Source organism: Thamnophis sirtalis, unplaced genomic scaffold (assembly GCF_051295495.1).
Source record: "Thamnophis sirtalis isolate CommonGarterSnake01/CBP01778 unplaced genomic scaffold, rThaSir2_p1.2 scaffold_6, whole genome shotgun sequence".
NCBI lineage: Eukaryota > Metazoa > Chordata > Lepidosauria > Squamata > Natricidae > Thamnophis > Thamnophis sirtalis.
The window spans coordinates 5,503,060-5,647,238 of NW_028261386.1; the positions used below are offsets into that span (position 1 = coordinate 5,503,060).

At 44.3% G+C, this 144,179-nt stretch overlaps 2 protein-coding genes across 4 annotated transcripts; both read left to right on the forward strand.

The window, feature by feature from the left end:
- Positions 1–5,075: 5,075 nt before the first annotated feature.
- Positions 5,076–95,194, forward strand: CUEDC1 (CUE domain containing 1). 3 transcript variants are annotated; one of them, XM_087717145.1, is made up of 12 exons: positions 5,080–5,301; positions 60,268–60,413; positions 64,057–64,694; positions 71,091–71,218; positions 72,254–72,380; positions 72,950–73,133; positions 76,362–76,445; positions 85,007–85,096; positions 87,100–87,193; positions 89,645–89,703; positions 92,807–92,911; positions 94,802–95,194. In XM_087717145.1, exons 3-11 carry the CDS (start codon positions 64,404–64,406, stop codon positions 92,908–92,910), a joined length of 1,161 nt encoding a protein of 386 aa, XP_087573271.1. In that variant the 5' UTR covers positions 5,080–5,301; positions 60,268–60,413; positions 64,057–64,403; the 3' UTR covers position 92,911; positions 94,802–95,194. The 3 variants fall into 3 exon arrangements, with proteins under 3 accessions (XP_087573273.1, XP_087573271.1, XP_087573272.1); XM_087717146.1 differs by having other exon boundaries at positions 5,082–5,301; positions 92,846–92,911; XM_087717147.1 differs by lacking the exon at positions 76,362–76,445 and having other exon boundaries at positions 5,076–5,301.
- Positions 95,195–108,998: 13,804 nt separating this feature from the next.
- MRPS23 (mitochondrial ribosomal protein S23) lies at positions 108,999–125,172 on the forward strand. Its single transcript, XM_087717148.1, has 5 exons — positions 108,999–109,149; positions 110,253–110,429; positions 119,494–119,571; positions 119,660–119,783; positions 124,824–125,172. Exons 1-5 carry the CDS (start codon positions 109,106–109,108, stop codon positions 124,953–124,955), a joined length of 555 nt encoding a protein of 184 aa, XP_087573274.1. The 5' UTR covers positions 108,999–109,105; the 3' UTR covers positions 124,956–125,172.
- Positions 125,173–144,179: the final 19,007 nt, after the last annotated feature.

Genomic DNA, 144,179 nt, shown 5'->3' on the forward strand with positions numbered 1-144,179 from the left:
CCAATTTCCTGGGTTCTTGTAACACAACGAAGCATAAATTAACCTCACAAGCTGAGTGAGGCTACACTCCTGCTTTGGCCTTGGCCTGTAAGGCAATAAATAAAAACCAAATAAAACCGGCTACGGCTATGCTACAATGGCTGGCTGATTTGCGGTCTGGTGTATGAACACAGCTAGGCACCATTAATGAAGCATATGATGAAAACGTTCCTGCCCTGAGTGGCAATTTAATACTCGTAGGATGTGTTTGCACAAGCAGTTATGGACTGACCTATTGTGTAATATCGGCTGATTTGTAAAAGCAATTACGCCTTGGTGTTTTATGCAAGCCATTGTGTGGTTAAAGAACTTGGGTGTCTTCTGAGTTTTGCTATCAATATAGGGATGCGGTGGCTCATGAATGCTGCAACAGCCAGCTGGTTGACTTTGGTCCAGTTACCCTCGGCTCAACACAACCTCACCGGGTCATTGTGGGGAAAGTAGCAGCAGGAAAGTGCTAGATACGCTTGTGCCTTGACTTATTGGTAAACAATAATACAGGTGGGATACAAATAAATAAAAATCATAATTACATGCCGGTTGACAAGCACCCAAATTTTGATGGTGGGGAGGCTGTGATGGTAAGTTTTTTCCAGTGCTGTTGTGATTTTGAATGGTTTTAAGTCAGTGTTTCTCAACCTTGGCCACTTGAAGATGTCTGGACTTCAACTCCCAGAAATCCCCAGCCAGCGAATGCTGGCTGGGGAATTCTGGGAGTTGAAGTCCGGACATCTTCAAGTGACCAAGGTTGAGAAACACTGTTTTATAGCAAGGTTTTCTAACCTACATAGGATTTGCTTCAGAATAGACATGCAAGACATATTCCAGGCATGGCTAACCTTTTTGTTGTTGGGTGCCAAAAATGCGAGGGGGTGTGTGTGTGTGCTGGCACCCATAATGCAAAGCACCCCCTGACATGCACATGCGCACACAATCCCCCCCACGCTCCCTCCCGTGTGCCACACTGCTTGCCTCCAAGCTGAACTTGGTATTTCTTCCAGGGGGAGGGCAGGAGAGGCTGTTTTCGCCCTTCCCGGACTCCAAGAAAGCCTCTGTTGCCCGGGGAGGGTGAAAACAGGCCCTTTCTGAACTTTTGGTAGACCCGTTGGGCCCGGTTTTTGGTTCCACCACAAAACCGCGTTCGACTAAAGCGCGCTCGACGAAACCGCGTAGCTGACGTCATCACAGCGCAACAACAGCGCGGAGAAAAAAGCACGCTGTAAACGCTAAACCTAAAATTAACCCCTAAACCCTAACCCCCCTAAACCTAATCCTAAACCTAAACCTAACCCTTAACCTAACCCTAAACCTAACCCTTAACCTAACGCTAAACCTAATCCTAACCCTTAACCTAACCCTAACCCTAAGCTTAACCCTAAACTTAACCCTAAACCTAACCCTAACCCTTACCTTAACTTGAATCGGCTTGCTTTCAAAGCGCTATTTAAAGCGCCCTTCTTTCTCCGCGCTCGCTGTTATCGCCCTGCTGATGACGTCAGCGACACGGTTTAATCGGGCGCGCTTTAGTCGAGCACGGTTTTGTCGTGCCATGCGTTTTTTGCCCTCCATAGGCTTTCCTGAAGCCTGGGAGGGCGAAAATGGCCTCCCACAGCCTTCCGGAAGGCCGAAAATCAGCTGGCCGGCACACACATGCCCGCTGGAGCTGACGACCTGCATGCCGGCAGATATGGCTCCGGATGCCACAAGTTTGCCATCATGGACATATTCTGTCTTCCCAATTATGCTACACAAATTGAGGTGGGTGGGTAAAATTGTTAGGGACAAGACAACCGGACAAATTTGTGGGTTTCTTGGCAAAAAGGGACACGGTGGCTCAGACGCTGAGCTTGTTGTTCAGAAAGGTTGGCAGCTCGGTGGTTCGAATCCCTAGTGACGCGTAACAGAGTGAGCTCCCGTTACCTGCCCCAGCTTCTGCCAACCTAGCAGTTTGAAAGCATGTAAAAAATGCAAGTAGAAAAATAGGGACCACCTTTGGTGGGAAGGGAACAGCGTTCCGTGTGCTTTCAGTCTTTAGTCATGCTGGCCACATGACCCCGGAGATGTCTTCGGACAGCGCTGGCTCTTTGGCTGTGAAAGGGAGACGAGCATCGTCCCCTAGAGTCGGGAATGACTAGCACATATGTGCGAGGGGAACCTTTACCTTTTATTTTTGTTATTTGTTATTTTGTTATTTGTTGTTAGATTTAATAATCTATGAACTGCCCAGAATTACAGCTTCAGACACTGAAGTAAGAAATAAATGCTTGACAGTAATTCCCAGCCAATTCTGCGGATGGGGAAAAGAGAGGAGAGGCAGAGTGGGGTAAGGAAACAGAAGCACCATATTGTGGGCTGTATCTCCAAAAGATTTCACACCTTTGAAAAGTGACACCTCTTCCCACTCATCCTTCCAAAATGACAAGAGAAACCATGAAAAGCTATTAAAAGGGGGATTTGATGGTTAAAGTGCTGGCCTAGAAATAAGAATAGTATGAGTTCTATTCCCACTTTAGGCATGAAAGCCATCAAGGTGACTTTGGGCCAATGCTCAGGAGACTGTGAGTTCTAGTCTCACCTTAGGAGTGAAAAGTGGTTGGGTGTTCTTGGGCCAGTCACTCTCAGCCCAACTCACCTCACAGGGTGGTTGTGGGGAAAATAGGAGAAGGAAGGAATATAAAGTATCTTTGCCACTGTGAGCTACTTAGCTATATGTATAAAACCAAAAACCACTCATATTGCGATCATGAAATCTTCAGAACCGTAAAACCTAGAAACTTGAAATTTGGCACGTATATTCCTCTTGGCTCCTAGGTGCTCGCTAAGAAAGGATTTTTCGAAATGACCATCAGATCATTAGTATTTCTTACACAGTAATTTACATGCTGTGATGCTAAGAAGTTCTACTCGCCCTCCCCACCTGAAAAGAACTCTGTTCCAACTGCCATTTGCCTCACATTCCGTTACCTCAGGTCAAACTGGCAGACATTCCATTCTTTCACTTCCCGACTCAAGGTGATGGGTGCGATATTCTCTTACGTGTTTCAATTACTGACCACCACTGAGCCGATGGATTGAACCGGATTTCGTCTGCATTGCCTGATCACAGTTGCCGTGCAACACAGGTATCCAGTTAGTAAGGTAATAAAGGTCGGATAAAAATCTAATAAACCCTATCACTCAGCCCAATTTTCCCGAGGGTAAACTCAGGGATATATCAGTTTATTCCACCACCACTTTGTGCTGTCGAGAGAAAATGTTAGTACTAAGCATCACTAATCTGTTTCCTTGGATTTTCATTTATGAAATTTATATGCTGCCCATCTAACTCTGTAAAAATGACTTTGCCCTTAGCGGGCCAAAGTGCCTTTTCGAATAAATGTGACTTATCCGAGAAGCTTCACCTGACTTGGAAGATGTGATGTTAGTTTCGGGTTTGGCTTTCAGGGTGGTGACCTGACCCCAGGATGCTAGAGGTCTTGGCAGAGATGCATAGCTGGCTGGGGAATTCTGGGAATTAAAGTCTGCAAGTTCAAGTTGGACAAACCTACTCTGATGGAGGGGACTCAGTGGCTAAGACGCTGAACTTGTCGATTAGAAAGGTTGGCAGTTCAAATCCCTAGCACCACATAACGAGTGAGCTCCCGTTACTTGTCCCAGCTTCTGACGACCTAGCAGTTCGAAAAGTGCAAGTAGAAAAAAATAGGAATCACCTTTGGTGGGAAGGTAACAGCGTTCTGTGCGTTTAGTCATGCCGGCCACATGACCATGGAGATGTCTTTGGTCAGCGCTGGCTCTTCGGCTTTGAAATGGAGATGAGCACTGCCCCCTAGAGTTGGGAACGACTAGCACATATGTGCGAGGGGAACCTTTACCTTTCACTCTGATGGATCCTGCACTGGGAAAGGAATAGAATAGAATATTGAATTCTTTATTGGCCAAGTGATTGGACATACAAGGAATTTGTCTTTGGTGCATCTTCTCTCGGTGTACATAAAACAAGACACATTCCTCAAGAACCATAAGGCACAACACTTAATGATAGTCATAGGGTACAAATAAGCAATCAGGAAACTATCAATATAAATCATAAGGATGCAAGCAACAAAGTCACAGCCCTGCAGTCACAAGTGGGAGGAGATGGGTGATAGGAACATGAGAAGACTAATAGTAATGCAGCCTTAGTGAATAGTTTGACAGTGGTGAGGGAATTATTAGTTTAGCAGAGTGATGGAAAGGGGTGAGACTAGATGACCTCTACAGCCCCACCCACCCCCAGAATGAGCTGACAGTGGTGAGGGAATTATTAGTTTAGCAGAGTGATGGAAAGGGGTGAGACTAGACCTCTACAGCCCCACTTACCCCCAGGATGAGCTGACAGTGGTGAGGTAATTATTAGTTTAGCAGAGTGATGGAAAGGGGTGAGACTAGATGACCTCTACAGCCCCACCTACCCCCAGGATGAGCTGACAGTGGTGAGGGAATTATTAGTTTAGCAGAGTGATGGAAAGGGGTGAGACTAGATGACCTCTACAGCCCCACCTACCCCACCCACCCCCAGGATGAGCTGACAGTGGTGAGGGAATTATTTGTTTAGCAGAGTGATGGAAAGGGATGAGACTAGATGACCTCTATAGCCCCTCCCACCCCCCCCAGAATGAGCTGACTGAGTCCAGCCCAAGAGCAGTGCCCTCTCCCTGATTCCCCCTCCCTCCATGCCCCCTCCCCTCCCAATCGCCTGGGGAACCCCTAATAATCAACCCGGTCCCATCCCTTCTTCCCAAATCCGTGTCACTCGCGGCCGGGCAAGCCTTCCCACGAGCGTGTGTGTGTGTGTGTGTCTGTGCTTTGTGTTTGTGTGATTTCTGTGTGTGTTGTGATTTCTGTATGTTTTTTGTGTGTGTTGTGATTTCTGTGCGTGTTTTGTGATTTCTGTGTATGTTGTGTGTTTTGTGATTTCTCTGTGTGTGTTGTGTGTGTGTCTGTGTGTGTTCGAGCTGCATTTTAAACCCTCGGCCGCTAGGCTGGGAAAAGGAAAGGGGGGGAGGAGAAGAAGAAGGGAGGGGAAAGGCGAGGGGAGACCCAGCCAGCCCGGCCTTATACCATCCGCTCCGACGTAATTGCAACGGGGCTCCGAGCGCGCAGCCAGCACCACCGCCGCCGCCGCCTTCATCCCGGCCTGAAAGGAAACGGATCGGCTCCGGCACTGGCGGGGGAGCCTTTCGGACGGAGCCAGAGAAAGGGGGCCAACTTGAGCAAACTAACGTAGGTGGCTACAGGGCGGAGGGGTGGTGGTGGTGGCGGCGGCGGAGGGTCCCTCCAGCCTGGCTGGCAGCCGCCGAGATCGGCCGTCCCAACCCCGCTGCTGCTGCTGCTGCTTTTTCCGGCCGAGCGGGGCCCTGCCCGGGCGGGCTGAATTCCTCCGCCGCTTGCTTTTGTGCGCTCCGGGATCCGCCGATCGCGCCGCGCCCGCCCCCTCGTTCGCCTGGCTGCGCACCGCCGACTCCACGCGGCCTTTCGCAGCCAGCCGTTCCCCCCCCCTCCCTTTTGCCCGGGCTCGGCACGAGCAACCGATGGCCTCTCGCCTGCCCGCCGATTTGGAAAGGGCCGGGCGGCGTGGGGGGTGGATTGGGATGGCTTCCCCCGCGGATCCAGGGAGCGCCAGCAGCGGCATCCGGCTGCAAGGCGCCCCGGCTGGCTCCTTTGCGCTAAGCTGAAAGGAGGGAAAGCCGGGTGGGCGAGCGCACCTGGCTCGCTTTGCTGAGAGCAGAGGAAGAAGAGAATGGGAAGGGACCTTGGAGGTCTTCTAGTCCAGTCTTTCTCAACCTTGGCGACTTTCAGTCCTGTGGACTTCAACTCCCAGAATTCCCCCAGCCAGCTATGCTGGCTGGGGGATTCTGGGAGTTGAAGTCCAAAGGACTGAAAGTCGCCATAGCTGGCTGGGGGAATTCTGGGAGTTGAAGTCCAAAGGACTGAAAGTCGCCAAGGTTGAGAAACACTGTTCTAGTCCACCCCGCGGGGAAAGCAAGCGAGGCCGAGCGAGTGGGCGGGTGGGGTGGCTGGAAGCTCCGAGCGGGGAACCGGGAGACAGGCTGGCGTCCCGGCTCCGGCTCCTGGCTCGGAAAGCCTCCGTGGGAGAAGGGGGACAGGGCTTCCCCTCGTTACAGGTAGGCCTTGATTTGCGGCCACCGTTCAGTCCCAATATATTTCTGTTGCTAAGCGAGACAGTTGTTCGGTGAATTTCTTTGCCCCGTTTTGCGACTTGGTGGTTCACTGCAGTTAGTAGCAGGGTTTTGCAAAGTGGTGCCTCTGGCTTTGGCTTGTCGGAAGGTCGTGAAAAGGGGAATCATATGACGTCCGTCATAAATCCGAGTCAGTTTTCCAAGCGTCTGGATTTTAAAATCACATGACCATGGATGTGCTGCGGTGGTCGTAAGTGTGAAAAACGGTCACAGGGCACTTTTTCCCCCAGTGCCGTTGTTACATTGAACGGTCATTAAATGAACTGTTGTAAGTTGGGGACTACCTGTAGTTCAGGAGGACGTGGAAGAAATCTCCAGCAGCCACTATATCCTTCTCTTGCTCCGTCCCACGTCATCCCCTTTTCAACAGCTAATCCACACGACACCCCTGCAAAGTAGGCCTGTGGGATTCTTCCTAGATCACTGAAGGCTCAGTTGGGGGCCCGTAAAGAACAGATCAAATACTTGTTTGTTTTTATTTACAGCATTTAAAATTGCTGCCCATTCTGATCTTGTGACTATTCACGGGACAAAACCTAAACATGAAATAATAGAACCATGTTACAGGTAGTCCTCAATTTACAACAAGTGGGATTGGAACTTGCTAGATGAGGTGGCTGTTAAGTGAGTCGCACTCAACTTTAGGATGGTTTTTTTGCCACCGTTGTTAAACGACTGGCCTGGTTGTTAAGGAAATCCACAAAACCTAAACATGAAATAATAGAACAGTGTTACAGGTAGTCCTCAACTTACGACAAGTGGAATTGGAACTTGCTAGATGAGGTGGCTGTTAAGTGAGTCACACTCATTTTTAGGACATTTTTTTTGCCACCGTTGTTAAACGACTGGCCTGGTTGTTAAGGAAATCCACAAAACCTAAACATGAAATAATAGAACAGTGTTACAGGTAGTCCTCAACTTATGACAAGTGGGATTGGAACTTGCTAGATGAGGTGGCTGTTAAGTGAGCTGCACTCAACTTTAGGATGGTTTTTTTGCCACCGTTGTTAAACGACTGGCCTGGTTGTTAAGGAAATCCACAAAACCTAAACATGAAATAATAGAACAGTGTTACAGGTAGTCCTCAACTTACGACAAGTGGGATTGGAACTTGCTAGATGAGGTGGCTGTTAAGTGAGTTGCACTCAATTTTAGGACATTTTTTTGACACCTTTGTTAAATGACTGGCGTGGTTGTTAAGCAAATCCACCTTCCCCATTGACTTTACTGGTCAGAAGCCAGCTGGGAAGGTCACACGGCCATCACGTGACCACCCCCCCCCCAATGCCATAACTATCCTAAATACATGTGGTTGCCAGGTGCTCTAATTTTGATCATGTGGAACTCTGCCGTGATTGTGTAGCGGGAGGACGGATTGCAAATCACATTTTTAAATGCTGTTGTAGATGGTTATAAGTTGAAAACTACCTGTACAACAAAGCAGAGGGGTGTGTGTGTGTGTGTGTGTGTGTCTGAAAACCAGAATCCCATCAGACCAAGCCGGTGAGATTTTGCCAAGATCTCAGCCCTTGTGCCAGAAAAAGGAGCCAAGTTTTCAAGGCTTTCTGGAAAGCTAATGGGGTTGAGAGCTCAGGGTTGTCAATGAAGCGCTTGCAAGTTGGCCTTGGTTTCTTTGGCAACGATCAGGTCACCCTCACCACGTCTGATGAAGTCAATGCAACCTTTTGTAGCCCTGTGCCGAGATCCAGATTCAAAGGTGATTCAGTGTTTGTGGGTGTCTGCGTAACATCTGCTGCTCACAAAGCTCACCTGTATGTGGGCTCCTGCAGGAAAAAAAATGTGTTTGACTTAACGTGGAAGGCCAACAGGTGAGATATGCATGTCCTTACCTGATCCAGATTGACTTTTCTCCTTCAAACTGGATCTCCACCCAGGGCTAGTAATATTTGTGTGTGTGTGTGTGAGAGAGAGAGAGACAGAGAGAGAGCGGGAGGGAGGGAGGGATGCATTTTTGAATACAGTGTTTGAATACAGGGTATGTCACTTACACGGGGTATGTCAGTTGCATTTCCTTACCTGATCCAGATTGATTTTTCTCCTTCAAACTGGATCTCCACCCAGGACTAGTAATATTTGTGTGTGTGTGTGTGTGTGTGTGTGTGTGTGTGAGAGAGAGAGAGAGAGAGAGAGAGAGAGAGAGAGAGAGAGAGAGAGAGAGAGAGAGAGAGAGAGAGAGAGAGAGAGAGGGAGGGAGGGAGGGATTTTCGAATACAGTGTTTGAATACAGGGTATGTCACTTACACGGGGTATGTCAGTTGCATTTCCTTACCTGATCCAGATTGACTTTTCTCCTTCAAACTGGATCTCCACCCAGGACTAGTAATATTTGTGTGTGTGTGTGAGAGAGAGAGAGAGACAGAGAGAGAGCGGGAGGGAGGGAGGGATGCATTTTTGAATACAGTGTTTGAATACAGGGTATGTCACTTACACGGGGTATGTCAGTTGCATTTCCTTACCTGATCCAGATTGATTTTTCTCCTTCAAACTGGATCTCCACCCAGGACTAGTAATATTTGTGTGTGTGTGTGTGTGTGTGTGTGTGTGTGTGTGAGAGAGAGAGAGAGAGAGAGAGAGAGAGAGAGGGAGGGAGGGAGGGAGGGAGGGATTTTCGAATACAGTGTTTGAATACAGGGTATGTCACTTACACGGGGTATGTCAGTTGCATTTCCTTACCTGATCCAGATTGACTTTTCTCCTTCAAACTGGATCTCCACCCAGGACTAGTAATATTTGTGTGTGTGTGTGAGAGAGAGAGAGAGACAGAGAGAGAGCGGGAGGGAGGGAGGGATGCATTTTTGAATACAGTGTTTGAATACAGGGTATGTCACTTACACGGGGTATGTCCCTTGCATTTCCTTACCTGATCCAGATTGACTTTTCTCCTTCAAACTGGATCTCCACCCAGGACTAGTAATATTTGTGTGTGTGTGTGTGTGTGTGTGTGTGTGTGTGAGAGAGAGAGAGAGAGAGAGAGAGGGAGGGAGGGAGGGAGGGGGGGAGGGATGCATTTTCGAATACAGTGTTTGAATACAGGGTATGTCACTTACACGGGGTATGTCCCTTGCATTTCCTTACCTGCTCCAGATTGACTTTTCTCCTTCAAACTGGATCTCTACCTCGGACTAGTAAGTGTGTGTGTGTGTGTATTTTTCAATACAGTGAATGAACACAGGACATGTCAGTTACACAGACAAAGACCAGAATAATTAAAAAAAACATGGTAAATATTAACACATGAATTTATAACAGTAACTATAATGTGATAACGCTTATATTAACTATAATCGTAAGAGTATAAGCGAATAGTTTAAACTGGGTTTTCTTATATTTTGGCCGATTTACATTTTGTCACACTTGTAGTTGAAAACCATCTCTACCTTTCATAGTCTTTTCCCCCTCTAATTCCTGCCTAATGGAAGCAGCTCTTTCAGAATCTTCCAGGGAACTTCTCTATCCCATCGACCTACCTCATCTGTTTGCCTTCCCTTGCAAATTGTTCAACGTCACCAATCCCAGTTTTTTCAAGTTCAGAATCCGCATGTAGCAGATGCGCGAAGTATATGAGCTTCTACTGCTGATGGTTGCCTCCGGGAGCCATTAGGGGTGGTAATCGCTTACTTTCCCTACCAGTTTGCAAATGTCACTTCACTTGCACGTACCACATCCACACATGCGCTCTGCCTTCCGCGCATGCACTTTGCCTAAAAAAGGGGCCTAAATGGGATGCTGTAGAGCTGGGGCAGGTGGGCGGGGCCACCCGCTATTTCCGGAGGACTTAAATCGGTCCTACGAGCAAACCGGAAGTGCGTTCCCGAACCTCCAGTTTGCCAATAGGGCCGGGTTTTTTGTCAGAGGTCGCGCAGGCGCCACATGCTGTGTGTGCGTGCACAATTGGCCGGTTGCTTTAAAAACAGGTATAGAACATAGGCAGGTGGTTAGGCCAAACCAGCCACTGTACCGGTACGCTGATATGATCTACCCGTATGACCGTACCAGGCCGTACCGGCTGGAACCCAAGTTAGGATAGAGTGAATTTCCTGCTGGATCTGGGTTTTTAGCTGAAAATTGTTCACACTTGGCAATTTTTATATAACAGTCTTCAACTTATGCATCAAAATTGAGCCCAAAATTGAGGCTGTTTTTAAGCGAGTTTTGCCCTATTTTATAACCTTCCTTGCCATGGTTGTTAAGCGAATCACTGCACCAGTAAATTACAAAAATTTTAGGTGAATCTGGCTTCCCCATTGACTTTGCTTGTCAGAAGTTCGCAGATGATGATCGCATGAGTCTGGGACACTGTAGCCGTCATAAATACATGCCAGTGGCCAGGGGTCTGAACTTTTTTTTAATTTTTATTTTTTTTAAAAATATGAACATTCCATCTTTCTTTAAACAGTGCGTCGTCTGGGTTCAAACATCTATGCAGTAACCATCACAATTTACAGCATCATTCACATTAGCATTAATTCTCCAATCTTAAAATTATGGTATATTAAACAGTTGAACATAGTAAAACCTTTTCGTTTTTCGCTCTTCACGTATCTTCTAATAAAAATGCAGTAATAATGTGCAACATAATATTCCTTATAATCATCATATTAACAATTAGCATATTATTTATATATCTATCTTAACGTATTTCCTGTTCTTCTTTCGTCTCCTTTGATTTCCAACTTCCATTTTTATTCCCTAACCATTGATAAAATGACTCCCATATCATATAGTATTCAGTTTGTTCTTCCTCCTTAATTGCCAGCGTTAATCTGTTCATTTCTGCATATTCTAATATTTTCCTAGCCACCTTCTCGTCAGTAGGGATCTCTTCACTTTTCCAATGTTGTGCAAATACAATTCTAGCTGCGGTTAATACATGAACAATTAAATATGCGTTCTCTTTACTATAAGTATCAGGTATAGGGTCTGAATTTTGATCCCCTGAGCATGGGGACGCTGTAACAGTCATAAGTGTGAAAAATGACTGTGAGTCAATTTTTTCAGTACTGTTGTAACTTTGAACCAATGGTTGTAAGTTGAGGACTGCATGTATATGGACTTCAACTCAGTGGTGAAATCTATTTACCTTCACTACTGGTTCACAAATGTGATCGCACGCGCCACCTCTGTGCATGTGCAGGACCTTTCATGCATGCGCAGAATGTCAAAAACGGACCTGATGACGTCCAGGTGGGTGGGCGGATCCTGCTACCAAGCACAACTGCAAAGATAAGTAGAACAGCGAGGAGGGGGGGAGAATCCGCTGTGCCACGCAATTTAGATTAGCTAGAATGCAGGAAATCCTGCTTTCTAGCTCATATAAATCACACATCACAGCTGATTGTCGGAAATAACAGTTTGCCTGAACCGACAGCAATTTTTGTGACTACTGGTTCGGGTAAAACGGTAGCTTTGTTTTACTTGGAGGGTAGGGAAATTGTTAGGTAAGCTTCTAATGTTTCCTAGAATGTAATTTGAGAAGCCATCAAATCTATTTGAGGAAAGCTGAGATTGTTGACTGCTAGTCAAGAAAGCTCTATCCTTTGACTCTGTTTCCAAGTTCTCAGGTTTTTTGGGCCCCAGCCCAGCCAACTTGAAGTCCACCCAAGATAGTGAAACAGCTGACACGTTGAGGTCTTGGAAGAGCCAGTCTTTGTGATCAAATCTTCTTCTTGGTAGTAGGGTTGGCATGTCAAGTAAAGAGCCGGTCTTCCTTTTAGAAGCAGGAAAAGAGAATCATCCACAGGTTGGAAAATTACTATAATTGCAGCATAATAATATACTACACAGCGGTTACACTGTGACATCAAACATTAAAGGAAAGGTAACACTTATTGTATTAGTAGAGGTAAAAGACTCCCTTGAGATCAGCTCTGTGAACCTGCTTTATGTTGCCACCTTGGCAATAACAAAAGAAGTGGTGTCCCACTGTCTTTATCTAGAGTGTCCTTCTAACTTGTTTATTAAATATATGCTCTGGGGTGGGGAACTAATGATCTAAACCGGTATTTCTGAACCTTTAAACTGTGGACTTCAACTCCCAGAATTCCCTAGCAAGCATGCACCTGGGAAAAGGGCCTTCTCTGTGGTGGCTCCCTCCCTTTGGCACATCATTCCTTAAGAGATAAGATTGACCCCGCCCTTTTTGTTTTTCATGCGCAGAAGCCATTGCAGGTGGGCGGAGCCTCTCACCATCACCATTACTGATTTGCCTGAACCGGGCCGAATCAGGAGCAACCCACCTCTGAGTGTCGTGATATATCGGAACTCCCCCCCCCCCTTTGCTAAACTGGGCTTGTGCCCAGTACGTGATGCATCTGGTCTAGTTCATTCCTGGCATTAATAACAACAGCACAGTGGTGGGTTTCAAATTTTTTTCGAACCTACTCTGTGGGTGTGGCCTCCTTTGTGGGAGTGGCTTGCCGGCCATGTGATCTGTTGGGAGTGGCTTGCCATCCATGTGTTTGTTTGTTTGTTGGTTGGTTGGTAGGTTGGTTGGTTGGTTTCTTTCTTTCTCTCTCTCTCTCTCTCTCTTTCCTTCCTTTTGTCTCTCTGTCCCTTTTTCCTTTTTTTCTTTCATCTCTCTCACTGTTTCTTTCTTTTTTATTTTTTATTTCTTTCTTTCTTCCTTTCCTTCTCTTTCTCTTTCTTTCTCTTTCTCTTTCTCTTTCTCTTTCTCTCTCTGTGTGAGTCTGTGTGTGTGTGTGTGTGTGTGTCTGTCTGTCTGTCTGTCTGTCTGTCAGTGGTGGGTTTCAAAAGTTTTTGGAACCTCTTCTGTAGGTGTGGCCTGCTTTCCGGGTCCACTGGCGGAACCTCTTCTAACCGGTTCGGTAGATTTGACGAACCGGTTCTACCGAACTGGTGCGAACTGGTAGCAACAAGAACATACATTAAATTACATTAAAACAAAACATTGTCCTGATAGAGAGCTAGTTTCTGATTTAATCAGTTTCCTGGGTTTAATAAAGGGCATTAACCCAAAACAAACTCCATCATGCAGTTAGAAAAAGACAAACCTAAACCTTACCGGAATTAAAAGGTGGCACTACTAATTTTTTACCCGACCTGGTAAAGCATGTTGTGTGAATACACCCATAGTATATTAACCAGAAATAGAGGAAAGGGGAAGTTTAGTCAGCAGAGGTACGTCTCTCCTTAATCTTGGTTTCAATTCCAGTTTTTCCAGGTGTAGCCGAGGTAGATACTTGCCCAAATCCTGGAGGGAGACCAATAATTAGATAATCTGGAGCCTTGCAGGTGTTTTAGATTTTATGTCTGTGGTAATAACCATTGCAGCCGGTGGCAAGAAACTCTTGATTTTAATCCAAAACATCAGGAGGTACCAGATTCTGTAACCACAAGTTCCCCAATATTAACTATTTTAAAATGTTTGGACTTCAACTCCCAAAATTCCTTACCCACTGAGGAATTCTGGGAGTTGAAGTCCACGTGGCTTAAAATGGCTAAGCTTGGGAAACGCTGTTCTCATACCTGAATTTGAACATCACCCAGCTGGCTTGTCTCCCTAAAGTGAGGATAAAACACACACTCTTGATTTCTAGTGCAGGACCACCATCATTAGATTAAACTGGTATACATGCACCAAGATTTATTTTAGTCTAGTTCACCCTGTCCTGTTGTATAATAGTTGACTACTAACTACGCAGTTGTGGGACCAGGATGAAAGATTGAAAGTCTCAAGTCTTCCGCCCCAGAGGTTCTGTGGGTTTGTACATCCCACCTCTCTTTCCTAGCTGGGTAGTTCTTGTGTCACCGCTTATCTTCCATGGGAATGCCACCACCCGGTGTCTTCCTGAGCGAGATGAAGGAGATAGGACAACTGTAGCCTGTGTAACCTGTGCGTCTGCTTTTGAGTCAATGTTGACTCCTAGTGACTGCTTGGACAAGTCCCTGCAGTTGCCTTGTTAAGATTTGAGAAGTGATTTTGGCTTTGCCTGAAAGAGGGAGATTTGGTCGGTTCCACCACAAAACCGCGGTGGAATAAAGCGCGCTCGACGAAACGCGTACGTGACGTCATCACAGCGCGACGAAAACATCGCGCTGTGAGCGGTAAATTTAAAATTAAAGCGAAAACCTTACCCTAACCCCCCAAACCTAACCCTAAACCTAAACCTAACCCTTAACCTAACCCTAAACCTAACCCTAAACCTAACCCTTAACCTAACGCTAACCCTGAACCTAACCCTAAACCTAACCCTAACGCTTAACGTAACCCTAAACCTAACCCTAACCCTTAACCTAACCCTAACCCTAACCCTAACCCTTACCTTTATGTGAATCGGCTTGCTTTAATTTTATTTTAATTTTATTTTAATTTATTTTTAATTTTTTTCGTCGCGCTGCTGATGACGTCACGTACGCGCTTTCGTCAGGCGCGCTTTATTCTACCGCGGTTTTGACGGGTCACGGATTTGGTCACCTGGTTAAGCCAGCAGGATACAAACCAGGAGACTGTGAGTTCTAGTCCTGCCTTAAGTGTGAAAGCTGCCCAGGTGGCTTTGGGCCAGTCATTCTCTCTTACCCCCAACTCAACCTTACAAGGTTGATGATGTGGGAACAATAGGAGGAGGAAGATGTTTGGAATATGTTTGCTGCCTTGAGTTATTTATAAAAACAATAAAGGTGGGATTAGGTTTAAAATAAGATTTTAGATTTAAAATAATCTAACTTTTCTAAATCAGGGGTGTCAAACTCAATTTCATTGAGGGGCGCATCAGGGATGTTGTTGACCTTGGGGCGGGGGGCGTGGCCGACTGGGTGGGCATGGCCAGCTTGATGCCGCTTCCCAAACTGCTGGCCTGATGTTTCCTCTTCGCATTAGGTAGACCGGATCGAAGCGACGCGGGCCAGCCTCTTACATTTTCCAGGCCGGCCCCCACGGACCGTATCCAAACACCTTTGTGGGTCACATCCAGCTTGCGGGCCTTGTGTTTGACACCCCTGATCTAAATAAATAGAAGTTATCCCTCCACCAGTGTGTCATCTCGAGCAGTGTCCTCCACTCCTTTGGGCACCAGAGACCGGTTCCATGGAGAGAGTGTTGTGGCCCGCCAGCAGAGCTGGCAGTAGATTCGGGCAGTGAGGAAGTTGGGGAGGAACCTGAGCCAGTCCTGGCGTCTGGGGAAGGCTCTGATGAGGGCTCTGCGTCGGAGGCAGAGAGGGGGCCAGAGCCTTATGGTTCTGTTATCGGCTGCCTTCGGAGTCAGACATCAGTGAGGCAGATGAACAGCTGGAGCCTGTTCCCAGTGTGCGCATGGGCAGAGTTGCCAGACGAAGGGAGCAGCTAAAGAACAGGGGTCGGCTTGGGAGTAAGGCCGCAGTTGGACGAGGAATGGCCCCTCCCAGAGGAAATAAAAGAGGAGCAAAGGGGGAGTGGAGTTTGCAGGAGACCATTAGTTCGCTTACTTGGTTGGTGACTCTCCGAGACTCCTTGCCAAGTTTTACAGATATCGGCCTGGCAGCTCTCCAAGCCAGATAAGGTCTGTGACTATAAATCCTCCCTCGAAAGACTTTGCTGGATGTGAATGAGCAGAATTCACAGTTAATTAATAAAAAGGGTTTTTGTCGGGACAAAGAGTCTGCTTCATGCTCTCGGGAAGCCTAGGTCAGAACAGAGAGGTTTTCCCGTGGATCGGAGGGAGTGTGGTTTTACATGCTACTCGCATCCCATGGATGGGGCTTCCTTTGTTTGCGCTGCCTGGTTTCCGGCATGCCAGTGCCAGTCCACCGACCAAGGGTTGGGCACCCCTGGCCTAGAGAAGGTGTCTTCTTGAAATCAGAGGCTAGAGGAGAATTTTACATCTCTGTTGGTTCTTGCCCTTTTACTCCTCTCCCTCCTGCAATTCCCCCCCCCCTTTTTTTTTACTTCTACTTGGGACTTCTACTTGGAGAAGAGGAGAGATCTCTGCTTTGGTTATATGATAAAGCCAGCATCTCTCCCTAGGAGGATCCTGCTTAAAATAAATATTCCCGGTCTGGACAGCAGCTGTTAATCTTGTGAACTGGGACCCAGAACGCTCAGCATGTTAAATTGCCTCTGCTTCTACAGCTTTCAACAGCTCAATGGGTGTTTCACCTAGTGATTTTTCTATTTGGCAAGCTGGTTTATTCCCTCTCATCCCTCACTGTGTAATGGGAGTTCAGTTTGCAGGAGGTGGGGGGGGGGGGGGGAAGAATCTATTCCGTTCGGTTCCTGAATAGACTCTTTTCCTGCAAATGTTTCTGCTGTTCTGCAACCTCATTGTAAAGGATTTCACAATAGCTTTTTCTTCCTCCTTTAATTTCTCCCTTCTTTTTTTTGCCTCTATTCGATTTCATCTGTGATCATTCATACTATGGATGTATTCCCCCCCCCCCCATCCCCTCCCCCGTGATTTTTCTGTTATTCTTGAAAACATTTCTCAAATGGCTTTTTTGATAATTTTATTTTATTTGGTGCCATTCTTGATTGATATACCCTTGTCCTTTCTTATTTGATACTAGCTGATAAGTTTGCGCTACCCTGGTATTTATTTAGCCCAACCCTCCTTCCATGAACGTGGCCGCAATTTCTAATGTTGGGTTTCCCCCCTTACCAGAGGGAGCCCCCTTATAAAGTACTGTGAAGTCGTTAACATGGCAACTGCACAGGCTTGTACAGTAGAAGCCATTTTATGGCAGTATGCTAGAAGCCATTTTAAGGCACAACAGGCTGTATCTTAACAGAACACCACCCCCGAGGAGGGGTGTTAGGAATGTCTTATCTCCACAATATTTGTTTCCAGATATAGAGATAGAGAGATAGGTAGGTAGGTAGGTAGATAGATAGATAGATAGATAGATAGATAGATAGATAGATAGATAGATAGATAGATAGATAGATAGATGATAGATAGATAGATAGATAGATAGATAGATAGATGATAGATAGATAGATAGATAGATAGATAGATAGATAGATAGATAGATAGATAGATAGATAGATAGATGTAGGTGGGTGGGTGGGTGGGTGGGTGGGTGGATGGATGGATGGATGGATGGATGGATGGATGGATGGATGGATGATAGGTAGGTACATAGGTAGGTAAAAAGTTTGTTTTCAGAGTGGTTGGGGAATTCTGGGAGTTGAAGTCCACACATCTTAAAAATGTTGGCTGGAGAATTCTGGGAACTAAAACCCACACTTCTTAAAATGTACAGACTGGGGAATTCTGGGAGTCCATACATTTCCAAGTTGCTGAGTTTGAGAAACACCGGCCTAAGGCTTCCATCATCTGTCTTTCACCGATTAACATAATCAGTGACTGCCTCTTGGAACTTTTCTTTGAAATTATAATCTTTTTTCCCGCTTTCACAATATCTCTTATCTCCTGCCGTAAGACTTCAAGTTCTCTTTTTTCCAAGTATATTGAATCTGTTCCTTTCACAGAACATAGGTTCTGACTGTATGTCCTTCAGGTCAAATCGTTGCTGCATTCATACTTTCTCTCACGTTCTAAGTTAAACTTAAATTGATTGATTATGTGCCATCAATTTGTGGCCACGTAGGCAGACCTTTTCCAGGGTAATTTGTCCCCAGTCTGGATCTTCCGATGGTGCCTTTATTGGTTGTGTAATTGAATTAATCCACCTTGATTCTGATTGTCTCCTATTTCTTTCCCTTTCCAGAATTACAATTTTCTATAGAGAGCCTTGCATAATGTCTCTAAATTATGATGATATGAGCTTGATCATTTGTATATTGAATGAAAACTTTACATTGATCTTCTTGATGAGCTACTTATTTGTTTCCTTGGCTGTCTGTGGTACAGGTAGTCCTCGAGTTATGAATATAATGGAGCCTGCCCATTCCATTCGTAACCTGAAGATTCATGGGATTGAATCTCCTACCTTGAATGGGATCACTCCCTCCTTTCACCCATGCATTTGCCAATCGCACATGAGGCTCGTTAAGTGCACATGAAGTATTCAGGGTGGAGAAGGCCATTGGGGGTGGGGGTGGCTAGTGATGGAACAGGCCACTTGCCTAAGACTACCTAAGGCATCCCTGGCCAACTGAAATACATCATTCCCCAAAATTGCTCCCCCCCCCCTTTCAGGGAGAGGCCCACAGAAGCCCAAATGGAACATCGGAGGGGTGGATCTGCCCCTCAGAAGCTCCATTTTGGCCTGCAACATGCTGGGCGAGGCCTCTGGAGGCCCAAACGGGATGTCGAAGCAGCAGATCCACCCCCCGGAAGCTCCATTTTGGCTGGCAACATTCAGGATGAAATTTGCAAAGCCTCTGCAATTGTTCGTAAGGGCGAATAACTGCCGTGGTGCTGCAAGATACGTAGTTTCGGGACTTGTTCACAAACACTAAGGGCTTATCACGTAACTTCAAACGTTCACTAAGGGAGATTATCTGTATTCCCATGTATCTTCTCCAGCATCAAGAATGAAAGTGTGAATACTATTGTCAGCGTTCCAAGGGTCATGCAGAATTAAATCAGAGTGCAAGGCAAAACGATCCTTAAAGTTCCAATTTAATAAGTCAGACATCTTGGCACATCTGTGGAATCCCAATTCTGGAAGTTACCTAGGATTCCCACCCAGTTGAAAGTTCAGGATCTTGTCCCCACACTCACAAATCCATCACATGGTCCAATCTTCTTCCACGCTGGCATCTCCACCCAGCTGGTTCTGGTCAGGTGCAGAGGTGAGGAGACAAAAGATGACATTGGGCTTCTAGAAAAGAATGACAACAACACATTCCACAATTCTACTCCTTTCTATTCCCCCCCAACTACCACACTAATGAAACAGCATAATGAAATAAGAGAGAATGTGGCAGGCCAAAGATCCTAAAAGGGATATAACTGCAGGCCTGACAACTATTTTCATCAAGCTTCTTCAATTTTTTTTGTAGAAGGTCAAAGGGAAAACAAACATCTGCACAATTCTGATTTTTGTAGGAAAAGATACAGGTAGTCCTCAACTAACAGCCATTCATATAGTGGCTGTTTGAAATTATAACGGCACTGGGAGTAATAACGTGTGACCAGTCCTTGCACTTATGACTATCTGCAGCATTCCCACAATCTTGTGATAAAAAAAATTGAACACTTGGCAATAGTTGCAGAATCCCAGGATCATGTGATTGCCATTTGCGACCTTCCCTGCTGGCTTAAGACAAACAAAGTCAATGGGACAAGTTGGATTTGTGTAATTCATTTCACGTAGGAGAAGGAGTGGCAGAACCTGGGGTGGAGTTAAAAGAGGAATCAGACTAGAATCCCTACATTGCCACAAGCAGACTAAGATCAGAGTGTAAGGCAAAACGATCCTTAAAGTTCCAATTTAATAAGTCAGACATCTTGGCACATCTGTGGAATCCCAATTCTGGAAGTTACCTAGGATTCCCACCCAGTTGAAAGTTCAGGATCTTGTCCCCACACTCACAAATCCATCACATGGTCCAATCTTCTTCTTCCACGCTGGCATCTCCACCCAGCACCCTTGAATTCCGTTGACCCTTATCTAACTCCAAACAGGTGCTAATCATTGAGAAGATTCCTGTACATAGGCATGATTAGCAGAAAACCAGTTTAATTGGTCTTTCACATGTGAGAGAGGGAGGGATGGAAGGAGAGAGGGAGATGGAAGGAGATAGAGATGGAGAGAGAGATATATGGAAGGAGATAGAATGAGAGAGAGAGAGATGGAGATAGATATGGAAGGAGATGGAGTGGAGGGAGATAGAGATGGAGATAGAGGGAGGGAGATGGAGGGGGGAGGGAGATAGAGAGGGAGAGAAGGAGATAGATAAATGGAGATAGATGGAGGCAGGCAGGCAGGCAGGCAGGCAGATAGATAGACGTTCTCCATTATGATCTGTCCTTAACCTGTTCTTTCAAGCCTCCCAATTATGTATCCATTGCCACTGTAACTGAATCCCTCTTCCTTGTGGCTGGACCTCCTTGTTTTCTCTTTTGTTCTACCTTTCCCAACATTAGAGCCTTTTCCCCGAAATTAGGCTCTTTGCATTATCTCTCCAAAAAAGGATAATTTGAGCTGAAAGCCAACGAACCACAAAGATGCTCAACCCACCCACCCCTCAATTCAACCCTTACCTCTCCCAATGTAGCTTCTGCCCCAGCTGAGTGCAAGCAACCCCCCCTTGCTTCCCCACAGCACTCCCCAAAGCTTCTCTTCCCTTTATGTTTTTTTTTAAAAAGAGATTTAAACGGCCTTGGGAGGAACGCGGCTCCTTTATGACACTGAACGATCCGTTTTTTCCTCGCTTGAGAGTTTCCATGGAGCAATCTACTCAGGAGAGAAAGAACAACCTGTTCCTTTTTCTTTTTTTTTGCTTTGATTATTGCAGCATTTAGAACAAAGGGGGAGGAGAGGGGAGGGAAAAGCCCGTGTAAATGTCAAAGGAGACCATGGGAGGGAAGGAAGGGAGGGAGGGTGAAGACACCCATGTATGCAAAAATCTGGGAAAGCAAAGGAAAGGCACGGAGGGCCCTAAAGGAAAGAGGGAAGACACTGGGAGGAGGCTTTTCTGCATGGTGGGAAAGGGAAGCAGAACCTTCCCACCAAAGTGGTACCTATTTATCTACTCCCAATTGCATGCTGTTGAACTGCAAGGTAGGAACGGCACTTGGGTATTGAACCCAGGCCATCAGCTTGACAAGCGCAGCATCTTTAACCTCTAAGCCGCTGCACCCCCTCCCCCTATAACAGTCATGGCTAACCTTTTGGTTGGCGTGTGCCGAAAGCGTGCATGTGCAACAGCACACACGTGTGTGCCCATACCCATAATGCAATGCGTGCATGACACAGTCCCACACATGACACCCCCTTTGCATGTATGCGTGACCCACATGCTCCCTCCATGCATGCGCGCATGAGACCCACCCCCCCCCCGCATTCCATTTTGGATCTAGTAGGCCTCCCTGCAGCCTCCTGGGACCAAAAATAGGGCATGGGGAGACGCCGCCCCTCCTGCGGATGCATGTGTGTCTCCCGCATCCCCCCCCCCCCGTGCATGCATGGCAGAGACCCAAAAATCAGCTGACTGGCAGGAGTTCCCCGCGTATGCACGGTGGAGCTGAGTGGGGCGACAGCTCGCCTACCCGCAGAGAGGGCTCCGCGTACCACTTCCTAGGTTCACCATCACCGAGGTGGAGCAGTGGTTAGAGTGCAGCACTGCAGGCTACTTCAGCTGACTGCAGTTCAGCAGTTCAGCTGTTCAAATCTCACCGGCTCAAGGTTGACTCAGCCTTCCATCCTTCCGAGGTGGGTAAAATGAGGACCCGGATTGTTGTTGGGGGCGATATGCTGACTCTGTAAACCGCTTAGAGAGGGCTGAAAGCCCTATGAAGCGGTATATAAGTCTAACTGCTATTGCTATTGCTATCACGGCCCTATCATATCAAGACATAATGATCAGAAATGTGCAAAAACTTTCTATTCCTCAGACTTTGGCAGACTGGTGGTGGTGGCCTTGTGGATTTCTGGGAATGAAATCCTTGAACCGTATTATGGATATGGCCTTCCAGCTGAAATAACCAGATCAGGGGAGGAATGGAAGATTCCCCACATTCCTGAAAGTTACGTTCTGCCCAAACCACAGAGTTATTATTTGCCTGTTCCTTTTATAGGAGGCCTTATTAATGTCAGATGGTCCAAACATACTCTTCTAAACGAATATTGCCATGAACCGAGGCCCCTCATGCTCAATCTGACTATCGCTTTGTCTCTTATTCCACCAGTGCGGTTCCATAGGCAGAAAAGTCTGGAAAGTTCTAGTCTTTTAGAGCAGTGGTCTCCAACCTTGGCAACTTTAAGGCCTGTGGACTTCAACTCCCAGAGTTCCTCAGCCAGCTTTGCTTTGCTTGGGGTTGTGGCCTGGGTTGCTGCCGGTTCTGCGGCCCATGCCAAATCACCACTACCGGTTCAGCCGAACCAGGAGCAACTCACCTTTGGCCCCGTCCCCATCTATTCTCTGCCTCCCGAGTCCCAGCTGATCAGGAGGAAATGGGGATTTTGCAGTAACCTTCCCCTGGAGTGGGGAGGGAATGGAGATTTTACAGGATCCTTCCCCTGCCACGCCCTCCAAGCCACACCCACCAAGCCATGCCATGCCAACCAAGCCACACCCACAGAACTGGTAGTAAAAAAAAAAAAATGAATTCCACCACTGGAGTATCTCACTCCAATCTAAATTTCAATAAGGTGGATTTAACATCCACTTTAAGTAGAAAGATCAGTAGAGAGAGAAGGAGAGGGAAAAGTAATGGTAGGAGAATTGAATGCATGACTAAATCTTTTAATGTTGGGGATGTATTGCACCGAGGGCGTATGGAATAAAATAAAAACGCCATTCATTTTGTATTACAGTATGGTTTTCCTCAGCTAGAGTTGTTGAAATAAGCTATAAATATCTGGGTTTACCTATTGTACTAACCCATAAATCAGAATCTTTGAACAATAACAGCTGGATTCTCCTAACATGCTAAACCAGTGTTTCTCAACCTTGGTGACTTTAAGTCCTGTGGACTTCAACTCCCAGAATCCCCCAGCCAGCTCTGCAGAGCTGGCTGGGGGATTCTGGGAGTTGAAGTCCACAGGACTTAAAGTCGCCAAGGTTGAGAAACACTGTGCTAAACTGTTCGTCTTGCTGAAATATATTGTGAGAGCTCATTCACTGCACTAGCCAGCAATGAAGGCATATGGGGCAGTAATGGGAATTACATAATTTTTTATGGTGTTTTGCCTATGGCAAACATTTTTGTGGTCAGGCATTTGTTTCACCCTGTTGATTCTTTAAAAAAAAAAACCTTGTTCTCTGTCTTACCTGTTGTATTTGCTTCTGCTTTTATTAAATTGCAATTTGGGACAAATGGTTTTTGTCTTTTGAAATGTACAAATGTAGAATTCTTTATTGGCCAAGGGTGATTGGACGCACGAGAAATTTGTCCTTGGTGCATATCAGGGGTGGGTCCCAGCTGCTGCTACTGCCGGTTCCCTCAGGGACGCGCTTCATGCACGTGCTTGAGGCGCGCTATCAGCACATGCACATTACTTTAAAAAAAACGGTTCTGCACATGCGCAGAAACAAAAAACAAGATGCGCTGCTGAGAGAACCAGTTCGGGGGTGTGGCAGGCTGAGTTACTACTGTATTTTTCGGAGTATAAGACACACCGGAATATAAGACACACCAAGGTTTTGAAGAGGCAAATTAAAAAATAAAGTTTTTGCACTCTGCAGACCTCCCCCAATGGGCCTGGTTTTTTTCAAAAAAAGGGCACGAATAGCCTTTAGGAGGCTTATAGAGTGCTCCTCGGAGCTGGTGGGGGGCAAAATTGAGCAAAAATGGCCCGTTTTATGCTCATTTCTGTCCTCCCCAGCCCCCAGGAGCGCACTACAAGGCTCCTAAAGGCAATGCATGGCCATTTTGGTGAAGGGGGCGGGGTTTCTGGAGGCAACAAATGCTATATTCAGTGTATAAGACGCACCCAGATTTTCATCCTCTTTTTTGAGGGAAAAAGGTGCGTCTTATACTCCGAAAAATACGGTACCTCTTTGGCCAAACTGGTAGGAACCCATATGCTCTCAGTGTACATAAGGAGATTAAAATGCATTCATCAAGAATCGTAAGGTACAACACTTAATGATAGTCATGGGGCACAAAGCAGGAATCGGGAAACAAGGCAAACTCCGCTTCAGGGCCTAGTATATATGATCCACACAACCCATTTCCTGCTTCTTTACCAGCAATTGCTACTAGCATCATGAGACAGAAGTGACTTATTTCCCTATGCAACTGAGACGGACTGACTGGGCTCCTGCCTTTATAACCAGGTGACCTGGTGACCTGGTTTCTGATTGGTCTTCATCTGAACTGGAGTTTGATTGGTGAAGGCTCTGATCTCTGATTGGTTCTCTTTGCTTGTGCCTGATCTTGATTGGTCATTTCAGGTATGGGTTCCTGATTGGTCTTTTGTTAGAAGCCAGATCACCTGGCTCTACAATAAAGACGAGAGCCTACTACTCCGTCCCTGTTCTATTAACTGTGTGTAGCAGTTGCTGGTAGTATTTTCCTTGTAAAAAAAAAAAACGAAGCTGAATTTCCAAACCGACAGTCCTGCTTGATGTGTAAAATCTCATTAGAGTTAATGGAGACGTTGGAGGAGGAGGAACCGTTCTCCTTCTCCTTAGTTAATTACTGATTATAAGGAATGTCTCCTATGTAGTTGTTGCTGATTTGGAGTTTTCCTGCTTGGATGACCTTTAGTGATGGAAGAGGAAATGTAGGATTATTAATGCTGAATCTGTAATCTTGCCAGGAAGTTTTGCAATTGGGAAGGGAAGAAGGGAAATAGGGGAAGGGCTATTTTAATGCTTCCTGTGCCTAGGATTTCCCTTTTCCATTTCAGTGTTATTCTCCCTTTCGCCCTGCTGTTTGTGGTAGGTGGACTATCTCAGGAAGCATTCTCCTCCCCTGAAGTGGTTGCTATTGGGCATCCCTTGATCATTTGAGAGACCGCTTGCTGCCAATTACCTCCCACAGACCCATTAGATCTCACAGGGTTGGCCTCCTCCGGGTTCCATCTACTAGCCAATGCCATCTGGCTACTACCCGGGGGAGGGCCTTCTCTGTGGCAGCTCCGGCCCTTTGGAATGAACTCCCCCCAGGGATTCGGACCCTCACCTCTCTCCAGGCCTTCCGAAAAGCCGTCAAAACCTGGCTTTGCCGGCAGGCCTGGGGGTGATGAGTTCCCTCCCCTCTCGACATGTATGGTTGTGCGACTGTTGCTTATTTTTATTATTTGTATTTCGATTTGATGTTCCCCTTTCCCTTTTTGGATTGCTCGCCGCCCTGAGTCCTCCCGGAGAAGGGCGGCATATAAATAATAAATTCCATTCCGTTCCATTTGTTGAAGTGGAACATGGGAAGACACGATGGAAAGGTCTATCTGGCCAGGCCAGTTCTGCTGGGAAAGATAGGAAAAGGTCAGGGGTGGGAACCTACTGGTTTAACAACCGATTCTCTGAGCGCGTGCTGTGCACAATTTATAAAAAAAACCTCTCCTTCCGCGTTACTGCTGGCGAGGAAAACAGCTAAAGCGCGGCAATCCACTCTGCTGCGCCGATCAGTCGGGCTTTGGAAAAGGAAATATAGGTGAATGTAGCGCAGGGGCAGGTGGGAGGGCCCACTTCAAAGTCGGAGCAAACCGGTTCGTTCAAACCAGTCTGAACCGGTAGAATCCCAGCCCTGGAAAAGGTGCTTTTCAAATGGCAACTGGACTTTCTTGGGGTTTTGTTCCTAGAAAACATTTCACTTTTTATTCAAGAAGCTTCTTCAGTTCTAACTGAATGGGGTGGGGGGAGAGAATGGAAGGATTTATATATAAGCCATGGTGGGCAGTGGTTAGAATGCAGTATTGCAGGCTGATTCTGCCAATTGTCAGCAGTTTGATCCTGACCTGGCTGAAAGTTGACTCAGCCTTCCATCCTTGTGAGGTTGATAAAATGAGGACTCAGATTGTTGGGCGCCATAGGCTGACTCTGTAAACTGCTTAGAGGGGGACTGTAAAGAACTGAGACTGTGATGGCAAACTTATTGCACGCCTGCCCAAAGTGGCAAGCGAAGCCATGTCGCCTGGCATGCGTGGCCTTAGCAGTTTGTGTTTTGGGTTTCTGGCGCGCATGCATGCGCGATGATCAGGTATCCTTCGCACGCGCGGCAGTGCCGAAAACCGTTGTGCTCATGCGTGCTGGCCAGCTGATTGTCGGGTGCACTCGGAAGGTCTGCCTTTCCAGAGCGTGATTCCTTCACTCGCACGGCCGAAAACCGCCCTGCACATACACGCCGGCCAGCTGATCCTCGGAGCGAATGCAGGCTAGAACCCAGAAGTCCGGCTTTTCTGGAGTGTGGGTCTGACGAGCGTGCGAGTGTGCACCCACGATGTTTCCGCGTGACCTTTTCGGCACTCGGTACCGAAAAGGTTCACCATCACTGACTGTGCTGTGAAGCGGTATATAAGTCTGAGTGCTATTGCTATTTAGGCTTTAATTTTTATTTATTCATTTGCTGCCTATCTCCCCAGTAAAGCAAGTCTCGTTACAAATCCTACTGGAATCCACCTCCCCCCCCCCCCAATAAAGCCTGATGAGAATACCGTGCCACATTAGTATGCCTGTAGTGGTATAGTAAAAGAAATAGAGCCTGTTGAAAGGGTGATAGCTTCTGAGCACCTCAACCCCCGCCCCCCCCGGCATGCGAAAAATAAGGCATTTTTGTGCCTGTAGTCACATCTCATGGTTTAGTAGGGTTTTTTTGTGATTGTGAGTCATCCAGGTTTGTGGATGAAACCACAGCAGCCAAGTAAATGCATTAACTAATGGATTGGATCATTTAAAAAAGCAAAACCTACATTCCACCTAACCAAGCCTTGTATATATGAAGCCAGTTGCTTGGTCTTTAGTTGCTCCAGTTCCCATCAAGTGATTTTGTGATTTCCTCTGGTCTTCCTTTTGGTCCACCTCAGAGGAGATTCTGCTGGTTGCATGTATGCAGGGGTTAGTGCGGTGATGGCTAACCTTTCTGTTGTCACGTGCCGAAAGCGTGTGCAACAACCCATGCCCGCGCCGATAATTCAATGTGCACACCCCCTACGCATGCCACACCCCTGGTGCATGCACACATGACACCCCCTCCCATGCATACGCCCCCCCCACCCAATTTTGGTTTTCAGGTTGGTACAGGAGGCTTTCCACGCCCAAAACAGTTTTGGGAAGGCCTGCTGCACCAACCTGGAAGCCAAAACAGGGCGCGGGGGGCGCTGTGTGAGGCACCAGAATGCAATGTGAGCCCCCCCCCCCGTTCTGTGCATGCATGGCAGAGATCCGAAGACTACCGTATTTTTTGGAGTATAAGATGCACCTTTTTCCCTCAAAAAAGAGGCTGAAATCTGGGTGCGTCTTATACATTGAATACAGCATTTTTTTTGCTTCCTGAAATCCCGCCCGTCCACCAAAATGGCCATGTGTAGCCTTTAGGAGGCTTTCAGAGTGCTCCTGGGGGCTGGGGAGGGCAGAAATGAAAAGGGCTCGTTTTTTGCTCGTTTTTGGGGCCCGCACTCCCCAGGAGCATTCTATAAGCCTCCTAAAGGCTATGCATGCCCTTTGTTTGAAAAAAAAAACAAAACGGGCCCGTATTTGCGAAAAACGGGCCGTTTTTGAGAGGTGTGCAGAGTGCAAAAAACTTTTTTTTAAAATTTGCCTCTTCAAAATCTTGGTGCGTCTTATACTCTGGTGCGTCTTATACTCCGAAAAACACGGTAGCTGGCCAGCGGGAGGCATATGCACATGCGCGGTGGAGCTGGGCTGGGGAGACGGCTGGCATGTGTGCAGAGAGGGCTCTGCATGCCACCTATGGCACATGTGCCATTGATTCACTGTCACAGAGTTAGTGCTTTGGATTTATATCCTTGCTTTCAGGAGCACATTCAGAATAGGCATTCAGATAGGAATCAAGGATACCTTGGTAGTCCTCAACGTATGACCACAATTGAGCCCAAACTTTTATGTTTTGAGAAATTTGTTAAGTGAGCGTTGCCCCATTTTACAATTTTTCTTGCCACATTTGTTAAGTGAATCACTGCAGTTGTTAAATTAGTAACACGGATGTTAAGTGAATCTGGCTTCCCCATTGACTTCGCTTGTCAGAAGATCACAGAAGGGGATCACGTGACCCTGGGGACACTGCAACCGTCATAAATGTGAATGAGTTGTCAAGCATCCAAATGTAAATCACGTGACCATGGGGATGCTGCAACGGTCGTAAGTGTGAAAAATGGTCACAAGTCACTTTTTCCAGTGCCGTCGTAACATCGAACGCTCACTAAGCGAACAGAGGTAAGTCAAGGACTACCTGTACTTGTAATTTATTATAATTCTTTTTCATGTTGTAAAAGAAAATGTGAAAGAAATCCTCCCTCAGCTATTGGAAGTTTTATTTAATAATGCCTCAAGGCAACAGCTGTGTGGATATTTCTCCATGGCCTGTTTTTTAAGGGACACTAATCCTACATTTACACACCAATCAGCCAATTTTTTTTCACCAAGCCCCACAACTGCATAAAATTTTTAATTAGACATGCTGCTTTATTGCCCCATTACTTTTTTCCCTTCCCTAACAACTAATTGTTGTATTAAAGCGTTCCTCCTTTTACTGATATTTTTTAATTTCATTGTAAAGAAACGTCAAAAGCCGTAATAAAGAGATTTGATTCGATTTGATCCATGGCTTATGAGTAAACCAGAAATGGTTTGTTTTGTAGTAGTAAGCTGTAAACTAGAGATTCCATGTCACAATGGCTGAGTTCTCAGAACATGTGAAATCACACACAGTTGGAGAAGAGTGGAAGGGACCTTGGAGGTCTTCTAGTCCAACCCCTTGCTTAGGCAGGAAATCCTATACCATTTCAGACAAATGGTTGTCTAATCTCTTTTTAAAAACTTCCAGTGTTGGAGCATTCACAACTTCTGGAGGCAAGTCGTTCCACTGATTAACTGTCAGGAAATTTCTCCTTAGTTCATGGTTGCTTCTCTCCTTGATTAGTTTTCATTTTGTCCTAGACCTACAACTTCTGCAGGCAAGTCGGTCTACACATTGTCAGGAAAATTTTCCTTAATTCTAAGTTGGAGCTCTTCCACCCATTACTTCTTCTTCTGCCCCCATGTGCCTTGGAAAATAGGTTTTCCCTTTTCTGTGACAGCACCTTAACATATCAGCACCAGTCCTTCTCTTCATTACACTATACAATACAATAGCAGAGTTGGAAGGGACCTTGGAGGTCTTCTAGTCCAACCTCCTGCCTAGGCAGGAAACCCTATACCATTTCAGACAAAATGGCTATCCAACATCTTCTTAAAGACTTCCAGTGTTGGGGCATTCACAACTTCTGGAGGCAATTTCTGTTCCACTGATTAATTGTTCTAACTGTCAGGAAATTTCTCTTTAGTTCTAAGTTGCTTCTCTCCTTGATTAGTTTCCACCCATTGCTTCTTGTCCTGCCCTCAGGTGCTTTGGAGAATAGTTTGACTCCCTCTTCTTTGGGGCAACCCCTGAGATATTGGAACACTGCTATCATGTCACTCTTAGTCCTTCTTTCTATTAAACTAGACATACCCAGCTCCTGCAACTGTTCTTCATATGTTTTAATCTCTAGTCCCTTAATCATCTTTGTTGCTCTTCTCTGCACTCTTTCTAGAGTCTCCACATCTTTTCTACATCGTGGTGACCAAAACTGAATGCAGTATTCCAAGCGTGGCCTTCCCAAGGCCTTATAAAGTGATATTAACACTTCATGTGATCTTGATTCCAGCCCTCTGTTTATGCAGCCTAGAACTGTGAGTGTTAATATAGTGTTGATGAAAAAGCAGAGGATGCTGTCAGATTACAATAAGTCCAGAAACAGGCTTTTTTTTTTTGCTGTTGCTTCTTTTAAAAAAAAACCAAAAATTGAACTATGCACTCTGAGCTTGGATGATTACGGCAAATTAATGGGTGAGGGGAAGATAGAGATTTGCTGCTGTTTAGAACATGGGACTGACTTCTAAAACCAGCTTAATCTTGCCCATTGGTTTTTCCAAGGAAACTGCCTTCTGTGGTCTAGTGATGCTAAGAGAGAAAAACATTCTTACCGTGTTTCCCCCAAAATAAGACAAGGTCTTATTTTCTTTTGACCTCTGAAATAAGCACTTGGTCTTATTTTCGGGGAGATCTTATTATTTTTGAGGTGCAGGAGGCGACGAGTGTGGTCACCTCATGGCTGTTGCTATGTTGCAATATTTTTGGGGAGGGCTTATTTTAGCGCATGTGTTCAAAAGCCCAATTGGCCTAATTATCTGGAGAGGTCTTATTTTTAGGGAAACGGGGTATTTTTTTATTTCTCTTCCTGTACATCTTTGCCTCCTCATCTTCTAAGTGAGTTCCATTCTACCCAGAGATGGATGATCCCTATTGTAAGGACCTTGTATTTGGGATGCCTGTCCAGAAGATAAATGGATGTACTGTATTTAATTTGAAAATATTACTTTCCATTAAGGGTGGTGCTTCCCTGAGCCATGTCTGTTTATGCTCAAATAGATGGATCATTAATTCCACATCCAGCGGTGCGGTTAGATAATTTTAGGCTCTCTGAGAAACCAGCCTTCATGGCTGTTTTCAGGTTGCCATTATGAAAGGAATGGAAACATTTTTTTCCCCAATCCAAAACAGATCTCTCCTCTCGGTCTAGCAAGTTTTGTGGAGATGCAGATCCATCCATCTTGGCTAAATGTGAGTCAACGTTTGATTGAGCAGCTGGAAAAAATTGCCAGTAGGTATTTGATGGTAATGATAACCACAGTTCTCTTTTTTCATTTCGCCTTGTAACCACAACTTGTTCTCATATCTCTGAGGTTTTTCATTCAGCTCTAGCCAAGATTCCAACGTCTTTCTTTCAAAATGAGATATTAATCTGTTGGAGGAAATATCCATCTGGGTTCTGTTCCAAGTGCCGGGGGGCGGTGGGGCACTGGAAACATGGTGGCTGCTTGGAAAGATGGTTTTAATGGTGGACAGGATCACATGCCTTGAAGATGTTGGGTGAAGAAAAAAAGGGAAGAGATGCTGAGAGTGCCTCAGTTTTATGGCCTCTCTGGGCTTTTGAATTTGAGCTTGTATTCTGATTGGTTGTCAGACTCCCATGGGGCCATGCAGGGGCAACTCTGTAGGCTGTCCTGAGTCCCAAGCTTGGTTGACTCTTGCTGGGTGATGATGTAATGAAAGGGCTTTGTGGGATTTCTATTATGGCTCTGCCTGAAGGAGGTAGCTCTTTGTTATGTAGAATGAACTGGCTCAGGCCTTAACGGCCCATTGACAAAGGTATGGGTGGGTGCGTGCAGTTTCTCCCTCCCTTTTAGGGGAAATATTCTGCTCTTTTAATATTTCCTAAAATATTTCCTTTTTCTAGGAGAGGGGTGGGTGCTAACTTCCTACAGATCTATTTGTTGAAAATTCATTGAGGCTAATTTCTTGTCAACTACTTAATACGCTCGTATATTGTCAGTTGATAAAGGCCAACTTGTATGAAGATTGAACTGTTTTGCTGAATTTTTCCCTGATTTGAATTGATGTTCGCGTCTTTTCTTTCTTTCTATTATGGTGCTGCCATACTGTTTTCCTTTTTGTAAGATTTTACATTGGCTGTGTTTTCTAAAAAAAAATAATACTCTGCGGGTTGCTGAGAATCATTTTATTTCAGCAATCTAGAAATGTGTCTGATAAATTAATACCCTGACACCACCTCATTCAACTTTCTTTCATATCTTCCCTGGCTATTGTAATGACCATAGTAAAGTCCTTTGTTATAAAAGGGAGTACAGAAGCAATGGGTGGTGTTCTGCCCCGGGGCAATGAGGTTCTGCTTGGGCAGCCAGTTAACTCCACGCTTAGGAATCTCTTTCAGACCACGTTTATTATCAGGCATCCTTAATAGCAAAACTTACAGTCCAGTGTTAAGATTCTTCTGACTTTCCATGATCTGTCCCATCACGTAGTGTAAAAAGATGATGATTTTATCGGTTCCACCACAAAACTGCGCCCAACTAAACCGCGTCGCTGACGTCATCAACAGGGCGACAACAGCGCGGAGACAGAAGCACACTGTAAACCCTAAACCTAAAATTAACCCCTAAACCTAAACCTAACCCCCCTAAACCTAATCCTAAACCTAACCCTAAACCTAACCCTTAACCTAACCCTAAACCTAATCCTAACCCTTAACCTAACCCTAACCCTAAACCTAACCCTTAACCTAACCCTAAACCTAACCCTAACCCTTAACCTAACCCTAAAGCTAACCCTAAAGCTAACCCTAAACCTAACCCTTACCTTAAGTTGAATCGGCTTGCTTTCAAAGCGCTATTTAAAGCGCCCTTCTTTCTCCTCGCTGGCTGTTGTCGCCCTGTTGATGACGTCAGCGACGCGGTTTAATCGGGCGAGGTTTAGTCGAGCGCGGTTTTGACGGGTCACAGATTTTATCCCCATGCTGAGTGGAGATGTAGAAAGCTACTATTCCGGTTCACAAAAGCAATTGAACTACCCGGCTATAAACTTTGCATGTGGGCAAGACGCCCCGGTGGCCAATCATAAACAGAGATGTGATCACATGTCATGGAACTACATTTCCCATAAGGCAGTCTCTGCCTGCATTTCCCATGAGGTAGTTTCTTAAAGGAGACAGTTCTTAATTCCTACACTAGCTATATACTGCTGGGGCAGCACAGGTGGAAACTAATCAAGGAGGGAACCAACTTAGAACTAAGGAGAAATTTCCTGACAGAATAAGTAATCAGTGGAAAGGCTTACTTCCAGATGTTATGATTGCTCCACGACACTGGAGGTTTTTAGGAAGAGATTGAACAACCATTTGTCTGGAATGGTATAGGGCTTCCTGCCTGAGGAGGGGATTGGACTAGAAGACCTCTAAGGTCCCTTCCAACTCTGTTACTGTTTCACAAAGCTGTCATTTGGATTTTATTTAATCATTTTCTTGCTCTTGAATGTGTTGTGGCCCGCCAGCAGCCAGTAAGGAGCTTGGGGAGGAGCACGGGCCAATCCTGGAGGCTGGGGAAAGCTTGAATGAGGGCTCTGCATTGGAGGCAGAGATGTGGCTGAGGCCGTCTGGCAGTGATCAGGTGCCTATGGCGCTAGACAGCCATGAGGCAGAGGAACAGCTGGGGCATGTGCAGAAGAAGAAAAGAACAACTCAGAAATCAGGGTAGACTTGGGAGTAAAGTCATAGATGGAAGGTGATTGGCCCCTCCCATAGGAAATAAAAGAGGAGCGAAAGAGGAGTGGGCTTTTGCAGGAAACTATTCATTCATTTGGTTGTTAGAGTCGTTTCAGGAGTGTGAAGATCTGTCCAGTGAATCTCAGAAACTCTGTGCCAAGTCTTCCCTTGCACAGCTCCTCATTTGGAAAATATTTACATGGCAGATTTCCAAGATCGATAAGGTCTGTAGTCATTAATATTCCTTTGAAAGACTCTTTGCCAGGCCTTGCTGAATTTGAATGAGAGGAATTCACATTCATTTAATAAAAGGGGTTTTGTCAGGACCAGGAATCTGCCTCATGCTTTTTGGGGAAGCCTAGGTCAGAACAGAATGTTCTTCCTAAAAGTTATAAACTTAAGCAATTTTTTATCCTTATTAACCTCTTTGGAATTTACCCAATTTTCTAGTTTGTCCTTTATTTTTCCAAAAAAATATGGCTTCTGCACCCCAGACATAAATCTGAGGATAGAAGCATGCGCTTCAGCGAAGTTCATTTTGCTTCTTTCAACAGTTTTTGAACAGACCACCGTATGATCTATTACCTTTCTAATATGCTAAGTGTGATTCAGGACATTGTAGATGCCTCCAAAATGTCAAGATGCAGACCACTCTATGTTGGCTTGCAAGAAAGGGTCTAGAGCAGGGGTCTCCAACCTTGGCAACTTTAAGACTTGTAGACTTCCAACTCCCAGAATTCCCTAGCCACCCATAATCTTAAATTGCTAAGGCTGAGAAGTTATGAGAACCAGGTTTGCATAAAACAATATTTTTGATGGGAGGGAGCCAGGGGTGGGTCCCTGCCAGTTCTAACCTCTTCTATAGAAGAGGTTCCACAAATCTACCGTGCCGTTTAGAACCGGTTCCAGCTCCCTCCCTCCCCCCGCCCATCCGCACATCACATGATGAAGAGCGAGAGGAGGAACTCTGGGATTTGAAGTCCACAAGTCTTAAAGCTGTCAAGTTTGAACACCCCTGGTTTTTTTTCTAAAGGGTTAGGGGTGCAAGGGTCTTGTAACTTGACGGCTTTAAGACTTGCGTGCTTCAAATGCCAGAGTTTCTGAGCCAACATGATTGGAGGAGGAATTCTGGGAATTGAAGTCCACAAGTCTTAAAACTGTCAAGTTTGAACACCCCTGGGGTTTTTTTCCCTAAAGGGTTAGGGGTGCAAGGGTCTTGTAACTTGACAGCTTTAAGACTTGTGTGCTTCAAATGCCAGAGTTTCTGAGCCAACATTTGGTTGCTAAGCAAGTGTGTTGTTAAGTTAGTTTCACCACATTTTACAAGTTGGCCTGCCCACCCAGTCACATGACTGCCAAGTCACTCCCACTCGGTCACATGGCCGGCAAGCCACTCCCACAAAGCAGGCCATACCTACAGAAGAGGTTCTAAAAAAATTTGAAACCCACCACTGGCGGGAGCTGACCTATGACCTCTGCTTCTGCTTCTGACCTTTTGGCTATAAGGAGTTAGCAAAGAATCTGCACATGGCATGGATACAACAAAAGCTTCTTCTCTGCTAGCCTTGAGCCCATTGTTAAAAATGCATAATTTCACATTATAAAGCCTTAATTAAACCATTTGAAGTTACAATAACACTGGGAAAAGTGACTTCCAGCCAGTACTGATAACTATATCAGTCTACCCATGATCAAAATTCAGGCTGTTAGCAATTGGCATGTATTTATGGACAATTGCAGTATCCTGGGGTCATTAATGGCCATGAATGTGCAGTGGTTAGAGTGCAGTACTGCAGTCTGGTGACTGCCGGCTGCCTGCAATTTGGGAGTTTGAATTTCACTGGCTCAAGGTTGACGCAGCTTTCCACCCTTCCAAGGTGGATAAAAGGAGGACCCAGATTGTTAGGGGCAATGTGCTGACTCTGTAAACCGCTTAGAGAGGGCTGTAAAGCACTGTGAAGCAGTATATAAGTCTAAGTGCTATTGCTATTTGCAACCTTCCCAGCCAGCTTCTGACAAACATAGTCAATGGGGAGGGAAGTCATATTTGCTTAACAACCATATTATTAACAATGGCAAGCCACGGGGAGGGGGGAATGGTCATAAAATTGGGTGCGATTCTGCCAATAAAAGCGCGTATAGTCAAGGCTATGGTTTTCCCAGTTGCAATGTATGGCTGAGAAAGTTGGACCATAAGGAAGGCTGAGCGCCAAAGAATGGAGGCCTTTGCTGGAGAAGACTCCTGCGAGTCCCTTGGACCGCAAGGCGATCAAACCGGTCGGTCCTAGAGGAGATCCACCCTGACTGCTGTTTAGAAGGTTAGATCCTGAAGAGGAGACTCAAATACTTTGGCCACCTAATGAGAAGGAAGGACTCACTGGAGAAGAGCCGAATGCTGGGAAGGATTGAGGGAAAAAGAAGAAGGGGACGACAGAGAATGAGGTGGCTGGATGGAGTCACCGAAGCAGTCGGCGTGAGCTTCAGTGGACTCCAGAGGATGGTAGAGGACAGGAAGGCCTGGAGGAACGTTGTCCATCGGGTCGTGATGGGTCGGAGACGACTTTGCAACTAAGAACAACACTTAACAACTCCCTCACTTAACAATGGAAATTCTGCTTTCAGTTGTGGTCGTAAGTCAAGGACTACCTGTATAAACCGTTCAAACCATCGACACACCTGTGCGGCTTTCTTGGCCACAGAATGCAAGCAGTGCTTCCAGGATTGTTATTAGTATTTTTTTTTTCACCTTACAAGATTGGCCGATAAGGGAAGAAAGGAAGAGATTTTATAATCTGGCTTTGTGTATCCCGAGATGACTTAAACAGCCTCATTTTTCTTTATTTGTTTCTAGCTGGGCAGCCCCTGCTCTCCCCCCTCCCCCCCTCCTCTGTCCCCATTAAGCGGCGGTGGCAGCTCTCTCTGCATAAAGATTAGCTTTAAATCTTCCTCCCCAACTTTAATGGACGGAGGCCTGTCCTGCTTAAATAATTTACAGCGCTGAGGCCTGCCTCCCCCCCCCCGTTGCCCACTTTGAAAAGCTCACGGCATTGGGTTGCCATAGAAACGCAGTCTGCTTTTTGCTTTGCTGGCGGCTAAGTTTATTTCTCTTCCTTTTCTGTAATCCCCCCTGTCTCTCCACCCGATCCTTGCGAGGCCTTCTTCGGGAGGAGGCCTTGAATGGGAAGGAAGGCCAGAGTGGGTCACACAGATCTCTTGTTTGTGTAGTAGGGTATGAGTCTTTGATCCAGTTACTGGGATTGGTGTTTCTGTACTCCCAGAAACGTGTGAATGCATGGAGCAATGCATTAGCAGCCCCGATTTCTGGATACAGAAATTTGCAGACAAAGAAACAGTTCCCCCCCCCCCCACACACACATGCCATCACGCCTCTACATGGGCAGCCCTTGAAGAGTATTCGGAGACTTCAACTCGTCCAGAACGCAGCTGCGCGAGCGATTGTGGGTGCATCTCGGTACACCCACGTTACACCTATCCTCCGCGAGCTGCATTGGTTACCCATCAGTCTCCGGATACGCTTCAAGGTGCTAGTCGTAACTTATAAAGCCCTTCATGGTATTGGATCTGGGTACTTGAGAGACCGCCTGCTGCCAATTACCTCCCACAGACCCATTAGATCTCACAGGGTTGGCCTCCTCCGGGTGCCATCTACCAGCCAATGCCACCTGGCTATTACCCGGGGGAGGGCCTTCTCTGTGGCAGCTCCGGCCCTCTGGAATGAACTCCCCGCAGGGATTCGGACCCTCACCTCTCTCCAGGCCTTCCGAAAAGCCGTCAAAACCTGGCTTTGCCGACAGGCCTGGGGGTGATGAGTTCCCTCCCCTCTCGACTTGTGTGGTTGTGCGACTGTTGTTTACTTTTATTATTTGTATTTTGTTTTTTATGTTCCCCTTTTTTTCCCCCTTGAATTGTTCGCCGCCTTGAGTCCTCCCGGTGAAGGGCGGCATAGAAATAATAAAATTCTAATTCTAATCACTCTGCTGAACACCTAATCCCCACAGCACTGTTTTATGTCTAAGTATACTGATCCATGTAGTATGGCTGCATTATTTTTAGCCTGCTCATCTGTTCCACTACCTTCTGTTATCCATATCATTATTACGATTAGTGCTTTGATATTATAATTATTATTACACTGTTGCTTTGCATGTAGGCTTGAGAGCTTACATGCAAAGGAGCCAAATTGCTTGGGGTGCCTAATTATACTTGGCTAATAAAGTACAGGTAGACTTCAAATTATGACCACAGCGAAACCCGAAAGTTCTTTCGCTAAGCGAGACAGTCGGCTTTTGCTCCATTTTATGACCTTTCTTGTCATAGTTGTTCAGTGAATCACTGCTTTTGATGAGTTGGTTAAGAGTGAATCTGGCTTCCCCGTTGACTTTGCTTGTCGGAAGATCATAAGTGAAAATCAAAATGCTGCAACCCTCATAAATGTGAATCAGTTCCCAGGCGTTTGAATTTTGATCACATGACCATGCTGCAATGGTCATAAAGTGTGAAAAAACATCCATAAATCACTTTTTTCAGTGTGGTTGCAACTTTGAACGTGTGCTAAATGAATGATAGTAAATGCAGGACTACCTGTAGTCTATTCCAGTGTTTCTCAACCTTGGCAACTTCAAGATGTCCGGACTTCAACTCCCAGAATTCCCCAGCCAGCGAATGCTGGCTGGGGAATTCTGGGAGTTGAAGTCCGGACATCTTCAAGTTGCCAAGGTTGAGAAACACTGGTCTATTCATAGGAAGCAAAGTGACTCCTGAACAAGGCAAGCATTTAATTTGCTATATCGTTCAGAGCAGGCTGTTTCAACTGAGATGTCTAGATTTGCCACTACATACTCTATCATCCCCAGCCAGGACAGCCCACGCAGCCACTCTACGGTTTTCAGCCAGCAAGTTCCTAAAAATAATGAAAATGTGGGATACAGTCAGAAAGCGAAAGATGTGGTTCTCTTGCTTGATAAAAATAACAGCTGGCCTTTCAGACTGAAAACTGTTTCCTCATCTATCAGAATCATCCTCTCTGCAAAAAAATGTCACATTCCAGGCTTCCAGGAGGAAGATTACAAGAATGTGAAAGGCCTCAGGCTAGTGGGGAATTGAGGAAAGGCAGCCTAGTGGTTACAAGCGAGCAAAAACGTGTCAGTACCTTGCAGGGAGGGTAAAAGTGTGTGTGGATAAAATAAGTGAAGTCTTTCCTTCCCCCAAAAAACCACAAACCACTTTCACATTGAAAAAATGTTAAATATTTATTTCTTAGATTTATATCCCACCTTTATCAGTTGATAAGTAATTCAAGGCATCAAACATACATAATACTTGTTCCTCCTCCTATTTCCCCACCACCCCAGCAGCCCATCATTTGTTTTAGGTTGCCTAAGGAGAAGTTAATGCTCCTAGCTCCCTACGCCAGCATTCTCACACTCTTGAGATATCTTAAATTAATTAGACATGAGCATTAATTTGCTCTGCTCATTCTGTCCTGCTAAGAATTGATATTATCTGTCTGCAGATAAACAGAGGGAGAGAATCAAGATCACGCGAAGTGTTAATACTACTTTATAATGCCTTGGTAAGGCCACCCTTGGAATACGGCATTCAGTTTTGGTCGCCACGATGTAGAAAAGATGTGGAGACCCTGGAAAGAGTGCAGAGAAGAACAACAAAGATGATCAGGGGACTGGAGACTAAAACATATGAAGAACGGTTGAAGAACTGGGTATGTCTAGTTTAGTGAAAAGAAGGACTAGTGGAGACATGATAGCAGTCTTCCAATATCTCAGGAGTTGCCACAAAAAAGAGGGAGTCAAGATATTCTCCAAGGCACCTGAGGGTAGGACAAGAAGCAATGAGTGAAAACTAATCAAGGAGAGAAACAACCTAGAACTAAGGAGAAATTTCCTGACAGTGAGAACAATTAACCAGTGGAACAACTTGCCACCAGAAGTTGTGAATGCCCCAACACTGGAAGTCTTTAAGAAGATGTTGGATAGCCATTTTGTCTGAAGTGGTGTAGGGGGTTGGACTAGAAGACCTCCAAGGTCTCTTCCAACTCTGTTATTCTATTCTTTTCTATTTATTAATGGTGTGCTGCATTGCGAACCATTCTCAATTGAATTCAAATCATGGAAACAAACACGTAAAAAAGTTATAACCGAACAGAATAACGGAAGTATTGGAACAGGTCAGAGAATTTAGAAAGAAGGCACTTCTAACACAACACAACAAGAACAAAGAACGACAAAAAGGCAAATAACCAGAAAGTCCAGTTGCCTCTTGAAAAAGCACCTTTGGGACAACTGTGATCTGGGTGACTGAGACTCTCCAGTCAGAGGCAACGACCCATATTAGCTATATCATCCTTTCTTTTATATTAGCAATATCATTCCTTCCACATTTTTGAGGAGTATTGCTTTTAAATAGTTGTTTTATTTTCAAAATTGTTCTACATTTTCCATTCCAACTGAAATAGAAACTATACGTTGCAGCCTTGAAAAATATCTATGATTACTTTCTTATTTTTTTTTGCCAGGCTTCCTTTTGCCAACTCTTATTTCAAGTTTGCATTCCCTTGGCTATTTCAAGAACGTCATCTTTCCCAAGTTTAAAATTGCTCTCTCTTGCAATTTACTATCTGCAAGCTATGGAACTTTTTCAATTAAAGTATAATACCTCATTAATGTAGGCTTAATTTGGAACTGCAAAAGACTTTCATTCCAGTGTGGTGCAGCAGCTCATTAGTCACAGGAAAATAAAGGAAAACACACATGCACACACTCGCACATTACACATACTTGCACATTCCAGACATTTTTAGAGGCCAGTACAAACAGAGGTGGCATCTTCAAAGCTGCTTTGTAGAAACTAGAGATTTATCTGATTCTGACCACTATGGCACTGAAGTATTTAAAGCAAGCAAGGAAAATGGTTGAAGAATTCCCCAAACATGGGGGGGGGGGAGCAGAACACATTTTCTAAACTCTATTACCAGGCCAGGTATTCTCCATTTCATAACCATGCATTAGATATGTTTTTCTTTCTGCAGAACCCCAATAAAATTTCATTTCTTTATGCAGTTCTCCACTAAATTTCATTCTGATATTTTAGATAGATAGATAGATAGATAGATAGATAGATAGATAGATAGATAGATGATAGATGATAGATGATAGATGATAGATGATAGATGATAGATGATAGATGATAGATGATAGATGATAGATGGATGGATGGATGGATGGATGGATGGATGGATGGATGGATGGATGGATGGATGGATGGATAGATAGATAGATAGATAGATAGATAGATAGATAGATAGATAGATAGATAGATAGAAAGATATAGACAGAGTTGGAAGGGACCTTGTAGGTATCTAGTCCAGGGGTCACCAACCTTTTGGACCTCAGAGACCACTAAATATTCATAATTTTAAATCCCGTGGACCAGTAATATGACTTTTTAAAAACGATAAATAGTATTTAGTGCAATATAAAAATGCAAATAATTTTTCTGTGGACCACCACAATTTTCTGGTGAACCACCAGTGCTCCATGGACCACCGGTTGGTAACCACTGATCTAGAGCCGAGGTGGCGCAGTGGTTAAATGCAGCACTGCAGGCTACTTCAGCTGACTTCAGCTGTTCAAATCTCACTGGCTCAAGGTTGACTCAGCCTTCCCTCCTTCCGAGGTGGGTAAAATGAGGACCCGGATTGTTGTTGTGGGCAATATGCTGACTCTGTAAACCGCTTAGAGAGGGCTGAAAGCCCTATGAAGCGATATATAAGTCTAACTGCTATTGCTATTGCTATTGCTACTCCAACCCCCTCGCTCTAGCAGGAGACCCTATACCATTTCTGTCAAATGGCAGTCCAAACTCTTCTTGAAAGAAGCTCCCACAACTTCTGAAGGCAACTTCTGTTCCATGGGTTGATTGTTCTCCCTGCCAGAAAATGTCTCTTTATTTCCAGGTTGAATCTCTCCTTGGTCAGTTTCCATCCATTATTCCTTGTCTGGCCTTCGGGTGTTTTGGAAAATAGCTTGACCCCCCTCCTCTTTGTGGCAGCCCCTCAAATATTGGAATACTGCTATCCTGTCTTCCCTGGTCGTTCTCTTCACTAGACTAGCCATGCCCAGTTCCTGTACATGTTCTTCATATATTTTAGTTTACAGTCCCCTAATTATCCTAGATGCTCTTCTTTGCACTTTTTCCTAGAGTGTCAACATCTTTTTTATAGTGTGGTGACGAAAACTGGATGCAGTACTCTAGGTGTGGCCTTACTAAGGCTTTATAGAGTGGTATTAGTACCTCCCTTGATCTTGATTGTATCCCTCTGTTAATGTAGCCTAGGATTCCTTTTCTTTTTTGGCTGCCACTGCACACTGCTGGCTCCTATTTAGCTGGTTGTCCACGAAGTCTCCACGGTCCCTCTCACATTTCCTGCTCTTAAGCCTGGTTTCACCCAGTCTATATGTGTCCTTTTGGTTTTCCTTGTCTAAGTGTAAGACTTTTCTCTACAGTGAATTTCATTTTGTTAGATAGGGCCCAGTGTTCAAGTCTGTCAAGATCCATCTGGATCTTGAGCCTATCATCTAGGGCAGGGGTGTCCAAACTTGGGAACTTTTAAGACTTGTGGACTTCAACTCCCAGAATTCCCCAGCCAGCATGGCTAGCTGTGGAATTCTGGGAGTTGAAGTCCACATCTTAAAGTTCCCAAGTTTGGACACGCCTGATCTAGGATGTTGGATATTCCTGCCAGCTTGATATCATATGCAAATTTGGTAAGTTCCCCTTCTTTTTTCTTTTTTAATTTTAAAACACTTAAACACAGCAACAAAAACAAACACGCAACTTACAAATAACACAGCAACTAAACGTTCCAGCATAGCCCAGTTATCTATCGGTGTATCTTTACAGTTATCGTTTCCCCTCCTATACATTCCAATTTTACATTTGTGGCCACCTTGTTTCTTACTCCTTTCCATGTACTATTCTCTAGTTGGTTATATTTAGCCGTTTATATCAGACTATCATATTGCCTATATCATATTGTATATACTTTTCTTACGTTAATATATCTTAACTTATCTTTCCTACCCCCTATATTATCGCTAAATCTGAATTCTACTACTATACCTTAATTTTACATTTCTCAATTTCTTATTTTTATCGTCTAACCATTGGTACCATTTTCCCCAAACTAAACAGCATTCTGATTCCTCCTTTCCTTCTATTTCCTTCGTCAATTTGTCCATTTCTGCGCATTCTAAGATCTTTCCCTTCTATTAGGGGAATAGTTCCCCTTCTATTCCCTCATCTAAGTCGTGCATGAAGATATTGAAGAGTATTGGGCCTAAAACGGGACAATGGAACAAGAGCTGAGGTGGCGCAGTGGTTAGGGTGCAGTACTGCAGGCCACTTTAGCTGACTGTGATCTGCAGTTCAGCGGTTCAAATCTCACTGGCTCAAGGTCGACTCAGCCTTCCATCCTTCCGAGGTGGGTGAAATGAGGACCGGGACTGTGAGGGCAAGTTGCTGACTCAATTTGCTAAAAGAAATTTGTAAACCACTTAGAGAGGGCTGAAAGCCCTATGAAGCGGTATATAAGTCTAATTAATAAATAAATAGCAATAGCAATAGCAGTAGACTTATATACCGCTTCATAGGCCTTTCAGGCCTCTCTAAGCGGTTTACAGAGAGTCAGCATATTGCCCCCAACAATCTGGGTCCTAATTTTACCCACCTCGGAAGGATGGAAGGCTGAGTCAACCCTGAGCCGGTGAGATTTGAACCGCTGACCTGCTGATCTAGCAGTAGCCTGCAGTGCTGCATTTAACCACTGCGCCACCTTGGCTCTTACTTCCCCACTGCTTACTTCCCTCCATGTAGACGTAGACCCACTAAGGCTACTCATCAGCCCATTTCCCTAACTTCTCAAGATCACTTTGGGGGAGTTTGGTTTCCCTCTCCCTTTCATCTCAGGATATCAGCCATTCATTCTAGTTTTGCACAATCTGTAAATCTGAAGGAGCTCTTCTACCACTTATCCTTAAGAAGCTGGCCTCAAGTTTCAAGTTTGTAATGTTCCACTGGTTGCATAATGAAGTACCTATAGTTTCCTTCATTTAGTAGATTTACATCAACTCTCATGCCATGAACTCCAATTTAACTGCCTGCTCATCAGAATATCACAGCTGAAGCATTTTGTTCAGTGCTTTGCCGAAATATCAATATATTTCTTACAAGATATTTTCTTGGTAAAATTGTGTTGGGTTCTGATAATTATCGCATTGTTTTCAAAGTGCCTGCAGAGTGATTTGTAGGATTTTCCCCTGCTATTCGTGACAGGCTGATTAGTTTACAGTTCCCTGGAGTTTCCTTTCTGAATTTTTTTTTTTTTAAGATAAAGACAATATTCATCCTTCTCTAACCATCTGGCATTTCCCCCTTTTCTCCTAGTACAGTGTTTCCCAAAGTGTGGTACGCATACCCCCAGGGGTACGGGAAGAGTTTGGTGGGGGTACGGATGGATTCTTGAGAAATAAACATAAGGAGTGTACTTTAACATCATTCTGGTTACAAATGTAACATGTGTATCTGGTTTTAACAGAAAAAGTCCTTTTATTTTATTTTTATTTTCCCTTTATTTGTATGCCGCCCTTTTCCCTGGGGGGACTCAGGGCGGCTCACAGTTCAAAAAAGGGGGGGGGGGAAGGACAAACAATTTCTAACATAAAGACAATACATCATTATTACAAACACAACAGTCACACAATTCGAGTGGGGTTAGAATCTTAACCCCAGGCCAGCCGGGACAGCCAGATCTTTAGGGCGGCGCGGAAGGACTGGAGGGTGGTGAGGGGAGTCCTGAAATACATCTTGCCTTTTCCAACTTCATATTTATGGCAAGTTGCTTTTTCTGCATTTGTAGACATTAAGTCGAAAAAAAGGAACAGACTATTGGACGTGGAACCGCATCTCAGATTAAAATTAACAACCAGGGAACCAAATTATGATGATCTGTCATCTCAACATAAACAATTTCATCCTTCTCATTGAATCAAATAAATGTTCTTTATAATATAACTTTCGTTTATTTTGCGTATGTACCAAAAAAATAAAAAATAAATATATTTTGATTTTTATTAAAGCATATGTTTTTTTATGAGGGGTACTCAGCGTTACGAAAATTATAGAAGGGGTACACATATGTCAAAATTTTGGGAAACACTGTCCTAGTATTATCTCAACGATAATACATAAAAGTTTCGACTACTAAGGCATCATCAATTTTGTCTCAGTATCTTACCCTCAGGCTGGAAGGCTCTGCTGGAGGGAACAGCTGATGCAATGAACGTCATACCATTGTATCACAAGTTGTGTCTCTTTGATGTATGTGTCTTCTTCATGTTTAATTCATTTTTATTCATTTTTACAAAAGTATGGGATCCTGTGAACACCTCTGCCTATGGGGGTTAAGCCCATTAAAAGCAAATAGGTCATTATTCTGTAGACCTGTGCTTTCTAAACTCGCCAATTTTTAGATGTGTGGATGTCCAGAATTTCATGTTGGCTGAAATTCTGGGAGTTGAAATCCACAGATCTTAAAAGTTTTGCCAAGTTTGAAAAACTCAAAGTAGACATCAACAACTTTTATTTTGCTTCTCCTGAAAAGAAGGACACGGGCTGACAGCAGTGTTCCAAATATTTGAAGGGCTGCCACAACGAAGAGCGGGGGGCAACTTATTTTCCGAGGGACCAGAAGGCAAGACAAGAAACAATGGATGGGAACTAAAGAAGGAGAGACGCAACCTAGAACTAAGGAGAAATTTCCTAACGGTGAGAACAATGAACCAGTGGAACGGCTTTGCCTTCAGAAGTTGTGAATGCTCCAACACTGGGCGTTTTTAAGATTTTGGATATCCACTTGTCTGAAGTGATGTAGGTTTTCTGCTTAAGCAGGGGGTTGGACTAGAAGACCTCCAAGGTCCCTTCCAGCTCTGTTATTCTAAGTGGTTCTAAATGCTTTGAAACATTGCTCCAACACTGGAGACTTTTAAGAAGATATTTGATAGCCACTTGTCTGAAATGGTATAGGGCAGAGGTGGTATTCAGCCGGTTTGCACCAGTTCGGGCAAACCGGTTGGGGAAATTTGACCTGGTTTGCTGAACCGGTAGCGACTTTTGGCTGTCCCACCATTGGTATAAGGTCTCCTGCTTGAGCAGGGGGTTGGACTAGAAGACCTCCAAGTCCCCTTCCAACTCTGTTATTCTATCTATATTCTATGTCTTAACTGTCTTTCTGGTATAAGCTGGCTCTCCGTGATTTTGCACTCTTTCATGGCTTCTGCAAGGAATTCCTTCCTGACATCAATCTCTCTTGTTTCAAACACTTTGCTTCCCCGCTGGCAGCTACATCCATCTGGCGATAATAGCCCCAGAAATCAGGAAGGCTGCCGATAGAACTGATGCACCACAAAAGCAGGACTTTTAGTTGCAAAGTCTTGGCCTGCCTCATCCTTAAATAAGGATTTTATTTTTATTTTTTACTTTGAAAGAGGGTTCAAAAGGAAATGCCTTTTGTCGAATGTGAACAGCCAAGAAAGGGGGGCGGGGAATGCAGAGAATGCTTCTGGCAGTCGCACTGTAGGTAAAGCCACAAATCCGGCTCTATCTCCCGGGTGCAGCTAATCCTTACTTTTCCTTGCCGAGCTTGGAATCTGTTCCTTGATCCTACCTGCCCCCGCTCCCTTTTCAAGAAAACATTCCCATTCATCCATCCTTTCCTCTATTTCTCACTGTTCTGATCGAGGCTTCCCAAGAGCATGAAGCAAACTCCTGGTCCCGACAAAAAACACTTTTATTAATTTACTGTGAATTCTGCTCATTCACATCCAGCAAAGTCTTTCAAGGGAGGATTTCCAGTCACAGACCTTATCTGGCTTGGAGAGCCGACAGGCCGATATCTGCAAAACTTGGCAACTAATTGTCTCCTGCAAACTTCACTTCTCTTTCGTTCCTCTTTTATGTCCACTAGGAGGGGCCATTCATCGTCCACCTGTGGCCTTACTCCCAAGCCGACCCCTGTTCTTTAGCTGTTCCCTTTGTCTGGCAACTCTGCGCATGCGCACACTGGGAACAGGCTCCAGCTGTTCTTCTGCCTCACTGATGTCTGCTTCTCAAGGCAGCTGATAACTGGCATACGGCTCTGGCCCCCTCTCTGCCTCTAACACAGAGCCCTCATCAGAGACTTCCCCAGACTCCAGGACTGGCCCATCTTCCTCCCCAACCTCCTCACTGTCCGAATCTGCTGCCAGCTCTGCTGGCCACTGGTGGGCCACAACACTCACCCATTTCCTTTCCTTTCCTTTCCCAGTCTTGGAGGACCAATTGCAAGGGGATGCGAGTTTGCCTGAACCAAGAAGAACGAGGATTGGGTTTCCTTCTGATTTGATATTTTTTTAATTTTCCCCAGGCAGCATAATCTCCACGATTCAATACAGGACTGTGGATTATCTCCGTGGCCTGATTTTTATCCAAAATTTAAAAGCCAAGCCCCCCCCCTCTTCTCCATCTTCAAACTCCCCTCTTCTGCCATTGATCCATAAATATGTTTCAAAGTGAACCTTAAAAAAAAAAGGAAAAAATTGGGAGGAACCATTAACCACCACTCTGTTCCTTTCCTTGTACAGGTAGTTATGGTAGTAGTGATCTTTTTGTGATCTTCTGACTAGCAAAGTCAAAGAGGAAGCCAGATTCACTTAACAGCCGTGTGACTAACTTAACAACTTGCAGTGTGATTCACTTAACAACTGTGGCAAGAAAGGTCGTAAAATGGGGCAAATTTGTCTTAAATGTCTCACTTAGCAACATAAATTTGGGGCTCAGTTGTGGTCATAAGTCGAGGACTACCGGTATTCTACTTTCTCTCTGGAAGATTCTTCTAGATCCATCATACTAAAATCTCACAACTTGTGAAAATTATACAGAGAATCCATTTAATACAATAATACAATAATACACTAGTGGAGTCGGAAGGGACCTTAGAGGTCTTCTAGTCCAACCCCCTGCCTAGGCAGGAAACCCTATACCATTTCAGACAAATGGCTATCCAACATCTTCTTAAAGACTTCCAGTGTTGGGGCATTCACAACTTCCCCTCGGTTCTAAGTTGCTTCTCTCCTTGATTAGTTTCCACCCATTGCTTGTTGTTCTACCCTCAGGTGCCTTGGAGAATAGTTTGACTCCCTCTTCTTTGTGGCAACCCCTGAGATATTGGAAGACTGCTATCATGTCTCCCCTAGTCCTTCTTTTCACTAAACTAGACGTACCCAGTTCCTGCAACCGTTCTTCATATGTTTTAGTCTCCAGTCCCCTAATCCTCTTTGTTGCTCTTCTCTGCAGGAGTGGTCTGCTGGAGGTTTGCAGGTGTTCGGGAGAACCTCTAGTTAAGATTCTGTGCAGTTCAGAGAACCCCAAATCCCATTCCTGGCTGGCCCCACCCATCCCTCCCCTCCCGGGAGTCCCCACGTGGCCCATTTTGGATGCAGATAAATGCAGGGCGCACACGGAGGCTCGATGAGGGCAAAAAATGGGCCTACCGGAAGTTTGGGAAGGCCGGAAATGGGCCCATTTCCGACCTCCAGAGCCTGGGGAGGCCGTTTTCGCCCTCCTGGAGGCTCAAGCAAAACCTCTGGAGACCGGGGAGGGCAAAAACACACCCCTCCCTGCCATGGGGCAGGAGTCTGACTAGGCCACACCCACCATGGCCACGCCCACCCAGCAACCGCGCCGAGAACCTGTTGCTAACATTTTTGAAGCCCATCCCTGCATTTAATGCATTCATCATATCACTTTGAAAGAGAGCAGTAGATGTATACATCTATTTGAATTACCCTTAAACTTTAGATTCTCTCTTCTTTCTGAAAAGGGAACCGCTAACAGATTTAAAAAGAAACAACACAAATTGTGCTCAATCTGTGCTCTCAAAATAAACTGGATTACGCCACCCTGTAGCTTACCAGCTAACTGGCTATGGATAAATACGTGTTGCATCCCTGCATCAGTTTCCCTGTATCGTCTTTCAGACAGTCAGATCCCTTCCTTATGTACAGGCAGGGGGAAAAGGTTAAGCTTTTAATGAAAGCAACTTGTAGAAACAGAAACCTAACGATGTTCTGTCTGCTACGACTTAATTGGTCTCTGTCTGATAACACACGGCAGCTGCATTTATGCAACATATTTAACTAGGTCACCTAAAGATGTAGGAGATGGATTTGCAGGATGACCTTGGTTAGTTCTTGTTTGGATTAAGGATGCGGTGGTGGTGACGATGATGCTCTTAGCTCAGTAGGTGGTGTGACGACAGCCCTCTCATTCAAGGACCAGGGTATCAGTGCAGATCCGCAGAACGCTTTACAGTACATGAAGGATGTTGTCTCAATGAAATTATAAGAGTATCTACCGCACAGATTACCTGGCTTTTTTGTCTTAATATAGCTCACAGGGTTGTTGTGGGGAGGACAAAAGAGGGAAAGCTAATCCGCTGTAAAAGCACAATATTCCCTCCCCCTCCCCAATGGTTGTAGTGGGTATCTGCATTGATTCTCCTACATAGGAGGCGCAGTGGTTAGGGTTGCAGTACTGCAGGCCACTTCAGCTGACAGTGATCTGCAGTTCAGCGGTTCAAATCTCACCGGCTCAAGGTCGACTCAGCCTTCCATCCTTCCGAGGTGGGTGAAATGAGGACCCAGACTGTGGGGGGCAAGTTGCTGACTCAGTTTGCTAAAAAAAATTGTAAACCGCTTAGAGGGCTGAAAGCCCTATGAAGCGGTATATAAGTCAAATAAATAAATAAATAAATAAATAAATAGATAAATAGATAAATAGATAGATAGATAGATAGATAGATAGATAGATAGATAGATAGATAGATAGATAGATAGTTTTGTTAGTTTGTTTTTCAAAGCTAACTTCTTCCTGACCTGTACACTTCTTTTTAAATATATAGTTTCATCCTGCCTTTCTTTTCATGTGGAACTCAAGGATTGAGGACATACTGTATCAAGAGGCAACATTTTTGGACAAACATTTTTGCGTGGCAAACTGGCAATAATGCTGGCAGCAACCCACCCCTGGGCTGCAGGGATTGCCGTTGCCTATTGCCGCCTCTGCGCACCACATTTTTGGCCTTCGCACCCTATTTTTGGCCTCTGCGCACCCCATTTTTGGCCTGTGCATGCCCTGTTTTTGGCCTCCGCAGGCCCCATTCCCCCCCCCCCATTCCAATCCCCACCGCCCAGAATGGGCGGAAAATGGGGCACAGAGGCCGAAAATGGGGCGTGCGTAGGCTGAAAACAGTATGCAAAGGCCCAAAGTGGGGCACGCAGAGGCAGCAATAAGCAGTGGCAATCCCTGCAGCCTGAAACAGCTGATCCAGCCGACAATCAGCTGCTTGTTCCATAGATCAGGCTGTGCTGAAACTGAAACAGGCTGTTTGCTGTTTGCTGCAAGGAAGCAAGTTTCTTGGAGGCAGAAGCAGATTTCCCCCCCTTGTTTTCCTCCCCAAAAGCTAGGTGCGTTTTATACTTCAGAATGTCTTGCGCAGGGGTGGGTTCCTACCAGTTCTGCCAAACCGGTAGTGGTTTGGCGGCCCGGGTTGCTGGAACCCGCAGCAACCCAGGCCTGCCACGCCCCTGAACTGGTTCTTTGGCCGGTGCCATAGGAGCCACCATCTTGTTTTTAGCTTCCGCGCATGCACATAATTTTTTTATTGTATCAAGCGTGCGCATGGCGCGCCCACAAGAAAACCCGCAGTAGTGACTGCCGGAGCCCACCCCTGATCTTACGGTAAAACAAGTTGATCTGAAATGCCTGGGACTCCCACATAGGAGAAAACTCCCACGTAGGAGCACCAGTTGCCAAGAATTTATACACTTTAACTCAAGAACATTGCCCAACTCTGCTATTCGAACAGAGAGTTCAGGTGTCCGGGAACCAGTGTGGACTTGTCGAAGACTCTAGCTGAAACATTGGAGAACTATTTATCCTGCTTACTTAGCTAATTTCGGCAGTTATGTAGGGCTGGTGTGGTTAGCACTTGATTGCTTGGGATTTACAGAGCTGTTGACTAGTTTAGAGTGTTTAAAAAAAAAAATCAAATCGAAAAAGAACAAAAAGGGCAAAGCGTTTGCCCAAGGCTGCTGAGGCAGGCTGTTGCTATGAGTCAAGCTCAACTTTATTTATTTTTTTATTTAAAAAAAAAAACCTGCCCTGCAAAGATGACATTTATTTATTCATTGCATGTATAGCTTTTTTTGGGGTCACAGTTCATTTGTAGGCAATTAAGCATAGGGATGGATTAAGAAACCGCAATATTACTTGGGTAGGAAATCGCATGGGGTTTAGGTTAGATGGGAAGTCAAGCGTCTCTGAAGAAGCTAATGATGGATTGTTTTTTTGTATGGCTGTCAAGCTACTTGAACATGCCCATGCAGACGCCAGAAGCTGGATGCGCGGAGTCTATACATCTACAGCTTACTTAACAGAATAGCAGAACACCAAAGTTGGAAGGGACCTTGGAAGTCTTCTAGTCCAACCCCCTACTCAAGCAGGAGATCCTGTACCGAGGGTGTCAAACTGGATTTCTTCGAGGGCTGGATCCGCATTGTAGTCCTCTTCCTGTTCAATCCCCCGTCTGCCAAATAGCCGATAAATTCCGCTCTGGGTCTCTTTTAAATCCAAATTTAAACTTTCTTTACCTTGGGTTGATCACTCTGTCACCCAGGTCCAACGCTTTGTTCCAGCACCTCCCCTCTGCTCAAATAGCTTGGTCCGGTTGCCCCTACTTTAAAGCGACCATTAAAGCTGCTCCCGCTTCCGCTGTCACTTTGAAGAACTTATCTCGGACCCTTCAAGGAGCTGCCGACTCCTCTCTGGTTTACAAGATGTCTCTTCTTTTTCACCTGTTCCTCCAGAACAGGCTCCGACCTGAAGGTCCCTGGCAGCGGGTATCCGGTTGGGTTTTCGCGGAGCCTGTCAGAGCCCTGCTATTTCACAACCGTTCCCATTGCTTCGCTTCCGGCGAATCCTCCGCATTGCAGTCCTCTTCCACGGGCCGGCTGGGAGGAGGGACATGCCTTCTGCAGTACCCTGCCAGCCAGCCCCCCCGCACTCTGTTTTCCGCCTGGATGGCCTCCTGCAGCACCCTACCGGCCAAAACGGGATGTGGGGGGACACACGCGCCTCCCCAGCACCCCATTTTGGATGCCAGAGGCCCTGTGGGCCAGTCTTTGCTATTTCCAGGCCAACACCATGGGCCAGATTTAAGCACCCTGTGGGCCGGATCTGGCCCACGGGCCTTGAGTTTGACACCCCTGCCTATACCATTCCGGACAAATGGGTGTTCAATATCTTCTTTTAAAACTCCAGTGTAGGAGCACCCACAGCTTCCGAAGGCAAATCGTTCCACTGATTAATTGTTCTTGCTCAGTAGCTGTTCTAGATTTGTTATTTCAAGCCTGTTGATCTTTCTTGATACCCATTTTGAAAGCAGCTCGGGTTTCCAATTGTTGACGGACCTGCCATTAGGCCAAGAATCTTAGCTTTCATTAAAATCATGAAACCACAGAGAAAACCCAACCCTGATTTGTTGCATCAAAGGACGATTTTAGGTAGGCTTAGTAGGAAACAGCATACAAGGAGTCCTTGATTTATAACCAGAATTGTGACTAGAATTTGTGAGTCACACCTGATTTTATGACCTTTTGCCGTGGTTGTTAAGCGAAGCACTGCAATTGTTGTTAGTTGTTAAATGAATGAAGGAGTCATTATGCAAATCTACCATATTTTCCGGACTGTCAGACACACCGGAGTATAAGACACACCATGATTTTGAAGAAGTAAAATTTTTAAAAAAGGTTTTGCACTCTGTAAGCCTCCCAAACCCTCTGCACGCTGCGTTTTTTGCACAAAATAAAAGGGGGGCATGCATAGCCTTTAGGGGGCTTCCAGTGTGCTCCTCGGAGTTGGAGGGGGGGCAAAAACAAGCAAAAACGGCCCATTTTTTGCTCAATTTTACCCTCCCCAGCCCCCAGGAGCACTCTGGAAGCCTCCTAAAGGTTCTGCACGTCCATTTTTGCAAAGTGGGTGGGGTTTCAGGAGGCCAAAAATGCTGTATTCAGTGTATAAGACGCATCCAGATTTCCACCTTCTCTTTTGGGGGGAAAAGGTGCGTCTTATACTCTGAAAAAAACGGTAGCTTTCCCTCACTGACTTTCCTCATCAGAAGCCAGCTTGGAAGGTTGCAAATGGCGATCACATGACCCTGGGACACCGCAACCAACATAAATATGAACCAGTTACCAAACGTCCGGATGGGGATGCTGTTCATGTGATCAAAGGGTCATAAGTGTGAAAAATGGTCATAAGTCACTTTTTCAGTGCCGTTGTAACTTTGGTCATTAAACAAATGATTGTAAGTTGAGGACTATCTGTAGTTTCACTTGAAGAGGCTCCCTGATTTTCCATCTCTCCCTTGTATGTATCTTGGGATTGGGCCTTTGATGGAATGGGAATATACACCTCTGTAACGTTTAACGCAACAACAACCAACAGCAGTTGGAATTCTGAGTATTGTAGTTCTAGTACATTTGCAGACAGTTTGAGAAAGTTTGCTGGCAGGGAGACTTAATTAATAACAGAATATCAGGATTGGAAGGGATTTTGGAGATCTTTTAGTTCAACTTCCTGTCCTGCTCAAGCAGGAGACCTTATACCAGTGGTGGCGAACCTTTTCAGAACTCCACTTCAGACAAATGGTTATCCAACATCTTCTTAAAGACTTCCAGTGTTGGAGCATTTACAACTTCTCGAGGCAAGTTGTTCCACTGGTTAATTGTTCTAACTGTCAGGAAATTTCTCCTTAGTTCTAGGTTGCTTCTCTCCTTGATTAGTTTCTACCCATTGCTTCTTGTTCTGCCCTCAGGTGTCTTGGAGAATAGCTTGACTCCCTCTTCTTTGTGGCAACCCCTGAGATATTGGATTACTGCTATCCTGTCTCCCCTAGTCGTTCTTTTCATAAGACTAGACATACCCAGTTCCTGCAACCGTTCCTCATATGTTTCACCCTCCAGTCCCTTAATCATCTTTGTTGCTCTTCTCTGCACTCTTTCTAGAGTCTCCACATCTTTTTTATATAGTGGCAACCAAAACTGAATGCAATATTCCAAGTGTGGCCTTACCAAGGCCTTATAAAGTGGCACTAATACTTCATGTATTAATGTGGACTTATAATGGAAAGTCTAGGGCCAACTGACATTTCTAGCTGCAACCCGCCTGCAGCTCTTGGATCAGAAAACAGGCAGGAGATTTTTCTGGCAAGTTTAACTCCTTTCAGAATGTGAAAAGAGGCTTCCTTTGTCGTCGTCCCCCCCACCTCCTTCCAGCTGCCCCCGTTCAGTTGTCCTGAGAGCAAAAGCACCCTGCCAAGCTTCCAAGCTGGAATCACGAGTGCGTTTGTGGTCTCTTACGGAAAATGATTGAGAATTTCCAACTGTTGCAAGGCGCAGACCGAATGAAGAAAAGCTTTGACTGAGGCACATAGGAGCTTTTTATGGGTAAAACCTGACTGAATGCCAAATGCTGTGAATGAAGAGCTTTCCAAGGCTTGGGTGCCATGTGTTTAAGAACTTGGGAAGAGGTGCTGGTGGACAAATGGAGGAAGAGGACGATATGGCTTGGATCTGGGGCTGGGGGCTGGCAGCGGGCGTGGCAGATGGGGGTGGCATGTGTGTACTGCTTAGGCAGGCTCTGTGTGTGTGTGTGTGTGTGTGTGTGTGTGTGTGTGTGTTTATGTGTGTGTGTGTGTGTTAGAGCTGAAATGAGTTAGAACAGGGGTCTCCAACCTTGGCAACTTTAAGACTTGGCTGAGGAATTCTGGGAGTTGAAGTCCACAAGTCTTAAAAGTTGCCAAGGTAGAAGACCCTTTGAAGTTAGTCTCATCGTAAATAATATTCATTTCCCCCTAGGTTTATTTTATTTCGGAGCAAGGAGGAGAATTATCCCCCATCTTGCTGAGAGTTGATAACTGGGTGACACATACAGCTGCTTTATTAGTGGAGTTCCATCTTTGGAGAATGTATCTGCCCGACTTACTTCTAGATGCTCAGCAAAGGATTTTTAAATGCCACTGGTGAGCTTCCTAGAAGTGTATACTGAAGGGTGGTGGGAACTGGGTATGTTTAGCCCAGTGATGGCGAACCTTTTCAGGACCAAGTGCCCGAACTGTAATGTGCGTGCAGGAGCCCTGGAAATGTGAAGACCAGCTGACTGGTGCACATGCGTGCTACCTGGGCTTCTGGTTTCCAGCACACACATGTGTGCTGGCCAGCTGGGTGGGCGTGGCCAACTTGTAAAATGTGGTGAAACTCACTTAACAACGCTCTTGCTTAGCAACCAAAATGTTGGCTCAGAAACTCTGGCATTGAAGTGTGCAAGTCTTAAAGCTGTCAAGTTACAAGACCCTCGCACCCCTAACCCTTTAGAAAAAAAACAAAACCCAGGGTGTTCAAACTTGACAGCTGGAGCTGGAACCGGTTCTAAATGGCACTGTAGATTTGTGGAACCTCTTCTATAGAAGAGTTTAGAACTGGCAGGAACTCACCCCTGGGTATATCTCACATGAGCTAGCAATATAAATAAACATTTCACTTAGATTAGTAAAACATAATAAAATATAAGTGTTAAAAAGATCTATGTTCAAATACCAATATCTAGGCAGGGATGGCGAACCTTTTAGACACCGAGTGCCCAAACTGCATGCACACATGCCCAATCTGAAAGGTGCACATGGGCAAATGCACACAAACGCATGCAAGCATAGTCATGCGCGCCAACTAGGGGTGGGTTCCTGCCAGTTCTAACCTCTTCTATAGAAGAGGTTCCACAAATCTACCGTGCCGTTTAGAACCGGTTCCAGCTCCCTCCCCCCGTCTGTCCACACATCATCAAGATGAAGAGCGAGAGGAGGAATTCTGGGAGTTGAAGTCCACAAGTCTTAAAGCTGTCAAGTTTGAACACCCCTGGGGTTATTTTTTTCTAAAGGGTTAGGGCTGCAAGGGTCTTGTAACTTGACAGCTTTAAGACTTGCACACTTCAGTACCAGAGTTCCTGAGCCAACATGACTGGAGGAGGAATTCTGGGAGTTGAAGTCCACAAGTCTTAAAGCTGTCAAGTTTGAACACCCCTAGGGTTTTTTCCCTAAAGGCTTAGGGGTGCAAGGGTCTTGTAACTTGACAGCTTTAAGACTTGCGTGCTTCAAATGCCAGAGTCCCTGAGCCAACATTTTGGTTGCTAAGCAAGAGCGTTGTTATGTGAGTTTCACCACATTTTACAAGTTGGCCACACCCACCCAGTCACATGGCTGGCAAGCCACTCCCACTCAATCACATGGCCAGCAAGCCACTCCCACAAAGCAGGCCACACCTACAGAAGAGGTTCTAAAAAAAATTGAAACCCACCACTGGCGCCAACATGTGCTCATGCACAACAGAGACCCAAAGACCAGCTGCCCGGCAGAAACCATGGCACCCCAATCACCAGCAGGGTGGCAAGAGGTAAGATCTTTTTTTCTTTTGTGAGCTTCTGTTTCCTCATTTGCAGGGAAACAGAAGCGCACAAAAGAAACACCACAGAGATTTGACCTCGGGCAACGGCGCACATGCTGAGTGCCACCTCTGGCACCCGTTCCATCGGTTCACCATCACGGGTCTAGGCCATCGAACCATTGAAGCGCTTGTTTATATTTTTAAAAAATCACATCTCAGATTAGCATGTGCCCTCAGTTTACAGCCGGTCACAATGTAATCTACATTTTGATGTAAATTTTATAAGGAAATAAATAAATGTTATAAATAGCAACTGTTGCAGCATCTCCACAGTCACTTGATCAAAATTTGGAAGCGTGGCAGGCGGCTCGTATTTATGACAGTGATTCCCTTAACAACTGTGGCAATAAATGTTGTACAAGAGGGTGAAACTCACTTAACCGCTATCTTGCGCAGCAATTTTGGACTCAATTGTGGCTGTAAGTCAAGGACTACCTGTACCTTGGAGATGTTCCTTGAATTGAATGCAATCTGCCGTCAGATTAACATCCCTTTTACTTCCCGGCTAATAATGCTGTTCCAAAACCTTCTTGGCGCATTTCCCAGTTTGCAACAACAAAAGCTCTGGAGATTTATGAGGAAACATTCAATTTTCTTGGTCTCTTCCCTGAGGTCAGATCCAAAATTGAGAATCATAAGCTGAATAAACATTTGTCCCTCAGAGAACGAGTCATTCTGAAGTGAGCTTGATCTTTCTTTTAATTGCAAAGACAGAAATCTCCCACATGTCAAGGCAAAGTTGCCTGGTTTACACTTCAGAAACCACAATGTGATTTGTTTGTTTTTAGCATAATAGATAAGCCCGCTCATTCAGCATTGCCCTTCGTGCAAACACGATGACTATGATATGTTTTGTTCAGCAAACTTTGCTGCAAAATCTAATTTACCGTGATCTGGCTGTTCTAAGTTATTGCTATTGGCTTAAGGTGTTAAACTAGGATTAAGGCCATGTTTTCCCGAAAATAAGACAGGGTCTTATTTTCTTTTGAACCCTAAAATAAGTGCTTGGCCTTATTTTCGGGGAGGTCCAATGGTGGGTTCCTGTACCAGTTGGAACGGACCTGGCATCGCCCACATGAATGTGCGCAGTGCATGCATGCGTCATACCTGCCTGCAACGCCTCTGTGATGCTCCAGCTGCTCAGCGGAGTGTTGTGCAAGCGCCGTACGAGCCATGCACATGTGCGAAAGCGCCAAAGGCTTAAAGGACAGGTAAGGAGCTCGGGCGGGCGGGTGGGTCCTCCAGAGCACCATACCGGAACTGTACCCGGAACTGACGATGACCGTAATGGAATCTGCCGATCATTCTGTGGTTGTAAGGTGAATGTTGCGGTTGTTAACCACACCAACGGTTCTGTATGAGCTGGTTTTGTCGAAAGCTGGAACTATATGCCAGTTTTTGGCAAAACCGTCGTAAAATGTGGTCATGTGACTGCAGTATGCTACAAACTACTTCCCTGATGAGCCATGTTGTGTAAACCTCCAAACCCAGTCACCTGTGACTAAGTCACAAGGGTGCTTTTTTAAAAGGCAACTGGACTTTCTGATTTTTCTTTGAAGATGTTTCACTTCTCATCCAAGAACTGAAGAAGCTTCTTGGATGATAAGCAAAAAGTCTTACCCCTCCCCCCCCCAGGAAGTCTCTTGAGTTGCCTCTTGAAAAAGTATTTTATTTGTTAAATTAAATTTAATTAATTTTATTATTATTATTATTATTAAAAAGTACCATGTTTTTCGGAGTATAAGACGCAACCTTTTTCCTCAAAAAAGAGGCTGAAAATCTGGGTGCGTCTTATATACCGAATACAGCATTTTTTGCCTTCCGAAGCCTTGCCCCCATCACCAAAATGGCCGTGCATACCCTTATGGAGGCTTTCAGAGAGCTCCTGGGGGCTAGGGAGGGCAGAAATAAGCAAAAAAAACAGGCCCCAACAGCAATCTATAAGCTTCCATAAGGCTATGCATGCAATTTGTTTGACAAAAAACAGGCCCAGTTTCGCAAAAAGCAGCCGTTTTTGGGAGGTTTGCAGAGTGCAAAAACTTTTTTTTCCTTTTGGAAAGCTCTTTAACTGATTGATGAGAATTACATTGATCAAGTGCCAGCAGAAATAAAGTCTTAGGTCCTCCTCCTCCTCCTCCTCCTCCTCCTTCTTCTTTTCCTCCTCCTCCTCCTCCTCCTCCTCCTCCTCCTCCTCCTCCTCCTCCTCCTCCTCCTTCTTCTTCTTTCCTCCTCCTCCTCCTCCTCCTCCTCCTCCTCCTCCTCCTCCTCCTCCTCCTCCTCCTCCTCCTCCTCCTCCTCCTCCTCCTCTATCAGAAAACAGAATAACAGAGTTGGAAGGGTCCTTGGAGGTCTTCTAGTCCAACCTTTGCTTAGGCAGGAAACTTCAGACAAATGGTTATCCAACATCTTCTTTAAAACGCCCAGTGTTGGAGCTATCCACAACATCATCATCCAAAAGTTTGCATTTTTTTTAGAAGGTCCCCTTAGGACGCTCTTGGTTATTAGGATGGTTTTACAATCTAATTTCCGACAGCATTCATATGACTAGAGCAATTAAAATTAGAGCGATGGCATTGGCATGGCATGCTAATTATATGGCTGTTACTTGGTTCATTTACGGTTCAGTGCCTTGTGTAAACCTCAAAAATGGGTCATTCCATGACCAGCTTAAATACATTCATGGGAACAGATCTCTCAAGGGCTATTAAGTTACGAAGCATCCATCTAAGGGCAAGACAGTGTGTGTGTGTGTGTGTGTGTGTGTGTGTGTGAGAGAGAGAGAGAGAGAGAGAGAGAGAGACTTATGAAAGCTGTGTTATGTTGCCAGCTTTTCTATTTGATTGGCAATGTCCCATGCATGTCTCAAACCTGAATCAAAATTTTATAGCAATAGCAATAGCAGTTAGACTTATATACCGCTTCATAGGGCTTTCAGCCCTCTCTAAGCGGTTTACAGAGTCAGCATATCGCCCCCACAGACATTTCACCCACCTCAGAAGGATGGAAGGCTGAGTCAACCTTGAGCCGGTGAGATTAGAACCGCTAAACTGCAGATAACAGTCAGCTGAAGTGGCCTGCAGTACTGCACCCTAACCACTGCGCCAGCTCGGCTCCTATTGCCTACATCCAGTTGTTTCTGGCCATCCAGTTGTATTTATTCATTTGATTTAGAATAAGGCATCTACAGAGGTCATGCAATCACTGATTTACAACCTTAATAAAACACATTATACGTACAGGTCAGGGGTGGGTTCCGGCTTCTTCTACTGCTGGTTCGCTCAGAGGCGCGCTTCAGGCGGACGTGCGCATGCACAGTAGGTAAAAAAAGTGGTTCTGCGCATGCGCAGAAGCAAAAAACAAGATGGTGGGGCCTATGGTGGTGCCGATAGAACCAGTTCAGGGGCGTGGCCAGCCAAGTTACTATCTACTCGGCCGAATTGGTCCGAACTGGCAGGAACCCACCTCTGATACAGACACAAATATAAGTTTAAATAAAGCCTCGCCAATTGTGCGGGTAGTCCTCAACTTACAGCTGTTCCTTTAGTGACTGTTCATAGTTACAGCTCCACTGAAAAAAGGGACTTGTAACTCCTTTTTTCAGAGTTATGACCTTTGCAGCATCCCCATGATCACGTGATCAAAAGTCCTTGATCCTTGGCAACTGGTTCATATTTATGACCGTTGCTGTGTCTCAAGGCCATGTGATCACCTTTTTGTGACCTTCTCACAAACAAAGTCAATGGGGAAACCAGATTCACCTAATAACCAGGTTACTAATTTAATAATTGCAGTGATTCACTTAACAACCGAGGCAAGAAAGTTGTAAAATGGGGCAACACTCACTTAAGAAATGTCTCTTAACAACAGAAATTTTGGGCTCAATTGTGGTCGTAGGTTGAGGGCTACCTGTGTACACATGCACGCACACACACACACGCACACACACACACGCTCCAGCCCAAGTCCGAAAGCTCGGAAAACAAACCTGTTAGAATATTCATGACTGGGAGAGACATGGGAACAAGGTCAGCCAATGAATAGGCATAGCAACTAAGTCAGCCAATGGGAGCTTAAACAGATCTGGTTCTGTGCTGAGAATTGAAACTGAAACTACTCTGTGTGCTCTGAATTCTGAACTGAAAACTCCTCTCTACTGTACTGCTGGCTGTGTTTGCTTGTAACTACTACTATGTTGGAGAAAACCTATATTGGTATTGTACATTTATCTTCATGTGTTAGTATGTATATAAAGAAGTTAATGAATCCAGCTGAATCAGTCTGGAATCTCATCCCAGTGATGGAGCCAGATTGGATCCTGCAACATTATCCCAAGACACATAGATTTCCATTCATTCATTTTGTTCTTTTGACTGGACTTTGCCCACATCCATAAATTGTATGCAATAATATCTGGAATTACATCAATTAAAATGTCTTTTTTTTTTTGGCAGGTTGCTATGCCTTTTTCTCCATCCATGTGGACGGACAATGGAAGGACTCACTTCTCTTTGCCTTGACCAGAAGCAGAATGATTGGAGGAATGAGATGGTGACGTGGCCCTGAGACTCTTTTCCACGTTCAAGATATACTCCTGAAGGTACAGATGTCCACTTTTTTCCTTCCCAAAATTCCAAGGTTCATCTGTTAGACCAAGACAAGCAATTCTGTATTGGGATGCTGCAAAATAAACCTTGGATTACTGAGGGCAATAATATATTGTGCAGAAAAAGTTTTGACTAGTTAAGGTTGTTGAAAAAAAATGATAATAAGGGCAGATTGAGTGAAGAAATATATTTTGCCATCAGTAAAATTATCCCTCTTTCTCCAGTGGCTTTTAAAACAATTATTATCTTTAGATCATGATAATGATTTTAAGGCAGTGTTTCTCAACCTTGGCAACTTGAAGATGTCTGGGACTTCAACTCCCAGAATTCTGGGAGTTGAAGTCCGGACATCTTCAAGTTGCCAAGGTTGAGAAACACTGTTTTAAGGTATTCAAAATGAATTTTCACATTAGCCCAAAGCAATAATACTGGTTTAGTGTTTCCTCACCTTGTGTAGAGGACCATATAATCAAGGAATGCCTATAAGTGCCATTAGTACACACACACACACACACACACACACCTCTTTTCCTTGTATAATGGGTTTTAGAAATAAACATAGGCTGGATTTGGACGTGCAGATATTTTTGCCCTTGAGGCTTGGAGTCACTGACTCACCTATAGCCAATAAAACAATTGTCTGGATCTTCACCAGAGTTTTGGGTAAGTTCTTTGTGTGTGTTTTCTATCAAGTCTCAGACAGCTTAAAATTGTCTTTTAACTGTTCTAGTATTAAAGTACAACGCAATGTACTTAAAGTACTACAACACAGTCCTTTCAGCAGTTCCAAGAAAGCTCTTACTCCCCTTTGCGCTATTCAGCTGACCCTGAGGCAGGGGTGGGTTCCTGCCAGTTCTAACCTCTTCTATAGAAGAGGTTCCACAAATCTATAGTGCCGTTTAGAACTGGTTCCAGCTCCCTCCCCCTGCCCGTCCGCACATCATCAAGATGGCGAGCGAGAGGAAGAATTCTGGGAGTTGAAGTCCACAGGTCTTAAAGCTGTCAAGTTTGAACACCCTTGGGGGGTTTTCCTTAAAGGGTTAGGGGTGCAAGGGTCTTGTAACTTGACAGCTTCAAGACTTGCACACTTCAATGCCAGAGTTCCTGAGCCAACATGACTGGAGAAGGAATTCTGGGAGTTGAAGTCCACAAGTCTTAAAGCTGTCAAGTTTGAACACCCCTGGGGTTATTTTTTTCTAAAGGGTTAGGGGTGCAAGGGTCTTGTAACTTGATAGCTTCAAGACTTGCACACTTCAATGCCAGAGTTCCTGAGCCAATATTTTGGTTGCTAAGCAAGAGCATTGTTAAGTGAGTTTCACCACATTTTATAAGTTGGCCACGCCCATCCAGTCACATGGCCAGCAAGCCACTCCCACAAAAGCAGGCCACACCTACAGTAGAGGTTCTAAAAAAATTTGAAACCCACCACTGCCCTGAGGACACAGATAAACCTCCAACGAATCTCTAAAAAAAATGCAACTGACCCGCTGTCTGCAAGGAGTATAAGGCCTTCCATTCCCCACCATCCAGTCAGAGCTGAAGAAGCTTCTTGGCTGAGAAGTGAAACGTCTTCAAAGAAAAAACAAGGAAGTCCAGTTTCCTCCTGAAAAAGCACATTTGGGTCAACCATGACCTGGAGGACGGAGAATCTCCATAGATGTATTAAAGTAGACTTTTCCATTTAGATAGGCAACCAGCTACAATAATTGTACCATGAGTACATCAAATTCACTTCACTGTCCACTCTCTTAGGTGACTCATAAGGAGTGGGATCAATTTAACATCCCTCGGCTGCGTTAGACTGCTGTGGGAATGACACATATTTTCCATCCATCCCCTGGGCAGTGGTTTCGTTCTGCTATGAGCTGTAGGAGTATCTGGCTTTTTCAAAACAGACATTTTCCTAGACTGGCCTCTGAAAGTTGGACTCTCCTAAGCCACCGCTGATAAGGGGTGGCCATGATTTTGTGTGTGCATGTTACACAGTGGAACAAGTCGACTTAAAAAACCATTTGTTTAACAGCCATTCGAAGTTATAATGGCACTGGAAAAATGTGACTTACCACCAGTCCTCACACTCGTGACCCTCAACATCCCCATGGTCACAGAATCAAAATCTGGGCACTTGGCATTCGTATTTACCACTTGTTTAGCATCCCGAGCTCATGGGATTGCCATTTGCAGCCTTCCCAGGTGGCTTCACACAAGCACAAAGTACATTTGCTAAACGGCCTCATGGTCCCCTTAACAACTGCAGTGATTTGCTTAACAACCGTGGCAAAAAAGGCCATTAGCTGAGGACTACCCGCTGTGATGACCCGGAGCGTGGCACGAAATCAACACAGCCAGAGCATGGGTTTAACTCCCCTTTATTGGTCCAAGCTCTCACATGCACCTTCAGCAGCCTCTGGCTGCGGGTAGTCCAGTCCAGTAAGCAAAGTTAGCCATACAGTAACCAGGGCCAGCAGTCCAATAAGCCAGGTTTAGCCACAGTAAGCAGGGCTGGCAGTCCAGTAAGCTAGGTTAGCCAAACAGTAACCTCCAGGTGTCAGCAAGTGCACACAAGGCTCCACAGATTCAACGCTTGTTCCCCACAAATGCCCCTCCCACTAGCTGGCTATGAGGGAGGAGGGTGCCGTGCCCCCCTTCACAAGGCACACTGGGGACTGAGATGCCTTGTGAAGGGGGCGGGGCACTCTCCTCCCTCGTAGCTGGCTCAGTTTGTGTTGTTCTTGCCTTCTCTCTTCTCTCCGTGCTCTAGGATCAGGAGGAGGTGGTCCTTGCTTTTCGTCTGAGCTCTGTCTCTCCTGCTCCTCCCTGTCTGCAAGCCTTTCTAATCGTGAAAAGCCTTACCTGGATTGACTCTGCCCCAGTTTCCCTCAAGGCCAATAGAACCGCCCCCTCAATGGCTGCGGATTAAGACTCCGATGGGGGCATGATGCCCGCAATAGGCAGTCCGTGAATATGAGTTCCAACTTACCACTCTCCAGTCCTTCCGCACAGCTGTAAAGATCTGGCTGTCCCGGCTGGCCTGGGGTTAAGATTGTAGCCCCACTCGAATTGTGCGATTGTTGTGTTTTCTTTTTTTAACATGCTGTATTGTCTATTGTCTGTCTTTTTCCCCCTCCCTTTGAATTGTGAGCCGCCCTGAGTCCCCTTAGGGAAAAGGGCGGCATACAAATAAAGGCAAAAGTAAAAGTAAAGTAAAAAGTTATGCACAAATTTGAATTAAAAGGCAGACTTAGGAACGAAACTCTTTCTTAAACCAAGGACTACCTATATCTTTAAATAAGCATTCTAAATTCTAACCAGAATTGAAATTTTATTAAGCCATCTGTCTTTAGGTAGAACAAAGATTTCCTGTCCTGAGGATTTCTGCTTTTGTCTAATAATGTTTGTATCCTTTAGTCCCCAAAATCTGCCTCACTGTATGCAGGTAATCCTCAATTTACAACAGTTTGTTTGGTGACCGAAGTTACAATGTAACTTTGTAGATTTCTTCTGCAAACTCATCTCAAGTTCTGCAAAACTACCAAAAGGTCTTATATAAGGGAGGACGGGAGAGGTATTGATATCAATTTTCTATATTATAACATGGCTTACACGTTTTTAAAAATGCATTTCTTCATTTTTCAGTAAAAGAGATGCATCTGGGGCTTTGGACGCTCTTAATTCTCTGAAGAAGTCCTTCTTCACCAATTTCCTCCTGTCGTGGATCGATCCAGGGCTGAAGCTTTGCAGGCTGCCTCGGCGCCATCTTGTTTCGCCATCTCCGGGGTGCCACCATTTTGTGGTGCATTGTCGGCCAGTCGTTCTGCGAGACGCGTTCGTTGCTTCTTCTTGCCCAGAACACTGGAAGTCAGATTGCGCCTCGCCCTCCCTTCCCCTTGGATCTATACACCTCTTCTCTCGGTTCTTTCCTTCTCCTACCTCAAAAGCCGATCTGAAAAAGTTTAAACATTTTCCAAAAACGGTTATCCAAAATGACAAGCCTGTTCCGACGGAGCAGCAGCAATGGCGGCTCGAGGAACAGCTCTTCGGCTCAAGAACTTAACAATAGCCGCCCCGCCAGGCAAGTACGGAGGCTGGAGTTTAACCAGGCGATGGAGGATTTCAAGACCATGTTCCCCAATATGGATTATGACATCATTGAATGCGTCTTGAGGGCCAACAATGGTGCAGTAGATGCCACCATCGATCAGCTGCTACAGATGAATTTGGACTGCAGCGAGTGTGACGAGAGTTCAGATTCGGATGACAGCATTCCTCCGGAGGTAAATTTCTCCATGTTTTGGAATACAGTTAGTCCTCGACTTACAACCATTCGTTGAATGACCATTCAACGTTACAACAGCGTTGTTAAAGGTCAATCATTTTTCACACAGCATTTCTATGGTCACGTGATCAAGATTTGGATGGTTGGAACTTGACATATTTATAACAGTTGCCGTATCCCGGGGAGGGGGGAGGAGTCATGTGATCCCCTTTTGCGACCTCCTTACAAAGTTAACAGAGAAGCCAGATTCGCTTAATAACCACGTTGCTAACTTAACAATGGCAGTGATGCACTTAACAACGATGGCAAGAAAATTGTAGAAAGGGGCAAAACTGACTTCACTCTCTTGCTTAGCAAGGGAAATTTGAGGCTCAATTGTGGTTGTAAGTCAAGATGAAGAGCGAGAGGAGGAATTCTGGGAGTTGAAGTCCACAAGTCTTAAAGCTGTCAAGTTTGAACACCCCTGCGGTTTTTCTTTTCTAAAGGGTTAGGGGTGCAAGGGTCTTGTAACTTGACAGCTTTAAGACTTGCGTGCTTCAAATGCCAGAGTTTCTGAGCCAACATTTTGGTTGCTAACAAGAGTGTTGTTAAGTGAGTTTCACCACATTTTACAAGTTGGCCACGCCCATCCAGTCACATGGCTGGCAAGCCACTCCCACATGGTCACATGGCTGGCAAGCCACTCCCACAAAGCAGGCCACACCTACAGAAGAGGTTCTTAAAAAAAATTAAACCCACCACTGTCACGGATTCCACCTGTATAGCATGTGTGAGGTAGTGCGAAATTCATTTTTTTTTTACTACCGGTTCTGTGGGCGTGGCTTGGTGGGCGTGGCAGGGGAAAGATACTGCAAAATCTCCATTCCACCCCACTCTGGGGACAGCCTGAGGGGGCATTTGCCGGTTCTCTGAACTACTCAAAATTTCCACTACCGGTTCTCCAGAACTTGTCAGAACCTGCTGGATTTCACCCCTGGTGTGAGGTTACTACAATGTGAGGAAATGATGAAATTGTCCTTGGGTTAAACTTGATTGAATTGTCTCACTATGCTGTCATTAAGTTATTATACTACTGTCTATTATAATCTTCTCTTTTGATTTAATTTTTATGTTCACTGCTAGAGTCACAATTATTGTTGGTCTAGTGCAGTGAGGGCTAACCTTTGTGTCATCGCGTGCTGAAAGCGCATGTGTGCGCACACCCATAATGCAGTGCACATGCAACCTCCCCCTGCACCCCCTGTGCATGCAGGCATGCATGCCCCCCATGTGTGCTCTGCTGCCTGTGCATGCATGTGTGACCCCCCCCGCACTGCCCCACCCCGTGCATATGCTTGTGACCCCCCCACACTCCCCCATTATTCATGCGTGACCCCCACATGCCCCCTGCACATTTGTGTACATCTCCCACAAGCGCCCCACCCCGCCATGCATGTGCAGCCGAGACTCAAAAAACAGGTGGCCCGTGGGAGGCACACATGCATGTGCGGTGGAGCTGAAGTGGAGCGACGGCTCATGTGCCCGCAGAGAGGGCTCTGCATGCCATGTGGCATGTGTGCCATCGGTTCGCCGTCATGGGTATAGTGGTTAAGGCAGGAGGCTTTGTTCCAGGCAGTAACTGTTTTAGTGACTGAAATTCACCATTTAAACAATGGCAAAAGGTAATATCTGGACTTGTGTGGTAGGGGAACAAAAACCCCAAGTTAAATGTCAGGGAAGAAGAGGATTGAGTTTACCTGATTTGCACCTGCATTTTGCAGCTTACTGTTTGTTCCAGGTGGAAGAAGGCTGCTGCTGAGAAAGAGAAGCCTTTTGGAGTTAAAGGACCTGACCTGAGATTTGAGTGGCTCCACAGGTGTTTGTGTGGATGGAATATGGGCCTCGGTACTCTCTGAGCTTGGTTTTTTTTCCTGCAGCCATTTCTGTCAGGCCGGCAGCCATCTTTTCTCTTGGATCTTTGGCCTGCCACACTTTCTATTATTCTACTGTGCATTTTCTATGGTGGGAAAATGGGAGGGGGGATTGTAAGGAGTGAGATGCTATGTAGCCATAACAACATTCTTTCTAGAAAGCCAAGGTCATCTTTTATCTCTACACCTCTGCACCTGACCGGAACTGGATGGGTGGAATTGCCAGCATGGCACTGGGAGATTGGACCATGTGAAGGACTAGGGAATGTGGCAGGAACCCTGGCAATTTCATTACTGAACCAGTAATTAACACCAACAGCCCTCAGAAAGCACCCAGGACCCCACAGTTCCACTCTGAGCTTACAAATATGATGTTCTATAGCAGTGAAGGCTAACCTTTTTGCTGTTGCATACTGAAACTGTGCGCATGTATGCACACACTCATGTGCCCACACCCATAATGCAATGTGTGCATGATACCTCCCATGCTCTCCCCCTCCTGTGCATGCGCCCCCTTGTGTTCCCTCTCCCCCTGTGCATGCGCACATGATGAAGCCTTCAGGGACCAAAACCAGGCCACGGGATAGTGCTCCCCCTTCCCCTGTGCAGGCACGCACAACCCCCTGCGCATGCGCACGCGTCTCCCGAATGTGTCCTGCCCCCTGCTCATGCACGGCAGAGACCTGAAAATCATCTACCCGGCAGGAGGTGCATACACATGTGCGGTGGAGCTGAGCTGGGGTGATGGAGCACGTGCCCGCAGAGAGGGCTCTGTGTACCACCTCTGTCACATGTGCCGCAGGTTCACCATCACGGTTCTATAGAACAGTGTTTTTCAACCTTTTTTGTGCAAAGGCACACTTTTTTCATGAAAAAAATCACGAGGCACACCACCATTAGAAAATGTTAAAAAAATTTAACTCTGTGCCTATATTGACTATATATAAAGTAATTTTTCCCACGGCACACCTTACACTATGTCACGGCACACTAGTGTGCCGCGGCACAGTGGTTGAAAAACACTGCTATAGAATATGGAATAGATACAATACAATACAATAGCAGAGTTCGAAGGGACCTTGGAGGTCTTCCAGTCCGACACCCTGCCTAGGCAGGAAACCCTATACCGTTTCAGACAAATGGCTTTCCAACATCTTCTTAAAGACTTCCAATGTTGGAGCATTCACAACTTCTGGAGGCAACTTCTGCTCCACTGGTTAATTGTTCTAACTGTCAGGAAATTTCTCCTCAGTTCTAAGTTGCTTCTCTCCTTGATTAGTTTCCACCCATTGCTTCTTGTTCTACCCTCAGGTGCCTTGGAGAATAGTTTGACTCCCTCTTCTTTGTGCCAACCCCTGAGATATTGGAAGACTGCTATCATGTCTCCCCTAGTCCTTCTTTTCATTCAACTAGACATACCCCGTTCCTGCAACCGTTCTTCATATGTTTTAGCCTCCAGTCCACTAATCCTCTTTGTTGCTCTTCTCTGCAATCTTTCTAGAATCTCCACATCTTTTTTACAATGTGGTGACCAAAACTGGATGCCGTATTCCAAATGTGGCCTTACCAAAGCATTAGGAAGTGGTATTAACACTTCACGTGATCTTGATTCTATCCCCCTGTTTATGCAGCCTAGAACTGTGTTGGCTTTTTTGGCAGCTGCTGCACACGGCTGGCTCCTATTTAAATGGTTGTCCACTAGGACTCCAAGATCCCTCTCACAGTTACTACCATTGAGCAAGGTAGCACCTATACTGTACCTGTGCATTTCGTTTTTCCTGCCTAAATGTAGAAGCTTACTTTTTTCACAATTGAATTTCATTTTATTAGATAGTGCCCAATGTTCAAGTTTGTCAAGATCCTTCTGTATCTTAAGCCTGTCTTCTGGAGTGTTGGCTATTCCTGCCAGCTTGGTGTCATGTGAAGATTTGATGAGTTCCCCATTTATCCCCTTATCCAGATCATTGATGAAGATGTTGAAGAGTAATGGGCCTAATACAGAGCCTTGGGGTTCTCCACTGCATACTTCCCTCTATGTAGATGCAGTTCCATTGAGAACTACACGTTGAGTGCGGTTGGTCAGCCAATTACGAATCCATCTGGTGGTGATGCTGTCTAACCCACATTCTTCTACTTTATCTAGTAGTAGGCTATGGTCTACTTTATCACATGCCTTACTGAAGTCCAAGTAAATTATATCGACATTCCTTGGGTCCACTACTTTTGTCACACAAATCCAGGTTGTGTCCCAAAAAAACCTTTGCAGCTCTCCGCAGACCAATAAGTACAGTCCAGTTTGTCTGCTGCATTTCATTTCTCTGTTGTCGTTGGCTACTATGCATTGTGGCAGGAATGCCTGCTCTCCTCTTGTCACTGGTCATTCATTTTACAAGTGAAAGAGTAAAATACTTGGGCTGGCTGGGGAATTCTGGGAGTTATAGTCCACACATCTTAAAAGTTGCCAAGGCTGAGAAAACACTGGCCTAATAAGAAAACAGCTCTGACTAAATCAGACTGTGCCCAATAGTTGGGAAAAAAGAGACAGCTGCAAACAGGTTTGGGGTTGTGCAGCACACTGTCAACTATTTACGGGTGTGAAAATCTCCCAGCAAGTGGATAGCAGATGTCCTGCCTGCCAAAACACAGGCTGGATCCCAGCATTCCCTAATAGCTCCTGGCTGTGGTGTATGTGTGTGTGTGTGGGGGGGGCAGATTGGGAGCTAGCAGGGTAGCTTAAGGACAAAATGCGGACCCTTTGCCTAAATTTTTCAGGGCTGTGTGTGTGTGACCCTCAAGGTGAACAGTGCTTCATTCATTTCATTTCATTTCATTTTATTATATTTATATGCCGCTCTTTTCCCCCGAAGGGGACTCAGGGCGGCTAACAAATCAAATCAGGGAAGGAGGGGTACAGACAAAAAATAAAAAACGAAACATAATAATACATAATTTAAAAACACACAACAGTCATACCATTCGAAACGGGGGCAACAGCTCTGTCGGAACAGCCAGGTTTTGTGGAAGGCCTGGAGGGTGGTGAGGGTTCGAATCTCCACGGGGAGTTCGTTCCAAAGGGTCGGAGCAGCCACAGAGAAGGCTCTCCTCCGGGTAACAATTGTAAACAATGTTGTACCTGTTTCTTTAAATCATACTGTAAAATGTGATTGGTTGCTGTTTTCCTCAATCGGCCATAAGAGGGAGCCAGAATGACTGTTAGCGCTCTCTGTTCGTTAGATGCTGGGCTGATCTGAGTGCCGTGAGCTATTGTAGGTTTTGCACCTGTTATGTTTTAGCCTCCAGTCCCCTAATCATCTTTATTGCTCTTCTCTGCACTCTTTCTAGAGTCTCCACATCTTTTCTACATCGTGGTGACCAAAACTGAATGAAGTATTCCAAGTGTGGCCTCACCAAGGCATTATAAAGTGGTATTAACACTTGACGTGATCTTGATTCCATCCCTCTATTTATGCAGCCTAGAACTGTTTGGGCTTTTTTGGCAGCTGCTGCATTTGAGAGATTATAGCTCCAATTTTGGTTTTCTAAAATCCCAGTCTCACTGGAATTTCTTAATCTTTCTCTGAGGAGTCGTCGACTTACATCTGTTTCTTTAGTGACCGCTTGAAGTTACAACTGCACTGAAAAAATGTGATTTATCACCGTTTTTCACACTTCCGATTATTGCAGCATCCCATGGTCACATGATAAAAATTCAGATGCTTGGCAATTGACTCATATTTATGACGGTTGAAGTGTCCTGGGGTCACAATATTGTACCTGTTTCTTTAAAGCATACTGTAAAATGTGATTGGTTGCTGTTTTCCTCAATCGGCCATAAGAGGGAGCCAGAACGACTGTTAGCTCTCTGTTTGTTAGATGCTGGGCTGATCTGGAAGTGCCGTGAGCTATTGTAAGTTTTGCAACTGCTAGCAAACTTTGAGAACTGAACTGTTTATATGATACTGGACTATGTTATTCGGATTATCCCTTAACTGAAAGACATTGATGACTGAGTGTCTTATCCGTGTATGACTTGGACTGTTTGATGGACTCTGATACCTCTATTTCCACGAAAGTAAAAGCCTATTTAAACTGCAGTGTCTGTGTATGCTGGTTTGTGTGTTCTCCAACACAACTCTCACAACACTTTGCTGAACGTACTCGCTCTCCCAACGGGGAGTTTACCTTACTTACCTAATATAAGCCCCACTCTCAAAATAAGCCCCAGTTAAGTTTGTTTGCCAAATGGACACATATATTACTATATTTCCCTGAAAATAAGACCTAATCAGAAAATAAGCCCTAGCACGTCTTTTGGAGCAAAAATTAATATAAGACCCGGCCTTATTTTTGGGAAAACGTGGGTAGTCTTCAACTTACAACTGTAAAGGAGCCCACAGTTCTGAACTGGTAGTAATGCCGGCAGGAACCCACCCCTGGTTAGGTACCCCTCTAATAAATATGTACCTTTTTCTTCTTTGGTTTAGATTCTGGAACGGACTTTGGAGCCAGACAGTTCAGACGAGGAGCCCCCTCCAGTGTATTCCCCTCCTTCCTACGATATGCATGTATATGACCGAAAGTACATGGAGACCCCTCCAGTTCCACCACCCAGGTATGTAGGCATTAAGATCCAGAATCAAAGAGCAACCTCAAGATAAGAAATCCAGCGGTAAAAACATTGCCAGCAGATGTGGATAGGGGCTTTAGTGAGGGAGATACCACAACTGCTGGGATCAGGAGTATTGTCGTTCTCCAGATGTTGATGGACAACAGCTTCGGCCAGCATGGACGAAGCAGAGGAAAGCTGGAAGTCGTAGTTCAGTTCCTTCTGGTAGGCCAGAAATACTCCTGTTTTTCTCAGATCAGTATTTAATATGGTTGGAATTTGCAGATGTGTGTGGACTTTTGAAATAGTATAGGTCCGTGATGGTGAACTTATAACACGCATGCCAGAGATAGCACGCAGAGACCTCTCTGTGGGCATGTGCATCGGCCAGCTGGTCTTTGGGCTTACGGCACTGCAGTGTGCGGAAAGACCAGTGATGCGCAGGAAACCTGTAGACCAGCTGGCCAGTGCACACATATGCACTGGAACCGTGACCCGACAAATGCGCGCTCGACTAAAGCTCGCCGACTAAACCGCAACGTCATCAACGCGCCCACAACAGCGCACCGACAACAGCGCGCCGACAGAAGCGTGATTTAAGTTAAGGTAAGGGTTAGGTTCAGGGTTAATTTTAGGGTTAGGTTTAGGGTTAAGTTCAGGGCTAGGTTCAGGGTTAGGTTCAGGGTTAGGGTTAGGTTCAGGGTTAGGTTCAGGGTTAGGTTCAGGGTTAGGTTTAGGGTTAGGTTTAGGGTTAGGTTTACAGCGCGCTTCTGTCGGCGCGCTGTTGTCGGCGCGCTTCATCGCTCATTCGTTGGCGCGGTTTAGAACTCGCGGTTTTGTCACCACGGTTTAGTCGGGCGCGCTTTTGTTGGTCGCCCTTTTGTCGGTGAACCCACTGGAACACCTCCAAGGTATTGTCTCTTCTCTTTCTCTTTCTCTTTGCTGTTGATGAGAATTTTGGGAATTGAACTCTACACATCTGCAAGTTGCCAAGGGAAGTGGAATTATATTACTGTAATTTGCTTTTCTCCCCCCAAGCAGAACTGATATCCAAAATTCCAGCGACTCACAAGCACAAAGACGATACAGGGACTGGAACCCACCATTATTAGGGAATCTTCCGGATGACTTTCTCCGCATCTTACCACAGCAAATGGATATGGTGCAGGTGGGAAGTAGAAAATCTCTATATTTAGAGTGGGCAACACATTGGCCAGTGGGTAATACGTTGAGCTGTAATATCCAATTATAATCTGCTACAGCCAGGGATGGGCTTGAAATTTTTTAGCAAGGGGTTCACTGCCTGGGTGTTAGCTGGGCGTGGCCTAGTCGGTCTCCTGCACCATGATGGGAGAGGGCGTTTTTGCCCTCCCCGGGCTCTGGAGGCTTTCCTTGAGCCTCCAGGAGGGCGAAAAAGGTCTATCCAGGCTCTGAAGGCCCTCTGGAGGGTCTTCCCAAACTTCCGATAGCTCCATTTTTTGCTCTTTCCGAGCCTTCGTGCACGCCCTGCACTTACCTGCATCCAAAACGGGCTGCGTGGGGACTCTTGGGAGGGGAGAGGCAGGGTGGGCGGGGCCAGCCAGAAGTGGGATTGGGGGGGGGGGTTTCCTCTGAACTGCAAATCTTAGCTAGAGGTTCTCCCAAATCCCTGCAAACACCCAGCAGCCCACCCCTGGTTACAGTTCCACAGCAGGTGTGATCACTTGTTTTTTTCCCCCGCACACAATCTCTTTCTAGAGCACCCAAAACTGTCATCAAAGCACACAGAGTCCTGGGAACCAGAGGGCTCAGGGATCATTGGATCAGGAGAAGAAATGGAAGCAGTATTTGGAAGACGAACGGATTGCTCTGTTCCTCCAGAATGAGGAATTCATGAAGGAGCTCCAGAGAAACCGAGATTTCCTCCTGGCCCTTGAAAGAGGTAATGGGTTTTTCAGGAATCAAGGTACCGTATTTTTCGGGATATAAGACGCACCTTTTCCCCCCAAAAAAGGAGGGTGAAAAACTGGATGCGTCTTATACACTGAATACAGCATTTTTGGCCTACCAAAACCCCGCCCCTTTTGCAAAAATGGACGTGCAGGGGGTTTGGGAGGCTTGCAAAGTACTGGGGGCAGGGGAGGGCAAAAATGAGCGAAAAATGGGCTGTTTTTGCTCATTCCCCCCACCTAGCCCCCAGGAGCACTCTACAAGCCTCCCAAAGCCTCTACAGCCGAGGTGGCGCAGTGGTTAGAGTGCAGTACTGCATGCCACTTCAGCTGACTGCTATCTGCAGTTTGGCGGTTCAAATCTCACCGGCTCAAGGTTGACTCAGCCTTCCATCCTTCCGAGGTGGGTGAAATTAGGACCCAGACTGCGGGGGCGATATGCTGACTCTGTAAACCGCTTAGAGAGGGCTGAAAGCCCTATGAAGCGGTATATAAGTCTAACTGCTATTGCTATTGCTACATGCCCTTTTGTTTGCAAAAAAGATGGGCCATTTTTTGCTCATTTGTGCCCCCAATCCCCAGGAGCACTCTACAAGCCTCCCAAAATTCTGCATGCCCCTTCTTTTTTTGCAAGAAACAAGGCGTGTAGAGGGTTTGGGAGGCCTGCAGCGTGCAAAACCTTTTCCTCTTCAAAGTCATAGTGCGTCTTATACTCCGGTGCGTCTTATAATCCGAAAAATACAGTATTCAAAATAATCACCCTTTCCTCTCTAACCAGCATGTGACAGTCTTGATTTTGCCAATGTGACCCTGACCAAGATCTCAGGGCATGTTGGCAGGCTGGCAAATTCCCAAGGATATTGTCCTCCCCCCCTCCCCCCCCGAAGAGTTTTATGTACAGATAGTCCTTGAGTTCCAACTGTAATGGAACTCGCCCAACCTATCTTTATGGTCATAGGCTGTGAGGGTTGGAAAGTGTCACACAGCCGACCTGATTTTAGAAACTCCATTTGTGGTAGTCATTAAGTGAACACTGCACTTGTTAAGTGAACCGGTTGTTTGTTATGGGGCTGTTTTTGCCAAACCCAGGAAGTAACAGCATTGTAAAATGCTGTCACAGAAACATGGGGTGCTACAAATGGTTGTAAATGTGGGCCAGGTTGCTGAGCATCCAAAGTGCAGCCACATGACTGGGGGGAGGGATGACCATTGGAACTTGAAATCTGGGCCGTAAGTAGACTCCAGGTGGGTCCCTTTGAATAATCACTAAGTGATGAGTCATAAGTCAAGGAATACAATACAATAGCAGAGTTGGAAGGGACCTTGGAGATCTTCTAGTCCAACCCCCTGCCTAGGTAGGAAACCCTATACCGTTTCAGACAAATGGCTATCCAGCATCTTCTTAAAGACTTCCAGTGTTGGGGCATTCATAACTTCTGGAGGCAAACTGTTCCAATTGTTCTAACTGTCAAGAAATTTCTCCTTAGTTCTAGGTTGCTTCTCTCCTTGATTAGTTTCCACCCATTGCTTCTTATCCTGCCCTCAGGTGCTTTGGAGAATAGAATAGAATAGAAGAGTTGGAAGGGACCTTGGAGGTCTTCTAGTCCAACCCCCTGCCTAGGCAGGAAACCCTATACCATTGCAGAGAAATGGCTATCCAACATCTTCTTAAAGACTTCCTGTGTTGGGGCATTCACAATTTCTGGAGGCAATTCTGTCCCACTGATTAATTGTTCTAACTGTCAGGAAATTTCTCCTTAGTTCTAAGTTGCTTGATTAGTTTCCACCCATTGGTTCTTGTTCTACACTCAGATGCCTTGGAGAATAGTTTGACTCCAGTGGTGGGTTTCAAAAAATTTTGGAACCTCTTCTGTAGGTGTGGCCTGCTTTCTGGGTCCACTGGTGGAACCGCTTCTAACCGGTTCGGTAGATTTGACGAACCGGTTCTACCGAACTGGTGCAAACTGGTAGGAACCCACCTCTGTTTGACTCCCTCTTCTTTGTGGCAACCCCTGAGATATTGGAACATCCTAACATGTCTCCCCTAGTCCTTCTTTTCATTAAACTAGACAGTAACTGTGTTTTATGGATATTATAGTTCTGGAGTTTTTCTACTGCGAGGGTGAAGGTTCCATCCTCCGAGTTTGTGGGTTAGTTTTCAAAGATTTCATTACCAGGCTAAGTAACATCTTTGGCAGAGTTTAGAACAGTAGATGGCGAACCTTTTTCGCCTCGGGTGCCAAAAGTACACATGTGTGCGCTATTGTGCTCGCTCGCGTGTCCACCTCCATAATTTAATGTCTGCGCCATGACCTCTGTGCATACGCACGTGACACCCCCCCTCCCACTGCCCCACGCATGTGCACATTTCTTCAGGAATGGACTTCTAGGTTGCCAGCTGGTTTTCAGCCGTTTTTCTCCCTCCAGAGGCTTCCGGAGGCTTTCCTGAAGCGCCCAGAGGGCAAAAAATAGCCCAATGCAGAAACCGGAAGTCCGTTTCCAAACTTCGGGTTTGTGCATTGGGCAATTTTTTTTTTGTGCCTCCAGAGGCTTCAGGAAAGCCTCTGGAAGGCGAAAAACCGAAAATCAGCTGGCAGGGCAATGCCACTTCAGCTGACTGCTATCTGCAGTTCAGCGGTTCAAATCTCACCGGCTCAGGGTTGACTCAACTTTCCATCCTTCCGAGGTGGGTAAAATGAGGACCCAGACTGTGGGGGCGATATGCTGACTCTGTAAACCGCTTAGAGAGGGCTGAAAGCCCTATGAAGCGGTATATAAGTCTAACTGCTATTGCTAATGCCGCATGTGAGCTCAGAAATGGCTCCACGTGTCACATGTGCCGTAGGTTCGCCATCACGGGTTTAGGGGATGTCAGTGTTCTTCTGTTTATAAGAGCTTTGTGTGATCCATCTTGAGATGGATCTGTTGAGGGTCTTGGAATGGGTCTTGGGAGGTTATGTCAGGTGAGGGTCCCTGGGAGATGAAGTGCTGGTTGAGGGGGTTGCGTGGGCTGGTTGTGGGTCAGTCCCATCTCTGGCTGGCTCTGTGGTTGATTTGAATTTTGAGGGGTTCGTACCTTGGTTGTCCTCTACTTTTTCTACTGTGTTTCTAGTTGAATTCTTGCTCACGTTGCTTTGCTGTTAATTGCACGGTGTCCTTTATCTAGAAAGTTAGTTCGGCAATTTCCTTTCAGACGTCTGTTTTTCTGTGCTGTCCTCTAGATCGGTTAAAGTACGAATCAAAGAAATCCAGAATGAACAGCGCTGCCCTCAGTTCAGATCCCGCTTTGTCCTCAGTATTATCAGGTAAGCATGTAAGGCTCTATGCATCGCTGTTGCCAAGGGTACTGTTAGTTTTGTGGCTAGATATTATACGAAATCAGGGATGTCCAACTCGAGGCCCGCAGGCCTGATGCATCACAGGCTGGCCACGCCCCACACCCAGTTTAGAGAAGGGGGGGAGTCACGATACGTCACGTGACGCTGCTGTGACAACGCGGGTTTGACATCCCTGTACTAAATTGTTTTGCAGGATGTTGGTTGGTTGGAATGCCCCTATGACATCAGGCTATGGGCGGGACTTGAATTGTAACAATCTGCCATTTTGCAGATTTTGACATTGTCCCCTAAGGATGTTCAATTGGAATAGAGCTGGAAAGGACCTTTAAGGTCTTCTAGTCCAGCCCTCTGCTCAAGCAGGAGATCCTATGCCATTTTAGACAAGTGAATGTCCAGTCTCTTCTTGAAAACCTCCAGTGATGAAGCACAACTTCTGGTGGCAAGCTGTTCCACTAGTGAATTGTCCTCTCTGTTAGGAAGTTTCTTTCCTTGATTAGTTTCCCTCCATTGTTTCAATCTTTCTTGCTCACTGGACATTTCCAGATCCTTGGCCTCTTTCATCTCAGGCAGCATGTCCAATTAGAGGAGCTTCATAAGAAATGGCACGAGGTCAAGCCAAATAATTCCAGGTTGCTTCTCTCCTTGATTAGTTTCCATACATTGTTTCTTGTCCTGCCCTCTGGTGCTTTGAGAATAAATTGACTTCCTCCTCTTTGTGGCAGCCCCTCAAATACTGGAATACTGCTATCATGTCCCTCCCTAGTCTTTCTTTTCTCTGGACTAGCCAAACACAAATCCTGCAACCGTTCTTCATATGTTTTAGTTTCCAGGCCTTTAATAATTTCAGTTGCTCTTCTTTGCACTTTTTCCAAAGTCTCAACATTTTTTTTTTGCAATGCGATGACCGAAATTGGATGCAGTATTCCAGGTGTGGCCTTGCCAAAGCTTTATAAAGAAGCTGGTAGACGTTTGAACTATTCTTTCCCACTGCTGGAAAGCTCAAAAGGGTCAGTTTGCATTTTACAGAAGACAGGTTAAATCTAAAAATGGTTCCAGCATTAAGTCTGGCTTGGCCCTTTTAAAGATGGTCATCTCTGGAAGTCACTCAAGTCAATAGTACAGTATATGTACAGTATCTAGATTAAAAGCAAACTTTCAAAATTCTATTCAACTAATAAACTGAAGAACACTTGCATGCAGGTAATCTAACCTCAGAATTAATGATTTTGAATTTATGATCATAATAAAAAGCAACATAAGGAGGATTTTAAAAGGCCTGAAAGTTGTTCTAACCCAGTGTTCTCCAACCTTGTCCACTTTAAGACTTGTGGACTTCAACTCCCAGAGTTCCTCAGCCAGCAAAGCTGGCTGAGGAACTCTGGGAGTTGAAGTCCACAAGTCTTAAAGTGGACAAGGTTGGAGAACACTGTTCTAACCAATGTTTTTCCAGGTTAACAGCTTTAAGACGGGAATTTCAACTCCCAGAATTCCACATCCAGAATTATTCACCCAGAATTGTGGGAGTTGAAGTATAGAGTATAGAGTATAGAAGTTTATTTGTATGCCGCCCTTTTCCCTGGGGAGACTCAGGGCGGCTCACAACCCAAAAGGGAGGGGGAGACAAACTTTTAACATAAAGACAATACATAATTAAAAACACAACATTCGTACCATTCGGGCGGGTTACAGTCTTAGCCCCAGGCCTGACGGGATAGCCAGATTCTGAGGGCTGTGTGGAAGGTCTGGAGGGTGGTGAGGGTACGAATCTCCACGGGGAGATCGTTCCATAGGGTCGGAGCTACCACCGAGAAGGCTCTCCTCCGCGTAGCTGCCAGTCGGCATTGACCGGCAGATGGAACTTGGAGGAGGCCTAATCGATGAGATCTAATAGGTCGCGTGGAGGTAATTGGCAGTAGGCGGTCTCTGAAGTACCCAGATCCACTACCACTACCACTACCATCCATTTTCCTGCGTCTTAAAGTTGCCAAGGTTGAGAAACACTAAATAGAACAACGCTAATTCAATGATATTGTACAAAAATATCCTTTCTTACCTGAAAAAAAAAAACCCACAAATTTATTTTGAGGTATTTCTTTTTACTATGGGACGCGGTGACTTAGTGGCTAAGACTCTGATTTTGTTGATCAGAAAGTTCGGAAGTTTGGCGGTTCAAATACCTAGCGCCGCGTAATGGAGGGAGCTCCGGTTACTTGTTCCAGCTTCTTCCAGCTTAGCAGTTTGAAAGCATGTAAAAATGGAAGTAAAAAAATAGAGACCCCCTTTGGTGGGAAGGTAACAGCGATCCATGCGTCTTCAGCGTTTAGTCATTCCGGCCACATGACCATGGAGACGTCTTTGGACAGCGCTGACTCTTCAGCTTCGAAACGGAGATGAGCAGCGCCCCCTAGAGTCAGGAACGACTAGCACATATGTGAAAAGGGGAACTTTTACCTTACTATTTTACTGAACATTAAAGAAAATACATAAACAAGGATAGAAAGGGGGAAAGATGGATTAAAAAGTAAAATTCAATGAATGAACAAGGGATTCAGAAATGTCACGGAGATTATAATTTTCTTGTACAATATAGCTAGTTGTAAACAAACATGTTCAAATACTGACAAATATATTTATCGTTGCTGTAAATCAGATATAGATTTTCCTTCCAGTGCTGAATCATAATGTGAGTAAACTGCCAACAACTTCTGTAAAATAAATTAAACTTGTTTTTTTGCAAGAGCCGAGGTGGCGCAGTGGTTAGGGTGCAGTACTGCAGGCCACTTCAGCTGACTGCTATCTGCAGTTCAGCGGTTCTAATCTCACCAGCTCAAGGTTGACTCAGCCTTCTACCCTTTCGAGGTGGGTGAAATGAGGACCCAGACTGTGGGGGCGATATGCTGACTCTGTAAACCGCTTAGAGAGGGCTGAAAGCCCTATGAATGCGGTATATAAGTCTAACTGCTATTGCTATTGCTATTTTTTTAAAGTCTGCTTTCTCAAAATTCTGTCGATCCACAAAAATATTTTGAGAGGCCCAGGACACCAGAGGTCCTTGCTCTCTTTACACTGCATTGTCCTGCAATGCAAATTTGTCATGAGTAATTCATCAAGATTATATTTATCACTCAATATTTTCTGTTGCAATCTTAAGATTGCAACAATCGCCAGAATTTCAGTGAGTCCAATAATACTTGAAAAATCGAGCCCCAAAAGGAATTGAATTCTGAAATTTCTTATACCAGACTGAAGTTTCTCAACCTTGGGGACTTTAAGATGGGTAGATTTAACATAGATTATCACAGAGTTGGAAGGGATCTTGTAGGCTATCTAGTCCAACCCCCTCGCCCGAGCAGGAGACTCTACATCATCCCTGACAAATCTCCCCTTTAAAGCCTCCAGTGATGAAACTCCCACAATTTCTGAAGGCAAGTTGTTACTTCAACTCCCAGAATATCCTAGCCAGCTGTTTGAAGAGGATCTATACCTGGGGTGTCAAACTTGTGGCTCGCGGGCCAGATGTGTCATGTGCTGGCTACGCCCACGCACGGTTTAGTGAAGGGGGGAAAAGTCGTGATACATCATGTGACAACACTGGGACGAGGTGAGTTTGACACCCCTGAACTATCGTATTTTTCAGAGTATAAGACGCAACGGAGTATAAGACGCACCAAGGTTTTGAAGAGGCAAATTAAAAAAAGTATTTTTTGCACTCTGCAGACCTCCCAAAAATGGCCCGTTTTTTCATGAAAAAGGGCATGTTTTTTGTCAAAAAAAAGGGGGCATGCATAGCCTTTAGGAGGCTTGTAGAGTGCTCCTGGAGGCTGGGGGGGGGGCAAATACGAGCAAAAAACAGCCTGTTGTTCGGTCATTTTTGCCTTTCCCAGCCCCCAGGAGAACTCTGGAAGCCCCCTAAAGATTATGCATGGCCATTTTTGCAAAGGGGCCGGGATTTCAGGAGGCCAAAAATGCTGTATAAGACGCACCCAGATTTTCACCCTCTTTTTTCAGGGAAAAGGTGCGTCTTATACTCTGAAAAATATGGTATACTAAATTTCTCCCTCTCCCCTCCCCCCCAATATCATGGTGTAACACACTAACAATTCTGTTTTGGAAGAGAAAGTTTATTTTAAAAAATCCTGTTCTGACCTAGGCTTCCCAAAGGCACAAAGCCGATTCCTTATCCAACTAAAACCCCTTTTATTTAGGTTAAAGGGAATTCCTCTCCAGCAAAGTCCCGGCCAACAGTCTTTCAAGAGATTTCACAATTACAGACCTTTATCAGGCTTGGAGAGCTGCCAGGCCGATATCTTCCAAACGCCACTCTGTAGCAGACAATACTTGGCCAGAAGTCAGGAACAAATCTTCATCCTAATGAATTGAACTAATTGTCTCCTGCAAACTTCCCTTCCCTTTTGCTCCTCTTTATTCCCTACGGGAGGGACCATTCACCCGTGGCTTTACTCCCGAGTCAACACCTGTACTTTAGCTGTTCCCTTCATTTGGCAAATCTGTGCATGCGCACATCGGGAATAGGCTCCAGATGTTCGTCTGCCTCACTGATGTCTGACTCTGAAGGCAGCTGAGAGCTGTCAGACAGCCCTCGCTCCCCCTCTGCCTCTGACACAGAGCCCTCATCAGAGCCTTCCCCAGACTCCAGGACTGGCCCATCTTCCTCCCCAACCTCCTCACTGTCCGAATCTGCTGGCCACTGGTGAGCCACAATGAAACCTGTTTAGTAGGGAACAAACATCTGTGTTGGCTAGTAATGAATGACTTGCATTAAGGTTAATCATTCCTTAACATTTATCATTAGAAAATTATCTATAGCCAGTTGTCGCTTCATCCTATAAGTGCTTAATTATAAGTTGATCACAAGATAAAACACTTTGATTGTTCTTGTATCAAGGCAACGATTTAACCAAGTCCCTGTTAATACAAAAATACCCAGTCATTTCCTGTTCCATCTGCTTCATAAAAATCTTTCTTTCCGCAAAGATGTTTTTTTCAAGGAGCCCTTCTAAATATATTTGATATTTTTGTTTCCCCAAATGGAAAATATTTCATAAGACCATGATCTGAAACTGTAATACGTTTTACATCGTATTGGTTTTGATTTCAAATGTCAGAAGGAAATATCAGGAAATTACCTAGCCAAAAGCAATTGCTATGTACAGATGAAAGGAAAATATTGCTACATTAGAAGGGATTACTAACATAACCAAATATCCACTAAATTGAAATCATATTTGGAATTTTGCAAGGTATTATAAATCACAGGGCTTTCCACAGTACAGGCTTAAGCTGTTCCACTCCAATGCTTTAATTAAGTGGAAATTAAACCATCTTGATACATTTCTTTCTGGATTTCATCTCCTTCTGTTTTGGCAGTCTGATTGTCCCTTCCTCTCACAAAAAGTGTTGTCACAATTGGCATCCGATTTTCTGTTGCCAAACAAGTGGTTGTTAAGAGAGTTGTGCCCAATTTTTTTGGTCACAGTTGTTAAGTGAATCACTGCCATTCTCAAGTGAATCATGCGGTCTTTAAACAAATAGGGCTTTCCCCATTGACTTTGCCTGACTTGGGATGTGGATAGTCCTCGACTTACAACAGTTCACTTAGTGACTGTTTGAAGTTAAGATGGCACTGGAAGAAGTGACGTGACTATTTTTCACACTTACGACCACAATTGAGCCCAAAATTTATGTTGTTTAGTGAGACATTTGTTAAGTGAGTTTTGCCCTATTTTACAACAGCAATTAGCAAGCCCTAGTTTACAACTTTCTTGCCACAGTTGTTAAGTGAATCACTGCAGTCGATCAGTGAGTAACAAGGTTGTTAAGTGAATCTGCCTTCCCCAGTGATTGTCCAAAGGTCGCAAAAAGGTGATCGCATGGTCTTGGGACACAGCAACGGTCATAAGTATGAACCGGTTGGCAAGCATCTGAATTTTGGTCAGGTGATCCTGGGACTGCTACAAAGATTATAAGTGTGATAAATGTTCATAAGTCACTTTTTTTTAGTGTGGTAGTAATTGTGAACAGTCACTAAATGAACTATTGTAAATCGAGGACTACCTGTATTTGTTAAGTGAGTTTTGCCCCATTTTATGACCTTTCTTGCTTCAATTGTTAAGTGAATCACTGCTGATAGGTTAGTAACCCACTTGTTAAATTAGTAACCCAGTTAAATGAATCTGGTTTCCCCCATTTAACATTGCTTGTCAGAAGGGGGGACAAAAGGTGATCATGTGACTCTGGGACCCTGCAACCGTCATAAATATGAGTCAGTTGCCAGGGGTCTGAATTCTGATCACAAAGCCATGCAGGTGCTGCACTAGTCACAAGTGTGAAAAACAGCCATGTCACCTTTTCCAGTGTTGTAACTCTAAATCAGTGTTTCTCAACCTTGGCAACTTGAAGATGTCCGGACTTCAACTCCCAGAATTCCCCAGCCAGCGAATGCTATTACGCGTAATAGTAATATGTAAGGAGAGGAAAAAAAACCCAATTCTCTTTTTTCAGCAGGAGCTTAAATAGGTAAGACGTTTTACCTCCCACAGGATAGAAAATAATTTTTGAGTGTTATAAAAATTTCAAAACCTAATAAAATATTGAAGGGTCCCCTCAAGGAATATTTTTTAGAGCACTGAATATCTCTCTTAAGTTGCTGAAGCAACTTAATGCCTTCTGGGAAGCGTTATAAGTATTTTTTATTTATTTTCACATTCAGTTTGATTAGGCGTTTCTGAAAAAATTTATTCCTCGTGGCACATTCCAAGGAAGTTCAGGTCTGAGGCTAGCTAAAATACCTTTTTTTTTTGCACCCTAACAGAAGGTAGAGGTAATGAGATGAAGGATGCAGGCAATAAATTAACAACCTTAATGGAATTGCCCGATCTGCAGTTTAGCCTTTGCACTGGGTCCTCAGGAAGTTGTTTGCTAAGGTAATAGCTTTCTGTTAAACAAAGAAAAATCTATATATATAAAAGGCAAATACCATTTACCCATCGCGAAATCTCCAGAACCCTAATGCCTACAAACTTGAAATTTGGCACGGATGTTCCTCCTAGGTGCTCGCTAAGAAAGGATTTTTCGAAATGACCATCAGGCCATTAGTATTTCTTATACAGTAATTAACATGCTCTGATGCTAAAGAGTTCTACTCTCCCCCCACACCTGAAAAGAACTCTGTTCCAACTGCCAGCTGCCTTATATTAACACGCTCTGATGCTAAGGAGTTAGACATTCTACTCCCCCTCCCCACCTGACAAGTACTCTGTTCCAACTGCCAGTTGCCTCACATTCCGTTACCTCAGTTCAAACTGGTGGACGTTCCACTCCTTCACTTAGGAGCGGTCTGGAGCTCCTTACAGTACTAAATGTCGGTCCCTCACCAAAATGTCTACGCCTTCTACCTCTGGAACTGTTTCCAGACTCAAGGCGTCGGGAGTGATATTCCCTTATGTGTTTCAATCACCGACCTCCACTGACCCAATGGATTTTGAACCAAATTTCTCCTGCATAGCCTGATCACTTCGTTTCGTCGTGAATCACGGGTACTCAGCCAATAAAGATATGAAAAGTCATTTTGTTTATTAATCACGTAGCAGAAGTTGAAATAGAAGAGATCAACGAGTAAGAATGTCCTTCTTTCCCAGGAACTGCTGCAAAATTCATTGAATTCATCTGAACCACAAATATCCAATAGTAGGATTTCCTGGGGAATTGTGGGAGTTGAAATTCACACGTCTTAAAGTTGCTGAGGTTTAGAGACACCGCTCTATAACAGTGCTCCTAGGGTTCCGGGCCATACCGGTGGCAGCTGGGAGCAGCAGCCACCATAACGGGACGGTGGCTCGGTTCACCGACAAAAGGGCGACCGACAAAAGCGTGCCCGACAAAACCGCGGTGACAAAACCGCGAGTTCTAAACTGCACCGACGAATGAGCGCTGAAGTGCGTCGACAACAGCGCGCCGACAGAAGCACGCTCTAACCCTAACCCTGACCCTGACCCTGACCCTAACCCTTACCTTAACTTAAATCACGCTTCTGTCGGCGTGCTGTTGTCGGCGTGCTGTTGTCGGTGCGTTGATGCCGTCACGGTTTTAGCGCCGCAGTTTTGTTGGCGCACCTTTGTCGTGCGCGCATTTGTCGTGTCACGGGTGGCTTGTTTGGCCCACACACCTGCTCACGTTCCTTACTGATTTTTGACACAAATGGGCCAATTGCGCACGCGCGGACAACTGGGTATCACAAGGCAGTGGCATGCACGTGCATGTGCCGCGCACATGCCTGACGAGGACGCCCAGCCCAGTGTGCAGCCTACTTGCCGCGATGGGATCTGGGACCCACTACTGTCCTAGAAGGCATTCGTGCCTTCTAGATCCCTAGCCAGAGTAGCCAAGGATTGGGAAGGATGGGACTTGAAATCCAAGTTGTCCAGTGGGATAGAAAGAATGCTCAAAATCTTTCTCTTGCCTTCGGCTGCTTCCTATCGATCCTAAATATGCTTTGTCTTGCCTTGCAGATGAGGTCACTCGCTCCTTAACCGGTGTGCCCAGCGGGGCTATCTCCGATGATGCCTTATTCAGGGACAAGTTAAAACACATGGGAAAATGTGAGTTACATTATGGCACATGGCTGGCCAGAAGCCAACACTGGGATGCATATTTCCTGCCATTGTCTCTCTAGAGCAGGGGATTCCAAATTTGGCAATCTTACGATTTGTGTCCCAAAGGTGCTTTAAAAAAAAAAGGCAAGTGGACTTTCTTGTTTGTTTTTTTTTCACCTTGAAAACATTTCCTTTCTCATTCAAAAAGTTTCTTCATTTCTCATCTTTCCTGGATGAGAAGTGAAAGGTTTTCCAAGGACCAAAAACGAAGAAAGTCCAGCTGCCTTTTGAAAAAAACATCTTTGGGACAACCATGACCTGGATGATGGAGAATCTCCATGGATCGTTAAAATGCCCCATAGACATGCAGGTTGGGGAATCTGGCCAGTTGACCAGCCTTTTTTGAGGCCATTTTTCACCCTCCCCAGGCTCCATAGGCTTTATAGGAGCCTGGGGAGGGTGAAAACAGCTTCCTCTGCCCCCCTGGAGGCCCTCCGGCAAAAAACAACCCTACAAGCAAACCAGAAGTCATTCCCGGTTTGTCCATATGGCCGTTTTTTGTCCTCCAGAGCCTTCAGGGAAGCCTTCTGAAGGTCCCCGATGGCTCCGGAGGGCTAAAAATGGCCTTACGGACAAACCGGAAGTGACTTCCTGTTTACTTATAGGGTCGTTTTTTGCCCTCCAGAGCCTTCAGGGAAGCCTCTGGAAGACCCCTAAAGGCTCCGGAGAACTAAAATTGGCCCTTCGAGCAAACCAGAAGCTCCTGAAGCCTCTGGAGGGCCCCCTTGGGGGCCAGGGGGGCTGTTTTCGCCCTCCCCAGGCTCCTATACAGCCTCTGGACCTTGGGGAGGGCAAAAAAAGGATGCAAAAAATGTGGGTGAGTGCTTCTCATGTGCCTATGCATGCTGGGGGTCGCACATTGCATTATGGGTGTGGCACGCCCACGAACAACCCCCCTGCGCTCCCCCTGCTTTTGGCATGTGAGCCAAAAAGGTTTGCCACCACTGCTCTAGGCCAACTTATTTATTTATTTAGCGTATGTACTGGCAATCTTCTTCACATATATATATATATATATATATATATATATATATGTGTGTGTGTGTGTGTGTGTGTGTGTGTGTGTGTGTGTGTGTGTGTGTGTGTGTGTGTGTGTGTGTATATATACTGCTTCCATCATCTGTCAATCGGCTCCTCACAAGAGTCCATCACGACAGAAACCCAATATTTTTACTGTTGCCTTTGTTATATTTGTGTTGTATTTGTGCTGATTTATTTATCAGCACAAATACAACACACATATATATGTATGTATGTATATGTATATGTATATGTATATATGTGTATATATACATATACATATATATATATAAAAGCACTTTGTCTCAGGGATCAGATGCGCCAAAGCAGGGAGCAGCAATAAGACATTAGAAGATACAACAATCTTCCTTTCATTCCCCAAATACCTTGTTATCATCAGTTCAGAGCATCCATGGGTGGATTTGTGTGCACAAGTGTCAAAATTGGGAAGATGATGGATGGAATGTCACATACTCATTCAAAAGGGCAAGGTTTGAATTACATCTGCTGCCTCCCTGATTTTGACACATAGGTGGATGTAACTACATCAGACTTTATCCCAAGTCAATTCTGGAGTAAGAATTAACTGCCAGTTCCTTCTCCTTTAGGAAAAGAGGAAGCCATCTTGTCATTTAACCTTAACCCTGCATGGGAAAGACAGGCAGAGATCTGGTCCTATGGATAGGGTGACCTCTGCCTTTTCCAGAGAGTCCCCTCTATTTTTTTTCTTCAGTTAAGACTAAATGTAGCACAGCTGCAAAATTCAGCATCTTGAAGGAGCTGTAGTTTTTTTTATCTTCATCAAGTTACTAGTCCTTATGCCTCTCACTTTGGCAGCATGAAGCCCATACCTGAGTATAAGAATGATTTGGAGATACTGCTCTTCCCCCCCCCCCAGCCGCTAAAAGAGCCAATGTTTTTCTTTTTAGCGACACGCAAGAAGTTGTTTGAACTTGCCAGAGCTTTCTCAGAAAAGACCAAAATGAGGAAGTCAAAAAGAAAACAGCTTTTGAAGCACCAAGTGTATCCTTTCCTGGTTGTATGAAGTGACCTCCTCCGGTTGGTCTCCCAAACTGGTGATCATGAAAGTCTCCCCTGCTGTTCTCTCTTGGACATCAGTCATCAGTCCAGGCCTTGATGGAGTGTAAAAAGACTGTAATCCAAATGTAAAGAGAGGTTTATTCCAGTGATGAAATTCATTTTTTTTACCACCGGTTCTGTGGGCATGGCTTGGTGGGCATGGCAGGGGAAGGATACTGCAAAATCCCCATTCCCAACCCCCTCTGGGGCCAGCCAGAGATGTTATTTGCCGGTTCTCCGAACTACTCAAAATTATCGCTACCAGTTCTCCAAAACCTGCTGAATTTCACCCCTGGTTTATTCTCGTGAGGACTTCCTCACGTTTTCCTTTGTCATCCTGGCCTTTGCTGAGCATTCTGGGAAATGAAGTCCGTAAATTATAGGAATAGGAATAAAATTCTTTATTGGCCAAGTGTTGTTGGACACAAAAGGAATTTGTCTTTGGTGCATATGCTCTCAGTGTACATAAAGAAAAATAAAATACATTCATCAAGAATCGTAAGATCGCTTAGTGATAGTCATAGGTTACTAATAAGCAATTAGGTAAGCTCCCCGTTGGAAGAGCGAGTGCGTTCAGAGAAGCGTTGTGGGAGTTGTGTTAGAGAACACACAAACCAGCATACAGAGACACTGCAGTTTAAATAGGCTTTTACTTTTGTGAAAATAGAGGTATCAGAGTCCATCAAACAGTCCATGTCATACACGGATCAGTCAGTCAGTCATCAATGATAAGGGATAATCCAAATAATATAGTCTAGTATCATATAATCAGTGCAGTACTCAAAGTTTGCTAGCAGTTGCAAAACTTTCAATACCTCACGGCACTTTCTAACAGCCAGCTTCCAAAACACTCAGATCAGATCAGCCCAGCATCTAACAAACAGAGAGCTAACTGTCATTCTGGCTCCCTCTTATTGAGGAAAACAGCAACCAATCACATTTTACAGGTACAGCATTGCTACCTGATTTATATATTGCCAATCCAACCGTTAGAATATATTCCTAACACAAATCGTACTAGGAAACTAAATAAAACAGTATGAATCATAAAGATACAAGCAACAAGGTTATACTTATGTGGGAGGAGAGAGGTAATAGGAAGGATAAGAAGAAGAATAGTAATACAGTCTTAGTAAATAGTTTGACAGCGTTGAGAGAATTGTTTGTTTAGCAGAGTGATGGCATTTGGGGAAAAAACTGTCCTTGTGTCTAGTTGTTCTGGTGTGCAGTGCCCTATACCTTCGTTTTGCGGGTGGGAGTTGAAACAATTTATGTCCAGGATGCGAGGGGTCTGTAGCTTTTTCACAGCCCTCTTTTTGACTCGTGCAGTGTACAGGTTCTCAATGGAAGGCAAGTTGGTAGCCATTGTTTTTTCTGCAGTTCTAATTATCCGTTGAAGTCTGTGTCCGTCTTGTTGGGTTGCAGAGCCAAACCAGACAGTTATGGAGGTGCAGATGACAGACTCAATAATTCCTCTATAGGAATTATGAACAGGAATTTGAATGCAGGATTCTTTGTCTTTCCCCGTTGTAACTTCTACACCCATCAGTTGGCTACCGATTGTGTTCTGGTGGTATTCATCAGTTTGGCTAATTTTTTTGGCTCTCTTCTTGCTCCAAATGGGACCAGGATTAAACCTACTGTATTTACCAAAAAATAAAACAGGGTCTTTTTTTCTTTTGACCCCCGAAATTAGCGCTTGGCCTTAATTTTGGGGAAGTCTTATTATTTTTGAGGTGCAGGAGACGGTGAGTGTGGTCACCTCATGGCTGCTGCTGTGTTGCAATATTTTCGGGGAGGGTTTATTTTCAGGGGAGGGCTTATTTTAGCACATGCGCTCAAAAGCCCGATTGGGCTTATTATCCAGGAGGTCTTATTTTCAGGAAAACAGGGTAGGACTCCCTTTCTTGCTTAGTAACCACAGAAGTAGAACAATCAGATTTACCTTTGTTCCACATGGCATCAACCTTGTTAACTTTCAAGACACCCCCCCCCCCGCTACGTATTAAAAATGGATTGTGGTTAATATAGGTTTTTTGTATAATTTTTGAATAATTTGATATTTGGGGGGGGTTGCTGTTGTTATAATATTATTAGTAGTATTCTCGTTGGGATGATGACATGATTCAGAAGGGTGGTATTCCTTCTTTCAAGAACTGTTCATAGGAATTTCATTTTAATGAGTGTTGTTCTGCCTGACAATAAAGATGATCTTATCTTGTTATCTTATCACCCACCTTGAGTGTGGACCTCCAGGAAGTGGCGTGGAGGCCAGTCTCAAACCCCAGGGAGGTTCAATGACTTTTTTCCGCTGTTTTTAAGCAGTGTTGCTCATTGGTCAGTATTTCCATTTGACGTATGGTTTGGATTATGTTCTCCTTAACACCAATCCAGGATGGGGACGGCAGCTTCCACAGCAAACCTTCTTGATGACGTTGAAGGACATTCATGTGGTAAGATCCAAATCTTGATATGCACATTAGGGAGTGCACATTCGGCTTAGCATATTCGTCTTAGCTCCCTAATTGGACCCTGAGTTTTGGGACCCTGGAATTATATTATGAGTCGTGGTGGTGCAGTGGTTAGGATTCAGCACTGCAGGCTACTTCTGCTGCCTGCCGGCTCCCTGCGATTTGGCAGTTCAAATCCCTCCAGGCTCAAGGTTGACTCAAGGCCTTGCATCCATCTGAGGTTGTTAAGTGAATCTGGCTTCCCCATTGATTGTGCTTGTCAAAAGATCGCAAACGGTGATCGCATGATCTTGGGACACAGCAATGGTCCATAAGTATGCACCAGATTGCTAGGGGCAATATGCTGACTCTATAAAACTGCTTCAAGTGGGTTGTAAAGCACTGTAAAGCGGTGTATAAGTCTAATTGCTATTGCTATATTTTCCATTTTGCTGTGCGCCTATAAAATATAAGTCCCTGCTCCAGGGGGAATGTGTATACAGGTAGTCCTCGACTTATGACCACAATTGAGGCCAGAATTTATATTGCCAAGTGAAGAATTTGTTAAGTGAGATTTGCCTCATGACTTTTCCTGTAATATTTGTTAAGTGAATCACTGCAGTTATATTAGTAACACGGTTGTTAAGTGAATCTGGCTTCCCTATTGACTTTGCTGGTCAGAAAGTCACAAAAGGTGATCACATGACCCCAGGACACTATGACCAGGAGTGGGTTTCAGCCGGTTTGCACTGGTTCGGGCGAACCGGATGCTAATTTTGCATCTGGTTCGCGAACCGGTTGTTGCAAGGATTGGCTGGCCCCGCCCACCCTTCCCCTCCCAGGAGTCTCCACGTAGCCCATTCATCATGCCAGGTAAGTACAGGGCCCGCACGGAGGCTCTGGGAGGGCGAAAAACAGGCCTACCGGAAGTTCCAGATGTCCGGAAGCAGGCTCAATTCCGGAGGGTCTCTGGTGCCCAGGGGAAGCCGTTTTTGTCCTCCAGGAGGCTCAAGGAAAGCCTCCACAGCCTGGGGAGGGTGAACCCCCCCCCCCGCCATGAGGAGGCCGAGTAGGCCACGCCCACCTAGCAACCGGGCAGAGAACCAGTTGCTAAAATTTTTCAATCCCATCCCTGACTGCGACCATCATAAATATGAGATAGTTGCTAAATGCCAGAATTTTGATCAAGTGACCATTTGGATGCTGCGACAGTCTTTAAGTGTGAAAAATAGTCGTAAGTCTCTTTATTCAGTGCTGTTGTAACTTCGAACGATCACTAAACAAATGGATGGGGACTACCTGTATTGTAGAAATGGACACATCTAGAGTGATTGTCTATGGCAGGGGTGTTCAAAGTTGGCCACTTTAAGACTTGTGGACTTCAACTCCCAGGATTCCCCAGCCAGAGTGGAAGTCCACAAGTCTTAAAGTGGCCAACGTTGGACACCCTTAGTCTATGAAAGATTCTCAGTCATCCCGGTCATGGTTGTCGCAAAGGTGTTTTTGTAAAGAGGCAGCTGGACTTTCCTGTTTTTTTCTTTGAAGACATTTTGCTTCTCCTCCAAGAGGTTTCTTCAGCTCTGACTGGAATCCTTCCATTCCCCACCATCCAGCTGAAGAAGTTTCTTGGATGAGAAGCAAAACTTCTTCAAAGAAAGTCCAGTTGCCTCTTGGGAAAAAAAAACACCTTTTGGGACATCTAAGGTGATGTAAGGCTGCCAGCTGTAATCAAGGGCATTGGTAGTAATGATGTTAGGAGGTAATTTTTTTAATTGGAGGAGGATGAAAAACCTTGATGTGGAATTGCGGTGGATAGGAAACAGTGATGGGATTCAAATAATTTAACAACCGGTTCTCTGCCCTAATGACCAGCTGGGTAGGCGGGGCTCGGTGGTCATGTGACTGTTTGGGTGTGGCCAACTCAATGTCACTCAGGTCGATGGGCTTTGCTGTTACAATGAAATTAGGGTTAACCAGAGAGGCAGTTTCTGTAAGGAGGGCAATAAAGATTAGGTTAGAAACAGAACCAGAATGTTTCCTTCCTGCCTTCCTTACAGGATTAGCCCTGTAAAGTAGGAAAAAAAAGGAGATTTCTTCCAACAACCGGTTCTCCGAACTGCTCATAAAGTTAACAACCGGTTCTCCCGAATAGGTGCAGGCTGGCTGAATCCCAGAAATAGCAATACGGTAGCGTTTAGACTTACCGTATTGTTTGGGTGCGTCTTATACACCCAATGTAGCCCTGCCCACCCGCCTGCCCCCACCCTTTGGCCTCTGCCTCCCAGCAATTTGCTTCCTTGCAGCAAACAGCGAACAGCCTGTTTCAGCTTCAGCACAGCCTGATTAGCACAAGCAGCTGATCGTCGGGCCTCCCGACGATCAGCTGTTTTAGGCTGCAGCGATTGCCATTGCCTATTGTCATCTCCGTGCGCCCCATTTTCAGCCTCCACATCCCATTTTTGGCCTCTGCGCGACCCATTTTCTGCCCATTCTGATTGCCATCGCCCAAAATGGGCAGAAAATGGGGTGCACGGAGGCCAAAAATGGGGCACGCGGAGGCTTTAAATGGGATTCGGAGGGCAAAAATGGGGCGCATGGAGACGGCAATAGGCTATGGCAATCCCTGCAGCCTGAAACAGCTCATCATCGACAATCGGTTGTTTGTGCTAATCAGGCTGTGCTGAAACTGAAACGTGCTGTTTGCTGCAAGAAGGCAAATTGCTGAGAGGCGCAGATGTTTTCCTCCCCAAAAGCTAAGTGCGTATTATACTTTGGAGCATCTTATACTCTGAAAAATATGGTATCTACCGCTACACAATGCTTTACAGCACTTTGCTAAGCGGTTTGCAGAGTCAGCAAATTATCCTCCAACAATCTGGGTCCTTATTTTACCAACCTCGGAAAGAATCAACCTTGAGCCTGTCAGGATCGAACTCCTGGCTGCAGGCAGAGTACGCCTGCAATACTGCATTCTAGCCACTGCGCCACCATGACTCTTCAATCGCCTTTATAGTTGGCCGCAAGAACAGCCTGTCACTGACACTGTTTTTTCCTGCCTTTGAATTGACACCAACTCTAGTCTAGTTGCAAAGTTGGGCCTTTGCAGATCTGCAGGCTTCAACCATCTCCTGCCTCTGTGTTTCAGATGAGGACTGTCAAATAAGAAGAAAATTACCTGCAGCAGAAGAGCCATCAAAAGAAATACAATAAGGTTTGCTCACTTTTCTTCCAACTATCATAAATTCACTTGCTAGCAGTGACGTGCGGTCAGCTTTAGCCCCGGTGAGGCTGTTTTTAGACTTGTGGACTTCAACTCCCAGAATTCCACAGCCAGGCATGCTAAGTTTCGATTTAAAGCGACAGCATTTTTCCCTCTTGCAAAATAAGTTTTCCCATTGTTTTTCTTCTCCCTCCCCCTCCTTCCTCCCTCTCTCCTTCCCTCCCCCCTCTCTCAAACAGACACACGCAGACATAGAACTTCGATCCTTCTCTCATTCACTCACTCTCAAACACAAACACAGAAGTTGGATTGGATATATTTTCCAAAGGCTTGAAAGCAGCTCCTCTGCCATACCCCCCCTTCCCCTGCTGCCTTCCGATCAAACTTTTTGAATTCCTCCCCCCTCCCCACACACGGACCTTTTCCAGCTGTTTCAGAGACGATTTCAACTCTGCTTCTCCCTGCCCTACCCTGCCCTCTTGAAAAGCCAGAGCTCTGAAGTCAGACTGAGCTAGTCGCTCCTAGAAAACTCTAAAAAGCCTCTAAAAATGCCCTCTACAGGAGGAGAGAGAATACTTGCCTCATTTGCATAAGAAATTCTTCCCTTGTTAACCCTTGCTTAACTCTTAAAAGGCGAAAAAATCCTTATGCAAAAGAGGCCCCTAGTTCTCTGGCCTCCTCCTAGTTAATACTGAGAGCAGACACCAAGCCACTGTGACTTGAAATCTGGTAGCAACTACCCTGGCTTTAATTATTTTAAGAAAATTATTTAAAATCCTTTCCTTTCCCTGAGGAGACTGGTGAGGCCCCGCCTCCCTTGCCTCTAGTGACTGCACGTCCCTGCTTGCTAGGTACTCTGAACAGAAATATTCAAGAAGAGCAACTAAGATTATTAAAGGCCTGGAGTCTAAAACATAGGAAGAACAGGTTGCAGGATTTGTGTTTGGCTAGTATAGAGAAAAAAAGGACTGATAACAGTTTCCCAGTGTTTGAGGGGCTGCCACAACTTAATTTCCAAAGCACCAGAGGGCAGGACAGGAAAAAATTGATGGAAACTAATCAAGGAGAGAAGCAACTGGAAATTAAGGAGAAACCATGGGTGGGTTCCAGCAGCTGCTAAGACCCCCAAATCCTCTGGTTTCAGCTATACTTCAAGATTTTCTGAATTAATGCATGTATTTCTAGCCAATATGTTTTGGCCTTTTTTACAAGTCCATCAAACATGATAAAAAGTCCCTTCATGCCATTTACGTTTCCAGCAAAGATTCAAAGTACCTTTATACATTCCAGGCAGTTTCTCTGATGACAAATACCAGTGGTACATCGTTTCATAAAAATTCTCTTTAAGGTTAGAGCACGCAATGTAAATTTGAGTCCTTTCAACCACGTTTCCCTGTTTCTACATTATAGCCAACCTCCTAGCCTAATTTATCATGCATTCTTTCAGTTGTTCTTCGATCTCATATTTCAGCAAAAGTTTATAAGTTTGGCAACAAACTGTTGAGGACTAGCAGAAATAGACACTGAGCTTGTCGATCAGAAAGGTCGGCAGAAGCTGGGGCAAGGAACGGGAGCTCACCCCATTACACCTCACTAGGGATTCGAACCGCTGAACTGCCAACCTTTTTGATCGACAAGGTCAGTGTCTATTTCTGCTACAGTTTGTTTAGTGAGTATTTGAAGCTACTAAAAAAAAAATGAATTATGTCTGTTTTTCACAATTACAATTCACAAAAGGTCGCAAAATGGGACACAATCAACTGCCTCGCTTAGCTGCAGAAATTTTGGGCTCAATTGTCATTGCAAGTCGAGGATTACCTGCATTGTAAAGCATTCAAGCTTTTGTTAATATTCCCATATTTCTCTCTTTTTCTTTTCTAGATCCAGAATTGGCAATTGAGGGAGGGGGTGGAAGCCAAATAAGATGAGAAACCATGATGGTTAAAAGGGAAGATAGTTTTTATGCTGGTGACTCTATTCTGGAACGATCCGAAGTCAACATATGAAGGCATGTTTTGATTTTTTTAATCCAGTGACTAAGAATTTGGGTCTTAACCTCTTCTATCTTTTTTCAACTCTGAGGAATGCAGCTCCCCACCACCACCCAAAAAAAGGAGGGAGAGAGAAAAACTGGCAACTGACCTAATCTTTTATACACCAATCTTTGAAGCTGGATAACGATAATCTATTATTTCAAATGTGGTTCGGATGTATGAAAGAAAAACCGCACCATTGTTCCAAAGTGGTTGCTGGCTGCTGTTTTCAAACCATGACTTTTGATACGTGTGTCCTTTCATTCAGAGAGAGGATGGGCCCTCCAGATTTTGCTGTATTGTGGATGATGATTTTTATTATAATTATATAATTATTGCTGCTAATAGAAAAAAACCTGAATCATGCTGTTTGAGTGTGATAGTCAGAATAATATAATTTTCCTCCCTCCACGAAAAAATGTCCCTGCAGATCCCTTCCACAATCAGAAGCTGTTTGTGATAGATATTTCCCCTTATTCAGGGGTGTCTGTGGGAGTAAGGGTGTCAAAAAAGTCAAGACAGCACCTCCAAACAAGATAAAAACTCCACTTTTTTTTCGAAATATTTCCTTTAATCAAGTTTTACAAAACACAGTCTATCCAACACATCTTCTAATAAAGAGCAGAAGAAAGAAAGAAAAAGAAAAGAAAGAGTTCTGATTTCTTTGTATTCCTTTGCAGCAAATATAAATACAGTTATAAAATTACTGCATGATTTAAAAAAGACCCTCATTTTTTTTAATTATTCATTTCCCCCCCTAATCATGATTACCACAAATCATAACTGCATTTTTTTCTGTTGCGTGCAAAAAGTCTATGAGAGTTTCCAGGTGATCATAAATGTAGATATTTGTTTTTTCCCCAAACCAAAGAGGTTAATTGAACCATCTCCGCAAGTTGTATCATTTTTACCAATCATTCCTCTGTTGTAGGCACCATAGTGCTGAGCTCTTCCATTTTTTCAACATAGAATAATCTTTCTACAGTTGTCATAAAGAAAAAGTTCTGAGATTTTTTTCCCTAGTTGTTTGTCCATTAGCCGAAAAGAAAAGCCTCTGGTTTCAGCTATACTTCAAGATCTTCTTATTTAATGCATGTATTTCTATCCAATATGTTTTGGCCTTTTTTACAAGTCCATCAAACATGATAAAAAGTCCCTTCATGCCATTGACGTTTCCAGCAAAGATTCAAAGGACCTTTATACATTCCAGGCAGTTTCTCTGATGACAAATACCAGTGATACATCATTTCATAAAAAATCTTTTTAAGGTTAGAGCACGCAATGTAAATTTGAGTCCTTTCAACCACGTTTTCCTGTTTCTACATTATAGCCAACCTCCTAGCCTAATTTATCATACATTCTTTCAGTTGTTCTTCGATCTCATATTTCAGCAAAAGTTTATAAGTTTGGCAATAACATATTCGTCGCTGGTATATATAATTTTAATTCAAACTCAGTCTGTCTTTGTTCAAAATCGTAAAATTGTTTATCCACTTAAACCTTTCTGTTAATTGTATATAAGAAAACCATTGGGAAGCATATCCTTCTCTTATTAAATCTCCTGATTTCATTTTACAATCCCCGTAAGAAAATTCTAGTACATCTTGGAAGGTTAACCATTTATGCTTACTCAGCATTTTTTTTTATTTACAAAATGCTTCTGGGTGCTGACGAGCTCCAACTTTTTTTACATGTAAAAGAAGTTGGGAGTCTGATCTCATGTTGGTGGATGCCATATTGACTTTTTTGACCTCCCGGGGCATTTCTGCTGTCATTGTTCCTGTTGTCTCTCAACCCAAACCTGGATCCCATTTTGCTTCCGCGCAACCTCTCTGATAACTTTGTAATCCTTGCATTGCTGGGAAAAGAGAACCGGGTTGAAAAATAAGAACGGTGTGAAAACTTACATTCTATATATTGTCCTTTCCCCATTGCTGTGAATTCGGTGTCTCTTATAGTTCTTATGGCCTATGCCCTTAGTCATGTCCTGCCCTTGCTGAGATGGCTTGGAACAGGGGTGTCAAACTCGCGGCCCGCAGCCTGGATACATCATGCACTGGCCACGCACACTCCTGGTTTAGCGAAGGGGGGGAAAGTTGCGTGACAACAATGTGCCGTTGCGAGTTTGACACCCATAGTTTAGAAACTTGGGGCTAAGCTTCATTGGGAGAAGGACGGACTACACTAGTCCTCGTTTGAAGTGACAATTTCTCTCGACTTTTTTTTATAACTACATAGATAAAAGCACAATGCCTGCTAAATGTAGGCAGCTTCTTAATTGATCGCAACTGAAGGATGGCATTATAGCAATAGCAATAGTTAGACTTATATACCGCTTCATAGGGCTTTCAGCCCTCTCTAAGCGGTTTACAGAGTCAGCATATTGCCCCCAACAACAATCCGGGTCCTCATTTTACCCACCTCGGAAGGATGGAAGGCTGAGTCAACCTTGAGCCTGGTGGGATTTGAACAGCCAAACTGCTGAACTGCAGTCAGCTGAAGTAGCCTGCAGTGCTGCATTTAACCACTGCGCCACCTTGGCTACCATTAACACTAATGGTAGGACCTGTATGTAAAGCCTTGAAAACAGTCACCAATTTCTGGGCTCATGCATTTATGCTAAGCCAGTATCTCTCAAACTCAGCAACTTGGTACGTGGACTTCAACTCCCAGAATCCCCAGAATTCTGGGAGGAAGTCCACATATCTTAATATGAGCCAGGGTGGCGCAGTGGTTAGAGTGCAGTACTGCAGGCAACCTGCTGGCTGCCTGAAATTTGGTGGTTCCAATCTCACCAGGCTCAAGGTTGACTCAGCCTCCCATCCTTCCAAGGTGGGTAAAATGAGGACCCAAATTGTTGGGGGCAACAGGCTGATTCTGTAAACCGCTGAGAGAGAGCTGCGAAGCACTGTAAAGCGGTATATAAGTCTAAGTGCCGTTGCTATTAAAAGGTTGCTGAGCTTCAGAAATATTGTGCTCATCTTTAGTTTATGGCGATTCTCGGTCATCCAGATCATGGTTGTCCCGAAGGTGCCAAGAGGCAACTGGACTTTCTGGTTTTTCTTTGAAGACGTTTTGCTTCTCCTCCAAGAAGCTTCTTCAGCTCTGACTGGATGGTGGGGAATGGAAGGATGAAGAAGCTTCTTGGAGGAGAAGCGAAACATTTTCAAAGAAAAACCAGAAAGTCCAGTTGCCTCTTGGGAAAACCCACCTCTGCATTGCTCACCTTAGCTTGCCTAGCCTTGCTGTACTGGATAAACTGAATAAACCATGACGTATAATAACACAGAGTAATTGGATTCATGCAAGCTACTGAGTGAGAACCAGTCAAGCATCTCCTGGGTGAATCATGCCATGAACATGTTTTAGGACAGAATTGGTAATACCTGGGGGGATTTGAAAGCTGCTTTTGCTGTTTTCATCCCTAGTGACGACAGGCAATGGTAGCAAAGCTGCCTGTTTCCAGATGTTAGTCTGTTTTGATCATGCGTCTAATGCAGAGGTTTGAATATGAGCGAAAGGATTATATATACTGTATATGTTCAGTCATTAGAGGGTTTATCTCTCTTGAAGTAAAATCCAATAACAAAGAGAACCTTGTGGTTATAAAAGGGGGGGGGGAAACGCGCCAATGCAGATCCGGTTCCACCACAAAATCGCGGAGGACAAAATCGCGCTCGACGAAAGTGCGCATTTGACGTCATCACAGCGCGACGAAAACATCGCGCTGTGATCGAAAAATCTAAAAATAAAGCTAAAAACTTACCCTAACCCCCCCAAACCTAACCCTAACCCTAAACCTAACCCTTAACCTAACCCTAAATCTAACCGTAAACCTAACAGTTAACGTAACGCTAAACCTAACGCTAACCCTTAACCTAACGCTAAACCTAACGTTAACGCTCTAAACCTAACCCTAACCCTTAACCTAACCCTAACCCTAACCCTTACCTTTATGTGAATCGGCTTGCTTTAATTTTAATTTTATTTCAATTTTTAATTTTTTTCGTCGCGCTGTGATGACGTCACATGCGCGCTTTGGTCGAGCGCGATTTTGTCCTCCGCGCTTTTGACAGGTCACGGCAGATCCAGATAGTCCTCGATTTACGACCACAACTGGGACCAGAACTTCCGCAAGGTGGTGGTTAAGTGAGTTGCGTCTCATTTTACAACCTCTTTTGCCACAGTTGTTAAGCCAAGCTTTTTAGAAACCAGCTGGGAGATTCGCAAAAGGAGATCACATGACCCCAGGATGCTGCCAAGCATCTGAATTTTGATCAGGTGACCATGGGGGGGGGGAGGGAGAAAGATGCTATGCAGTCATAAGTGTGAGGATTGGTTGTAAGTCGGGCTTTTTTCCACTGCCGTTGTAACTTTGAGCAGTTGCTAAACAAATGGTTGTAAGTCAAGGATTTACCTGGACTTTTCAGGACTTCCCTGCCCAGGTTCCCTGGCATTTTAAAAATATCGGTTCGTGTATAGTTGGGGCCTCTGCTATAGCTGGATCTGTGGCAGAGGGCTCCTGAGCATGCAAAGAGTTACCTGTTGTGGGCGGGCTGCTGGGGGTTCGTAGGGGCTTGGGAGAACCTTTAGCTAAGATTCTGTGCAGTTGTGAGAACCCCCAAATCCCACTCCTAGCTGTCCCCGCCCACCCCTTCCCTCCCCGGAGTCCCCACGCGGCCCATTTGGGATGTAGGTAAATTCAGGGTGCGCGCAGAGGTTCGGGGAGGGCAAAAAACGGGCCTACTGGAAGTTTGAGAAGGCCTGGGAGGTTCCCAGGGCCTCCGGAGCCTGGGGTGGCCGTTTACGCCCTCCCAGAGCCTCGGGGAAAGCCTCCCGAGTCCAGGGAGGGCAAAAACACCCCCCGCACCTGCCATGGTGCAGGAGACCAATTAGGCCATGGCCACATGGCCACGCCCACCCAGCAACCGGGCAGAGAACCCCTTGCTAAAATGTTTGAAGCCACCCCTGCCTTTATACCTCTCTCTGTTACTAATGCACCGGACTAAACCAAAAGGCCCAGCAATAGATGCGAAATGTTGTAAAATTTTATTCAAGCTTTTTGTGATTTTTTTTTTTTACTCGGGGACAATGGGATGTAAGGAAACGAGCTGGCAAATCTCTTGAGTCTGTTTAAGATGGCTTTCCGTAAGCTTCACTGGTGTTTTAGAGATGCAAGATTTAGCTCTGCTCCCCGTATACGACAAGGTTTAATTAGAAGCCAATCCTTGCCTCCCACTTTGGGAGAGAATCGGACAATGCGTGTAGTTCTCTTTTTGGCGTATTACCGGGATTCCACACACACACACACACACACACACGGCCCAATAAGAGGCTTATAAAAATCAGGACAAGCCTATATATATATATATCCATGTTGCTCTAAAAGACTTGGAGAGTTTTCTGAGGCTTACGCCAGGCTAGTGCTGGAAAATCCTGAATGATTCTTTTTATTCTTTCCAAGCCAGGATTTTATTATTATTATTATTGAAAAACATCATTGCATCTTGGGAAAAAGGGATTTTTTTTATTTTTTATTCTGGGGTTCCAATCCTAGCTTCCAAGCTATTATGAAGATTGGAGAAAAGAACTTTGCTTGCAAAATAAATTGTGAACAAGAAAGGCAACTGAGCACTCTCCCTGGACAGGCAATTGATTATTAATGCCATAATACCAATCCAGGTTCCTAGTTTAGGATACTTAGTCTTTGCCCCTCAGAGTAAGCTAGCTGTTTGGCCAGAGCTGGAAAGAAAAAGAAAAATCCATAAAACTCAAAAGGTCTTGTGTTTATTTGCATCTCCTTAACTGAAAATACTGGCTAATTTCCCACTTTTATTGATTTTCCTGGATGTGCTAACATTGTCAGAGTGTAAAAACCATTAAAGAGATATCTGCCTTTATACACTGTTAATCAGTTTGACCATTGCTTGCGTGATAGGCCCATCCACCCAACTTCCACCTGTAATTAGCTTTGTTGCTTTTACAACAGGCATGTTAATCCATGCTCCTATTCCTTCCTCCCCTATCGAGCACAGCTTGGGCTGCTCATCCCCAGGGAATAACACTGAGCTGTCTGATGTTGCTTTAACAGCATTCTCTCTGGCTTCCTCACACACACACACACACACACACACACATCTTCTTCCCTCTCATTGTTGGGAGGCTGATGGATGGGCCTATTACGGCAAGCAATGGCCAAATTGATTAATAGTGTATAAAGGCAGATATCTCTCTAATGGATTTTACACTCTGACAATGTTAGCAGTGGCTAACAAAAGCTAAGTGAGCAATATACTTTAAAGTTCCGGAGATTGCAATGTCTGTTTCTTCTTTTATAACTACACCTGGAACTCATATTTTTAGGATAATCCACAATAAACTATATATATATATATATATATATGTGTGTGTGTGTGTGTGTGTGCTGTATTTGTGCTGATAAATAAATAAAGGGAGACTAGTATAGATCACTACACTAAATATATACCTACCTCCCTGGCTCAAGCTGATATAGGAAGAGGACCTGTGGCTTAATGGTTAAGACATCTGCCTAAGAGGTAATACAGCACAGGTTCGAATCCCAGTAAGGGTATGGCTAGCTGATGAGAGCTAAATAGCTTGAAATAGATCTATACTAGTCTCCCTTTATTTATTTATCAGCACAAATACAACATTATATATATATATATATATATATATATATATATATATATATATATATATATATATATATATATATATATATATATATATATATATATATATATATATATATATATATATATATATATATATATATATATTACAACCCCTGGTAAGCCCCAATTATGGGAGGAAGCTAACTGCTTCCATCATCTGTCCTTCGGCTCGTCACAAGAGTCCATCACGACAGAAACCCAATATTTTTACTGTTGCCTTTGTTTTATTTGTGTTTTTTTTTTATTTGTGCTGATAAATAAATAAAGGGAGACTAGTATAGATCTATTTCAAGCTATTTATGGCTAGCTGATGAGAGCTAAATAGCTTGAAATAGATCTATACTAGTCTCCCTTTATTTATTTATCAGCACAAATTAAATATATATATATATATATACACATACATACATACATATACACACACACACACACACATACATACATACATACATACACACACATACATACATACATACATATATAGTTTACAAGCAGTACAAAATTTCTTGTACTGCTGTTGCGTTGCGTAAAAGCAAAGTTTGGACATCTTTTGAAAAAAAAAGGGGGGGATTATTGTCTCCGTGTACAGATTCTCAGTAAGTTTTACGTCAGGAGTTCTTGGTCAATTTTGGAAGTGGTTTTTGGAAAAGAACAGCTTGGCTCTGAGCCTTTGGCAATTCCCATTAATGATATCCAGGGAATAATTTTGTTAGGATGGTACAGTAAATGCTTTTTGTTCAGTTTCTCATATTCTCTCTCCCCCTGCCCCTGTATATGTGTTTTCAGGGCTACAAAGACCAGCTCCCAAAAGTTTAGGGTTCCCCCCCCCACTCTCTCTCAAACAATGTACAATCCATGACAGTAATGTTTGTATTGCTTTCTCTCTTCAGAAGGAAAAGAGGCAACTGAAAAGGGGAGGGGAGAATAAAACACATGAGAGTCGTTTGTGATGTTTGTGAATGTGGGTCTTTTAGAATTTATTTCCATACATACTTTTTTTCTTAAAAAGATGTTTAATATTAATTCGTATAATAAACTCATGTTGTACTCTCTTAAACTTTCCGCTTTGCGGGGCTCTGCTGTCATTTGTGGGCTATCTGGCAGTGAATTGAATGCCAGTAAAGCTTATTGATCAAAAGCCAACACGGTTCTAGGCTGCATCAACAGAGGGATAGAATCAATTCAATTCAATTCAATTCAATTTATTAGACTTGTATGCCGCCTTATTCCCAAAGGGACTCAGGGTGGGCTAACAAACCAAAAGGGAATGGGGACAATACAAGCAAAAACAAACAAAACAAAAACAATACAGAAAACAGATTTTAAAAAACTCCTCAACAGTTACAACAAATTCGAGTGTGGCTGGGAACTCATCAGCCCCAGGCTTGCCGGAACAGCCAGGTCTTAACGGCTTTGCGAAAAGCCTGAAGGGTAGTGAGGGTCCGAATCTCCACGGGGAGATTGTTCCAAAGGGCCGGAGCAGCCACAGAGAAGGCCCTCCCCCGGGTGGTCGACAGTCGACATTGGCTAGCAGATGGAATCCGGAGGAGGCCTAATCTGTGGGATCGAATTGGTCGTAGGGAGGTAATTGGCAGGAGGCGGTCTCTCAAGTACCCAGGTCCGATACCATGTAGGGCTCAAGATCACGTGAAGGGTTAATACCACTTTATAAGGCCTTGGGAAGGCCACACTTGGAATACTGCATTCAGTTTTGGTCGCCAGGATGTAGAAAAGATGCTGAGACTCTAGAAAGAGTGCAGAGAAGAGCAACAAAGAGGATTAGGGGACTGGAGGCTAAAACAAATGAAGAACCGTTGCAGGAACTGGGCACGTCTAGTTTGATGAAAAGAAGGACTAGGGGAGACTTGATAGCAGTATTCCAATATCTCAGGGGCTGCCACAAAAAAGAGGGCTCAAGCTATTCTCCAAAACACCTGAGGGCAAGAAAAGAAGCAATGGATGGAAACTAATCAAGGAGAGAAGCAACTTAGAACTAAAGAGAAATATCCTGACAGAACAATTAATCAGTGGAACAACTTGCCTCCAGAAGTTGTGAGTGCTCCAACACTGGAAGTTTTTAAGATGATGTTGGATAACCATTTGTCTGAAGTGGTGTAGGGTTTCCTGCCTATGCAGGGGGTAAGACTAGAAGACCTCCAAGGTCCCTTCCAACTCTGTTATTCTGTTTAGTCACTACAATTCCCAATGTTCCACTAGCGGAAGCGCTTAATGGGAATTACGAAGTTTATAGATCATCATATTTTTGGCAGCCCCAGTGTGGGGAAGGCTGCTCTAAAGCAACGGCAGACTTCATTATCTTCTGGGATATATTTAATGTAACCTACTTTCTACTAATGCATTGGCTCTTCACAAAACAACCTGATTCTCATAGCATGCAATATTATGGTTTGCTTAAATGCTATTTTCTTTTAATAAATCCGGTTTGCCTGGGTTTGTATAACAAGTTACACCAGTGGTGGGTCTCAATTTATTTTACTACTGGTTTGCTGCAGGGGTGCTGCGACCACTGGAACTCCCAACGACGGTTGTACGTACCACTCATTTAGGGCTGCCCAAAGTTTGGTTGCTAAATAAGTAGTCGTGAAGTAAGGATATTTATTACCGAATCTATGGCAGCAGCCTACAACCCAAATTCAATCACTGCAACCATCAATTTAAAACAATTAAAACCAGGAAAAACCTTCACAACCCTAACCCTAACCCTAACCCTAACCCTAACCCTTAACCTAACCCTAAACCTAACCCTTAACCTAACGCTAAACCTAACGCTAACCCTTAACCTAACCCTAAACCTAACCCTAACGCTTAACGTAACCCTAACCCTAACCCTTACCTTTATGTGAATCGGCTTGCTTTAGAAGCGCTTTTTAAAGCGCCCTTTTTTCTCCGCGGTCGTTGTCGCGCTGCTGATGACATCAGGTACGCGCTTTAATCGGGCGCGCTTTAGTGGACCGCGGTTTTGTCGTGCCACGCCGTGCAAGCACATGGCACGTACAGCACCTCCACTCTGCTGAGCAGCCGGAGCTCCGCCGAGGCAGTAAGATGCATGTGCGCGCAACCAAGTGGGCGCCGCCAGACCCATTTCAACCGTACCAGTTGGAACGGGATCCGGAACCCACCACTGCCTCGGTCACAAAAATATTAGAACTTGGACCAGTCTCACTTTCTTGGCTCCAAAAAGAAAATCTGAAAATCTTACCAAGAAAACTACAAAAACTCAAAAACAGACACTTACACATACGTACTTCTCTGGAAAGCACCCAGAAAATGTTCTGACTAAAATGGTTCCTCCTACAGTCAACCAGAGCCCAAAGCATGGAGTTTCTTTTTAAAGCAAGCATTTTGTATTTGGCTCAGAAAGGAGTGGGAAACAAATTCAGAGCAGATGTCACACTGTCTAGTTTAATGACAAGAAGGACTAGAAGAGACATGATAGCAGTGTTCCAATATCTCAGGGGTTGCCACAAAGAAGAGGGAGTCAAGCTGTTCTCCAAAGCACTTGGGGATAGAACAAGAAGCAATGGGTGGAAACTAATCAAGGAGAGAATCAACTTAGAGCTGAGGAGAAATTTCCTGACAGTTAGAACAATGAATCAGTGGAACAGCTTGCCTCCAGAAGTTGTGAATGCGGGATTGTGGGATAGCCATTTGTCTGAAATGGGATAGGACTGTAATGGGAGGGCCTATGGCACACACCCCAGAGGTAGCACACAGCGACCTCTCTAATGGCACATGAGCCTTCACCCCAGTTCAGCTCTGCTGCGCGTGCATGCACGCCTCCTGCTGGCCAGGTGGTCTCCGGGTTTCTGCCGTGCATGCCCATGGGTAGAGCGCATGTGAGGGCTGCGCGCATGCACAGGGGTGGGGTGCATGCAGGGGGCCGTGCGTGTATGCCTGGGGGCAGGATGCATGCACGGGCGCCATGCGTGCATTGCATTTAGGGGGGTTCAGGGGGTGCGGTCACTTTGGGCACTCAGCCTGGAAAAGGTTAGCCATCACTGGTATAGGATTTCCTGCCTAAGCAGGGGGTTGGACTAGAAGACCTCCAAGGTCCCTTCCAAGTCTGTTATTCTGTTTAGTCACTACAATTCCCAATGTTCCACTAGCAGAAGTGCTTAATGGGAATTACTCTATTATTCTATTCTATTCTATTCTATTCTATTCTATCTATTTACCATGTTTCCCCAAAAATAAGACAGGGTCTTATATTCTTTTGCCCCACAAAATAAGCGCTTGGCCTTATTTTTGGAAAGGTCTTATTATTTTTGAGGTGCAGGAGGCGGTGAGCATGGGTCAACTCATGGCTGCTGCTGTGTTGCAATATTTTCAGGGAGGGCTTATTTTAGGGGAGGGCTTATTTTAGCACATGAGCTCAAAAGCCTGATTGGGCTTACTATCCAGGGAAGTCTTATTTTCATGGAAACAGGGTAGCAGAGAACCAACCTATGACTTAAGGAGAAATTTCCTGATGGAACAATTAATCAGTGGCACGGTTTACCTTCAGATATTGTGGATCCTCCATCACTGAAGGTTTTTAAGAAGAAACTGGACAGTAATTTGTCTGGATTAGGGTGCCCTGCGCAAACAGCGGGTTGACGTTGAACACTTCCAAAGTCCCTTCCAACTCTGTTATTCCGATAGCAAATATTTGTAGGATTATGAACTGGAGAATGAAACATGCTGGAACGTGCTACTGTCCATCCCTGCTTTAGATTCATTCGAACCACAGGAAACACTTGATCCAAAAGGACTCTTCCAAAAGTCCCTTCTGAAAGACAGCAAATGTGTTTGTTGTAGTAACCTTGGTGCTGCATGAGGTGGGGAAGAGACAAAGACTGTAGGAAGATACGTTATGCCAGCTGCCATCTGGTGGCATATTTGAGAAGGGAAAAAAAAAATCCCACATGCCAAGGCTAACCAATAATCAAGGCTCGGGATTAGCTGGCTGGCATATCATCCTGTCCCGTGGAGTGGGGTGGAGATTTTGCAGTATCCTTCCCCTGCCATGCCCACCAAGCCACCCCCCACCAAGCCACGCCCACAGAACTGGTAGTAAAAAAATTGAAATTCACCACTGCTTCAGAGTCAGTCTTCAAGTACTCAGTTTACAACCAGAATGGGGACTAGAATTTCCATTGCTAAGCAAGGCAGTTGTTAAGTGAGACGTGCCCAATTTTTCAAACTTTTTTTTTGCCATGGTTGAAAAGGGAATCACTAGTTGTTGATGGAATCATGCTGTTGTTAAGCAAATCTGGCTTCGTCCATTCGCTTTGCTTGTTGGAAGCTGGATGGGAAGGCCACAAATGGCAATCACATGACCCCGGGACGCTGCAACCATCATAAATACACACCAATTGCCAATCACCCTCCCTTTTTTGGCGATATCAATCATTATTGAAAAATATACTATCTTCCATTGTTTGTTAAGTTGAAAACTGGTTGTAAATCACTTTTTTTAGTGCTGTTGTAACTTCAGTTAAGTGGTGGGTTCTGGATCCCGTTCCAACCGGTACAGTTGGAACGGGCCCAGCAGCATCCACATGCATGCGCTCAGCACGCACATGTGTCTTATCACCTCCGTGGCGCTCCAGCTGCTCTGCGGAAAGTTGCACGGGCGCTGTACGCACCATGCACTTGCGCGGAAACCTTAAAAAACAGGTAAGGAGCTCAGGTGGGCTGGTGGGCCCTCCGGAGAACCGTACTGGAATGGTATCCGGTGCTTCGGGCAAGCTCCGGTACGCCCATCCCGGGGCGTACCGCCTGCTACCCACCACTGCTTCAGTTACTAAATGAGTGGTTGTAAGTCAAGGACTACTTGCACTGCAGTGGCTAAATTGATAAAATAGATTTGTTAAAGATGTCCACCACCATCCCAGGCCTGTGGTAAGGTAGATCAAAAACCATCTTGGGCAAAAATATTGGATAACCACTTTTGTATTTTCTTTTTAAAAATGCATGAAAGGATCTGTATGGTCAGCAGGACCAAAACTTACCTGAAGGGTGTCCTTATCCATATAGTGTGTTATGTGAACAAAGTCAATCCACTAAACTACCATGTGCAATCTAGGCCAATATATCATAAAATGGTAGAGTTGGCAAGGAAAGTCAGAAGTCATCAAGTCCAACCTACACACTGCAGGATTAACTAAAATGAAAGTTCAAAACATTCTTAAAGATCAATCTCATCGTGGGCACCCCCTTTTTTTTTAACTATTACCATCTGGCAGATGGTACAGGATAATAAAAACAAGGACAAATAGGCTGAAAAACAGCTTCTATCCCAAGGCAGTAACTATATTGAATTCTATGGTATAGTGCAATATTAATGCAGTATCGGGTTTCCAATTTCAATTATATAGCATGCGAAGGATGTGTGTTTGTGTTTTTATTTTTATAGTTATAATGTACACTGAAGATGGCATTTAACTTCGTTGTACCATGTGCAATGACAATAAAGTAAACTAAACTAAACTACCCCATAGGTTATTCATCTATTTTTGTGAAGAAAAGCAGAGATGACCTTGGAAAAGGTATGAACCGCTATCCAGGTGAGTTGCCTCTAGGCGAGCTGGGTGGTATACAAGATTAATGAATGAATCATTAAGATATAGTGATGAACAGTTTGGTCTAGAAACCTGAAGACTGAGTTCAACAACAAATAAAAGGAAATGCTATGGTTAATTCCTGAAAAATGAGATATATAAATCTAAAAAAATATGAGCCATAAATCATGTTTTAAAATTCAAAACGACCGGATTCTCACCAAGCCAAACATGCCACATTATATTCAGGTAGATGTTAAGATGTGAACTCAACAATTATTTACTTTATAAACAATAGTTTATAAAGCCATGACGTAGTGCTTTTCCAACCTTAGCAACTTTAAGACGTGTGGACTTCAACTCCCAGGAATTCTGGGAATTAAAAGTCCACACATCGTAGTCATCACGATTGGGAAACATTTCTTTTATAGTGGAAAAGTGAGCCAAAGACTCTCTTAATATTTAATTCTGAAAATACACCCTGCACATTCAAGCCACGTTTTGGCTTTGCAAAGTGCATGAATCCAGCCTCTGGAGCTCTATTCCAAATAATAATAATTAATAGGAATATGCATTGTAAGCCTTTTATTCCACAGGTAAGAACTTTAATCGCAGATCCGTTCCGGGCAGAACTCACAAGAGAATCTAAATGATTTTTCAATTTTAATTATGAAGCCAACGCTATCCTTCCTCCAGCAGCGCTTCTTCGTCGATTGCTTCTGTCTGTCTTTGTAATCTATATTGCTCCCGTATCGGCTTGCCACTATCACGCGGGTCTCGGCGGTTCTAAGTCTCGCGAGATCTCTTGGCTTCCGTTTCCGCGAACCGAGGTTGCTAAGGGCCGCTTTGTGTTGCCAAGCGAGGCCTAGTTCAGGCCTAATTTAAGACGCGATGGCGGGGAGCCGGTTGGAGAAGTTGGGAACCATATTTACCCGGTGGGTCTTTGGGCTCCCCCCTCCCCACCTCCCCGTCCTGCATTTTGGGTTAAGGCTTGTAAAAAGCGACGGTCGTAAATTTTATACCAGGGAGCACGAAAACAGCGAAATGAAAGCGTGGCTGCTTTGGGGCACTTAATTAAAAAAAAAAGTCTAGGAAATTTGTGATAAATGCGCTCCCATTACAAATACAATGTTTCGATGGCAGAAGCCCGGGGAATCCCTGGAAGGCACAAAGAGTTGCTGTTCTCTTGGAGCAGGACGGGGCTATTTGCCACCCCGAAAGTGGTCGAACCTCCAGTTTCAGAGGCAGTCTACTTCGCGTGTTCCTTCTCGAAAGGAACTGCCAAGTGCTGGCTTAGTTAGGAAATATCCTTATATTGTAACCCGAAAAGGATCCGTTTTATAGTTTATCTATTTATTTTATTGTATTAAATTAATTATGGTTTCCTATTCTCTTCTGGAGTGGGTGGTTTTACAAAATTTTATAAAATAAATCCATAAAATACCCATAAAAACAAAATATAGTATTAATTTGGCTAATGTATAAATGTATATATGTACATTTACATGTATATGTATAGAAATTTATAAATGTATTAATCAATTTATTTGTTCTATCTATCTATCTATCTATCTATCTATCTATCTATCTCTGTACATTTTATTTATTTTATTTATTTTATTGTATTTATTATTTTGTTTATTTTATTTATTATTTTATTTCTTTATTTCTTTATTTTATTATATTATTTAGTTTAATGGTATGGTTGTTGTGTGCTTTTAAATTGTGTATTGTTTTGTTTGTCTTTTTATCCCTTATCTGTATCCCCTTCCCTGACTTGGATTGTGAGCCGCTCTGAGTCCCCTTTGGGGAAAAGGGCGGCATATAAGTGCAATAAATTCAATTCAATTCAATTCAATATTATTTATTTTAGTTTATGCATTGTACCTGACCAGTGTCTTCTGCATTGGGCAGCCGTAATATATTTAATAACCACATAAAACATTAATTTTGCTATTAGTATTGATTAATATGATAGTAATGTTTTTTACCCCTTTTCTCTCTGTATGCACATTGTCTTCCTATTCTTTCCTTGCAGGGTGCAGAACTTGCTACGCTCCGGGGCAATGCACGAATCCCAGAAACCCATCTGGTATGATGTTTACGAGGCTTTCCCTCCCTTGCGGGAGCCTATTTACCGCAATACTCGCCCGTTAATGGGAAAGGTAACAGATACGGTGCCCCCCATACTGTACCCGGAGGATCAGATCAGAGCGTAAGAGTCTCCCCTTTCTTTTTCCACTTTGTTTCCACTCTCCTCCCATTTATTTACAGCAGGGGTAGTCAACCTTTTTAGACCTACCGCCCACTTTTGTATCTCTGTGAGTAGTAAAATTTTGTAACTGCCCACCGGTTCCACAGTAATGGTGATTTATAAAGTAGGGAAGTAACTTTACTTTATAAAATTTACAAAGCAGAGTTACAGCAAACCCCCACCGCCCACCATGAAAGCTGGAACGCCCACTAGTGGGCGGTAGGGACCAGGTTGACTACCACTGATTTACAGGTTATCCGTGCTTAACTCTGGTTCAGTGCTGTTCGAAGTTACAAACAGCACTTATTTATTTCACGTGACATACATTTGTCATGGAAATCTTCTCTTTACAAAATAGTCCTGGCAGCTTAATTGCTAGTTTGTTCATTTTTTTTTAAAGAAAGTTTTATTTTTGGACAAACAAGCAAACAAAACATAAAACATAAAACCATCTTCCAGTTACATACAGTGTGTCGATTGGTTACAGAACTTTTGTGCATCCTCTCCATATTCCTCACTGACAATTTATATAAAATCTCATATTATGAATCTAATATATATGTATAGATCAGTGTATAGATTCGCTGGCTGGGGAATTCTGGGAGTTGAAGTCCAGACATCTGCAAGTTGCCAAGGTTGAGAAACACTGGTATAGATTATTATCATTGTTAATCATTTATTTAACTATTATTACTTCATTTTATATGAGATATTCTAAATTTTGAATTAATTTATATTATGGCATTTCATTACGTCATCCTAAATCCATCCAATAGTAATGTATCTTTATATTATATTCTGTATCATTCCATTATCCTTGTATTGTAAAATTCTCTAGCATATTTCATTTCCATACTTTTTTGTCTAACCATTGATAAAATAAATCCCATAACTTATAAAAATGCTTATCTTCTTGTTCTCTAATTTCAAATGTCAATTTGCTCATTTCATCCCATTCCATTATTTTCTGAATAACTTCCTCCTGCGTTGGTATTTTCTCGTTTTTCCAATTTTTTTGCAGATACAATTCTAGCCGCTGTTAACACATTTACAATCAAGTATTTCAATTCTCTACTATCTCTGGTTTAAAGTCTATATGCTTTTCTATCATTTTTTTCCAACCATGTGTGAATTTTAGTCCAGTATCTTTTAGCTTCTGCACACATCCACCACATATGGTAATATGAGCCCAGTATCTGATGACTTTTCCAACCTTTTTCGTATTTATTCTCAAACATTATTGCTATTCTAATCGGGGGTAAATGCCACCTGTAAAACATCTTAGCTAGTTTGTTCGGTTTTATGCCTGTGCCCTTATCCATGGTGCACCACAGGAGATGAACTAACTTGCACCAAGAGACTTAGTGGCATTTGGGTTGATAGGATCTTCCGAGCAACTTCTGCCAATCTCGTCTTGTGTCTGGGCAGGTCCACCTCCAGCTCCCATTCTCCTCTCACAACTAGCCTTTCCCACCGGAGTGGTACCCATTGATCTACTTGCAATAATGCTTTCAAACTGCTGGGTGGGCAGGACACGTGCTAGAGGTGAATGATGGTCACTCACCCCCCATTGAGTAGCCATTGCCCTATTGTACCTCCCACAAACAGCACTAAAATTATTTCTTCCACTACTATTGGTCCTTGAAGATGCGGTCATTGCAATCTGCCTGCAGACACATGACCTCAATTTAGGTGCTTGGCAACCAGTATGCATTTATGACAATGGCAGTGTCCTATGGCTACGTGATCGCCATTCGTGATCTTCACAAGTGGGTTTTGACATGGAAATTCAAAGGGGAAGCCGGTAGGAAATTGTCAAGGTTGAACTGTGGAGTTCTTGGTAGTCTCTGAGCTTGGTTATTTGCTTGCAGACATTTTGTTACTCTTTACATAGTTATCAGAGACTGTCAGTGTAGTGTTCATGAACTGGAATGGGGCATAGCAACTAAATCAGCCAAATGAGGGCTGTTTGGAAACTGAAACAGTATTTGCTGTGTGCGCAACGAGACAGCAAGGAGCCTGGGCGTGGCTTCTGTACTAAAGCTCTGAGTCTGTGCTGAGCTCTAAACTAGTCGTCTGAACTGAAACTTTTCTCTTTTCTGCTTGTGTTTTTGTTTGTATTTACAACCACATTGGAAAACCTGCTCTTAGTATTTTCTTTTTACTTTGTGTGATGTTATGTATAAAGAGAAGTTAATGAATCCTGCTGAATCAGTTACCTGTATGTGCTTTCTGGATGTGATTGCTGCAACAAACTAACAGAACTACCAAGAACTCCATAGATAAAATACATGAAGTACATAACATACCTATAAAAATCTAGAGTAGCTGAGCATTATAAAATGTCCATCAACAAAGCTAAAAGATGGCTTATGTCTCACACTTAGGGGCCTGGACTTGAGTTGCATGGAATAGGCAGTACTACTTTTTCCTTTAAAAAAAACAACCTTCACAAACTTGCCAACTACAGATTTGCATGCATGTTTGCATACTTTATATCTTTGTTACATAATGCTGGCCAACTAAAAAATGTGCTTATTATTATTATTATTATTATCGCAACAACAGAATTGTATCACAGCGGCCAGTTGTTTCGCCGGATTTGGCATTGATTACTAGTCGGGCCCCACCCAGGGGCCTAGGAGGTCATAATGTATTTTCGTAATATGCGTGCAGATCCAAGCAGTGTGGCTTTTTGCATTTGACTGATGGTGATTTTGTCAAGTTTTAACTGTTTTAAATGTAATTCCAGTGCTTTTGGAATAGCACCCAGTGTGCCAATTACTACTGGAATTACCACTGCTGGTTTGTGCCATAATAGTTGAATTTCAATTTTTAAGTTCTGGTATTTCACGATTTTTTCATATTCCTTCTCGTCGACCCTGCTATCACCTGGTATTGCGATGTCTATGATTGTAACCTTATTTTTCTCAACCAGTGTGATGTCTGGTGTATTATGCGCCAGTATTTTGTCCATTTGTATGCGAAAATCCTACAAGATCTTGACCATCTGATTTTTGGTGACTTTTTCAGGCTGATGTTCCCACCAGTTTGTTGCTGTTTTAATATAATTTTTGCACAAATTCCAATGGATCATTTGTGCTACTGAATTGTGCCGCAATTTATAATCAGTCTGCGTGATTTTTTTACAGCAGCTGAGTATGTGATCAACAGTTTCATCAGCTTCTTTGCAAAGATTATTACTACTACTACTACTACTACTACTACTACTACTATTATGTGGTTAATCTTTGGTGAGAGTCACAGCCTTTGGGGCTGGTTGGTAGCTCAACAGCTCGAGTCCTAACCAAGGACCTAGGAACTGTTAAAGTAACATCGGAGGATATAAGCTGTTTCAAGTAGGGTGGTTTTTTGTAGAATCAGAATGTTCAAGTCTGATAAATTTAAAATGTCCAAATAGTGAGATAGCCCTTTAGGTATTGCTTCAAGGGCTCCAATTAAAATCGGGACAACAAAAAAATTCTTTTTCCACAGTCACTCAACTTCAATTTGCAAGTCCCGGTACTTTGTGATTTTCTCTTGCCATTTATCTTCAATTTGTGCATCTCCAGGTATTGCAATGTCAATGAACCATACTTTTTTCTTTTCAACTATTGTTATGTCAGCTGTGTTGTGGGCCAAGTGCCTTTCAGTTGAATTCTGAAGTCCCACAAGATCTTGACTTCTCATTCTCTAAAACCTTCTGAATCTGATGTTCCCAGTGGTTTTTGCTGTACTCAAATCCAAACTTTTGGCACAATTTCCAGTGAAATTGTGAAATAGCGTTGTAGGTAGTCAATTTGTGAAATTTTGCTGTACCCACTGATCAAATGGTTGACTGTCTCGTCTTTCTCATTACAAAGGCGACATTTGCTGTTGGTGTTAACATGTTGAATTTTTGCCTTCATGCAGTTTGTGGCTAAGGCTTGTTCTTGAGGTGCCAAAATAAAGCCTTCTGTTTCTTTTTTCAGTGCTCCTGATCTTAACCAGTTCCAAGTTAGCTTTTGGTCAGCTTTGCCTTCAATACTTTTCAAGTATTGGCTATGCATAGCTTTGTTTTTCCAATTTGCAGCTTGCTTCTCAATTACCTCTTTCTTATATTCAGGTTTTGACTTAGTTGTCTTTAAAAGGCGTCTTTTATTTACTTCCTTAATCATTGGTTCTTCACTTTTCTGGATGTAATCATTCAAGCTGTGTTTTTCTTCTTCTACAGTCTGTTTTACTTGTAGGAGTCCTCGACCAACCTCTGCTCTTGGTAGATATAATCGGTCAACATCACTTTTAGGGTGCAAAGCATGATTCATTGTCATAAGCTTCCTTGTTTTTCTGTCCAAATTCCATCTGGGTCCAGTCAATTATTCCTGCAGAGTATCAAATCACAGGTATGGCCCAGGTATTTATTTATGGCTTTCATGATGTTTCCTCCACTCAATTTGGACTTTAATATCTTGCGAATTCGTCAAATGTACTTGGCTGAAGTTAATTCCTTGACTTTATTATGCATTAAATCAGAGGCCTCTAAAGATCCCCAAGTACTTGTAGCCTTCTTCTGGTTTTACTGCCTTTATCATTTCTTCATTCTCAAGTTCTATTCCATCATCTTCTATGACTTTGCCTGCTTTGCTGCATTACCAATATCTTGGCTAAATGTTTTGTGCTTTCAATTAATAAATTTAGTTCAGCTTTTGTTTTACCAAACAGCTTCAAATCATCCATGTACACCAAGTGCGAAATTTTCAGTCTTTCTTTGCAAGTTCGTATCCATAGTTCATCTTCTTCAAAATGATTGTCAGTGGTAGCATTGAGAGTATAAAAAGTAGGGGTGAAAGGGAATTGCCCTGGAAAATGCCTCGTTTAATTTCAACTTCACCCAGTACTTCTTCATTAGCTATAAGCTTCGTTTTCCAAAGGTTCATTGAAGTTTCCATGATTTTGTATGTTGTTGCTGATGCCAAAAATTTTCAGGCATTTCTTGATCCAGCTATGGGGAACTGAATCAAATGCTTTCTTATAGTCTATCCAAGCCATGAACAGGTTGGTTCGTCTTTTCTTTGAATTCTTTAGGATTAGTTTGTCAACCAGCAGTTGGTCCTTTGTTCCTCTTGAATTTTTGTAGCATCCTTTCTGTTCTATAAGAAGCAAGTTATTTCTTTCCAAGTATCCATAAATTTGGTTTGCAAGGATACCAGTAAGGAGCTTGTATGTTGTTGGCAAACAGGTGATTGGCCTATAGTTTCCAGGATCCTTTTCTTTTTCTTTATCTTTTTGGATCAAAAATGTCCTTCCAGTTGTCATCCATTCATTTCCAGGTGTTTTTAAGATCTGGTTCATTTAGGCTGCCAATCTTTTGCGTACACTTGTAAGTGCCTTTAACCAGAAGCCATGTAACTCATCTGGTCCAGGTACACTCCAGTTCTTCACTTTTCTTGACTGTCTTTGCACCATTTCTTTTGTTAGTTTCACATCTTCCATTTTATTCCATTTAATAGAATCCTCAATCTGTTTGATCCATTTTGCATTTCTGTTGTGCTTCTTGTTGTTTTCCCACAAATTCGTCCAGAATTTCAGAGCTTTCTCTTTATCAGGCTTTTCATTTGTTGTTACTCCATCTCCACTTTCTAAGCTCTTACAGAACTGGTGCTGATTTGCTCTGAACTGTGAGTTTTCCTTGATTTGAGTTACTCGGTTTTCATATCTTTTAATCTTTTCAGCAACGGCAACAACCCTCTGCTTCAGCTCTTCAATTACTATCGCAATCTCTTTATTCTCCAAATCGTATCTTGCTTCCAGGCTGCTTTTGACCTTCTTGTTCTTTAGCTGACCTTACCTTAGGTTCTCCAAGTTGCTCAAGTCTCCACGAAATTTTTTGATCTTCAATTCCAACCACATTTTCCATTTAGGTTTCCTCTTCTTGCCTCTTTGGTTCTTTTGTATTTTCAAACCCAGTTCTTTGATGGTTATGAAGGCTGCTGCATACATCAGCTGGTTTGTTTCAGCTAATGTAGTGGTTTGAATGGTTTGCATTGCCTCATTGACCTTTTTTAGTACCTTTCTCAATTCTTTCTGGTTCACTTGGTTCAGCTTTGGCAAACGTGTTCTTTCAGCATCTTCCATGTGATGCTCTATTTTCTCAGCTAATTGAGCAATATCTGTTGGTGTTTGTTATTATTGTTATTATTGTTATTGTTACTATTATTGTTGTTATTGTTATTGTTATTATTATTATTATTATATTTTAATACAACTTTTAAAAATATATATTTGGTCAATTCAAGGTGGAGAGCATACCTATTAGCCCTGTCTCCTATTTTCCCCACAACAACTTTATGTGGTGGGTTGGTCTGAGAAAGAGAATGACTGACTAATATCCAGCCAGCTGGCTTACAGGAGATTCTAGAACTTACAGTCTCCTGGTTTCTAGATCAGCACCTTCACCATTACACCAAACTGGCATTTTTAGACCTGTACAGAATCCTACTCTTAATTTATCCAGCCTGCATTTTTGTCAATTATTGCTCATAGCAAGTGATCAGAATTTTGAATGACAATTGGGACAATTGAGATTTGATAGAGATGTCCAGGCTTGGAAGCTTAATGAGCAAATTTGACAGCCATTAGTTCTCATTGTCACTGTTTCAGGGTGTTAAAGAGTATGGATTTTAGACCGACTTTTTATTCCCTCTTTCAATCTTTCAAGAGGAATGCTGTCAATATAGTTTATTTGGAATTCAGTAAGGCATTTGATAAGGTAGACCATAACCTACTACTAGATAAAGTGGAAGCATGTGAGTTAGACAGCATCATCACCAGATGGATTCGTAACTGGCTGACCAACCGCATTCAACGTGTAGTCCTCAATGGAACTGCATCTACATGGAGGGAGGTATGCAGTGGAGTACCCCAAGGCTCTGTTTTAGGCCCAGTACTCTTCAACATATTCATCAACGATTTGGATGAGGGGATAAATGGGGAACTCATCAAATTTGCAGATGACACCAAGCTGGCAGGAATAGCCAACACTCCAGAAGACAGGCTTAAGATACAGAAGGATCTTGACAAAGTTGAACATTGGGCGCTATCTAATAAAATGAAATTCAATGGTGAAAAGAGTAAGGTTCTACATTTAGGCAAGAAAAACAAAATGCACAGGTACAGTATAGGTGGTAGGTAGGGGTATAGGTAGGGGACTGGAGGCTAAAACTTATGAAGAACGGTTGCAGGAACTGGGTATGTCTAGTTTAATGAAAAGAAGGACTAGGGGAAATATGATAGCAGTCTTCCAATATCTCAGGGGTTGCCACAAAGGAGTCAAACTATTCTCCAAGGCACCTGAGGGCAGAACAAGAAGCAATGGGTGGAAACTAATCAAGGAGAAAAGCAACTTAGAACTGAGGAGAAATTTCCTGACAGAACAATTAATCAGTGGAACAGCTTGCACCCAGAAGTTGTGAATGCCCCAACACTGAAAGTCTTTAAGAAGATGTTGGATAGCCATTTGTCTGAAAGGGTATAGGGTTTCCTGCCTAGGCAGGTGGTTGGACTAGAAGACCTCTAAGGTCCCTTCCAACGCTGCTATTGTATTAATCTTTGGGGCTTTTAGATATAAACAAGGATAAGCATGTTGTAAACAACAGTAGCTTTTCAGAATTAAGGTATCGTTCCTTCTCCCCTCCTCACAGTTTGAAGTGATAGGGATGTTATTGTGGAACTTAATGCATATAAACTTTGTCCCTTGTTGTTATGATGACTTGGCAAATGCTACAGGAAATGGCAAAAGTAGTTCTCGAGATATGACCATCAACTGGTTGTAAGTTGTGATGATTGTAAAATCGTTCAGTCTTGTGACTGTCCCAATTTTATGACCATTTATGCAGCAGTCATTAAGCAAATGTCATGGTTATTAATGGAAAACATGGTTTATTATGAGCTCAGTTTTGCGAAAATTGGAAGTTAGTGCAGGTTTTCAGCAAAATCATTGTAAAATGTGACCATGGGATTGCGGGTGGAGGGGGCGTGAATGTTAGAACTTCAGAACATGGTCATAAACAGCTCCGAGGTAAGTCCGTTGTAACTTCAAACAGTGGGAAGTTGAGGAGTGCTTGTATTTTCTAAGATGTAAGTAATCTGCCTAAGTAAGGGACACGGTGGCTCAGTGGCTAAGACACTGAGCTTGTCGATCAGAAAAATCGTCAGTTCAGTGGTTTGAATTCTTAGCACCGCATAACGAAGTGAGCTCCCGTTACTTGTCCCAGCTCCTGCCAACATAGCAGTTTGAAAGCACGTAAAAATGCAAGTAGAAAAATAGGAATCACCTTTGCTGGGAAGGTAACAGCGTTCCGTGCGCCTTCAGCGTTGAGTCATGCCAGCTTGGAGACGTCTTCGGACTTTAAAACGGAGATGAGCATTGTCCCCTAGAGTCAAGAATGACAAGCACATATGTGCAAGGGGAACTTTTATCTTTACCTTTAAGTACTTTTCTTCTGCTCGTGATGTTACAGATCTAATGGCAGAGAAGGACTATAGCTGATATCTTTTTCTTAATTTGCAGCTTCTTAAGTCTTCCAAGCTTTTCCTGTTACATTGAAGCAGAAAATTACTAAATGACAGTGTATAATTTCTCAAGAATTTCTGGTGGGGAGGAGGGAAATCAAAGTAAATATAAATAAAATGTTTGACAGGAATCTTTAAACAACCCCCTTTAAAAAATAGGGAGAAACCCCTGAAACCTTTTGCATCCTTGGATAATAAGGTGGCATCTACATCTCTTGTAGGAAAAATTCACCAATCCTGAATTAGACTAACACTTCAGGTGAATAATACAATTTGTAAGAAGCATGTTCATTTTTCAAGGCAGGAGAGGAAATAAAGCACTATTAGAGCTAAGTAGTATGCATTAGCCACCCATTGACATGTGTTTGAGCTGGATACCATATAAATCTACCTAGTAAATAAATATTAACATAGCAATATTCTTTGTCTACATGAAGATAAGTCCTAAATTGAAATTTCTTATCTAATTCATTAGGAAATTTTATGAAGCCTATGGAGCTGGTTCAGGTATGTTTGATCTAGCAAGATCAAATTATAAATCTCCTTGTCAGAGGTAAGTGAATAAACTCTCCCCTAAGGATTTTTTTTCCCCTTCCAAGTTCACGGACTGGAAATTACGATCCTCCCTCTTGGAATTCCAGGTTTGTTGAGAAATACAATGAACTGAAGAAGAAGGAGGAAGACATGGATGAAGACTTACTATTTGCAGAAACAGGGAAAGCACTTTTGGCAGAAGGTCTGGTTTTATCAAGAAAGAGCAGGAAAGTAAGTATTACCATAATTTTCGGAGTATAAGACACTCCGAAGTATAAGACGCACCTAGCTTTTGGGGAGGAAAACAAGAAAAAAAAACCTACCTCTGCCTCCAAGCAATTTGTCCTCTTGTAGCAAACAGCCTGTTTCAGTTTCAATTTCACCACAGCCTGATTAGCACCAGCAGCTGATTGTCGATCAGCTGTTTCAGGCTGTAGGGATTGCCATAGCCTATTGTCGCCTCCGGGTGCTCCATTTTCAGGCTCCGTACACCACATTTTCTGCCCGTTCCGGGTGGCAAGAATTGGAATGAGTGGAAAATGGGATGTGTGGAGGCCGAAAACAGGGCCCGCGAAGGTGGCAATGGCAATCTCTGCAGCCTAAAACAGCTGATGGTCGGGAGGCCGATCCAACTAACAATCAGCTGCTTTTGCTAATCAAGCTGTGCTGAACTGAAACTGAAACTTGCTGTTTGCTGCAAGGAGACAAATTGTTGGGAGGCAGAGGCCAAAGGATGGAGGCTGGCGGGTGGGCGGGACTACATTCACTGTATAAGACGCATCCAAATTTTCACCCTCTTTCAGGGGGGAAAATGTGTGCCTTATACTCCAAAAATACGGTACATCCAGAAGCCAATGTCATTTTTTGGTATCACGTTGGAATGCACGGTGTGCAGCTCTCATAAATAAACATGGCATAGTAATTAAACAACAAATATGATTTTAGTAAAAATCTTTTAACTTGAATATGAAGAGGTGCGGTGGTTCAGTGATGCCAGAGATAATCTTTGCTTCAGAGGTTCGAGTCCTAGCACTGCATGGCAGGGTGAGTTCCCGTCACTCCCCTCAGCTCCTGCTAAATAAACAAGGTTTTCTGCAAGGAGTACAAGGGTTAAATTTTGGATATTCAGCAGAGAAGGCCTGGTGCCTGTCTGGATTGATCCATAACATAAGGTGTTATTTTCAGCTGAGCCTCATTAATCTGTATAAAGGTTAATACCGAAGTTGTTATTGGATAAGAGACAGATCCAGATTAATTTATCTTCCAGAATAAGCAAATACTTTAATTAAAAAAAGAAAAGGCGGGGGATACCGTCATTTTGCAAAGCAAATCACTAGTCTCTAGCATTGCTTTCAGTATTGAGAATGCCCCGGACCCCATAACATAGGGACCCCATAATAAGGAATATTGAGAAAGGAATGAATTAAAAAGGTTAATGGCAAGTTGAATTATTCAGTGTGTTATTTCTTCCATTAATAATTGCCTAGAATTGGTATTCTTTGTATAGGACAGCACCGAGTGCCCAAAACCAAAACATGCATGCATTCATGTCTGTGCACATATCAGGTTACTGGAAACCCGAAGACCAGCTGGCCGGTGCATGCGTGCCTGTTTTTTGGCCGTTTTCAGGCCGTTTCTGGGCCAAAAGCAGCCTGAAAAATGACCTGTTTTTAGGCTGTTTTTTCAGGCCATTTTCCTGCATTCCGGCACCCGTGAAGACCAGCTGGCTGACCTGCATGTGCGTGCTAGAAACCAGAGCAGCTGGTGATGGTGTGTGTGTCCTAAGAGGGGGCTCAGCTTGCCACATCTGGCACGCTTGCCATGGGTTCGCCATCAAGGTTATAGGAGTTATACAGCAAATTGATAATTTTGGAGATATGATATGCAACTTGTCTATGGAGATTGTCAGTTATCCAGGTCATAATTGTCCCAAAGGTGCTTTTATTTCCCCAAGAGGCAACTGGGCGTTCTGGTTTTTCTTTGAAGGCGTTTCACTTAATCCAAGAAGCTTCTTCAGCTCTGACATCCATTCCCCACCATCCAGTCAGAGCTGCAGAAGCTTCTTGGATGAGAAGAGAAATGTCTTTGTTAGGAATAGAATCTAACGGTTGGGTTGGCAATATGTACATCATGTAACAATGTTGTACCTGTTTCTTTAAATCATAGTGTAAAATGTGATTGGTTGCTGTTTCCCTCAATCGGCCATAAGAGGGAGCCAGAATGACTGTTAGCTCTCTGTTTGTTAGATGCTGGGCTGATCTGATCTGAGTGTTTTGGAAACTGGCTGTTAGAAAGTGCCGTGAGCTATTGTAAGTTTTGCAACTGCTAGCAAACTTTGACTACTGAACTGATTCTATGGTACTGGACTATGTTATTTGGATTATCCCTTAACTGAAAGACATTGATGACTGACTGTCTTATCCGTGTATGATTTGGACTGTTTGATGGACTCTGATACCTCTATTTCTACAAAAGTAAAAGCCTATTTAAATTGCAGCATCTCTGTATGATGGTTTGTGTGTTCTCCAACACAACTCTCACAATGCTTCGCTGAATGTAGTCGCTCTCCCAACGGGGAGCTTACCTTACAGTCTTCAAAGAAAAACCAGAAAGTCCAGTTGGGGAAAAAAAAGCACCTTTGGTATGCAACTTCTATCAATTGTTAATTTTGCCCCATGTTGTTGTTCAGTTTGGTCCAACTCTTATCGACCCCAGCATGCCAGGGCCCGAATCCTCCACTGTCTCCCAGAGTTTGCCCATGTTCATGTTCATTGTATCAGTGATACTCTCTTAACCATCTCATCCTCTGCCGTCCCCTTCTCCTGTTGCCTTCCACCACCTGGAGGTGGCAGTTGGAGAGTCTTGAGTTGCTGATGCAACTTTTTTGCCTGGCCTTTGTCTCTCCCAACTGCATCTTTCCATTCAAGTCTAGGTGCAGCAGTTTTGGGGGGGATGGGAAGAGCTGTTGTGCTGTTAACTGTCACTCACAGAGCAAAGCCAGCTGGGGAATTCTGGGAATTGAAGTCCACCCGTGTTAAAAGTTGCCAAGGTGGAGAAACGCTGTATTATTAGGCCAATCACTACCTGCCTGCTGTTGCTTTCTTTATGAAATAGAAATTCTTCCAGTGAAGCTCTTACACAGGTATGTACCACAAAAAACTCCAATTCCACAGGAGTGTAAGATTACAAGGTTGGCTTTGAGAAAGGAAGAAGAACCAAGGGTCTTAAGGTTGATTTTTGTCGGCCTGCAGACACAAGAGTCAGCTAGAGCAGGGGGTCTCCAACCTTGGCAAACCTAGATGACTCAGCATGGTCTTGACAGAAATGGTTTAAACCAGGGGTCTCCAACCTTGGCAACTTTAAGACTTGTGGACTTCAACTCTCAGAGTTCCTCAGCCAGCAAAGCTTTGCTGGCTGAGGAACTCTGAGAGTTGAAGTCCACAAGTCTTAAAGTTGTCAAGGTTGGAGACCCCTGAGCTAGAGCAAGTTGACCTTGTGCAAATAGCTGTGTCCAGTTCAATCCTCTTTGGGAGCAATGTGGATCAGGAGCCCTGATCTCAATTTGCTAAAACCATCTATCCTACACTGCTTATATGGATAGAGTTATGCCTTTGCCTGCCAACCAAATTATGAGAGACACACCTCCTGTTTGCTCTCAGAACACCAGCTACAGGCAGTCCTCGACTTACAACAGTTGATTGACTGACCGTTCGAGGTGACAATAGCACAGAAAAAAAGCCACTTACGGCCGTTTTTCACGCTTACAACCGTCGCAGCATGCCCTTGGTCACATGATCACGAGTTAGATGCTTGGCAGTTGACTCATATTTGCGACGGTTCCAGTGATCCCAGGTTCATGTGATTCTGCTTTTGCAATCTTCTGACAAGCAAAGCTAGTGGGGAAAAGTCAGATTCCCTTAACCAACCGTGTTCCTAATTTAACAACTGCAGTCTTTGACTTAACCACTGTGGTAAGGAAGGTAATAAAACGGGGCAAAACTCACTTAACAAATGTTTCACTTGGTAACAGACACATTGGGCTCAGTTGTGCTCATACCTCGAGGATTATTACTGTATTTTTGGGAGTATAAGACGCACCGGAGTATAAGACGCACCAAGATTTTGAAGAGGCAATTAAAAAAAAAAAGTTTTTGCACTCTGCAAACCTCCCAAAAATGGTCCATTTTTCGCCCACCCCCCACCCCCAAGGCATGAATAGCCTTTAGGGCGTGACCCGTCAAAAGCGCGGATGGCAAAAGCGCGATCGACAAAATCGCGCCTTTGACGTCATCACAGCGCGACGAAAAAGATCGAAAAATTCAAATAAAAATTAATAAAAATTAAATTAAAGCAAGCCGATTCACATAAAGGTAAGGGTTAGGTTTAGGGTTAGGGTTAGGTTAAGGGTTAGGGTTAGCTTTAGAGCGTTAGCGTTAGCGTTAGGGTTAGGTTAAGGGTTAGCGTTAGGTTTTTCGTTACTTTAACGGTTAGGTTTAGGGTTAGGTTTAGGGTTAGGTTAAGAGTTAGGTTTAGGGTTAGGTTTAGGGTTAGGTTTGGGGGGCTTAGGGTAAGGTTTTCGCTTTATTTTTACATTTTTCGAACTTTTTCGTCGCGCTGTGATGACGTCACAGCGCGCTTTTGTCGAGCGCGATTTTGTCCTACGCGCTTTTGTGGTGGAACCCCTTTAGGGAACTTGCAGAGCGCTCCTAGGGAGGGGGGAAGAGCAAAAACCAGCCTGTTTTCACGAAAACAGGCCTGTTTTTTGTTTTTTAAAAAAGGGACATGGATAGCCTTTAGGAAGCTTATAGAATGCTCCTGGGGGCTGAGGGGGTGTAAAATTGAGCAAAAAACAGGCCGTTTTTTGCTCATTTCTGCCCTCCCCAGCCCCCAGGAGCTCTCTAAAAGCTTCCTAGACGGTATGCACATCCATTTTGGTGGAAGGGGAGGGATTTTGGGAGGCAAAAAAATGCTGTATTCAGTGTATAAGACGCACCCAGATTTCCAGTCTCTTTTTTGAGGGGAAAAGGTACGTCTTATACTCCGAAAAATATGGTACCTGTATTGCCCTTGCCACCTGTGACTTTGACATCCTATTGATGTTGCTTCTGATTTGACTCCCTTTGTGTGTAGAAGAGAGGATGATAATTGGTTGGTTTGACAGGTTAATCGGCACCTGATCCGGAACTAAACCTGTGTCACTTTGGCCTGGAGAGATTCATTTTCTGGTTTCACTTTTGCACACTATGCTGTAACTCTGCTTTTTTCCAATAGGTGGCTCCGATGCCTCCCTCGACCATGCCTGTATTAGAGCTTCAAGAGATATTTCAGCAAGAGGAGATCAGCACCGAAAACCCAGAGCCAAAAACAGAGCCCAGCGAAAAGCCAAAGGAAGAATCCTCCTAATAACTCTGTTTATAACCAGTTTTTATCGACTCTGTGACCTTTTGCCAGAAAGACTCTTCCCAACAGTCTGACTTTTCCCCTTGTTGGAAATGCTGAGCATACCGTAGAAAGATTGCAAAAACCATCTTATGGCACGCTTTGGCAAGTCAGGTTCCCTAAAGCGCATGTTTCGACAAACGATGGATTTGATTATTAAAATCGTTCTCTGAAAAACATTCCTGTGGTGGATGTCCCAGCTTTCAGTTAAAGCAAAGTCCCCTGTGAAATTATCCAAATGCTAAATTCAATTTATCCTCATCTGGCCCTGGCCTGTAAGAGACTCTGGATGGGATTATACAAAGATCCGTGATAGGATGTTAGATGCGATCCCCTCCTTGCACTAGGGGATGGAGGTTGGTTGATGTGCATTTCTCCTTTTTACTTTAAGTCTTCAGGATAGGGCATTGGCAGCTGGCATGAGCAGAGACGATGGTTCTGCAGGCAGAATGATACCAGACAAAACGAACACTCGTCTCTCTCCGTGTGAAGGCCTAACCTTTGAGAGTCAGAATAGAGAATGACAGAGTTGGAACAGACTTTTCAGGTCTTCTTGCAAAAGCTGGCTGGGGAATTCTGGGAGTTGAAGTTCCCACATATTAAAAGTTGCCAAGGTTGAGAAAGACTGGGCTCAGGTGTTGAACTTGCAGCAGGTTCTAGCCTAGCCTTAGTCATGGAACCTCTCAATATTTCTCCCCTGGACACAGTTCAAAGCGCTGATTTTACCAAGGCTTACATAAGATAAGACTGGCTTAGACCAGACACCACTTTACCAACATCGGATTGCCTGTCTGGTGAGACTATATCATGAATGTTTGAAAACTAAAAAGTAATGTAATCTACCTCATTCCCTTCATGGATTGCCTCTGTAACCATGTAGGACAGATAGGAAGGAAGCTAACCACCAGATTACAAGAACACAAGTGAGTGGTCAGACAAGGGGATGTGAACTCATTGGTAGCCTCACACAGCAGTAAACAAGGACTCACATTCAATTTTGCAGCAACTAAGATTGTTGGACAAGCAGGCCCAAAAACAGCCAGGGAAGTAATTGAAGCCTGGGAAACACTCTCCTTGCCTGTCAACAGGAATGCTGATTTACCCTCAGCTTTTCAAGTACTTAGAAGACCAGGGCTGAGCAGCACAAGCAAATGACAGCTAATGACTTAAAAACCAGCTATCAACACACCTCAATTCACATCTAAAAAGCCACTTAAACAGGCACTATAAATACCACACACAGAGAACAGCACACACTCTACTTGAGAGAAGTTCTCTGAAGATGGGCTCCAGCATAAGGCCAAAAGCTCAGAAGATAAAACCACTGGTCCCAGGGACCAACCCAGATTGGATCCTTCAACATTATCCTGGGACGTGTAGATTTGCCTTCGTTCGTATTAAAAACTAAATATTCTCACTTCACCTGAGGGTAGATGTGCATAGACAATGCCAGCCTTGGTGATGCCTGCATTTGCCCAACTGATCTGTCAACATAACTCCTTCGTTTTATTTAAATAGATCATTGAATGGCTAATTCTATCAAGCCTTCAATCCTAATTGAAAGTTATTGACATTCATCTTAGGCGATAGTTGGGTTATTTTAATTGGGGATGGCTATAAAAATGATGGAACGCGGTGGCTCAGTGCCTGAGAAGCTGAGCTTGCCGATCAGAAAGGACGGTAGTTCGGCAGTTCGAATCCCTAGCGCCGCCTAACAGAGTGAGCTCCCTTTACTTGTGCCAGCTTCTGCCAACCTAGCAGTTCGAAAGCTTGTAAAAATGCAAATAGTAAAAATAGGAACCACCTTTGGTGGGAAGGTAACAGCATTCTGTGTTCCTTCGGCATTTAGTCGTGTCGGCCACATGACCACGGAGACGTCTTTGGACAGCACTGGCTCTTCGGCTTTGAAACGGAGATGAGCGTTGCCCCCTAGGGTGGAGAACGACTAGCACATATGTCCGAGGGGAACCTTTACCTATAAAAATGGTGAATTAAATAAATGATAAAGTAAAAGGAGAACTTCAAATAACTTTTGAGTTCTTGGTAGAACCAAGTAACCGCCACCACCATCCTCTGTCAGTCACTGGCTTGGAGTTGACTTGCAACGAGGATGAAGTAGTAGAGCATTTCCAGGTAAGTAGTTCTTATCTAGAGCTAGTATGTCAGCAGGTATAAAGTGGCCTCCATAAATCCATGAAAAAAAGATTTCTCAAGAGTAGTTTGAATTCTTCATGGTAGAACAAAGGCATCTGATACTTAAAAGTGTGGCAATGAGGGCTCAAAAGATGAAAATGGAACCAAATATCTGCTCTTACTTTGCAAGAAAGCCAAACTCCAGAAGTTCTTGAGTTGGTCGTGGCCTGAAAAAAACCAAGAAGTTGGCTACAACTGTGGTTGAAGTCAGGCCTCTAAGGAAGGGGGGGAACTCTGATCACTTACTGTGGCTGCTATCTTGACATTTGTGATCCCCATGGATACACCTGGAGAAAGCAGCTACAGAATGTAAAAGGTGAAAGAGATTACTCCAGATCCTGGAGTATTGCAGTAGCTCCAACAGCTGATGATCGAGCTTCAGTTTAATCTTTGGCAAAGGAGAGGTACACCAGTTCCGGAACAGCTCTCACCCTTAAAGCTCTTTATGATATGGACCCAGGCTTCCTTTTACCCAGCATTCAAAAGAGACAATAAGGTAGCTAAAAAACCAGGAGAACACTCCCTAGCAATCAACACCCAGATAAGCAGGGATTAACACCAGACAAACAATCAGTAAACAATACCCTAATCAAGGAACTACCATTTCAGATAAATAACAGCAGTAAACAACAGCCTAATCAAGGGACTACTAAACACTGGGTACTACTGGGTACTTGAGAGACCGCCTCCTGCCAATTACCAGCCAATTACCTCCCTAAAACCGATTAGATCCCACAGATTAGGCCTCCTCCAAATTCCATCTGCCAGCCAGTGCCGACTGGCAAACCACCGGGGGAGGGCCTTCTCTGTGGCTGCTCTGGCCCTCTGGAACGATCTCCCCGTGGAGATCTGGACCCTCACCACCCTCCAGGCTTTCCACAAAGCCACGAAGACCTGGTTGTTCCAGCAGGCCTGGGGCTGATGGATTTCCAGCCCCACTTGAAGTGTTGTGACTGTTGTTGTTTTTAATCTGTTTGTCTTTTGTCTTATTTGTACCCCCTTCCTATTTTTGGTTGTTAGCCGCCCTGAGTCCCTCGGGAGTGGGGCGGCATACAAATTAAATAAACATTCCAACATTCCAAACACTCATACATATATCCCAACATTTATGGCAAGCTAAAGAGAGCAAACACCACTTCTTTGTAGTACTGAGGGTGTTAGGAATGGCAATAGCACTTAGACTTAATATACCGCTTCACAGTGCTTTTACCGTCCCCTCTAAGCGGTTTACAGAGCCAGCCTCTTGCCCCCAACAATCTGGGTCCTCATTTTACTGAACTTGGAAGGACAAAAGGCTGCGTCATTCTTGAGCTGATCAGGATTGAACTGCCGGCAGTCAGCCTGCAATACTGCATTCTAACCACTGGGCAAAGGGGGTTAATGGAAGTTAACTTAGTTGGATAATGAAATTCCAACCAAGCCCAGAGAGAATCAAAGTCTCGTGAAGTATTAGTACTGTTTATAAAAACTTAGTAAGGCCTCACCTGGAATACGGCATCCAGTTTTGGTCGCCACTTTACAAAAAAGAGGTTGATACCTTTGGAAAGTTGCTAAGAGCAACAAAGTTTATTAAGGGCTTGGAAACAAAAAAAAACATGAAAAATGGTTGCAGGATTTGGATATGGGTAGTCTAGAGAAAAGAAGGAGAGGGAGATACATGATAGCAGATGTTCCAGTATTTGAGGGGCTGCCACAAAGAGGAAAGGGGGGGGTCAATTTATTTTCCAAAGCACCAGAGGGCAAGACAAGAAACAATGGAAATTAATGGAGAGAAGCAACCTGGAATTAAGGAGAAACTTCCTAACGGTGAGGACAATTAATCAGTGGAATGGCTTATGGTCCTTGCTTCATCACTGGAGGTTTCAAATAAGAGACTGGACAGCCACCTGCCTGAAATGGAATAGGGCCATGAGGGCGAACCGGTGGCATATATGTGCTACAGGTGGCACAGAGAGTTGTCTCTGCCAGCATGCGAGCCGTCGCCCCAGCTCAGCTCTACCACGCATGCCCGCAAACCTCCTGCCAGCCAGTTGATTTCCTGGCCTCTGCCGTGCATGCGCGGGTGTGTGGGGGCATCGTGTGCACATGTGTGGGGGCTGGGAGTGTGCGAGGGGGTGGTGCACCTCCCCCTAGTCTGTTTTTGGTCCCAGGAGGCTGCACAGAGGACTAATACAAGGCAGGTGTCTGTGTGTGTGTGTGTGTGACACATGCATGCACGGGGGCAGTGGGGAGCACAGAGGGAGCATATGTATACTTGGGAGGGCATGGGGCTGGTGGTGGTGGTGGCGTCCACATTGCATTATGGGTTAGGGTTAGGGCGCACACGGCAGGGGTAGGTTGTTGCTGGTTTTACGACCGGTTCACTTCGCAAGCGTTTTGCGAGGACGCGACAAAAAAGTTAGCCATCACTGGTATAGGATCTACTCCTTATGCAGTGGGTTGGACTAGAAGACCTCCAAGGTCCCTTCCAGCTCTATTCTGATTGATTGATCCACATTCCTTGTGGATGAAGGTAAATCTGTGGGTCCCAGGATAATGTTGCAGGATGAGATCTGAATCTGATCACCAGGACCAAAGGTTTATTCTTCCAAGATTCCCGCCTTGTAACTGAAGCCCATCATCAAGGAACTTCTCTCTCCCTCTCCCTCTCCCACTCCCTCTCCCGCTCTCTCTCCCTCCCTCCCTCTCTCTCTCTCTCCAGATTATGGGCACATCCTTGAAATTGCCTTGTTTTGTTTCCCAAAAGAGGATTTTAACAAATTTGTCACCTGTTCTGCAGGCAAGGGACCCAGATGGATGCACAGAATGGATGTTCCACCTCCTCATTTTTTGATTTGGCCTTCGGTCCACCTGAAATGATGCCCTCGATTTTCATGGTCTAAAATTAATCTGACTTGGAGGCAAAATTCCAAGGTAGCCGATTGCTCCAAGCTCCCATGGTCTGTTTCTGGTTTGGCTTGACCTAGTGCCAAGTTCCTCTAATTGGACATGCTGCCTAAGATGAAAGAGGCCAAGGAGCTGGTAACGTCCACTGAGCAGGAAAGATTTGAAACAACGGATGGAAACTAATCAAGGAGAGAAGCAACCTCGAACTGAGGAGAAACTTCCTAACAGTGAGGACAATTACGGTAACCAGTGGGAAGCTTGCCTCCAGAAGTTGTGGGAGCTCCATCAATGGAGGTTTTTAAGAAGAGACTGGACAGTCACTTTTCTACAATGGTACAGGGTCTACTGCCTGTTGTGGCTCGGTAGGAGACTCTGACACAGAAACCTCCTGTGAGTGGTTTCAGGATGCTCACAGGAGAGGCTAACAAGCAGCTGTGGCTCGTTAAGGATCTCCTCCTGTGGATAAAAGACTGATGGTGTCACGTCCTAGTTGCAGAAGTCAACGTTCGTTCCGTTCCATTCCGTTCCGTTCCTGTTCTAGTCAATGTTCTCCGTTTGTGTGTAACCATTGAGAAAAGCATTTGGATAAGTGTCTTGATTTATGTAATTCTGTTTGGTATGAGTTTGAATGAAGACTTTTTGCCAGAGCCTTTTATCTGTGCTTATTTTGGGCTCGCAGCCAGCTCGAGCCTGGACTGATAAAGACATTTCTTTGCAAGCTTCATTTGGCTTTCGTTTCTGAACGAACAAGGTGGGGGTCAGAACACCACCTGAGCAGGGGGCTCAGCTTCAGAGCTTTTTTGCTTCTGTTGTTAAGCAAATCACTGCGGTATTTTAAGTGAATCACACCGTCACTAAGTGGATCCCGCTCCCTCCATTGACTTTGCTTGTCAAAAGCTGGCTGGGTGGATTGCAAATGGCAATCATATGACCTTGGGATGCTGCAACTGTTATAAAAATACATGCTGGCTTTCAAACGCCTGAATTTTGATCACATGACCTTGAGGACACTACATTGGTTGTACGGGCAAGGACCGGTCGTAACGTCAAGGGACTTAATAGCAATATAGCAATAGCAGTAGACTTATATACCGCTTCATAGGCCTTTCAGGCCTCTCTAAGCGGTTTACAGAGAGTCAGCATATTGCCCCCAACAATCTGGGTCCTCATTTTACCCACCTCGGAAGGATGGAAGGCTGAGTCAACCCTGAGCCGGTGAGATTTGAACCTGTGACCTGCTGATCTAGCAGTAGCCTGCAGTGCTGCTTTTAACCACTGCGCCACCTTAAGATCGAGTGAGTTACTAATACCACTCTATAAAGCCTTAGTAAGACCATACCTAGAATACTGCATCCAGTTTTGGTCACCACACTATAAAAAAGATGTTGAGACTCTGGAAAGAGTGCAGAGAAGAGCAACCAGGATGATTAGGGTAGGAGGCTAAATCACGCGATGAATGAATGTTGCAGGAACTGGGCATGGCTAGTCTAACGAAGAGAAAGACCAGGGGAGACATGATAGCAGTCTTCCAATATTTGAGGGGCTGCCACAGAGAGGATGGGTCAAGCTATTTTCCAAAGCACCTGAAGGTCAGACAAGGAATAATGGATGGAAACTGACCCAGGAGAGATTCAACCTGGAAATAAGGAGAAATTTTATGACAGTGAGAACAATCAACCCATGGGACAGAAGTTTCCTTCGGAAGTTGTGTGAGCTTCATCACTGGAGGCTTTCAAGAAGAGACTGGACTGCCATCTGTCAAAAATGGCGTAAGGTCTGCTTGGGCAGGGGATTGGACTAGATGACCTATAAGGTCCCCTCCAACCAGTGGTGGGATTCCAATTTTTTTACTACAGGTTTTGTGTGTGCGACTTTCTAGGCATGGCGTGGCTTTGTGGGCATGGCTTTGTGGGTGTGGCTTTGTGGGTGTGGCAGGGGAAGGTTACTGCAAAATCCCCATTCCCTCCCCACCCCAGTAACCTGCTTTTCAGCTCCGTTCTCCTGTTCAGGGCAACAAAACAAGATCAGCTGGGAGGCAGCCTGTGGTGGGTTTCAATTTTTTTAAGAACCTCTTCTGTAGGTGTGGCCTGCTTTGTGGGAGTGGCTTGCCAGCCATGTGACAGGATGGGCATGGCCAACTTGTAAAATGTGGTGAAACTCACTTAACAACGTTCTTGCTTAGCAACCAAAATGTTGGCTCAGAAACTCTGGCATTTGAAGCATGCAAGTCTTAAAGCTGTCAAGTTATACCCCTTGCACCCCTAACCCTTTATAAAAAAAAACCCAGGGGTGTTCAAACTTGACAGCTTTAAGACTTGTGGACTTCAACTCCCAGAATTCCTCCTCCAGGCATGTTGGCTCAGGAACTCTGGCATTGAAGTGTGCAAGTCTTAAAGCTGTCAAGTTACAAGACCCTTGCACCCCTAACCCTTTAGGGAAAAAACCCCAGGTGTGTTCAAACTTGACAGCTTTAAGACTTGTGGACTTCAACTCCCAGAATTCCTCCTCTCGCTCGCTTCATCTTGATAATGTGCGGACAGGCAGGGGGAGGGAGCTGGAACTGGTTCTAAACGGCACTGTAGATTTGTGGAACCTCTTCTACAGAAGAGGTTAGAACTGGCAGGAATCCACCCCTGGAACTGGCAGGAACCCACCCCTGGAGGCAGCGGGGTGGGGCCAGCCTGTTTGCCGGTTCTCCAAACTACTCAACATTACTGCTACCAGTTCTCCAGAACCTGTCAGAGCTGGCTGAATATCACCTCTGCCTCCAACTCTGTTAATCTGCAAGTAACTTTTTCCAGTCCCACTTTGTCACTTTGAAAAGCCGCTAAGTGAACAGTTGTAAGTCAAGGATGATTGGAAGTTGGTTTGTTGGCTAGCCTTGCTGCCCAAAACTTACTTGGATCTTAGTGGCTAAGTGATCTTCATTCTGTTATGTCCTCTCGATGCCTGCTAAGGATAGCAAATGTGGTAAGTCACCTTTGAAAAGATGCCGAGACCCAGGGAAATTTTTCCCTTTTGCCAGCAGAATGAAAGGCAGCCCGGAAGGAAAAACCCTGTGTTTAATTCATGCTCGTGGTAGGGGCTTTGTCATTCATTGCAACCTTCCAAGCTGAAGTATTTTAATTAAAAGGTTGCAAGGCAAACCACCCCCAAGGCTGACCTATTTACTTATTTATCAAGCATTTTCCTTCCAGCAGTTAGCGAAAGGTCACCCGGCTTCTCGACTGGTTTAAAGTTATGATTCGGCATGTGTTTTTAAACACTCTTCCTTTTGAGAGTGGGACGGCAAATAATAAAAATTAAAAAGAAATGCAGTTCTAACCTTGAGTGGGGTGACGTGTGGGTGTAAAACGATCCCTGTCAATCAGGCCACCGACTTGCAGGACAAAGAGTCTGCCAAACACACCGGAGACGGACACAAAAAGTGTTTCTTATAGAGGCCCGCTTCCACAAAAGCCAAGCAACTGGCTAGTGATTATGGCCAATAATGAGATATTGATTGTTCTGCAAATGTCACTTGCTGGAAGGGCAGAAAATTCCAAGTATCAAAAGGTGCCGGTTCTGTTTCCTCCACTAGATGGCACTGTAGGGTTTCCAATGATGGATTGGACGGTCCCTTTTTATTCAAGATTTCAAGGATCTTTAGAATTCCGGTTCTTGCCGTTTTTTCAATGAGACGGCCACCCACTTCAATGACCTTCAAAGAGAAGTTTCTGAATGATAAACCTATCATTGCAGTCATGATGGCATGAATGGTTGGAGAATGGAGAATACAGATAGCACTAACACTTAAGACTTGTATACCGCTTCACAGTGCTTTCCAGCCATCTCTAGGCGGTTTACAGAGTCAGCCTATTTCCCCCCCCCCAAACAATCTGACAAGCAAACTCAATGGGGAAGCCAGATTTGCTTAACAACCAGGTTCCTAACTTATAAGCTGCAGTGATTCACTTAACAACCATGGCAAGAAAAGTTGCAAAATGGGGCGAAACTCACTTACCAAATGTCTCAACAACAGAAATGTTGGGCTCAATTGTCATACGTCGAGTACATGCAGCTCAGGATTAAGTGGGTAGATTTTGGAGAACATCAAGAACTTAGTTATGACTTTTTCTTCTAGTGCTTCATACCCTGTTTCCCTGAAAATAAGACCGGATCTTATATTAATTTTTGCTCCAAAAGATGCATTAAGGCTTATTTTTCAGTTGGGTCTCATTTTGGGAAAATATGGTACTAAATGCATCCGTCTGGCTGACTACCTTAACTGGGGCTTATTTTTGGGGTAGGGCTTATGTTGTGGCCCAGCAGGAACCGTTGGAGCTGCAAACAAACTCCGATAGCGAGGAACCCTATGAGTCAGCTCTGGAAGATGTGGAGGACCCTGGACAGGGTTCAAACTCCGAGCAGGGACCAGAGAGGCTGGTTGGCCACCAGGAGGCGCCTGAGGCATGGAGCAGCAGTGAAAGCCAAAGGGAGTTTGTCCCTGACTTCAGGCCCCTGGAGCAGTGGTGAAGATGTTAGGCTCTGGAGCAGTGGGGAGGAGCTAAGGGAGTTGGTCCCGGACACCAAGCAAAGATGGGCAGATAAGTGCCGACAGCAACTACAGAGATATAGAAGATAATTGGTGCCAGGTGGTTGTGATTAGGCTCCTCCCAAGAGAGTATATAAGAAGAGACTTTGAGAGGAGGCTTTTTGCAGGACACAACCATTATACTAAAGCTGGAGAAGCTCTTGTGTGTATTTCTTATCTTTGGAAGTCTGGGTTGCTGCCAAAGTCTTGTCGGTGTGTTAATTTACTGTGAATAAATTGTCTAGCAGTAATTTTGTGTGATTCACCGTACGGAGGGGGGTCAGAACAGGCTTATATTACGAGCATCCTGAAAAATCCTTCAATGGCTTATTTTCTGATTGAGACTTATTTTGGGAGAAACAGATGTTGAGGAAGAAATGGTGGAAAATAGTGCCCTAGTGTAGCATCCCCATGGTCACATGATCAAAGTTTCCGTGCCTTTAAGGTGGGTGGACTTCAACTCCCAGAATTCCCCAGGTAACATGGAGGCCAGACTCAGCTATTGGCTTTTTTCCCTTATAGCTATCAGAGGCAGACCTCAACTTCTCACACCCAACACCATACAAGTAAGCAATGATTGCTAAAGGAGACAGTTGTTAAGTGAGATTTGTCCCATTTTATGACCTTTCATAGGACCCAGATTGTTGGGGGCAATATGCTGACTCTCTGTAAACCGCTTAGAGAGGCCTGAAAGGCCTATGAAGCGGTATATAAGTCTACTGCTATTGCTATTGCTATTGCTTTCTTGCCACAGTTGTTAAGTGAATAACTGCAGTGATTAGGAACAGGACTATCAAGTAAATCTGGCTTCCCCCATTGACTTTTCTTGTCAGAAGTCCGCAAAATATGACCCCGGGGACACTGCAACTGTCATAAAAATGAGTCAGTTGCCAAGCATCCAAATTTTGATCGTGTGACCTTTGGGGAAGATGCAACAGTTGTAAACCTCTCACCAAGCAGTTGTAGGCTGTAAGTGTGAACAACAGTCATAAGTCACTTTTTTCAGTGCTGTTGTAACTCTGAACAGTCACTAAGCAAATGGCTGTAATGGTTGTAAGTTGAGGACTGCCTGTATTTGGGAAGCAACTTGCCTGGCAGGGTGGAGGGGTCAAGTGTGGAGTTAGCCTGGAGTCGCTGCGCAATTGCAAAAGGGTCATGGCCAACCCCTTCTAAGCTTCCTGAGCCTCACCTATTTGTTCCCAAGAGACGGCTGCCAGTCTGGGCAGATTCTTGTATTATAGGCAGAACAAAATAAAGTACTTGGCTTGAACGCTGCACGTATGGAGCTGGTTGGTTGCGCCTGCCATTTTGTGCCTGGTGATGCCCACCGTGTCATCCATTTTGTGATCCTACCCATCACTCAAAAGAACCTCGTGGAGGAAAACATTAGCAAACCACTCAACTCAAGTCCCCGTGAGTTAAGTTTGACTCAAAGAAAGGATTCCTGTTACCCTCACCATAAACAATTTGGCCATTTCTGGCTCATTTTACAGAGAACAAGAATTGGGACCCATTTGCATCGCTAGCTGAGCATTCTGGGAGATGTAGTCTCTTGCAGCTGGGGAAACACCATGTGGTGATTTTTTTCTAGGGCAGTGTTTTTCAACCTTGGCAGATTTCAACTCACAGAATTCCCAACCAGCATGGTAACTCTCGGATTTTGGAGTGCCGCGGTGGCTTAGAGGTGAAGCTCTCGCCTCACAATCAGAAGGCTGTAAGTTCGATCCTAGATAGAGGCAGATATTTCTCTCTCTGGGCATGAGGAGAATATATCTGCTGAACAAAATTCTGCATTGGCGACAGGAAGGGCATCTGGCCATTAAACTCTCTGCTTGCTCCATTCAGTCGTCCAGACTCCACCCTGCGAGGGATTATGGGGTCGTTAAAAGATGAAGGTGATGTGAATTCTGGGAGTTTGAAGTCCACCCATCTCCGACTTCCCAAGGTCGAGAAATATTGTCCCACAAGACCCTTCAGGCCTTCCCAGCATCCTGCACAAAATCTAGATGTCCCCCGAGGCATAGAGGGTGTGATTGTACGCTCAATTCCAACTCTGCAGGAAGGTGCCTGCCCTGCTCATGAGTTGTGTGGCAATCACTTTCCCTGATCTCATTTCAATTCCAGTCTGCTGCTTAGTTGGATAATGAGATCCTTCATCGGAAAAACTAAGTAAAAACAACAAGCCCTCCCTGGGGACTTGTAATAGGAAGCAAAGCTAATATAGTATGTAATAAGGAGGACTATCTAATCTTGCACCAAACAAGGAGCTGAAATATCCTTCTCCTGTTGGTGTGTTTCTGGGGCGTGCACGAGCGTGCGTGCCTGGCTGTCTTAATTCACTTAATTCAGATCCTCTTAAAAATTGCACGTTTTGGATGCAAAGAAAACGTTACTCTCCTTTGTGGGCGAACGGAGATGTTCGATCCAGAGGGCAAGACTTGCAAACGATCAGGAACAAGATTTCTCTCTGGCTGGAGGCATGTACCCCATTAAGGGGTCAGCCTGCTGACCTCAGTGGCTAAAAGTGTTTTGGTCTCTGTCTGACAGGGCACCATGTTGGAGAAGAGGAGAGGGCATGGCTTCCTTCCCTTTCTACTTGCTCTTTTGGCAAGGTTCATTCGGGCACATCAGGAAACAAGCCTCTTAGCAGCCAGTGCCAAGAGCTGATTTCATTTTCACTCCTTTGATGGGGAGTTTCAGGAAAAAAAAACATTTTGCATTTCACATCAGAATGCTCAAATGCTTTTCTCCCATGGGTGCTTCCTCTCCAGGCAATGTTTGCTTGGAGTCAGGTTGCTCAGATGTTTCCCAAATAGAAGAGTCGAGAGAAATCATTCTTGCGATACAGGTAGTCCTCAACTTACGACAGTTCATTTAGTGACCTGTTCTGACCCGTGGCATGACAAAACCGTGCTCGACTAAAGCGCGCCCGATTAAACCACGTCGCTGACATCATCAACAGGGCGACAACAGCGAGTGCGGAGAAAGAAGGGCGCTTTAAATAGCGCTTTGAAAGCAAGCCGATTTAACTTAAGGTAAGGGTTAGGTTTAGGGTTAGGTTTAGGTTTAGGGTTAGGGTTAGGGTTAGGTTTAGGGTTAGGTTAAGGGTTAGGGTTAGGGTTAGGTTTAGGGTTAGATTAAGGGTTAGGGTTAGGTTTAGGGTTAGGTTTAGGGTTAGGATTAGGTTTAGGGTTAGGTTTAGGGTTAGATTAAGGGTTAGGTTTAGGGTTAGGTTTAGGATTAGGTTTAGGGGGGTTAGGTTTAGGTTTAGGGGTTAATTTTAGGTTTAGCGTTTACAGCGTGCTTCTGTCTCCGTGCTGTTGTCACCCTGTGATGACGTCAGCTACGCGGTTTCGTCGAGCTCGCTTTGGTCGAACGCGGTTTTGTGGTGGAACCGTTCTGACCCCCCCTTCTCCGTTCAGGAACGAAAGCCAACACAGACGTACAAAAGAATGTTTTAATCAGTCCAAGCTCTTGTTGGCTGCAAGCCCAAATAAACAAAGATAATAGCTCTGGCAGAAAGTCCTATAACTCACAAACCACTGCAAACCCGGCTTCTCTTATCAAGCCACTTTTCCAAGTTGGCTTCTCTCGGTTTGTGAACACGAGCAAGACCCAGAACGAGAACGTTGACTTCTGCAAACCAGGGTGTGGCACCAGCAGTCTCTTTTATCAGCAGGAGGGGATCTTGATCAGCATCAGCTGTTCGTAATCACCTCCTGTAGTTACTCCTTTGTTCTTTACGCTGAGTAGCCCTCCGCCTGCATGCATCCTGATACAACTCCCAAATGTTTTCATGAACATTCCCTTTGATCCAATGCTCTGCCACCACCTGGTGGCCAACCAGTCTCTTCTCGCCCTGCTTGGAGTCGACACCGTATCCAGGGTCCTCCACCTCCTCCAAGGCCAACTCATAAGCCCCCTTGCTGTCGGAGTCTGGTGACAGCTCCAACAGCACCTCCCGGGCCACAACAGTGACCATTGGGAGTTACGATGGCACTGAACAAAGTGACTGACGTATGATTCATTTTCACACTTATGATTAGATTACTTTATTTGTATGCCGCCCTTTTCCCTGAGGGGACTCAGGGCAGCTCACAATTCAAGGGAAGGGAAGGACAAACAAGTTCCAAACATGAAGACAATACATCGTTAAAAAGCGCAACAGTCATACTATTCGAGTGGGGTTGAAGTCTTTAGCCCCAGGCCTGTCGGGACAGCCAGGTTTTAAGGGCTACGCGGAAGGTCTGGAGGGCGGTGAGGGTACGAATCTCCACAGGGAGTTCGTTCCAAAGGGTCGGAGCAGCCACCAAGAAGGCTCTCCTCCGGGTAGTTGCCAGTCGACATTGGCCAGCTGATGGGATTCGGAGGATTGTTGCAGCATCCCCATGGTCAAGTGATCAAAATTGAGACGCTTTGTCAGTAATGTACCCATTGAAAGCAGAATTCTGAGGCAGGTAGATTCCTCAAAGAACGGGTTTATTAGATACATCATATTGGCACAGCTGGTGAAAACCAACTCTGAAAGTTCCTGCAGTTTTTGGAATTAAGATTACCGGGAGAAATATCAACAACCTCAGATATGCAGACGATACCACTCTAATAGCAGAAAGTGAAGAGGAACTAAAGAGCCTCTTGATGCGGGTGAAGAAGGAGAGTGCAAAAGTTGGCTTGAAACTCAACATTAAGAAAACTGAGATCAGGGCATCCGGCTCTCTCAATTCCTGGCAAATAGATGGGGGGAAAATGGAAGTAGTTTTCCTGGGATCTAAGATCACCGCAGATGGGGACTGCAGCCAAGAAATTAAAAGAGGCTTGCTCCTGGGGAAGAAAGCTATGGCAAATCTAGACAGCATACTAAAAAGCAGAGACATCACCCTGCCAACAAAAGTGTGTCTAGTCAAGGCTCTGGTTTTCCCAGTTGCAATGTATGGCTGTTAGTTGGACCATAAGAAGCGCCAAAGAATGGAGGCCTTTGAACTATAGTGCTGGAGAAGACTCCTGCGAGTCCCTTGGACTGCAAGGCCATCCAACCAGTCAGTCCTAGAGGAGATCAACCCTGACTGCTCTTTAGAAGGCCAGATCATGAAGAGGAAACTCAAAGACTTTGGCCACCTAATGAGAAGGAAGGACTCCCTGGAGAAGAGCCTAATGCTGGGAAAGATGGAGGGCAAAAGAAGAAGGGGACGACAGAGAAGGAGGTGGCTGGATGGAATCACTGAAGCAGTTGGCGTGAGCTTAAATGGATTCCAAGGGATGGTAGAGGACAGGAAGGCCTGGAGGAACATTGTCCATGGGGTCGCGATGGGTCGGACACGCAACTAACAACAACAAAAAGAGTAAAACTCCCCCCCCCCCTGCCCAGGTGTCATAAGTCACATTGTCCAATGAATATAGCTGGCAGGCTCCTCTCCTCCTTCACCACCAGCCACTTGTTACGATGACCTTGGTTCCCACAGGAAAAACTTTTCATTCTGACTAAAGCTGGGCTGTCTATCTCCCTCCCTTCTCTCTCTCAGTTCCTTTGTGGCAACTATGAGGCACAACAAGACGGCTTCAGCCAGGTTCGCTTCAGAGTGGACACGCTTAACAACTGACTCATATTTACGATGGTTGCAGTGGTCTGGGGCCACGTGATCACCTTTTGGGACTTTCTGACAAGCAAGCTCACTTAGAACAGGAGTGTCAAACTCACATTGTCATGGCGTCGTCATGTGACGTAATGGGACTTCCCCCACTTTGCTAAACCGGGCATGGGTGTGGCCAGTGCGTTATGCATCTGGCTGGCGGGCTGCGAATTTGACAGCCCTGACTTAGGAAAGTAGATTCACTTAATAACCATGTTACTAACTGCAGTGACTTACTTAACAACCATGGCAAAGAAGGCCGTAAAATTGGGCAAAACTCACTTAGCAAAGATCTCACTTAGCAACCTAAATTTTGGGCTCAATTGTAGGAATAAATTGAGGACTACCTGTTTAGAAGTAAGCCCTATTTAAACAATGCCTTGCCTTAGACAACCATCAAAAAATCAAGCAAAAGATTTTATTTTTAAAGCCAGTTGATTATGTTAAATTCAAGGATATATAAATGCAGGCAAATATATTACAATTATAGTGTTCTGGTTAACATCCTGGGAATTTATAACACATGCGAAAACATTTGTTAAAAAATATTTATATTCTCCTTTCAAAATGCTTCCCAGAAGAGGAAAAAAGTATGTTTAAAGTAAAATAATATGATAAAGGATACTTAAAACGTAATCCCTGGTGATCAGATCAGCAGGAAATAAGCAATAAAAGTGGACATTAGAGATAACAAATATGATTTAAGATTACTGACTGCAGAATGGCTTTGAAGTGGGCCCCAGATAAGGGCTGGAAAAGAATCAGAATTAAACTGCTTTGGAACATTTAAAAATATATATATTTGGAAATGTTCCTGGGACATACTATAATTTCCTTCATGTTTTGTTTTCAATGAAATGTTTCAGAGAAAAAAATATAGAGAAGAAGAAAGGAAGAAAAAGATAAAGTATAAATACTAAGATACAAATAAGAAAATGTAGGGTATAAAATGTTATGGAGTTTTTCAATAAATGAAAAATTATTTATGAAATAATGACATGCGTCATACTATATCCCTATTTCAAAAAAAATCACTAAAATTCACCATTAAGCTTTAAAGTAAGGAAATCTAGTTAACATAGTATAAGTTACCAAAGTTATAAACTATAATAAATTAAGAGTTAAGCTAGAAATCTAATTTAAAAATTGACATTTGAATGCTATGCATAGAAAACCCCAAATTTAGAATGCAGTACCAATCTGTAGATTAAATTATAGCTTAGGAATGATTTTTCTGCTAGCACTGATTTCTGAATTAATACATTAGTTTTTAAATATAAGCTGAGTCTTTTTGAGGAAGTATACTACAGCATAATCCTCAGCGTAAAGTAATGAGTTCCAAATTTTATTTGTATTGCATTGTTTCAGTTTCAGTTTCAGTTTCACTTTATTTGTACGCCGCCCTTTTCCCTGGGGGGACTCAGGGCGGCTCACAGTTCAAAGGGGGTGGGGGAAAGGACAAACAATTTACAACATAAAAACACTACATCATTTAAGAACTCAACAGTCATACAATTCGAGTAGGGGTTAGAGTCTTTAACCCCAGGCCAGCTGGGATAGCCGAGGGTCGGAGCAGCCACCGAGAAGGCTCTCCTCCGGGTAGTCGCCAGTCGACACTGGCCGGCGGATGGAATTCGGAGGAGGCCTAATCTGTGGGATCTAATCGGTCTATTGGAGGTAATTGGCAGTAGGCGGTCTCTCAAGTACCCAGGTCCAATACCATGAAGGGCTTTGTAGGTGACAAGTAGCACCTTGAAGCGCACCCGGAGATCAACAGGCAGCCAGTGCAGCTCGCGGAGGATAGGTGTTACGTGGGTGAATCGAGGTGCACCCACGATCGCTCGCGCATTGCATTGCATTGGTCAGATAGTCCTTGATTTACAACAGTTTGTTTAAGAACTGTTTGAAATTAAAATGATACTGAAAAAAGTGACTTATGACCCTTCTGGCTGGGGGATTCTGGCAATTGAAGTCCACAAGTCTTAACATTGCAAAGTTTGGAGATTCCTGATTTAGAACATAGAACATAAAATAATAGGGCTGGAAGAGAACCTTGGAAGTCTTCCAGTCCAAATTTGTTTCAATCCACGGAGTGTTGTGATTTTCTTTAATGGAGGCTTTTGTCTTAACTCTGGGTTTCCTGATAAGCCATTGAAAATGAAGCCAATAAAAGAGGAAGCCACTGTGACGTATGTCTGAACTTACGCATTGGTGCCTGTGGCTCACAAATATCTTAAGATCACATCCATAACCAAGGTTAGTATTATCCCGAATGCATTTTTTTTAAAGATTTCAGTTGACCGGGCTTAAACACTTGCCAGCTCAGCCTTAATGTGGTGGTTTGAACATGTTTGTCCCAAAGGTGCTTTTTCAAGAGGCAACTGGATTTTCAAGTCAGAGCTGAAGAAGTTTCTTGGGTGGGAAGCGAAATGTTTTCAAGAAAATCCAGAAAGTCCAGTTGGAATAGAATAGAATAGAATAGAATTCTTTATTGGCCACATGTGATTGGACACACAAGGAATTGGTCTTTGGTGCATATGATCTCAGTGCACATAAAAAGACAAGATACATTTGTCAAGAATCATAAGGCACAACCAGTGGTGGGATTCAGCCAGTTCGCACCTATTCGGGAGAACCGGTTGTTAACTTTCTAAGCAATTCGGAGAACCGGTTGTTGGAAGAAATCTCCTTTTGTTTTTTTCCACTTTACAGGGCTAATCCTGTAAGGAAGGCAGGAAGGAAACATTCTGGTGTTATTTCTAGACTAATCTTTATTGCCCTGCTTACAGAAACTGCCTCTCCGGTTAACCCTTATTACATTGTAACAGCTAAGGCGAAGCGCCCATCGATGTGAGTGATGTTGAGTTGGCCACACCCACACGGTCACATGACCACCGAGCCACGCCTACCCATCTGGTCATTAGGGCAAAGAACTGGTTGCTAAACTATTTGAATCCCACCACTGGCACAACCCTTAATGGTAGTCATAGGGTACAAATAAGCAATCAGGAAACAATCAATATCAATATAAATCGTAAGGATACAAGCAACAAAGTTACAGCCCTGCAGTCATAAGTGGGAGGAGATGGGTGATAAGAACAATGAAAAGATTAATAGTAATAGCTATGCAGCTTTAGTGAATAGTTTGACAGCGGTGAGGGAATTATTTGTTTAGCAGAGTGATGGCGTTCGGGAAAAAACTGTCCTTGTGTCTAGTTGTCTTGGTGTGCAGTACTCTATAGTGTCGTTTTGAGGGTGGGAGTTGAAACAATTTATGTCCAGGATGTGAAGGGTCTGTAGATATTTTCACAGCCCTCTTTTTGACTCGTGCAGTGTGCAGGTCCTCAATGGAAGGCAGGTTGGCAGTAACTGTTTTTTCTGCAGTTCTGATTATCTGTTGAAGTCTGTGTCTGTCTTGTTGGGTTGCAGAGCCAATCCAGACAGTTATAGAGGTGCAGATGACAGACTCAATAATTCCTCTGTAGAACTGAATCAGCAGCTCCTTGGGCAGTTTGAGCTTCCTGAGTTGGTGCAGAAAGAACATTCTTAGTTGTGCTTTTTTGATGATGTTTTTGATGTTAGATGACCATTTAAGATCTTGAGATATGATAGAAAATAGAAATTTGAAGGTCTCTACTGTTGATACTGTGTTGTTCAGTTGCCTCTTGAAAAAGCATCTTTGGGACAACCATGATCTGGACGACTGAGAATCTCCATAGACTTTCGACAAGTTTGCATGGTGGGGAGAATTTACAATCTGGTGCAAGCTCAACACACCTCTGTTTTAAAAGTCTGATTTAATCACCTCCTGTAATTGCGTAATTGTTCCTGACGCCTAGTAGATCTTCGATGGCGTGCATCCAGGAACAACTCACCACTGGCCTCCGGCTCACTCTCTCTTGTCTCCTC

What these genes read in the sequence shown, in the direction of transcription:
- CUEDC1 (XM_087717145.1), top strand. Translation starts at nt 64,404, where the DNA reads ATGACAAGCCTGTTCCGACGGAGCAGCAGCAATGGCGGCTCGAGGAAC. An exon ending in CCTCCAGTTCCACCACCCAG is followed by an intron (nt 71,219 to 72,253) that starts GTATGTAGGCAT and finishes CCCCCCAAGCAG; the next exon opens with AACTGATATCCAAAATTCCA. An exon ending in GTTAAAACACATGGGAAAAT is followed by an intron (nt 85,097 to 87,099) that starts GTGAGTTACATT and finishes TTTTCTTTTTAG; the next exon opens with CGACACGCAAGAAGTTGTTT.
- MRPS23 (XM_087717148.1), top strand. Translation starts at nt 109,106, where the DNA reads ATGGCGGGGAGCCGGTTGGAGAAGTTGGGAACCATATTTACCCG. An exon ending in TTGGGAACCATATTTACCCG is followed by an intron (nt 109,150 to 110,252) that starts GTGGGTCTTTGG and finishes CTTTCCTTGCAG; the next exon opens with GGTGCAGAACTTGCTACGCT. An exon ending in CCGGAGGATCAGATCAGAGC is followed by an intron (nt 110,430 to 119,493) that starts GTAAGAGTCTCC and finishes CTAATTCATTAG; the next exon opens with GAAATTTTATGAAGCCTATG.